The sequence below is a fragment of the Pleurodeles waltl genome, chromosome 7 (genome assembly GCF_031143425.1).
Source record: "Pleurodeles waltl isolate 20211129_DDA chromosome 7, aPleWal1.hap1.20221129, whole genome shotgun sequence".
Lineage (NCBI taxonomy): Eukaryota > Metazoa > Chordata > Amphibia > Caudata > Salamandridae > Pleurodeles > Pleurodeles waltl.
Window position 1 is genome coordinate 26,439,892 of NC_090446.1, and position 144,179 is coordinate 26,584,070.

The 144,179-nt window shown below is 45.5% G+C and overlaps 1 long non-coding RNA gene across 2 annotated transcripts; it reads left to right on the plus strand.

The window, feature by feature from the left end:
• Window positions 1-16,229: 16,229 nt before the first annotated feature.
• On the plus strand, window positions 16,230-73,869 carry LOC138303586 (uncharacterized). 2 transcript variants are annotated; one of them, XR_011205418.1, is made up of 4 exons: window positions 16,230-16,346; window positions 21,907-21,995; window positions 54,458-54,517; window positions 55,711-56,004. It is a non-coding gene; the product is annotated as an uncharacterized lncRNA (long non-coding RNA). The 2 variants fall into 2 exon arrangements; XR_011205417.1 differs by lacking the exons at window positions 54,458-54,517; window positions 55,711-56,004 and adding an exon at window positions 73,844-73,869.
• The last annotated feature ends 70,310 nt before the right edge of the window (window positions 73,870-144,179 follow it).

Sequence of the window (144,179 nt, forward strand, 5' to 3'; positions counted from 1 at the left end):
ATACCCCCCCCCCCAATATTTATTTTTCTTAAAAAGGAAAGAATTGCCATGGCTGAGAGGGCTCTTGTTTTCTCCAACAAAAAATAAGGATCTGGTGAACATATTTACATAAATGATGCACCACTTTTCTTGTGGCCCATTGCACTCCCCTAACGGCACAATACGGCGCACCATGTCACTAGGTAGGACAATAGCATAAACAATGTTGACACTATTGTGGTGCTTTGCAAGATTAGTGTAAAAAGGATGGCGCTAATCCTGAAAAGTAAAGCAAGGCCCATTGAAAACATTTGGAGCATAATTTTAACACCTGCCTTAGGTTGTAAATGCCACTGCATGATTCTTTTGGGTCTCCAATGGTGGAACATCCCCCTTGGATACATTATGCCTGGCATAGGTATAATGTGGTGCAAGGGTTACAACGCGGCATGCATTGAGCTACTTTGAAAGTATGGTGTGAGGAAAATGCCTCCTTAACGCCACATTAGAACCATAAACATTTATGGGAATGTGGCGCGAGGAGGTGTAAGGGGCTTGTAAATATGCTCCTTGGTGTCCCGGTTGAGCACCAAAGCCACCCAAAATCTGCACTGAAAAATAAGAATAGTAAATGAAGGTATTAGCAGCTCTTTGTTATTCTCTGTTCCTTGCAGAGGTTGGCATTACCTTTGGTAATAAAATCTTACTTTATGTTAAAAAAAACCTAGAAATGTACTTGAAGAACCAATAGTTAAAGGGACATTATAGTTAGGAGAAAATGTCAGTCAAAACATACCATTTTACGCAAACAAAAACACTGACATTCACAAGTTATAGTTATTTGAAGTAACTATGAACTGTTCCCTAAAGTAACTATGGTGGCAGCGTGAGTTATACTAACTCTAGGGCACGATTTATAGTTACTTTTTCTCATTTCTTTCATGGTTGCTGGCAGCCAATCAATTTATGCAGTAGCCCTTCTTAAACATGTCTATGGAAAATGCATCTGGATTTTTTCTCTGGTATTTTGAGCTCAAAACGTTAATGTTGTTACTGAGATATTTGCCTAACTATAAATTCACTTTCATCTTTTTTTCTTAGTAACTTATTAACCAGACTGTTCTGCTGGATAAACACTCTCTGCAGCTATTGAAACTGACCTGCAACTCAAGAAATTAAATTGCAGCAAGGTAGGCTTCAGGTTCCAAAATCTGTGATTGAGCATCATTAATGCCAAATAATGATCAACCTGGTCCTACAAAATGAAAACAGCAACATGTGAAATTAGACAAGAGTACATTACCTGGGGAAGGCTGCCTTTGTGAGTCCCACCACCCAGACACAACTTAATTTGTGGTGTGTCCTTGATATTAACGTAAACACAAAAAAGGTGATAGAGGAATGCTAGTGATAAGTTTAACCACTGGCAATTGCTCCGGGTAATATTCTAAACCATTATTATTTTTCCCACCATACCACCTCAGTTTAGTCCTAGCCACATGCAAATCAGTCTTTATCCTGCTCCCGCAGGAACAATCCAGACCAAAATGCCAGGCCAGGTCCTCCCTGAACTGAAACTCCAGCAATGCAAGACTGGGGTCGCCTTGACCGGGGCTCTTCAGTCAGGTGTAGCTTAGTTCCAGGGGCACAGTGAGCATGGGAACTACATCTGAGCATACCCTTCTGTCAACTAAAAAACTCTATTCAATCCTTCTTAGGAGCATAAGACACACACATAAAAACAAACATCAATGAATGCCTTGCTACAGTTAAAAATGTATACACATGTTTAAAAACATTTTTAAAAACATTTTAAAATTTGACAATTACCTTTACACCTTGAAGTATTTAAGCCCTCACGCTGTTGCCCAGTCACCCTGTCTGAAGAGAAAATTGGAGCAAAGTATCTGGCCCAATCTTTGGCAGGGATCACTGTCTCTGTTGTTGGCCTCTTGTCCTCTTGAAATTAAGGGACACTTACAACTTTCTAAAACACAGCGTTATCAGATAGTTTGCTACCTGCTAATAGTGCCTCCCAGGCTACATCCTTGATGTTCTGTTTCCTTAATGTTATGGTGAACTTACAGAGGGACCTACACTTTTTAATTATCCCCACATTGTTGTGAGCTCTGTCAAACCATCCAGAGGTACCTGAAGACCTCAGTTGCATTGTTATACGTTTCTGTATGGAAAAGGACAGTGTGGCAAAAGCTTGCAGGATTATATCTCTGGGAGTGTATTAATCTAAGCAAATATGTGATTGGGTTTTCTGTTTGCCTAAGACATCAGATCAAAACCTGTCACGATCAGTCCTCTGCCATTGACTAGTGTTTCCATTCTTTTTACCTTTAGATAACTCCATGGTCCAACACTACTGGCCCATTTTTCTTTAGAAGGCAAAGGGAAAACAAGGTCTACTATGAGTGGGTCATCATCACTTAAGCTAGATGGAAGGTTTTTAAAAGCCCTTATAAAAAGAGACAGGTTATGTAAAATAAAACTGTAATCAATATTGCTACAGCATCTATTCCAACATTAGTGAATGTAGTGTCCTTGGAGTTGTCATATAGTCTGAAGCAAAGAGGAAATCATGCTTAATTAGTAATTTGCCTGACAATACCCTGTGTGTAAACACTGTGCCAAATCCTCACCTGAAGAATTAAACATCCCACACACTACACAAAGCTAAGGTCTGCTATGGACATCTTCCAAGTATGCAGACATGAAGTTGTTACCTCTGTCTGATACTACCTCTTTTGGGAAGCCGACTCTGGAGAAAATACCCAGGAGGGCTTTGGCCACTGCAGGAGCTGTAGTGGTCCATAAAGGAATGGCTTCTGGATACCTGGTGGCATGGTCCACCACCACCAGTATAAATCTATTGTCAGACGCTGTGAGAGGGTGTAGGGGGCCAACAATGTCAGCCCCTACCCTTTCAAAGTGTATCCCAACCACTGGTAGTGGGATTAAAGGGGCCTTTTGGGGGGACACCTTTCTTGCCACTGGCTTGACAGGTGACACATGAGTGACTCCTTTGTAACTTCAGACATAGGTGGCCAGTGAAAGTGAGGGACCAGTTTTGCTTTGCCGCAGGTGACCAGCTAGGGGAATGTCATGTGCCAAGGTGAATAAAAACTCTCTGTATTGCAGAGGTACTACTAATCTCCTGGTGGCACCAGGTTTGGGTTCCCTTGGCTCTGAATATAGGAGATTATATTCCCAATACACTTTGTGGGTGACACTGACATCCCCTGTCTGTTATTGGACAGCTTGCTGTCTCAAACCCTCTAGTGTGGGACAAGTTAGTTGAGCCACACCTAACTCCTCCCTGGCAGGCCCTCCTGTACCTAAGAGCTCAGCTGTGGCAGCTTTGAGTTCCCCAGGTGTAGGTTATGTCCAGGGAATAGATTTCTCCTCCTCAGTGGAGGGTGGGGTAGGGGATAATTTTTTACCCCTCCTGCCCTTGCTTTTAGCAAGCTCTTGGTTCATAGTTTTAGGATCCAAGTTTCACTGTTCTCTTTGCTTTTTGGCCTGAACCATTGATAAACCAAAGATTCACCCTGGAATATCCAGCATTGCTGCATGGGACTCCAGCTCCACTTCAGGCCAAGCTGAAGTCTCCAGGTAATTTCCTAGTAGACACTCTATAGTTAGGTCTGTGGACACTACAACATTTTTAGGACCGGTAACCAACCTTCCCAGCTTAAATCAACAACTGCCATGGGGTGGCTCACAGTATTGTTGTGGGTGTCAGTCACTTGGCACTGGTAACCAAGTAAGTGTTGTTCAGGGAACACCAGTTTTTCAGTCACCATGGTGACACTGTGTAGGAAAGTACCATCTTGCCTGGCATGTTACCCCCGTTTTTACATGTATGTAAGTTTGTTTTTGCCTGTCTCACTGGGATCCTGCTAGCCAGGACCCCAGTGCTCATAGTTTGTGGCCTGAAAGTGTGTACCTGTGTAGTGACTAACTGTCTCAGTGAGGCTCTGCTAACCAGAACCTCAGTGCTCTCTCTGCCTTTAAAATTGTCACTATAGGCTAGTGACCATTTTTACCAATTCTAATTGGCACACTGGAACACCCTTATATATCCCTAGTATATGGTCCTAGGTACCCAGGGTATTGGGGTTCCAGGAGATCCCCATGGGCTGCAGAATTTCTTTTGCCACCCAAAGGGAGGGAGCTCAGACAAATCTTACGTAGGACTGCCACTGCAGCCTGAGTGAACTAACGCATACGTTATTTCACAGCCATTTTTCACTGCACTTGAGTAACTTATAAGTCACCTATATGTCTAACCTCCACTTGGTGAAGGTTAGGTGCAAAGTTACTAAGTGTGAGGGCACCCTCGCACTAGGAGAGTTGACCACACATAGTTCAGGACAATTTCCCCCGACTTTGTGAGTGCGGGACACCATTACACGCGTGCATTACATATAGGTCAATACCTATATGTAGCTTCACAACGGTAACTCCGAATATGGTCATGTGACATGTCTAAGATCATGGAATTTTCCCCCATGCCAAATCTGGTATTGGGGTGGCAATCCCATGCATCTCCGGGGCGCCACCATGGACCCCGGGTACTGCCAAACCAGCTCTCTGGGATTTTGTCTGCAGCTACTGCTGCTGCCACCCCACAGACAGGGTTCTGCCCTCCTGGAGTCTAGGCAGCCCAGTCCCAGGAAGGCAGAACAAAGGATTTCCTCTGAGAGAGGGTGTTACACCCTCTCCCTTTGGAAATAGTTGTTAAAGGCTGGGGAGGGGTAGCCTCTGGAAAGGCTTTGAAGGGCACAGATGGTGCCCTCCTTGCATAAGCCAGTCTACACCGGTTTAGGGAACCCCCAGTCCCTGCTCTGGCGTGAAACTGGACAAAGGAAAGGGGAGGTACCACTCCCCTGTCCATCACCACCCCAGTGTGTCCCAGACCTCTGCCATCTTGAATGCGGAGGTGTGAGTGACTAGTGCCAGCAGGTGATGTCAGAGACCCCCTGCTAATAGGTGCTTACCTCACTAGGTGGCCAATCCTTCTCTGAGGGTTATTTAGGGTCTCTCCCGTGGGCTTTTCCTCAGATAACGACATGCAAGAATTCACCAGAGTTCCTCTGCACGTCTCTCTTCGACTTCTGCCAAGGATCGACCGCTGACTGCTCCAGGACGCCTGCAAAACTGCAACAAAGTAGCAAGAAGTCTACCAGTGACATTGTAGAGCATAATCCTGCTGGCTTTCTCCACTGTTTCCTGGTGGTGCATGCTTTGGAGCTGCCTGCCTTCATCTTGCACTGGAAGCCACGAAGAAATCTCCCGTGGGTTGACGGAATCTTCCCCCTGCTCCAGCAGGCATCAAACTTCAGCGTCACAGGTACTCTGGAACCCCTCTCATCCTGACGAGCTTGGACCCTGGAACACAGTTGGTGGACCCAAGTGACCCAGACTGTCCAGTGGTCCCACTGTCCAAACTTGGAGGAGATAAGTCCTTGCCTCCCCTCTCCAGACAGTAATCCTGTGCACCGCATGAACTGCAGCTGCTAGGGCTTCTTTGCACACTTCCAAGGAATCCTTTGTGCACAACCAAGCCCAGGTCCCCAGCACTCTGTCCTGCATTCCTGAACTCCCTGAGTTGAACTTCGGCTTCGTGGGACCCTCTTTTGTAGTGTTGAGACAGCCACCCTGCCTAATCTTCTTGAACCCGTGTTCAAGGACTTCTGCGGGTGCTACCTTCTTGTGCATTGGCTCTCTACGTGGCAGATGGCCCCCTCTGTCTCCTCTCCCAAATGGCGAGATCCTGGTCCTTCCTGGGCCCGGGCAGCACTCTTTTTCTTTAACTGTGACCTTTGCAGCTATCAAGGCTTGCTTGCAGTCTTTTGCCAAAGAAATAACTGCATCCTCCAGCACTCTGTGGGACATCTTCTGCACAAAGAGTAAGTTCCTAGCACCTTTCGTTGTTGCAGAATCTTCAGCTTCTTCCATCCAGAGGCAGCCATTTTGCACCTTCATCCGGGGTTTAACACTAGATATGCTCCTAAATCACAGACAACCTGCAAGTATTGGTGAAATGCCATCTTATCTTAAGGACACAAGGGATGTTCTGAATCTCATCAAGGACCTTCCATTTGGACCCCAAACTGAAACAATGTAGGTTCTATATATTGAATCCTTATATATCAACATACTACAGCAGGAGATTTTAAGGACAATTGAGGATATCCTTTATCAACAGATTTGGGACTTTAAAAACCCAAGACCATTCATTCTGAACTTGACCAGGATAGCACTCACTAAAAATGTTTTATTTGAGTTCAATAAAACACTATGGCCCTCATTACGAGTTTGGCGGTCAGTGGACTACTGAGGTGGAGTTGGCGGTTGGTGGTGAAGACCACCATATCACAAATACTGGGAAGGCACCTGCAGAACACAGCCAATTTACTGTTTGGACCTCCACTGCAGAGTGGCCGGCATGGCTGGTGGCAGCCATCTCCAAGCCAGCGGTCAGGCAGTATCCCACGACCACATTAGGAGGTTGCACACCGCCAGGATTTCCAGGGCGGTCCACTGTCACCAAAAGCCTGGTGGAAACAAACAATATAAATAACACACACCTTCAGGAACACAGGCACATCCGTAGGTGCCATGGCACACGAATTGCAACTCCTCCAAATGTTTTACCTAGCCATGCAACTTCCGGACCAGCGACAGTGACCAAGATACCAACCGTAAGTACACCAACCTAGCACACACTGGAGGGAATGAAGTTAGTACACCCACGCAACACACACACAACACGGGAAGCCACACCCACACATACATGCAAAGAAACAGCCATACCAACACACACACACACATACAAACACACATACATGCTAATACCCACAACCACCACACACACATATGGAAGGAAAGCCAGGACAAGGTAGGCACCATCTTCATCAAAGGTGTTGTGGTGCAGATGAATTATAAATGGTAAAATCGGGAATAAAACTATGTATACATAGGCCCAAGGGACAGTTCAAAAGTCCCACAGTGCCCCGAGCACACTGGGCACAAGGTGATGCCACAACTTGACTCCTAACTGCAAAGTGCCGCCTCCACAGGGCAGGGGCATCAGCGGGGTATGCAGGCACCTCAGGGGTGGGGCGGGGCTTTGGGCTTGGAGGGGTCCTTTAGTCTGGGCTTTGAGGAGGTCCTTTAGTCTGGGCTTTGAGGAGGGTCCTTGGGGTTGGATTTGGAGGGGGTCCTTGGGCATGCCCTTGGCAGGAGGGGTTTAGCCATGGGGGTTGTTTGGGCTTGGCCTTGGAAGTGGAGGGAACGGGCTTGACCTTGGAAGTGGAGGGAGTGGGTTTGGCCTTTGAAGTGGAGGGAGTGGGTTTGGCCTTGCAAGTGGAGGGTGTGGGCTTGGCCTTGGAAGTGGAGGGAGTGGGACTGGCCTTCGAAGTGGAGGGAGCGGGCATGGGCTTGGGTTTGGCAGGAGGAGCAGTGGACGTACAGAGGCAGAAGTGGCAGGTTTTGGAGGGGCATGACGAGGGGCCAGGGTCTTGGAAGGGTAGCAGGGCACTTGGGGGAACAAGGAGTGGGGCAGTGGTGGGGAACAGGGACAACTCTCTGAGGAAACGTTTTTTGGGGACACAAGGGAGGTCAAGGTAAAGATGTTTGGGAGTGAGGAAGTGGGTATGGTTGTGAGGTGTGTACGTGGAGGTGCCATGGGTGCAGGTGTGTGGGTGGGTGAAATGTGTGTGTTGGGGGACTGTTGGGTGGGTGAGTGTGGGCGTTTAGGTGTACTGGGAGGAGGTGAGGAGGAGATGAAGGGAGATGGCAGGGGGACGTGTGAGTGTATGTTGGAGTGGTTTTTGCAGGTAGGGTGGATGTCCTGCATGTGGGTGTGTTGACAGTCATGGTGTCTGCACCAGTGGTGTATGGGGTGCATAAATGGGGGTCAGATAATGTGGTGATGGTGGCAGTGAAGGCACATGTGGCAGGATCAGTGACTGATGTGGTGCTGACTTCAGGTGTGAGTGGTGTACTGACTGTGAGGGGGGACGTGGTGGGGGAGTCGGTGCAGGGTGTGGATGTTGTCATTTCTGCATGTGTCTGTTGTGTGTATGCATGGCAGTGGTGGCATTTGTGGTGCTTATGTCTGTCCTTGCGTACCATGTCTGTTGATGTGGATATATGTGGGTCAGTAGGTGTGCCTTGGGTGAGTGAGGGGAGAGGGATATGGGTATGGGAACAGGTAGCTGGAGGGAAGACGGAAGATGAAGCGACACTGGCTGCCGTTAAGGAGGAGGACAAAGCCTGAAACAATCTCTATAGGCTAAACAAGGCACTGTGAATGCCTTCCAGTAGTGCATTGCTCTGTTGTATCTGGCATGCTAGTCCCTGGGTGGCATTCACAATAGAGATGGACCTCAGGAGGTCAATAGCCTCCTCATTAAGGGCAGCAGGGCTGACTGCAGCAGGGGCAGAGGTCCCTGTAGTGAAGGAGATGCCTACCCTCTTGGGTGAGCGTGCACGGGCAACTGAGTGGGGAGCTACAGGGAGGGCGGTGATGGTAAGGGTAGTGGCTCCACCACCGCCAGGGAGCTGCCATAGAAAGAGGAATCTGAAGATGGTGTGGTCGATCCTGTCTCGTTTATGGCACTCCCCTCGCCCTCCGTCCCACTGGTCCCCTCGGCTCTGCTGGTGTCAGCCTACTGGGTCCCGTGGGCTGCAGATACCCCGCTCACTGGTGGTGCTTCTTGTAGGAGGCTGACCTGGCTTATAGTGGGTACCTTGTTGTATTTACACCTTGTGCCAGGTCCAGTTATCCCTTAATAGTAGATTAGAAGTGTTCTAGCAGCTTAGGCTGATAGTGGTAGCTATAGCATAGCAGCTTAGGCTGAACTAGGAGACATGCAAAGCTCCTACTATACCACTTATATCACTTAGCACTATATCATAAGAAACACAGGGCCTCATTATGACCCTGGCGGGCGGCGGAGGCCGCCCGCCAGGATGCCGCCCTCCATAATACCGCTCCGCGGTCAGAAGACCGCGGAGGGTATTATGAGTTTTTCCCTGGGCTGGCGGGCGGTCTCCAAAAGACCGCCCGCCAGCCCAGGGAAAAACTCCCTTCCCACGAGGATGCCGGCTCGTAATCGAGCCGGCGGAGTGGGAAGGTGCGACGGGTGCTACTGCACCCGTCGCGTATTTCACTGTCTGCTATGCAGACAGTGAAATACTAGCGGGGCCCTCTTATGGGGGCCCCTGCAGTGCCCATGCCATTGGCATGGGCACTGCAGGGGCCCCCAGGGACCCCACGACAATCCTTACCGCCATCCTGTTCCTGGCGGGCGAGCCGCCAGGAACAGGATGGCGGTAAGGATTGTCAGAATCCCCTCGGCGGCGCAGCGAGCTGCGCCGCCTTGGAGGATTCTTAGGGGCAGTGGAAAACCGGCGGGAGACCGCCGGTTTTCCCGTTCTGACCGCGGCCAAAGCGCCACGGTCAGAATGCCCAAGGGAGCACCGCCGGCCTGTCGGCGGTGCTCCCGCCCCCGTTGGCCCTGGCGGTTCTCTACCGCCAGGGTCATAATGAGGCCCACAATACTCAGAGTTACTAAAAATAAAGGTACTTTATGTTAGTGACAATATGCCAAAAGTATCTCAGAGGATATACTGCCTTAGGAGGTAAGTAAAATACACAAAATATACACACAAATCAAAAATCAGGTAAGTAAACAGTTAGAAAAGTAGTGCAAACACTATAGAACACAATAGAATGCAATAGGAGACAACAGGCCCCGGTTCAAACCAAACCATATACTCAAAAAGTGGAATGAGAACCACGAATGGACCCCAGGCCTAGTGTAGTGTGTAGAGGGTCGCTGGGAGTGTAAGAAAACACTAAGGGTGTCCAAGATACCCTACCCCAAGACCATGAAAAGTAGGAGTAAAGTTACCCTACTGCCCCAGAAAGACAGTGAAGTCGAGATAGGGGATTCTGCAAAGACAACAACTAACTGCGAAGCACTGAAGATGTATTCCTGGACCTGAAGACCTGTATAGGAAGGGGACCAATTCCAAGAGTCACGCAAGTGTCCAGGGGGGGCAGGAGCACACTAAACCCCGGATGAAGGTGCCAAGGGGCTGCCTCTGGGTGGAAGAAGCCGAAGATTCTGCAACAACGGAAGGCACCAGGAACTTCTCCTTTGGTCAAAAAATGTCGCACAGCGTGCTGGAGGATGCAGATTTGTTTCCACACAGAAAGACCGCAAACAAGCCTTGCTAGCTGCAAGAGTCACGGTTGAAGGTTTTGGGTGCTGTCAGGGCCTAGGAAGGACCAGGAGATCGCCCCTTGGAGGAAGAGACAGAGGGGGCGCTCAGCAATACAGAGAGCCCACACAGAAGCAGGCAGCATTCACAGAAGCACCTAAGCTGGTGTTCAGAAGATCTGAGTACAATGGTCGACTCAGCACAACAAAAGAGGGTCCCACGGAGTCAGAGTCCAACTCAGCAAGTTGGGCAATGCAGCACGGAGTGGTGGGGACCTGGGCTAGGCGGTGCATGAAGGAAGTCTTGCAAAAGTGCCCAGAAGCCCTAGCAGCTTCAGTTCATGCAGTACACAGGATTACTGTCTGGCGTGGGGAGGCAAGGACTTACCTACCCCAAATTTGGACAGAAGGGCCGCTGGACTGTCAGGGACACTTGCATCTAGCTCCTGTGTTCCAGGGACCACGCTCGTCAAGATGAGAGGGGACCCAGAGGAACAGTGATGCAGAAGTTTGGTGCCTGCGTTGGCAGGGGGAAGATTCTGTCAACCCACAGGAGATTTCGTCTTGGCTTCCAGTGCAGGGTGAAGGCAGACAGCCCTCAGAGCATGCACCACCAGGAAACAGTCGAGAAAGCCGGCAGGATGAGGAGCTACAATGTTGCTGGTAGTCTTCTTGCTACTTTGTTGCAGTTTTGCAGGTGTCCTGGAGAGGTCAGCGGTCGATCCTTGGCAGAAGTCGAAGAGGGAAGTGCAGAGGAACTCTGGTGAGCTCTTGCATTCGTTATCTGGTGAGATACCCACAGGAGAGACCCTAAATAGCCCTCAGAGGAGGATTGGCTACAGAGAAAGGTAAGCACCTAACAGGAGGGGTCTCTGACGTCACCTGCTGGCACTGGCCATTCAGAGGTGTCCATTGTGCCCTCACACCTCTGCATCCAAGATGGCAGAGGTCTGGGACACACTGGAGGAGCTCTGGGCACCTCCCCAGGGAGGTGCTGGTCAGGGGAGTGATCACTCCCCTTTCCTTTGTCCAGTTTAATGCCAGAGCAGGGCTGGGGGGATCCCTGAACCAGTGTAGACTGGCTTATGCAAGGAGGGCACCATCTGTGCCCTTCAAAGCATTTCCAGAGGCCAGGAGAGGCTACTCCTCCCAGGCCCTTCACACCTATTTCCAAAGGGAGAGAGTGTAACACCCTCTCTCAGAGGAAATCCTTTGTTCTGCATTCCCTGGACTGGGCTGCCCAGGGGGGCAGAAACCTGTATGAGGGTTGGCAGCAGCAGTAGCTGCAGAGAAACCCCGGAAAGTTAGTTTGACCGTATCTGGGCTCTATGCCGGAGACTCGGGGATGCATGGAATTGTCACCATTGGGGTGACAATTCCATGATCCTAGACATGTTACATGGCCATGTTCGGGGTTACCATGGTGACGCTACATATAGGTATTGACCTATATATAGTGCATGCGTGTAATGGTGTCCCCACACTCACAAAGTCTAGGGAAATTGCCATGACCAATGTGGGGGCACCTTGGCTAGTGCCAGGGTGCCCTCACACTAAGTAACTTTGCACCTAACCTTCACCAAGTGAGGGTTAGACATAGAGGTGACTTATAAGTTACTTAAGTGCAGTGTAAAATGGCTGTGAAATAACGTGGACGTTATTTCACTCAGGCTGCAGTGGCAGTCCTGCGTAAGAAAAGTCTGAGCTCCCTATGGGTGGCAAAAGAAATGCTGCAGCCCATAGGGATCTCCCGGAACCCCAATACCCTGGGTACCTAGGTACCATATCCTAGGGAATTATAAGGGTGTTCCAGTGTGCCAATCAGAATTGGTCAAATTAGTCACTAGCCTGCAGTGACAATTTTAAAAGCAGAGAGAGCATAAACACTGAGGTTCTGGTTAGCAGAGCCTCAGTGATAAAGTCAGGCACCACACAGGGAACACATACAGGGCACACTTTATGAGCACTGGGGTCCTGGCTAGCAGGATCCCAGTGACACAGGCAAAAACAAACATACATACAGTAAAAATGGGGGTAACATGCCAGGCAAGATGGTACTTTCCTACACTTCTCCTTTGCAGATGATGCTGATGCACACAAATACAGAGGAGGACAGGAAGGGAGGGAGAGAGAGAGAGAGACAGGGTGCAATCGGTCAATGTCAGCACTACAGTAACACAGGGTAGAACATCAGCATTTGATGCCATGCCATGATACACTATGCCTACCCCTGCACATCCTACAACTAGGAAACATCATAGGGAAAAGCACAGGTTTGGAGTTCAGGGGCTGGCTGTGGTGTTGTTGATACATGGTTGTGGGCGTCCGGTGTGTCGAGGGTGGGTCTGCTGTTGGTGAACTGTCCAGTGGCCCCAGATTTCCCAGGCAAGTCATCCCCATCCAGACATTCAATGGGGCCTTCATCTTAGGAGGGCTGTCTGAGCCTAGCATTCTCTGCAGGGTGGCAGTGGCAGGAGTACCTGTGGATGGAAACGGTAGATATTAGTTGTGTAACTGTGGTTGTTATATCCCTGTTGTGATGCATGCAGTGGCTCGACTTGCTTCCTAGTGATGGCAATGGCAGCTGCTGCACTGCAGACATTTATTTGGCGTAGGTTTGTGGCATGGTTTCCATGTGGCATGGGGGGTTGTGGATGGTGGTTGGCATTGCTGTGGTATGGTTGTCCATGCAGATGTTCCAGTGTGCAGTGGGTCAGTAGTGTATTGCTGAGTGGGTTGTGCTGTATTGTGGGAGCTGTGGTTCTCCACATTGTGATTGTCATCCGTGCATTAGCGGTTAGTGAGTAGGGATGGTTGGAGTGGGGTGTTTTGGCATGTAGATGGGGGTGTGGGGTGTTTGGGACGAGTACAGTCGGTGGGTTGTTGTAGGTTGGAGGGTGTTAGGTGTTAGGGAGGCATGCAGGGCAGGGGTAGTTGGTGCTTTGGAATATTGTTGACTTATCAGAGTCGAGCCCTCCGCTGATGCCAGTCAGGCCCTCGAGTTGCATAATGTCCAGGACCTTCTCCTCTCAGGATGTCAACTCAAGGAGAGGAGGTGGGGGCCCACTGCTAGTCTTGTTGATGGCTATCTGATGCCTGGACGCCATGGAAGAGACCTTCCCCCTGAGGTCATTCCACCTCTTCATGATGTCCTCCTTTGTGCGTGGTTAGGTGCCGACTGGGCTGACCCTGTCGACGATCTCTGCCATAACTCTGTTTTCCTGCATATCAATGTTTGCTGTACCTGTACTCCTATGAGCTGTGGCTCTAATCTGATGATCTAGTCCACCATGACCGGCAACTCATTGTCAGTAAACCGTGGGTGCTTCTGGTGTGAAATGTTGTTGGGTGGGTATGTGGTGTGCGTGTTGGGTGCAGTGTGGGGTGAATGGTGATGTGGAGGTGTTTGGCTGTGGGCGCTGGTGGGCTGTGGTGGTAATTTGTACAATGTGTGCTGTGTGATGGCTTTTGTTGTGTTTGGGGTGTGCTTTGTGTTGTGTGTCTGCTCATAGTTGTCGCTAGAGATTGTGGGTGTGTGGGTGTTATATGGTGGTGTGTGCAGGTGTGTGTGGTGTGTGTATGAGTTTCAGGCGTGGAATATTCAAACTGGTCAATGTGGTGTTGGGTACTTTCGGCTGTGCCTTTTTGTTCCACCTCGGTGAGAACCACCAACGGTTTACTGCCCTGCATGTACCGCTGTGCTGGAGGTTGACTCTAAATATGATGGTCGGAATGGTGTGGGAGTGGTGGGACCGGTGGTTGACTCTCTCACTGTGGGTTGCCCTGGCGGTGTTGGTTTTGTGTCTGCTTTGGGGCAGTTTGTGTTTTGTGACTCGTAATCCGGCGTTCGCTATACCGCCAACACTGGCGGTATGGTGGCGCCATTTCACATGGCGGTCTTGCCCGAAGACCACCAAACTCGTAATGAGGGACTATATCTCTAGACCCATGGGACTTCCATGGTCAGCCCTTTTGGGCCTAGGCTGGTAAGTCTTTTTTCATTTGAATTTCAAAAAGGGGTTATTTATAATAATAATCCTTATCTTGACAAGATGAGACTCTGGTGCAAATATATTAATGATGATGTGTGAGTCTCTGCCTGATACTGTGACTGCTCTACCCTGATGGGGGTGAACTTGATTTTGTTCCTCTGCCCTAGTGGTGGTGGGCTGTTACTATCTGACATCCTTTCAAATATAGGGGCACATTTACAAGCCTCAACTGCCATTGGAGTGTCACTTTTTGTGATGCTCCGGTGGCGCCTAGCCCTGGTCAATGTTTACAAGGCAGTGTTAAGCAACTTTTTGTGGCTTGATTCTACCTTGAAAATATGCCCCCCAATGCAGTTTTCTGCGGCAGAGGGGTGTGAAATGGGTGTTGCTATGGGGGTACCCACGCAACACCAATTTCTTTTGACGCTGGCCCACATTTACAAGGAACTGTAAATCTGAGGCACCGTCAAAAACTAATATAGCACAACAAGGAGAAACACTTTTACTTCTCCTCATTTTTACTTTTTCTATGTGTCATGCATCATGCAGCACACATAGAAGTAACAAATCGCCATTATTGATTGTTTATGTGCAGGAAGGGACACCTTTCTACACATAGACAATCATGTAGCAACTCAGTCACCCTTGCACTGTGGTGCAAGGGTGCCTGCGTTGGTGCTAGGCAGCTAAATTTAGCACCAGCACTAGGGAAAACACAGGGGTCCACTGTATTTTTTGTAAGTACGGCACATCTGAGCGTTTCTGAAATGACACAGCGCGGCGCTGCCAATTTTGGCGCAGCACTGCACCACTTCCTTGTAAATGTGCCCCATAGTTTTATGTCTGCTGTGCCCTAGCACTTTTATTCATTGAGCCCTCTCATTTCAGTGCATCACGATTGTTTTTCACTTTGTGACATGTTTGCTCAGTGCTGTTGATTATCGTGCTCCACAACCTGGCTTCACCGTGCTGTCCTCTCTATCCTCCATAGCGAAGAGATGAGTTTGTGGTTGGACCACATGGAGAACTACATATGAACCACAATCCTTCCTCTAAACTGACAGGTGAGCATTTCCCTGATACTCACTGCCACAGGAGAAAGTGATGATTACAATGTGTCCCTTGATGCTCTATGTAGGCAACTGGCATCAAGTCTAAAGCTAAGAAGGGTTCTTCCTTGGATTACATGGGCAGCTAACACTTGTCTGGCTGATAAATAAGAGATACATACCCACATAAGGTGGGCTTCACTCTGAAAAGATATGGAGAGCGATACTGAAAGAACAAGACACTACTGGACATGCCCACTCTTGGACACTTGTGTTGCCTTTGTGAGGGTCGCACTACGAACATCGAGAGAACACCGCCTGCTCAACTATGAAGCCAGAGCCTGCTAATCCGATGAGTGCACTTGACACTCAGCCAAAAAAAACTTCTGATGCCCAAACTCGGAGGTCATGTGGATGAGAGCTGGGTGAGCGCCAGGACACGTTCGCACCGCTGGATACTCAAATGTGCTCCTGGAACTGGTAAAGAACCGGCTGGAGGTGTTTGCCAATTGGGTCTGGTGAGAAGAAGAAAGACGGTCTGTAGATACTGGTGTGAAACTTTCTGACCCATCACTTTATGACCATCAAGACCGACCAAACTGTTGGCGGCAGCGCCTCTGGCCCAGGTGCGGTTATCATTCAGCCACATGGAGACGAGTGTGACCTGTGGCAACAGAGCGCTCGTGAAACTGCACAACTATACTCTCACATCATGAAGGAAGTAATAGTTAATATTCCAAAAGAGAGAAAAGGAAAAAAGAAAACATGCGAGAAAAATATAGGGAATAAATGTTAACTTTCTGCAATGGCAGCGAACAACTGCGCATATGCTGTGCGCTTCGTTTTCGTTTCCTGTGATCCGAGCAGCAGGAGGCGGGGTTGCCCAGAAGCACTTTGGCGGTAGGCCTGGAGAGGCGCAGTCTGTGTTAGCTTTCCGATTAATTGTGCAACCTTTCCTGGATAAGTGACAGGACCAGGAGAATAAAACTCCGCAGCTGGGGGTGGGGCTCCGTGGAAGCAGAGACTCGCCTTCGCCTGCACCACAGAGCCCTGCGCTGGTACTTACCGGACCTGCGGTGAGTGCAAAGAAATGGAGTTTAGTTTGACATTTATCGCATTGTCTTTGCCTTCAATTTTAGCCCATTGTAACTCTCCCGTATAGTACCACATAATCCATGCATTGCCCCCAGTGGGCTTAGGGAACCTATATGCTGACAAAGCGAGGAGAGTGCAGGTGAGAAGGATATATGCATTGACCTATTCATTCGTAGAACCACAAATCCGAAGTAGTGATGTGTCAGCTATGAAAGGGGTTCATAGAGCGGGAATTTGAGTCATGTTGAAGTGTGCCACATAATACTACAAAGCAAGGAGTTACTGTTCCCACAACATACAGAACACAATGAAAGTGTAAAAAGGATTTCCAGTGACGTCATCCAGTGTGGACTCGCGGCTGAGTGGTGTTCAGTGTGAATGTAGAGTTGGACTATAGACTCCCCAGTGCCCTCTCCCGAGTGCCCTCTCTCGAGTGCCCTCTCTGATTCCGCGTACCCTGCCAATGCTAAAGACGTGTTCAAGTTCACAGTTGAAAACCTTAGTAACTGGATATGATGCCTCTGGCTTCCTATGGCTCATGTCTTCCTGCAGCTGTTCACACACTGGATAAATGGCTGCACCTATATAACCCCATCACATGGTCCCTGCAGAACGTAAAGCTAACAATGAGAGGAGCGGTTTATAGTTTCTTCTTTCCTCTGGGCAGCTTCTGTTCTCTCCAGTGCCTCTACTCTTGCAGGATTTACAGCTCCCACACTTACAAAGGCCTCCTGGTGCCTGATGCCTGGTGCAGGGCTCCGTGATTTGGGACGAAGATGAACTAATATGTCCATTAAGTCCTTGGCTTTAGGATACGTCGTGGGTGCACGGGGAGCGCTATCCACTTTCAAAAGAGGCCAGTGCTTGGAGATGATGTCCTGATGCGGCTAGATGCTGGACTGAACGTGGAATGAATCTCATGATAGTCAGTTTGTTTGATTTCTTAGGGGCCTATTTATGAGGCCAGTTGCACCACAGAATGTGATACACGCGCGACACAACTGTAAAATGAGATTTATAAGAGATGCAAGGCCACGTTGCGTGGCCCTGAGTGGCTCTATAAATCTGAAGTAACCCAACGCAGCCTTACTCTGTCCTGGGAAGGCGTTTCCACGGGAGTTGTGTGGGTGTCCCAACTACTTCCATGGTTTTTGACATATTCCCATATTTACCAAAACTGGTAAACCTGGGAATGCGCCAGAAAGGTGCGTCTCCCCAGGAGAGGTGAAGCGAGGAAAATATCTCCCTTTCTCCTCATTCCCTCCTCTCTGTGTCTGTGCTGCCCCCTGCAGGACACAGAGAGAAATACAGCACTCAGGGTTGTGTTTGTGTGTTTAGGTGTCTCTTCCTGCACAAAAACAATCCTGCAAGCACCGCAGGCACCCTTGCACCCGGGCGCCTGCGTTCGCTGCCCAAAGGGCGCCAGAGCAGGAGAAGAGGCAGGAATGCACTGTACTCTGAAATGCTGCACCGCATGACAATCCTCAAAAATAGGCCTCTTGGTCTTTCAACAACAATTCATTTCTGTTTATCAAATCACCATTTCACAGGCCTGAATAAGGAGGCTGCTGGTGTTCTCTCTAGCTGTACACCTCTGACACCTGCTTCTATTTTCCTCTTAATACAAAGTGGTGGTTCTGCAGTTGCATCTGGTCTTGTGTAATTCCCCACGGGGCTCTCCTGTACACTAACCTTAGCTGGCCATAATGAGGACGCAGCCTGCTGGGTAGCTGAGGGGGTTAATGCATCTGCAGCAGACCAATCCCTGCAAATGGCAACAAAGCAAAGTGATGCTTCTAGTTTTCTATCATTCTATGAAGAATAGTATATGATGAATGATGATGAGTACACGTTATCCAACTCATAAACAAGGGTTTTTTTCTAACATGTGTGCAACCACATTTTATCATCCGAGCAGAAGCAATTTTTCAAAGTGCCATATTAATTTTTTTGAAATGTGATTTTAAAAAAAGTGAACCCTTTGTTTGAAAAAAGTTGTATACCACACCTCTGGGAGAGCAAGTCACAGAGAGAAACACAGACAACTGAAAAAGGCTTGGACAGGCACAACAAAGCTATAGAAGGAGCAGAAAAACCACAGATTTGAATGTCAAAAGTGGACAGTGAAACGTGGATCACGTGGGATGGAAAGCGTGGAAGTCCTTATCTGCTGTCAAATCTTATGCGTTTATCTGACGTCAAATAGTGTCCCATGTGAAGGTTGTGAGCAATGTCTTCAACGTCATCGGGCATCCTACAAACTTATACTGAATCCCAGAGAGGCTCCAAAAAAAGGACATTTTAAGAAACATATATACTGGCATAGTGGCATTGTTTGGGACTGAATCATTATGAATTATAAGATAACTCTGATCTCTAAAGGTAGATAATGCACTAATAAAACACCTTACATTGACCATAAAGTATATGCTTAAGATCTGACAGAAGTTCTATTCTTAATATATGAACATTACACATTCTTAAGCTGTTTTCTGCTGTTACTCAAAATGTGGTAAGACAGAGATAAAGAGTAAGGGTTTTTTCTGGGTTGAGGGTTGGGTAGAGATAAAGGCAGAAAAGGAGGATTTTAGGGCTGAGGACTAAATAAAGGTAAAGGGAGATGAGGGGAATTTATAGTTAGGATTGTGGTTTGCTCATAACTTTGGTGTGTTAAACAAATCTTCACAAAACTTTCCCAAAAAAGTCTTAACCACCTCAGCTTCATCCTGGAAAGTTTTAAAGTAATCGATTAAGCAGGGGCTGAGAAAAAGAGGGTCAAATATCTTCCCTACTATTTTTCAGTGGGAAAATATAACAGTGACACTGTAAAAACTGCTGAGAGGAATTACATCAGTTTCAGCAGAAAGCTAGAACATGGGGCCAGATGTAGCAAAACTAGGTTTTGCGACTCGGAAATCACGACTCGGAGCGACTTGCAATTTCCGAGTCGCAAAACCATATGCAGAATGGTGTCTCAGACACCTGCAAGTCGCTATGTGGTCGCAAAGACCCACCTCATTAATATTAATGAGGTGAGTCGCATTTTGCGACCCCATAGCGAGTCCCTGCACTCACAGGGATGGTGGCCTGCTGAAGTCAGCAGACCTCCATGTCTGCGATTGCTTTTTAAATAAAGAAGTTTTTTATTTTATTTTGCAGCCCGTTTTCCTAAAAGGAAAACGAGTTGCAAAATAAAAAAAATAACGAAACCTTTTGGTTTCAGTTTTTCAGAGTAGGCAGTGGTCCATTGGACCACTGCCAGCTCTGAAAAACCCTTATTGGCAACATTCGCAAAGGGGAAGGGGTCCCATGGGGACCCGGGTTACCACCAGTGTGACACTGGTGGTAACTGTGAATTGCTTCGCGACCGCATTCGCGGTCACAAAGCAATTCTGCATTGCGATGCAAGTCACAAATAGGAAGGGAACACCCCTTCCTATTTGCGAGTCGCATTCACAATTTGCGAGTCGGTACCGACTTGCAAATTGTGAATGTGCATCGCAAAAGGCTTTTTGCATGGCGCAAACTGCGATTTTCGCAGTTTGCACCATGCAAAAAGCTTTCTACATCTGGCCCATGGTCCTGCAAACATGCTTTTCATGATTTGGTGTAAATCCGCAATTAAGTTTTGAAAAGGTAATTCAGGCCATCGAGGATCCACAGAGCCAACAAATCTAAAGGTGAGATCTTATTGGCTTCCAGCAGATTAACAGCAATGTTGTGGCAGACATCTTAGGACTCGGGACCCAGTCCCAGGTCCTGGAAAAAAGGTAAAAACAATATAAGAAGGCAGGGTAGTAATGAGCTGCTTTCCTAGGCCTGGTGTTGAGGGGTGTCCCAGAGGGACCCACTCTTGGGCCATTAACATATTTTTCTAAAAACAATTTACCACCATGAGCATGGGCAGGGAAAACATTTGTGCTTCCACCCTCTGGGACATTAAAAAATACTCCAGCCAGATGGGAGCCCACCTGTTTTTTCCCTGCTAGCGCATTTCTGGCCAGGGAAACAAAGATTGCTCCTGCCCAAAGGGAGCAGAGTGAAAAACATTCACATCCTAATGCATCCAGGATGTGTGCATGTAGTGGAGCTTGCAGGATCACGAGTGCCCTGAAGTTCACCTGTCGCCCCTAATATTGTGAGTTGTGCATGACCCAGGTGTGCACCCATATTATGCACTGGGGGATGGGAGTCCCTAGGCCCAATAAAGGCTTGGGAAGGGGGCCATGTGCTCCCTACCCATAAAAAAGAATAAGGCCCCTAGGGGATGTGTCCTCAGGGTCTATAAAGGGGGGCCATGTGCCCTCTCCCCTTCAAAATGTATATGGCCTCAGGGGTAGGGTCTCTAGGCATGTAAAGGCTGGGGGGCGGGGCATGCTGCTCCCTCCCCATGCCTTTACAGGCCTCTTTAAATTAATTTGGATTCTGGAGATTGTGGCCCCCAGGGCCAGTGTTGACTTGGGGAAATACCCCCCCAATATTTTTTTCCTTAAAAAGGAAAGAATTGCCATGGCTGAGAGGGCTCTTGCTTTCTCCAACTAAAAAATAAGGATCTGGCGAACATATTTACATAAATGATGCACCACTTTTCTTGTGGCCCATTGCACTCCCCTAACGGCACAATACGGCGCACCATGTCACTCAGGAGGACAACAGCATAAACAGTGTTGACACTATTGTGGCGCTTTGCAGGATTAGTGTAAAAAGGATGGCGCTAATCCTGAAAAGTAAAGCAAGGCCCATCGAAAACATTTGGAGCATCATTTTAACACCTGCCTTAGGTTGTAAATGCCACTGCATGATTCTTCTGGGTCTCCTAATGGGAGAACATACCCTTGGATACATCATGCCTGGCATAGGTATAATGTGGTGCAAGGGTTACAATGTGGCATGCATTGAGCCACTTTGAAAGTATGGTGTGAGGAAAATGCCTCCTTAACGCCACATTAGCACCATAAACATTTATGGGAATGTGGTGCAAGGAGGTGTAAGGGGCTTGTTAATATGCTCCTTGGTGTCCCGGTTGAGCACCAAAGCCACCCAAAATCTGCATTAAAAAATAAGAATAGTAAATGAAAGCATTAGCATCTATTTGTTATTCTCTGTTCCTTGCAGAGGTTGGCATTACCTTTGGTAATAAAATCTTACTTTATGTTAAAAAAACTTAGAAATGTACTTGAAGAACCAATGGTTAAAGGGACATTATAGCTAGGAGAAAATGTCAGTCAAAACATACCATTTTAAACAAACAAAAACACTGAAATTCACAAGTTATAGTTATTTCAAGTAACTATGAACTGTTCCCTAAAGTAACTATGGTGGCAGCGTGAGTTATACTAACTCTAGGGCACGATTTATAGTTACTTTTTCTCATTTTTTTCATGGTTGCTGGCAGCCAATCAATTTATGCAGTAGCCCTTCTTAAACAAGTCTATGGAAAATGCATCTGGATTTTTTCTCTGGTATTTTGAGCTCAAAACGTTAATGTTGTTACTGAGATATTTGCCTAACTATAAATTCACTTTAATCTTTTTTTCTTAGTAACCTATTAACCAGACTGTTCTGCTGGATAAACACTCACTGCAGCTATTGATACTGACCTGCAAGTCAAGACATTGAATTCCAGCAAGGTAGGATTAAGGTTCCAAAATCTGTGAATTGAGCCTCATTAATGCCATATAATGATTAACCTGGTCCTACAAAATGAAAACAGTTACACGTGAAATTAGACAAGACTACGTTACCTGGGGAAGGCTGCCTTTGTGAGTCCCACCACCCAGACACAACTTAATTTGTGCTGTATCCTTGATATTAACGTAAACACAAAAAAGGTGATAGAGGAATGCTTGTGATAAGTTTAACCACTGGCAATTGCTCCAGGTGATGTTCCAAATCATTATTATTTTTCCCACCATACCACCTCAGTTTAGTCCTAGCCACATGCAAATCAGTCTTTACCCTGCTCCCGCAGGAACAATCCAGACCAAAATGCCAGGCCAGGTCCTCCCTGAACTGAAACTCCAGCAACGCAAGACTGGGGTCGCCTTGACTGGGGCTCTTCAGTCAGGTGTAGCTTAGTTCCAGGGGCACAGTGAGCATGGGTACTACATCTGAACATACTCTTCTGTCAACTAAAGAATCTTTATTCAATCTTTCTTAGGAGCATAAGGCACATACATAAAAACAAACAACAATGAATGCCTTGCTGCAGTTAAAAATGTATACACATGTTTAAAAACATTTTAAAAAACATTTTAAAATTTGACAATTATCTCTACACCTTGAAGTATTTAAGCCCCCTTGCTGTTGTCCAGTCACCCTGTCTGAAGAGAAAATTGGAGGAAAGTATCTGGCCCAATCTTCGGCAGCGATCACTGACTCTGTTGTTGGCCTCTTGTCCTCTTGAAATTAAGGGGCACTTACAACTTTCTAAAACGCAGCGTTATCAGATAGTTTGCTACCTGCTAATAGTGCCTCCCAAGCTACATCCTTGATGTTCTGTTTCCTTAATGTTATGGTGAGCTTACAGAGGGACCTACACTTTTTAATCATCCCCTCATTCTTTGGAGAGCTGACTTGAGAGTGTTGTGAGCTCTGTCAAACCATCCAGAGGTACCTGAAGACCTCGGTTGGATTGTAATACGTTCCTGTATGGAAAAGGACAGCATGGCAAAAGCCTGCAGGATTATATCTCTGGGAGTGTATTCATCTAAACAAATATCCGCTTGGGTTTTCTGTTTGCCTAAGACATCAGATCAAAACCTGTCACGATCAGTCCTCTTCCACTGACTAGTGATTCCATTCTTTTTACCTTTAGATAACCCCCTGGTCCAACACCACTGGCCCTGTTTTCTTTAGAAGGCAAAGGGAAAAGAAGGTCTACTATGAGTGGGTCATCATCACTTAAGCTAGATGGAAGGATTTTAAAAGCCCTCATAAAAAGAGTCAGGTTATGTAAAATAAAACTGGAATCAATATTGCTACGGCATGTATTCCAACATTAGTGAACATAGTGGCCTTGGAGTTGTCCTATAGTCTGAAGCAAACAGGAAATCATGCATAATTAGTAATTTGCCTGACAATACCCTGTGTGTAAAAAGTGTGCCAAATCCTCACCTGAAGAATTAAACATCCCACACACTACACAAAGCTAAGGTCTGCTATGGACATCTTCCAAGTATGCAGACATGAAGTTGTTACCTCTGTCTGATACTACCTCTTTTGGGAAGCCGACTCTGGAGAAAATACCCAGGAGGGCTTTGGCCACTGCAGGAGCTGTAGTGGTCCATAAAGGAATGGCTTCTGGATACCTGGTGGCATGGTCCACCACCACCAGTATAAATCTATTGTCAGAAGCTGTGGGAGGGTGGGGGGGGCCAACAATGTCAACCCCTACACTTTCAAAGTGTATCCCAGCCACTGGTAATGGGATTAAATGGGGCCTTTTGGGGGACACCTGTCTTGCTACTGGCTTGACAGGTGACACAGGAGTGACAAAGCTCCTTTGTGTCTTCAGGCATATGGGGCCAGTGAAAGTGAGGGACCAGTTTGTCCCAAGTTTTGATTTGCTGCGGGTGACCAGCTAGGGGAATGTCATGTACCAAGGTGAGTAAAAACTCTCTGTATTGCAGAGGTACTATTAATCTCCTGGTGGCACCAGGTGTGGGTTCCCTTGGCTCTGAATATAGGAGATTATCTTCCCAATACACTTTGTAGGTGACACTGTCATCCCCTGTCTGTTGTTGGACAGCTTGCTGTCTCAAACCCTCTATTGTGGGACAAGTTTGTTGAGCCACATTTAACTCCACCCTTGTCACGTAGGCTCTCATTATTCTAATGAGACTACTGGCTTTTGAGCAGCAAGATCGTCCGAAGTGTGGGAGACTGAGTCCAACCCACAGTGGGTGATACCTGTTGCTATAAATCCGGGTTTTACTCCGCCTAACTAGCAGTGCCTCATCTCTACCAGAAGATAGGGATGATTAGACAGCCGAGCGCATGACATATTAGGTTTCTCAGGGAAGTTGTGGTCACTCAGGTCACATCCGGTTCTCTCATTCACAATACAGTCTCATATACAAATGATAGACAGAAGCAGTATATGTTTCAATGATAGGTTTAATAAAACAACTGCATCTTAGATAGCAAAGCGTGAGTTGCAATAACCAGGATGACACAACATGACAGTATTAAAATGGTGATGAGAAGAGTGAAGCATAAGAATAACGCTATCATATTGTCACTAGGATTGATGGACTATTTCCTATCAAAATCATAATCTGAGCACAGCATGTTAAGCTCTAATTCTGCCTTTCAGGTTCCCCCGGGAGGACATCAACCCTCATACCTGAGCAAAGGTCTGTAGTCTGCTTTAGCATCTGTAGCGAAGCATTCAGCAATCAGCATACAGTTGTTGTTCCCTGGCTGGAATCTCCCCCTTAACGTGTAATGGGACTAGGAAGTGTTTTTATAATAATACAGCTGATGTTCTAAGAAAATGCCTCTACGTAAGGATGTGATTTTCTACGAATGTTGGCCACTAAACTTCCACCACGTTCACCGGCAATGTACCAAACTGTAGCCTTGAATGAAGCACAGAGTGATCAACAATGCCCTGTTTGAGAACACAGTGCTGAATTAAGCAAAAACAGTTAGATAGATGAAAATAAAACAAGACCGTAAAACTGGTTATTGTAAAATAATAATGTGAAGCCGAATAAAATATATCTAGGTTAAAGTGCACAGCGACCTAATGTGTCAAACTAACGTGCATGGAGATATTTCTAAAATGGCTACACAACACCCTGGCAGGCCCTCCTGCACATAAGAGCTCAGCTGTGCCAGCTTTGATTTCCACAGGTGTAGGTTCTGTCCAGGGTATGGATTTCTCCTCCTCAGTGGATGGTGGGGTAGGGGATCATTTCTTACCCTTCCTGCCCTTGATTTTAGGAAGCTCTTGGTCCATAGTTTCAGGATCCAAGTTTCCCTGTTCTCTATGCTTTTGGCCTGGGCCATTATTAAGCAAAGATTCACCCTGGAATACCCAGCATTGCTGCATGGGACTCCAACTCCACTTAAGCCCAAGCTGAAGTCTCCAAGTAATTTCCTAATAGACATTCGATAGTTAGGTTTGTGGACACTACAACATTTGTAGGCCCATTAGCCACACTTCCCTGCTTAAATCAACAACTGTCATGGGGTGGCTTACAGTATTGTTGTGGGTGTCCAAGTAAGGGTTTCTCAGGGGACACCAAATTTTCAGTCACCATGGTGACACTGGCACCTGTGTCCATGTGGGCCTCAACCTGAACACCATTTATTAAGGGATGCTGCTTGTACATTTCCATGTTAAGGGGACAAGCAGCAAGGTGGCAAAGTCCATGTCCCCATCAGAAACTAAAATAGCCTCAGTGATTTCCCTAACTAAACCAGCCCGCACTACACTTCCCAGAGTTAGCCTTGCTACACCCTTGTATTGGTTAATGTTATTATTATTCCCACCACTATTGCTGTTGCTAGGGACACTAGATGTAGGAGTGGGGGTTGTAGTAGTGGGAGGCTTGGTGTTTTTCTTAGGACAGGAGCTGTATCCTGACCTATGGCCTTTGTTTTTTATACATGTCACACCACTGCTTTTTCACCTGATTGTAAAAGGAATAGGTTTTAGACCCACTCCCAGAAGAGTTTTGTGGGCCTGATGAAGACTCCTTTTTTATCTTCATCCCAACCTTTGTCATGAGACTTACCACCTGCCTTTATCTTGGCTTTGTCACCCCCTGTATAAGCTTTTCTGCTCAACCTTGTTCTAATCCATTTGTATGCCTTCTTTCCTAATTCTTGGGGAGAGATCAGATATGAGTCTACCAAGTATTGGTGCAACACATCAGACACAGTTATTAAGTGTATGCTCTCTCAGAATTAAGTTGTACAAACCCTCATAATCAGACAATTTTCTGCCATGTAACCAGCCTTCCAAAGCTTTAACAGAACAGTCTACAAAGTCTATCCAATCTTGTGAAGACTCTTTTCTGGTCTCCCTGAACTTTATTCTATATTGCTCAGTGGTGAGACCAAACCCATCCAAGAGTGCTGACTTAAGAATAATGTAATTGTCTGCCTCTTGTTCTCTAACAGTGAGAAGCATATCTCTCCCCTTATGTCAGAAGGACAACCAGAGGATAGTAGCCCACTGCCTTTGAGGGACCCTCTGAACTTTACACCCTTCTCAAGTGCAGCAAACCACTTATAAATCTCATCCCCAACCTTGTGGGAGGGAACAAATTTGTGCAGGTTTATAGAGTCAAAAGAGTCCTCCCTGACCCTGTGCTGCAGCCACCATGAGGTGTTAGCCCCAACCCCTATCTTTCCCTTTCAACTGCTAGGGCCTCCCTATCTAGGGCTAGCTGTGGCTGCCTCAGCCTGGCCTCTTCCAACCTCACTTTCCTGAGCTTCCTTTCTATGGAGTCTCCCTCTGGGTTGGAACAGTTGGTCCCCTCAGACACTAAGGTGACATGGGAATGGTCAGAGGAGATTCTGTCCCTAGGCTTACTGACCCTTTCCACTGGCCCTCTGGGTGTAAACAGAGCCCTACTAGTCTGGCTTCAACTCCCACGTCTTGAAGGGCTTCTAGCTATGCCAGTGGGCCGGCTAGGGACTCTTTTGACCCTGTGATGAATCCTGATGATCCTCTCCCAGATCTAGAATATCTGTTTCTATCTCTGAGGGGTTATAATCTACTACCTCCTCTGCCTCCTCCTGGTCACCAGTTTGTTCCTGGTCACTTGAAGGAGAAGGCCTAAGAGCAGGCTCTTATTAGGACTCCTCCCCATGTCTACATTTCTTTCTGCACACATCCCTTTCAATTATTTGAAGGACAGGTTCTCATAAGGAGAATCCATGGCATCAGAGGTGTGCCCAGTTGCAGACATAGTATGTGTTAGAGTGGTGTAGGGTATGCCTAACCTACCTTACTTCTAGTCTTGCTGAAGAAGTTTGGAGCAAGGGCCATGCCTAGACTCCTAGCTTACCCAAACCCAGAGATTAGATTGCTAACACTAATTACTATGTGTACCTTTAAGTAAAGGAGTAGTCATTCCTGTGGAAAGTACTAGGTGACAGAGTGATAAGGCAATTGCAAGTGCTTATCCCACCGCTGTACCACCAATGTAGGAAGCTGGCCTGGTGTGTAGTGGGTAACTAAGATACTTACACCTTATACCAGGTCCTGGTATCCCCTATTCGTGAAATGTAGACAGTGTCTAGAAGCCAGGCTCTCTGGAGGTAGCTGTGGACGAACAGCCAAGGCTTCTTTAGGAGACATGCAAAGCTCATGCAATACCACTGTAGTCACACAGAACTTACACACATAAAAGAATACACTCAGTGTTACAAAAATAAAGGTACTTTATTATGGCAACACAACACCAAAATTACCAAAGAGGCAATACTCGCTTAGGAGGTAAGTAATACACATGTTATATGGACTAGGTGTCAGAAATAGGCATAGGAATAGTTAGAAAACCGTGCAAATAGTGTAAAACACAATAGAGAATAGTGGACCTAGGGGGAGCACAAACCATATACTAAAGAATGCAATGTGAAAGTGTCACCCCATCCAGGTAAGTGGAGTGTGGACAGGGTCGCTGGGGGTACCAGGAAAGCACAAAGGTAAGTACCACAACACCCCCCAGAAATGAGGAAAGCAGGAGTAATTTACTTGAATTTCCCCAGAACACCGACTTAAAAGAAAAGAAGAGTATTGCAAAACCCAGAGATTACAGCAAGAAACCAACAGTGGATTCCTGAAGAGGAAGACCTGTGGAAGGACGGGCTCAAGTCCAGAAGACAAAGCAGAGTCCATTGGGGGCAGGAGCCCCTAACCACCAAGCTGAGAATTGCAGGAGTTGGTCGATGGTGCCGAAGGAAAGTTAGCACTGCAGCCCTGGAGTTGGAGTCATTCCTGGAGGATTCAGGTGATGTCCCACACAGAAAGAAAGATTGCAGTCGGTTTGCCTGTACATATTCCACCAACAAGCCTTGGCACAGGCAAAACTCGCTGTTGGAGAGAGAGTGGTGCTGCCAGGGACCAGCAGGGCCCGTGAGGAATAAACCCAGAAGGGGAATCAGAGGGGACCGTCATTGTCACAGAGAGTCCATGGAAGCACAGGCAGCACACACAGGAGTCCCACAGGATGGGGACACAGAAGGTGCAAATGGAACCCATGCAGGACTACCAAATTAAGTCCCACGCCGCAGGAGAGTCACTCTGGGAGCTGTGTGTCATAGAAAGGAGTGCTGGGGGCTGGAGCTACATGAAGACTGGAGACCCCGTGGAAGAAATGCCATCAAGCCTTGGCAGCTGCAAAGGACTTGGTGCATGGGGGTACTGTCCTGCTTGGGAAGGCAATGGCTTGGACAGCTGGTACAAAGGACCATCTCGACCACTTCTGAATACCACCCATGTTGCAGTATCCATGTAGTTCAACATGAGAGGGGATCCATGCACCTTGTTGTCTTTGCTGTTGGTGCCTGCAGATGCAGGGGAGTGACTCCTTCACTCCAAGGGAGATTCCTTCTTCTTTCCTGTGCAGACTGAAGATGGGCAGTCCTCAGAGGGTGCACAATTGGAGAAATGTTGCAAAAGCTGAAAGGAGCCAAAGAAACAATGTTTCAGGTGGAGGCTTTGAATTTGTTGCAGATTGTCTGGTCCTGGAGAGTCCAGTTGCAGTTTCATTGACCAGAAGTCAAAGTAAGGGATGCAGAAGAGTCCTGCTGGAATCTTGCAAGCCAAATCTGAGGAACCACCCAAAAGAGAGACCCTAAATAGCTTTAAAAGGGTACTTGGTCACCCAACTGGGTGACCACCTATCAGGAGGGGGCTCTAAAGTCACCTGCCTGCTCTTCCCACTCAGATGCTCCTAGTGATCCCTACCAAGCTTGGATTCAAGATGCAAAACCCAGGACCCTCTGGAGGATCTCTGAGCAGCACCCCTGTGGTAGTGATGGACAGGTGAGTGGTCACTCCCCTTTCCATTGCCCAGTTTCATGCCAGAGCAGGGACTGGAGGTCCCTGAACCGGTGTAGACAGGTTTATGCAAAGAAGGCACCAAATGTGCCCTTCAAAGCATAACAGTAGCTGGGGTAGGCTACACCTTCCAAGACATGTAACAACTATTTCCAAAGGGAGATGGTGTAACACCCCTCTCCCAAAGGAAATCCTTTGTTCTGCCTTCCTGGGCTTGAGCTAGCTAAGCAATAGTAGGGCAGAAACCTGTCTCTGAGGTGGCAGCAGCTGGTGATGCCTGGAAAACCTCTGAAGGCTGTGGAAGCAATGCTGGGGGTCCTCTAAGGACCCCCCAGAGGGCTTGGAATCATACAACCAATACTTGCAAAAGTATTGGGGTATGATTCGGACATGTTTGATACCAAACATGCCTAGTTTCGGAGTTATCATTATGTAAATGGACATAGGTAGTGACCTATGTCCAGTAAACATGTAAAATGGCATCCCTGTACTCACAAAGTCAAGTAAAGTGGGTTTGGAGTTTGTGGGGCACCTCTACTAGTGCAGGGGTGCCCTCACACACAAGTGCATGCACCCTGCCCTCCGGGCTGAGAGGACCTACCATAGGGGTGACTTACTGTGACCTGGTGCAGTGACCGATAGTGAAAAAAGGGGCATGCATCCCGTTCATGCAGACTGCAATCGCAGGCCTGCAGAACCCTTTGCATGGGCTCCCTATGGATACCATGGAATCCTAAAGCCCTGGGTGTCTAGGTATCATACACTAGGGGCTTAGATGGGAGCAACAGTATGCCAATTGTGGGATGAATACAAAGTTTTGGGAAAGAGAGCATAGTCACTGGGGTCCTGGTTAGAAGGATCACAGTGAACTCAGTCAAACACACTGACATCAGGCAGAAAAATGGGATAACCGGGCCAAGAAAGAGGGCACTTTCCTACAGTGGGTATATGATCTATAACCAGCGTGTGGTTGGCTGTGCCCTGACCCTCCTGGGCCTCCTAGTGTAATACTTGCCTGGCTTCCTTTCCTTCTCCTTTGTGATTTCCATCACTGTTACCTAATTGTTTCACGGGGTGGCTTGCTTATGGAGCTTACTACACTACCCAGTTCCCGGTTGTTGTTCAACCCAGACTCTGATACACCGAGATTTCTAGTGATTCTATTCTGTCCATTATTGATTTAAACATGTCTTTAACAAGGCCTTCCAGTGAGTGTAAGTTATGGTCCATTGAAGTTTTAAACTAAAGTTTTAGAGTGTCCATGTCGACTACGTTTGATATCTTACCAATTTGACTATGGGGAAGTTTAAACTCTCTAGGATGTTTTTTAGATGTCTTGGGTATGAACACTGGGCTCAGTTTAATGTCTGACCTCTGAGTAGGGCTTTTGACTTCTTTGCCAGAGGAAGACCTTCAGTATCTGGAGGCAGACCCTCTTCAATTATAAGGGAGCCATCCGGGATGCTCGGATTGGGCCTTGTGGCCACAGGTCCAGTGGGAGTACAAGAACTCAAAATAGAGCCCTCTTTAGCCTGGCTAATTGCCACCTCCTCCCTTAGCATTGTTTTTCTGTTGGCCCATTTAGCCTTTTCCAATCTTACTAAATCATTGCAAATTTCTTTGTTTATTGCCCCCATTGTGACATATTAGTTGGAGTCCCAGTGTTTTCCTTACCCAACCTGTTCATGTGGCTTTTCTCTTCCTCATTATAGCCTTTGAACAAAAACTACGTAAATACTCCAAATGTCCAGGTGTATATGAAAGGAGTCTGCAGCCGGCCTGCCCTCTTGTGGTCTACAATGGCCTAAGATGGGGTCTTGGCCCGGATACGCCCCACGCTATGGGGAAAAACTCCAGTTTATGAAGGGTCTTAAGCCTTCCCCGTAGTTCATCAGCAGGGTGCCTCCAAGAGACCTGGAAAATGGGGTTCAAGTTTCACCAAATCGGCCCACACTGTGGGGAAAAGCACCGGTTTATGAAAGGTTCTCAGCTTCACTCCTCAGTTCATCAGCAGGTGCCTCACAGCAATCTGGGAATTGGGGTCCCAGCCATGCCAATCTGTCCCCTTATCACTTAGGAGGGTACATCAAACCCTTAGAAAGTGACAGGAAAAATGCTTGCAATTTGACTAACCACTGGCAGTCACTTGGGGTAGCATTCCAGCCCATCATTCTTTTGCCTACCATGCCACCTCAGTTCAGGCCCATCTATAAACAACAGTAGATAGAGTTTTGCGTCAAACATTAATGCCATTTGAAACCAGGCATCATAATGGTTTCATTTCTCCTTTCTTTTCTGACTTTGCCTGCGTTCTGCACTGTGCAGCACGCACACAAAGTAGGAAAAGTTTCAGAGTATGTCTAAGCATAGTATTTTGTACTGGAGGTCTACCCTTCCAGTAAAAAGCAACTATACTAGAATCACACATATACTCTTGCACTATGATGAAAAGGTGTGTGACCGGTGCATGCAGAGGAAATCAGCCCAGTCTCTAGATAGAGGGGAGGAGAGTGCCATATATACTAGATATGGCACTCTCCTGCTTCCTCCCTCTCAAGCAGTGCAGCATTTTTGATTGCCGCACTGCAGGACAGTTTAGTGAATCTGCCCCTGATTGTACAAAACGGTGTGACCATTGTTTGTATATTATTCAGATGTAAAACAGTCCCTCATGCAATCCATTGAAAGCAATTGCTGGAAGCCAGAATGACACACCAAATAGTAGTATCTTAGCGGATGGGTTACTCCATCACAAAAAAGACAAATAGTCTATTCCCCAAAATCTAAATTTGATTTGATATAATGTGAGTTAGATTTTGGGGGACGGCTATCCCTAACCATTGTGATGGAGTAGCCCGTTCACTGAAATTTAAATCAGGTCCTAAGTCTACTATATGTGTATTTTAAAGAATTACAACACTGTTTCTTGCAGGCAGCAGTGCAATCAAACTAACCTATAAATAGTATGGCAGAGCATACAGATCGGAGAAATACTTCTGGATAGTGGTAGCATGTGAAGGGTCTAATAAGTGCACAAACAGAATGAATGAAGAAGAAGAGTGGGGACAAACATCAGTAGAAAATACTGAAAGCGGAACACTTGGAATCCCCCTGGCCTTGTTTTCATGACTTCAAAACCCAGAAGAGAGAACAACAAGTGTTCACACGCTGTCCATTATCTGAATAACCCCTTCTCCCACGGGTTCAATGACACTCTTCAAGTGGACACAATCTAATAGGGCATCACATGCACTGAGTAGCTATTGAACTGCAAAGGAAGGTTTGTGGTTGTCAAATGGGTAACATCCACAAGCACACAAAAAGTGACTCGCAGGAATACTACCCTTTTATGGCAACACAAAGAACACACTAGGGGCCTCATTTACAGGCCTTTTGCACCATCGCTGTGTCATTTTCTTTTTGATGCAGTGGTGGCGCCAGCAGTGCACTGGACTGCTCCAGATTTACAAAATGATGCATGGGCCCAATGCATCAGTTTAAAAACACTTGCGTCCCATTGTACCTGCACCAGGTATCATGTGAGCAGGGTAGGCGTTCTCATGGGGAAAGCCGCACAGAAATGACGCAGTGAAATTTACGACATTTCACTGCGTCATTCTGTGACTTCACTGCATCAGAAGTTTAACGCCTGCCCAGAGAAAGTGTAAAATAGACTCAGAGATTTTCTCTATGGGGGCCTTCTCGCATTGCTGTACTAGCATAATTTTGTTTACGCTAGTCCAGCAATGCATGAGTTTAGCACCAACAGATGCGTCAGAATTTCTGTCGCATCTGTGAAAACGTGCGCCATAGTACTCTGTATTGTACATACTGAGCATCTTTGACATTGTTAGGGGACTGTAGGGAAGCACAAGAAATCTGACGCATGACTTTCTCTGTAGAGTGAGCAACTGCTTATTTGGAACCTTCCTCCCTAAAGTTGACTGTGAGCCTGCAATATCTGCAAGGGTTTGGCCCAAAGCAACTAATGGCAGAAAGGGATCATCCAAAGCCTAATTTTTGAGACTAAACTAAAAAAGGAGTAAATATACACCAGTAAAAGAATTCCTAAGAATGGGTGCTAATTTACATCTTTTAGGAATTAAAATACATTTCCAGTAGCATGCCTTGAAAACTGTGTTTAGTGAAGATTTCCAGTGATACTACTGGGACTATCAATTACATATGCTACATGCTCCCACTGTACCAGCACATACCTCTACAGAGCATACAATTAGTTTTATGGGGAATTAAGCCAATTTTTCCCTTTAGTTTGTTTGTCCACTGGGAAAATATTTTCTCCATGGAAAAAAACCCCATCATCCAGGACATTTTCCCATGCTTTAAGAGAAGTTATTTCATCCCTTCACTGGAGTGAAACTGACTTAACTAGTAAAGCCACAAATATCGAGAACAAAAATATTTTTGTTAAAAATATAATTTATTTGCTATTTTGAAAACAAAAATTGCAGAAACAAAAATATTGTTACCTTTAAATGAAAATAGAAAATATCAAAACTATCAATACACAAAATATGTATGACAATAATATTGGCAAACACTTTAAAAACACAATTACTTAAAATAACATTAAAGCTTTTTATGCACACACTAACATTTTATAAAAACATATTATACTTACTTTTCACCCCAAAAGGCATATAGCAAAAATGCTAACAATACCATCCCAAAAATATTATATATATATATATATATATATATATATGTATATATATATATATATATATATATATATATTCAATTTAAAAAATCAAAGGCTACAAGGACGTTATAGATAGGTTCACATTTCACACATACAAAACAATACAAATTCAGCAGTTATACTTACCTGAGCTAACCATAAATTGCGCCCCTAATGCACTGCTTATGACCTCTCATACTACATCACTCTGACATGGTCAGTGACATCACTGATGACATCCTCTGCTTCCTTTCCTTTTAATGGCAAGATACTAGCTAGCATATACTCAAATCCCAGAGGGCCCCTTCTACCTCTTAATGTGTGACATGGTGAAAGCGTCCCTAAGGGACGCATAAATGAAAGGAAAAACAAGCATTGTCAATACCAATAGGTCTGACTTTTGAATAAAATTCCCTTTTGTGTCACTGAGGGGTTTAGGCAATCCACAAGGCCTCATACATGCATTCTGCCACTCCTAAATGCACAAATACATTCATTCATCAATGCACAAACTCATTCTTGCATTCACCTTCTGGCACAACTGCAAAAAAACACACACAGACTCAACAACATATGCAAGATGAATTAAAAGAATGCAAGCAGAAAAAAAGAAAACATACAGCCATCTAAATGTAGTAGACATATGCTTGCAATAACAAAACTAGAGGTAGCACCAAGTGTTCATTGTGCAATGATTTAGTAAATAGTCTATTGTTGTTGTTTAAGTTCCATCATGACCGCCACCTTTAAAACAAATTAATTGGCCATCTTGGAATGATAAGGCAATGATATACTATGGACAACAACATTCCATTATGGTCTCCTGGTTTAGAGGACGTGGCCAAGTGAGATGCAGTGCACTGCAGATTAAATGAGTGGAACACTAGCAACCTATTAGAAATGCCTGGATAGCAACAGAATCCTCTTTAGAAAAATAAAAATAAAAAAAGGAATAGGAAATACATTAGAAGGGAACTATAAACAGAGAACATCAAAAACTATTTTTCAGGTGCATGTACAGTTATGATCAGAAAATGCAGTCATTTACAGTGACTGATGCAGACTAAACCGGTACCCTGGTAGTTTGTTGTCATGGATTGATGCTGAGTGTAAATAAGGCTCTGGTAGACCAGATGCAGAAAAGAGCTGACCCAAGCACTCTAGGCACCGATATGGATATAAATTTATACATTTAGATGGTTGCCCTGTTAATTATATTTTTATTACAAGACCCTGACAGGCCTGTAGCTGTTAAAAATGGTTTATCGCCATACCCAACTAAGGTCTCCTGTCCCAATCATAAGCAAGGCAACTATACAGTTGTGCAGTAAACACAATTACAGTTGACAAAACAACATATTATCTCTCCTAGGAGAGCTTAACAAGGATTCTGGCAGTACAAATCTGTTATACCCACAGTTTGTCAGAGATGGTGCCCAGCACCAAAACCTTTCCTACTGTGGTAATCTTGAGATTCCATGTGACCAAATATTTAACTGTAGTCTTTAATACCGCATAATAGCAATCTGTCCTTAACTGCCTATTAATTAACTTTAACATATGCTTTTCACAATCAATATACAAGGCCTCCTGCCTTTATTATAACTTTTCATTATAAACAATTAGGCTGTTATAGCCTTTATCATTGGCTTTTCAGCATAGCCAACTGAGACCTACTATTTTGATTCATGAGCCATTTTACAAGGCAACCATCAGCTGTATCATACTAAAATAACACAAATGTACAAAATACAGTTGCTAAAACAATATAAAATCCTTACTAATAAAGCCCAGTAAGGATTACCATAGTGCAAATCTTCCCTTGTTTTGTTCATGTGAGTCCAAAACGCTGGCCGACTGCAGTAGTCTGTAAGATTCCATGCAACTAAATACCTGCCTACAGGCTTTAACAAAGTTTAAAAATAATCCACCTTTAAAAGGCTATTACCTTTAACACATGCTTTTCACTATAATTAAAGCCTACCTTTTGTTTTCATAACTATTCATTATAAACAGATCACAACTAAGGAATCTGACATACCTTTTCCCTGTCAACCAAAAAGGCCTCTAGTCCTAACCAGTGAGTTAACATTATATTCAGTCCAGACCCATTGAAAAGCACGTTCATTGGTAACCATCAAGTGTGTATTTATAAAATTACAAATATGTACAGCATTACAATTGGCAAAACAATATACTCTCCCTCTTAATAGGACCTAACAACAATTATCACAGTGACATTCTACTCCCAGGGTTTGTCGGAGTGGGTGACCACCACAAAAACCATTGCATAGTATGGTAAACTGAGATTACATGTAACCAAATATTTTATGGCCTGTAACATAATGTGACATCAATTGACATCCTATGGCATTAGGCATAATACTTCCCTACAGGGCAATCAAACCTAAAGCTGTTCTGATTGGCTCACCACAATAACCAACTCAGGTGTACTGTGCAGAGTGTAATCTTAACCACAAAGCACCCATCAGGCATCCAGTTATGAAATTGCAAATGTATACAAAATTACAATTTGCTAAGCAAAATAGTATCTCTCCTAGCAGACCTTAACAATGATTATCTCAGCACAAACCTTCTATGCTCATGGTTTGTCAGAAGGGGTAGCTGGAACAAAAACCCTTGCCTACCAAAAGCCTGTCTATAGGTGTTAATTCAGAGTAATACCAATCCACCCTTAGATGTCTATTGACATACATGTATGCTTTTCACAATCGATATGTGTTAGCTCCACAGCTTTTATCACAACTTTTCACAGCCTTTATCATTGGCTTGTCACCATAACCAATTCAAGCTCATTGTACTGAGCGTAAACGTTTCCACAAAAACAACCATCTGCAATGCAGTTGTAAAAGTAAAAATTATATACAATTATAGTTGGCAAAGCAAAATAGTCTCTTTCATACGAAAGCAGGAACTAACAAGGATTGCTTTTGTGCATATATTCGACATCCACTAGGGTAATCTGTGAAATTCCATGTTACAAAATACCCGCTTACAGTGTTAATGAACAGAGTAATAACAATCCATTCTTAAAGGCATTTAAGTCATGCTTTTCACAATAAATATGTCATGCCTACTGTCTTTGTCATAAAGATTCATAATAAGCATGTCAAACTTCAAGGCATCCCACGATGCGCCAGATAGCCCGTAAAGGGCATTTTGAAATATATAAAAAAAGTAAAAAATAAATAAATATGTTAGGACCGTGGGGATGCCTTGAAGGCTCCCTCGCTCTCCCAGATAGCCCATAAAGGGCTAAAAATAAGCTGGAAAAAATAGAAAGCCATAGCTCAGCGTTAAGGTCGCAGACCATTACACTGAGTATTCAGAGTTTGAGTCCAGCAGGCCTGGCTTCCCTCTCTTTTTTTTTAAGTACAAATTATTGTAATTATTTAAAATTGACAGATACATTTTTTATTTAAATTGTGCAGAAATATCTAATTCTAAGTATATCATACATTAAAACCTAAAAACCTGCTATCTCTCTCCCTCTCACTTTCACTCTCTGTGTCTCTCTGTCAATTTCTCCCACTCACACACCCAGTCAGACACTAATGCACCAAATCACAAACCCACTCAGACACACACACACCCACTCACAGGCCCACTCAGAGCCTCATGCACCTTCTCACAGCCCCAGTCAGACACTCATGCACCCACTTACAGACCCAATAAGACAGTTACGTACCTACTCACAGACCGAGTCAGACTCTCACACACCCACTCACAGACCTACTGACAGCCTCATGCACCCACTCACAGACCAGTGCCCTGCAGCCATTCCCTGCGGCCAACCTCCCTAATTACCTAACCCAAAGTTGTGCACGGCCCTTTGCGCATGCACTGCAGAAGTTTGCCGCAGCCTCTGTGGGTGTCAGAATAGGTGTGAGAGGGTGTATCTGGGTGTGAGGGTGGTTGTGAGAGTGTCTGTCGGGGTGTGAGAGTATGTACATCTGTGTTCTAGTGGGTGTGTCAGTGTGTGCACGGGCCTGTGAGTGGTTGCTTCAGGATGTGAGTGGGTGTGTGAGTGGGTGTGTGACGTGTGAGTGGGTGTGTGAGTGAGTGCGTAACTGTCTGAGTGGATCTGAGCGGGTGCATAGGGGTCTGACCGGGACTGTGAGTGAGAGCAGGATGGTTTGAGTGGGTCTGTGAGTGGGTCTGTGAGTGGCTACGTGAGTGAGTGGGTCTGTGAGTGGGTGCGTGAGTGTCCGAGCGGTTCTGTGAGTGGGTGCGTAAGTGTCTGCGTTAATGTGTGAGCAGGAGAATTGATTGAAAGAGAGACAGAGAGAGAGAAAGAAAGTGAGAGGGAGAGGGTGAGAGAGAGTTTTTTAGGTTTTGATGTCTGACATATCTCCAATTTAAAATAAAAAAGTGTATTTCTTTTTTTTAAGTATATTTTTTTTTATTAAAAAAAATGGAAATGAGTCTAGCTGGATTCAAACCCCATGGCTCAGTGTGAAGGTCTGCTACCTTTTTTTTGTATTCTAGCTCTTTATGGGTTTTCATACTACTTATTTAAAATGAAAATAAAAATCAAAAGCCCTTTACGGGCTATATGGCACCTATGTATATATGTTTAATTATTGTTTTAAAAAATAAAACACCCTTTATGGGCTGCCTGGCAGTGCGGGGGAAGCCTTAAAGCTTCTCTTGAAGCGTCATTGCTTCAACAAGCACTGAGCTGCTTTGACAGCAGCTCAATGCTTGCTAAAGCATTTCATCTCTGTCCCCTGCATGTGTGGATTTTGGCAGCACTGCAGCCAAGCCACAGCAAACAACTATATATTCCGGGGGTGGGCACCCCGGGACATAACAGTATCCGTCTCTGGGGGAAGACCCCAGGGCCATCGGTGGCTCCACGAAGGGGGCCACCCGGGCCCCCTCCAATTGGACTTGGCCCTGGGGGTGGTGATTCCCAGGGTGTGGGGAGGACCCCCTTTCTTGTTTTTATACTTTGCCCCCGGGGGTGTTGTTACTTCAGGAGGTCCCTAGGGCAGCAGGGGGTCATGGGCCCTCCATCTATGATACAATAGAAGCCACATGGGATGGTGGTCCCCAGGGGAACCGCGGGCCCAATGTATAAAAATCGAAGCCCTAGGGGGGTGGTGGTCCCCAGGGCAGTGGGGGACCATGGGCCCCCTCGTATAAAAAAAGTGAAAGTTCCTGGGCCCCCCTCAAACATAGGGGGCCTATAAAAAAACAAGTGTGGGAGCACATGCTTGTTTTTCTTTTTTCTTTTTTTTGCTGCAAATTTGCTAATCTTGCAAACTCATGGCAAAAACATAATTTAAAATAATGTTTTTATGCTCTGGGTGGGTCCCTCTGGGACCCCCTCCACCAGTGCCACCCGTGCTAAGGGGACAGGGTGACCCTACCTTGCCCCCGTTTATTTTCTTTTTACTTTTTTTTTCTGGGACTCTGCTCAAGCCGAGTCCCAATATGGCTACCAACACTTCCTGGTTTGAAGTGTTGGCAGCTAATCAGAGCTGTGCATTTCCCTGCACAAGCTCATCTTTGTTCACAAATACTTTGCAAAACTACTGTACGGATTTACTCCAAATAAGTGAAAGCATAATCTGTGTACCAAAGCTAGCTTTCTGGCAAATTTTGTGCAATTCCTTCCAGTGGTTGAGCCTGTAGTCGTGGCTAAAGAATCCTATGGAAATTAACATGGGAAACGCAATGTTTTTGAGCCCTCTTTTTCACTGCAACAATTGTTTTCGGAAACTTTCGTGCAGATTCATCAGATGGTGTCAAAAATATTGGCAAATCAAAAACTGCTTTTTCTATGGAAACAAGGGCCCTCATTTTGAGTTTGACAGCCTTTTGCAAGACCGTCATGGTGAAAGGATCCAACAGACCACCATGTTGGCTGTAATCTGAGCGCCATATTAAGAGTCAAACTATGAAGACTGCCAAAAACAGCCATGAATCTGACACCGCCAGGACTCGGGAGGGCTGGAAAGAAGTGGTTCCACCACCAGCACCGCTACACCGACAACCTTCCACCCACCAGATTATGACCCACAAATCACCACAGCCGTTCTTCCATGCGGAAAAGCATTGGAGGTCTGAACCGCAGCGCTCAGAACTCACTCCTATCAAAACAGAACACCACATTGGACAGTTTCAATTCCCCACACCTGACACACATTTGCACATCAGGCACACCTACTCACTGCATTATATTACACACCCACACACAACCCACAATCTTTTGTGATGAAAACGACCACCACATACACTGAGAAGCCAAAATTTCATCACTTAGCACTCATACACCAGAGGCACATTTCCACTTCACACTCATCACGTATCACACAACTGCACAAACAACCCTATACACACATCACAACTACACACACACACACACACTACAACCTACCGGCACTCACAACCAAACACGCCCACCCCACCAAGTACCATACACTTCACCCTACACACACAACACCCACACCCACCCACAACACAACCACCATGTCACATCAAAAGCACCCACCTTCAGTGACAATGAGTTAAGAGTCATGGTTGATGAAATCCTCATGATAGAGCCACAATTCTTAGGAGCACAGGTACAGCAAACCTCCATAGCCAGGAAAATGGAGTTATGGCAGAGAATAGTCGACAGGGTCAACTCAGTGGGTACCCATCTACACACAAAGGAGGACATCAGGAAGAGGTGGAACGACCTATGGGAGAAGGTGCGTTCCATGGCATTATAACACCAGAAACCTATGCAAAAGACTGGCAGTGGGCCCCACCTCCTCCACCAGAACTCACATTGTGGGAGGAGAAGGTCTTGGACATTCTGCATCCTGAAGGACTAACTGGAACACCCGGAGGACTGGACTCTAGTGAGTAACTACCACTCCCCTGGCACTAATCCGACCTGTCCAGCATGCTTCCTCACCACCCAAACACTTCCCAATTCACCCCATCTCCTACTATACTCCCCACCTAATCACTGAGGTGCTTGCCTGCCCCCTTGATGCCCCTACCCTATGGAGGTCATTTTAGAGTCAGGAGTCAAGTAGGGGCACAGTGTGGTGCCATTTGTGCCATGGGCATTTGAGAGTTTGGACTGGCCAATGGCCTTCAAGTTGTATATAGTTTTTATATTTTTATTGCAGGACATATATTGATACATCTAGGCCAACCTGCTGTTGGATTTGATGGTAACATACATGTCCTGCCTTTCTTTCTACATGGCTCTTTAGCGTTTGTGGGGTTTGGTTTCTGTGTGTGAGACTTGTGTGTGTGCGTTGGTTGTGCTAGCCGTTGTGCCTGGGCTGCATGTGTGTGTGTTGCTTTGCTATTAGTCCTGCTCTCATTGCTGTGTTTTGCATGTTGGATATGTGCGTGTTTGTTCCATGCATGTGTGTAGCCAAATTTTGTATAGTTAGTGTTGGCATGTATAATGGTGGTGTTGTGTGTCCTTGTGTGGTTGTTGTGTGTGCGTGCATGCATGTGATGTTGGCTATGTCCTATGCGTTGTGTGTGGTGTGGGTGTGGTGTGATCAATAGTTCTCTGTATTGCTGTGTGGTAGTGTTGATTGGTTGTGTGGTGTTGTTACATGTTGTTGTATGTATGTGTTGTCATGTGGAGGTGTGTAGTGAGAGTGCTTGGTGAAGCATTTGTGCAGTTGCGGTTGAAATGTTGTGTGAGTCGGTGGTGTGTGTTTTAGACAGTGGTGGTACTGTGCGTATTGACAGTGGTGTGTGCAGTTTGGGTGTACATGTGTGTAGTATGTGTGTGCGTGTGTGTATGTAGGTGTGTGTATGTGTGTTCATATGGGTGTGTGGTTACGTGCGTGTGTGTTCATCACAAGCTCTCCTAGACGTGAGTGTTGTGTGTGGGTGCATATTAATGCATTTCTCTCCAGTGTGTGTTACATGTGTGTACTTACGGTTGTTGTCTTTGACACAATCGCTGGTTCTGTACTCATTTTGCGAGCACAAGCAGTGAGAGGACTTCATGTTCAGGCTCCATGATAGCTCCGGGCAGATCTGTGTTCCTGAAGGTGAGTGATTCCTTTCATAGGGTTGTTTTCCTCCGGGGTTTTGGTGGCAGTGCGACCGCTGCGGAAAGCCTGGCTGTGTGCAGCCTCGTAATATGTCTGGCATTAACATGGTCCCCGTCGGTATGAAGGTGCCTACTGCCGTCCGCGGCCTGACTGAACTGGCAGTACTTGCGGTAGTTTGGCTTTGTTCTGTTCTGAAGACCACCATGGTCATAATTTGGCAGTCTTCACTAGCGGGCCATCAGTGGTATGACCGCCAATGTGACGGTCCGGGTACGTCCAAACTCATAATGAGGGCCATGGTCCTTACTTTAATTACCTACTGGAGTATGGCGTATGGAGGCGCAAGTTATAGTTAGCTGAGGTAACTATAACTGCTGAATTTCCATGGTTTTGTACAACTAAACTCAGACGTATAACCTTGCTGTAACCTTTGTTTTTTCACTGAAAAACTTGCTGTCTGAGTGGGTGCATTGGTTGAGTGATTGGCAGTACAACTGAGTGACTGGGTGTGTGAGTGCTTGTATAGACGACTTACTGGGTATATTAGTGAGTGTATTAGTGAGTGAGTTGGTGACTTAATGAGTGTATTAGTGAGTAAGTAGGTGTATAAGTACCTGTATATATAAGTGAGTGAGTGTGCCAGTGACAACATGGTAGAGTGAGTGGATGTGTGAGTGCTTGTTTTGCTGAGTGAGTGGGCATGTGAGTGACACAATGGATGAGTAAATGGGTGTGTGAATGCCTGTACAAACGAGTTGGTGTGAAAGTGGTTGTATGGGAAAGTGAATGGTTGTATAAGTGAATGAGTAGCTTTGTCACTGAGTATATGTTTGAGTGTGTGGGTATGTAAGTGGCTGTTTAGATGAGTGATTGGGTATTTCAGTGGTTGTGTGGATCTATTAGTGGGTATGTGAGTGATATTGTGGATATTTGAGTGGATGTGTGAGTAGCTTTGTGGGTCTGTAAAGGGGTGTATTACTAGCTGTATTAGTATTATGTGGGTGAGTGAAAGTTTGTGTCAGTTGCATGAGAGGGAAACTGTGTGTATGTTATAGGGCTGTGAATGTGTATGTGAGTAAGTGTGTGTGTGTGTGGTGGCATGAAAGTTTTCATGGGGGTATGTGTGGGTATGCGAGTGCTTTTGTGGATGATGTAATTAGTGATGTAATTTGAGATGTATATGCATGCAAAAAGAACAAATGATGGACGGAATGCGAGTCAATGTTTGAATTGTTCAGCATTCTGTCAATCATCTGTTCTCTTTGCACTTGTTGCCCTAAGTGGGATGGGTATGCCTAGCCCTGGGCCCCATTCTCTCTGTGCCACAGATTTATGCTAGCCTGGCTGATGGAGGGTGATACCCTAAAACTAGGCCCAGGATGCTTGTTTCCGGTCCAGGGAGGACCTGGCCTGACAGTCCAGGCTGGACTGTTCCCAGGGGGAGCAGGGTCAAGACTGATTTGTATATGGCTAAGACCAAATTGGAAAGGCATGGTAGATAAAAAAGAAATGATGGCTTCAACCCAGATGTGTGACTGGGGATGAATGGTTGATTTTTTTAGCATTCTATCCATCACCTGTTCTTTTTGCATTTGTTGTCCTAAATGGGAAGTGTATACCCAGAGGTGGGTCCCGTGCTCGCTGTGCCACAGGATTCAAGCTAGCCTTGTTGATGGAGGTGATACCCCAAATCCAGTCCCACAATACTTCTTTTTGGTTTAGAGAAGACCTGGCCTGGTAGTTCAGGCTGGACTGTTCCCAAGGGGGGCAGGATCAAGACTGATTTGCATATGGCTGAGTCAAAACTGGAAAAGTATGGCATATAAAAAAATGATAGATTAAACTCAGATCTGAAACTGGGAGTGAATGTTTGGTTTCTTCAGCTTTCTATCCATTATCTGTTCTTTTTGAATAACAGCATAGTGCTGGAAGGGGTCTCCCCTCCTGGGACTTTAGTAGTCCTAGGGACCAGCACCACCCCCCCAGGAGCTATGATTAAAAAACATATGCAGAGGACTGTGCTGCCTCCCCGGGATCAGGAACCCCCACCTGGGCTAACTGCTAAAAGAATGTGGGGGCAATGGGTCCAGGGTCCATCACCTCCTGGGGCCTAATGTTTCATAGGGCCAATATTTTAAATGCTGGAGGCATATGTGCTGAATTTCTTTTTAGCTGGCTTTAGGACTCTAGACACTTTACCACTGCTGACTAGTACTGAAATGCACCTGCTCCCTGTCTAAATTGTATTGGTTATTGGTTTCACCATGATTGGCATATTTGATTTACTAGTAAAATCCTAGTAAAGTGCACTCTGTGTGCCCAGAGCCTGTAAATAAAATGCTACAAGTAGGCCGCCAGCACAGATTGTGCTATCCACATGAGTAGTCTTTATGTCCCCCCTTTAAATATTTTTAGAATAGTCCCTGAAGGTGGTGGTCCCTGAGGCACGGGATGTCCTTGTTTCCCCTGCATAGTTTTTTAAATTGTAGCCCTGGTAGTGTGGTGGTCCCTGGGACATGAGGAGATCCTTGAGGGCCGGGAAGGGTTTGGGTTATTAATGGGGATGGGGCATAGGTGCAGCGCAGGCTGCAGCAAATCCCTGCTGCGCACAGCTGAATGCCGTGCATGATGCAGAGTTAGGTGGATATGAAGGGGGTTGTCTGCAGGCTTTGTGGCTATTTCCTGCTGCACCCGGTCAAAGGCCCTGCGCGGCGGTAGTTGTATAAATGTATAATAATTAAATTGACTTTACTTAAAAAAAAATATAGAAATTCACTGAAAAAAAACAAAAGTTATAGGATTGTTATAGCTAGGAAATAGAATGTAAAAAACAATAAAAATTCACTTAAAAAAAAGATTACATGGACAGTACAGTAAGGCTCACATTTTAAACTTACAAAACCACAGAACTTTACTTTACATTATTAAAGTAACTATAACTTGTGCCCTAAGTCAACTATAACTCATGCCCTCGCCATGCACTGCGAATTACCCCAGATAATGCAGCCTTATTACACCTTTTATAACATCATTGATAATATCACTATAAAATTTGTTGTAAAATTATTCACAAAAAGCTGCACATGGCCCAAATCCCCAAATTGGCCTTAAAATTGTGAAAGAAACCAAAAAAATGCAAAATATGCTACAATCTAAAGTCAAACTCTTTATAAAAAAACACAAAAGAAGTGGGTTACTTAGAAATAGTAACCAAAAGCATATTATAAAATAAACATTAGCCTACCAAAGTCCTAAAAAAACCTGACAATTTCTTAACCAACATAGCAAACCTTGTATTTTCTAAATAATAAATACAATATTGTATTACACCAATCAAAATATGAATTACAATTCAAATTTTTATAACAACTGATATAATATAACTATACATAAATTATTTAAAATAAAAAGTTATCGTCACCAGTAAAGAAAGTAAAACAAAACTCAGTTCATCACATAAATTAAGTACAACACATAAACCAAACATCTCCACATAACAATTGCATAATATTTAACAAACACTATAAAATGACATTTCCCACCCAAAAGACAAGTAAAATAACACAAATCTCTGTCCTGTGGCTGCAGATCTTTTTCTTTGTCCATGTAATAAAAAAGTAGTAATCCACAAAAATGGGAAAATGTTGTCCAAACAGCCCACAAAAAAAATAAAAAATGAAATTAATCTGATACAAATCCCCCAAAGAAGTCCAAACTATGCAAGAACCATATAAAATGAGAAAAGACTGTGAAAGAACCCTATAAAACCTGAAACATTGTTTAAAAAACACAAATTGTCCAGGAAAACCTAAAGAGGAAATCAAATTAAAATACAATGGTTTATGATAAACCAAAAATGATTTCATTAAAAAAAACGTAAAGTTCCAATGCCACAAGGACACCTTTAGAGACAAAAACCTTCAAAGTAAATAAAAAACCCACCTGGCAAAGCACATTCCACTCACAAAAATGCATATACAGAACAGTTACAGGCATATTTACACCCTGTTTGCACCGAATTAGGCCCATATTTATACTCCATTTGTGCCGGATTATCGTAATTTTTTTTAATGATAATACGGCGCAAATTTAACACCATATTTATACTTTGACGCTAGACTCGTCTAACGTCAAAATATCCTAGTGTGCACCATTTTCTGGATGCGTGAAACCGCCTTGCGTCAATGAGATGCAAGGTAGGCGTTCCCGTCCAAAAAATGACTTAACACCCGTGCGCCATATTTATCTAACCGCACAAAAATGGCGCACGTCTGGTAGGCGGAGCTGGAAAATGGCGCAAATCCCGATTCGCGCCAAATTTTCCCCCCTGGGTCAGGGCAAACACACCGCTACTTAAGGAAAACTCACACAAGCAACATCACTGCTCAAAAAGGAAAACATGGAGGTGATACTCATGCAGCATGCACAAAGACGTAGAGCACAGGAGCAACAGCAGCAGCTACCACCACACCAAAATGGACCCCAATGGAAACGCAGAAGGCAGGAGAGGATATTCCGGACCAGGACAACCCTTCAGGGCCTCAGGGAACATGACATCATCAGGAGGTACAGACTAAACTGGCAAGCCATACAGCAGCAATGCGCCACATTGAGCCACAGTTGGCACCCAGCTTGCAGACACCCCACATAATTCCACTGGAGGCCAAGCTTCTAGCTGTCCTGCACATGTTGGCAAGTGGCTCTTTTCAAACCACTGGTGCCCTGGTTGCCGGGATCTCACAGCCCTCATTCTCTGCCTTCCCTCCGAAGGTACTTGATGCTATCATCTCCCTCACACCCCGCCACATCAGCTTCCCCAACACACAGCAGAAGCAGCAGGAGACAAAACAGGGGTTTTATCAAATTCATGGCTTCCCACACATGCTTGGTGCCATTGACTGCACACATGTCCGGATTGTGCCACCTGCTGCAACTGAGCACCAATACTGCAACAGGAAGCACACACACTCCATCAATGTGCAGGCCATTGTGGATCACCGTGGAATGTTCACCAACATCATGGCAAAGTATCCTGGGAGTGTATATGATTCATTCATCTTCCACCACAGCACCATCAATTGGCACTTCCAGGATGGACGAAATGGCAATGGCCTACTTGTTGGTAAATACAGAAACCTAGTAATTTACACACAGCACAGAAACCCTGTAGGACACACAACACATACACCACTACATTGACACGTGGCCAGGAAGACACTGAGGTGTGACACTGGTCGTCATGTTTGATATCCTGACCCAATGGGATGTACACCTATGGACAAATGACAGATGCAAATAACAAGAGATGCCACTCCAGAGCCACACAGGACCTATTTAAAACCACAAAGTGACAGTGACATGGCCTTAACTGGCAGTACAACTTGGAAGATGAACCTTTCTAAATCACATCAATAACACTCAATCCCACACCCATCCAAGCAATACGTCCTGTGTAAGCGGTGTGTAATGTGTGTTGCTGCAGGTCAAACACCATGAGACACATAGCATGATGACGCTGACTCTAAAGAAGGTGACATTGAATTATTGAGGCAGTACCAACATCTCACATCACTCGTGGTGACTTTGCCAGCTGGAAATAAGGAAGTGGACTGTGCTATCAAAATATGTGGATGTGACACTAATGCAAAAATTCCCTATATTGATAACAAATGTATAGGCAGATGTACCATCCTACACTAAAACCTTCACCCCCACAACCACGTTAGCCAGCTTACCTGGAGCAAGTTCTGTACTCTAGGTACACGTTTACACATGAGCCAACTCAGTGAGGGCACAAAAATAGGTTTGCATAGAACTTGTCAAACATGGGATAATTGTGCATTGTCAATTGTGAACACTTCAGTGCTGCCAACTGATGGAGATGTGTTGTGCATTGTCACTTAGCCAAATCAAAGGTCCTCACTGTTGCATTTCACCTGCAATTATATATGTTGAATTGGATGGGATGTTCAGGTCATATAGTACAACCATGTTACCACCACAGTGGAATCGATTGTGTGTGTGTAAGTATCATGTTACCTCCAGTGAAGGCACATGGACATTTCTTTCACATTACATAACGCATGGGACATACACACTGAACAGCAAGTTTCTAAATATACCACTGATATCATGTCAACCACCCAAACACCTGTTTTGATAGTCAAAGAACCCAATGCAGAAAGAACATCACAGAAGCCTAGGATCTTACACAATACCACAAACACAGATGATTCACAGACAACACAAGATAACAACTGTCATGCAAAGTACAATCACGGTGCAACCAACAACAAAATACTTACCCTCATTTTCTCTTTCAGCTGATGAGGGTTACTTGATCCAGCCATGGATCATGACCCCAATTGCCAATCCAAGCACAGCAGCAGAACGTGCCTATAATGAGGCACATCGTAGAACATGCACCATAGTTGAGCGTACTTTTGGCATCCTGAAGTCCAGATTCAGGTGCCTGGACATCACCGGAGGCAGCCTCCTTTATTCCCCTGAAATGGTCTGGAAGATCATTTTGACCTGTTCCATCCTGCACAACATCTGTGTGAGGAGGAATATTCTCCTTTATGAACAGGATCAACCAATGCGTGAAAAGGAGGAAGAGGAAGATGCTGTCTGGGAAAATGAGGGGAAACATCCAAACACAGCTGCAGGATTGCGTCGGAGACAACACATCATACAAAACTTCTTCTAACTATAGTCACCATCACCACTTTGTTATCATATGTAATTAAACACCTCACTTCATCACTCAATCATGCTCTGGGTAATTATTTATGCATCACATGATCCCTATGAATCATAATCAGAGTTTAGTCTCATGGAGCATTGCAGAAATACAAATTTGCGTACTGAAAAAGCCACATCACATTTGATGGTTATGAATGTACAGCAAACATCACACACAGTGTTAATGGCATATATCCTGTCTATTTCACATTTGAAGGGCAATATCAGAGGACCACATCTATGAGACACATCCATGTTGCCAACATGGTCCATTGCAGCATATGACACACAACTAAGACACCATCAATCATAAGGTAAAAAAGCGCTTCATACATGAGGCAGTGGATGTGCAATTGCATTGGTAACAGGAATGTATGACCAGACCCTTGATAGCAGTAAGTGTGACATCAGCTATCTCTGCAAGGAGCATGTGTGACAAGAAGTGCATCAAACCTGAAACTCGATACCACAAGTGCCCCAGGTATGACAAGCATTGCTCACAAGACATGCCTTCCGCAGTCCATCCCAGGTAATAGGTCCTGCCACTGCCATGTTTTAAGTCTCTTCCCACCCTTCTCTAGGGGGCGCTGTAAATGGACTATCTGTACCCTGAGAATCTTTACCTACACACCCAGGCTCCCATTCTGACTCCTGTGTGCTTCCTTCTTCTGTATGGCATGCCATAGTTCATCAGTGTGCATGGACTTCAGGTCCGATAATGCACTGCCTGGTAGTCGGTAAGACCTATAATCAGCTGTCCATTGCTTCCCACGTGAAAGGTCCAGTTGGCTGTTTGAACTTGATTCTCAACTGCAGGGCTTGTGAGAGACTGAAGGTGTACACACCTGTGAGCACTTCCATGCAGACCAGCCATTTGAACCTGCCTTGCCCTTGCTGCTACCTGGAACTGCTTAGAAGCTGCCATTTTCTGAAATTCCTTGTTGTGCATTGGTGTACAAATCACCTGTGTACCCGAGCCCTTGGGGGATTGTGTAACAGTGCAGACCACAGCAGAAACAGTTTTGTGTCCCCACAGTGTTGTTCCTGCTTGTCCCAGTCTGCTCACTGTGTATTTGCCTTGTTCATGTTTGTTCTGGACAGAGCCTGCATCCTGTTAGCCAGACTGCTTCCTGTCTTTGCATTAACCATAGAGGTACCCTGTGGCTACATTTGTTGTCTCACAGTTGTTTTCCATGCCCTCTCTTCCCTCCTGGGGTATTGTGTCTGGTAGGTCGACGACGAATCCTCAAATGTACAGTATAGTTTAATCAGTTTACTTATCGTACGCTGTTCTGGGACATGTATTCAAAAGGCCTAATCCAGCCCCCATCCCTTGTCTGGTTTAGCATGTATTCATTAGTGCCAAACAGTGACAGTGATGCTGTGTGCATGGATTTGGTACACTGCCTACAGCACAACAAACAAGGTTTGCTAATGTATAGGTAAGGACAAAACATGTTTGTGCCCTGATGGTCCAAACACAGATTCACTACTGCTGCCAAATTCTGATGGGGCTTGCATGGTGGATAGCTGTGAGATTAATCAGCACAGAGGCACTGATGTTCCCTGTTGCAGTGGGGATTTTAGAGCCCACCCTGTGTACAAATGTTGTGATGAAACCTGCCTGTTTCCTTTTACTGATCCATAACGTATTGAAGCACACCAAGGTTGCTCTGTTGGCAGCCTTATAAAAGTTCTGCAGTGCCATAGCTGGACTATCCTCATGTGTGTCGTTAGTTGATCTTTGGCTTTTGGTCAATTCTGCTTTGAAGGATACTCTGTTAATTCCGGGATTGGCTCCACACACTCATTACTAGACCTGCATGTAACTGTGACAACATGGAGGCTAATACTGAGACAAGGTACACATGGCCACACTCTAGAACTGGACACCTGTGTGCAATGAACCACTGGAAATATGTGAACACATGCAGCATGGTCTGCTGGTCCTCCACAGCCACAGGGGAAACATAGGTCCTTTACATTACTCAAACTGTGGTGTACATAACAATTTTAGGATTGGATTTGAGACTCTGTGTCACAAACACTGTACCTACCTAGCATGTTCAAATGATGGACGCATGGGCACTGTGCACACAAGTGACCATGAAGTGGTATCCAACATTTCATTAGATGTGAGTGGTAACATATCTGACATAGCAATTATCAACAGTCCTCAATCATGGGAAATGTTTTGTTCCCAAAGTCTTGGAAGTACACACAGCATAAGACGCAACAGATATAACAAATACATATCATGACTGATGTACCTCAATGAATGGCATCTGATGGTTATACACATTTATAACACATTCATACATGCACACTATGCCAAATTTTTCTCGTGGCTTTCCCACAGAGGCACAACAATAATTTGAACAGCTAATTCACAGACAGAAACACACACGCCATAAGTCTATTTGTTTAGTTGCGTAGCCTTGCTGTCCTCTATTGATGCAACACCTGCTCAAACTAGAAAATAACAATTTTATTTCCAAAGTTTCTATTGCTGTTGCGTCAGTTAGGAGAGCTAATCCTGCACAACAACCTGAGTATTATGTGCTGCAGTAGTATGGTCTGCCACATGTGCCCAAACACTAGAATACACACTGCAGGACAAATCATCCTACCTTTGTATAGTTATAGGCTGCATGCATGTAAAAAATTGAAAAAGCACACAAACACAGTTCAAGACAGAATCTTTGATGTAAACAATGTCAAAAAAGACACATATGCATCAAAATATAACACATATACGTAAAAAAATGACGCTCAAACACATTTTACATCAATTGGTCCTTAGTGTTAATTCCAACGCCGCACCCCAGGAAATCGGTTATCCATTTAAAATGTATTGATCCTAGAATGCGGGGGAATTTTCATGCATATGCATAAAAAATATTGACGCAAACCCTGTAAGCGTCATAAAATTACATGCAATACAAAAAAATGACCCGCAATTGAGACAGGAAGTGATGTAATAGGATATCCTGCTTACAGAAATGGTACAGTGGGTGTACTTTCACTTTGCAGTCTGTGATTATTCTAGACTGTGTGGCTATGTCTTGAGTTGTCTCTGTGAATATTGTGAATTTTTCTCCTGTGTACTATTGCTATTGTATTTTGGTGTTTTGTAAGTGTCTGTGGTAATCTGTGTAAGTGTTTTTTTGTTATTTATTGTGATTAGATTTGTCTTTGTACTGTTGGGAGTGTGTTTGTGGGTATTGTTAGTTGGGGTATTGTTGGGCTGTCTGTGGGTTAGTTAAGTTTCCTTTACCTACCTCCTTTCCCTCTTTTTCCCTCTTTACCCTTTTCTCCCCTATGTTTCCTGATATGTTGGGAAGGCCATGTCTGGGGCAAATGGGTGAGGAGGAGCTAGGAGCATTTGTGTGGCTGGTGTGCCACTTCCTCCCCCTGATGTTGGAGGCTGGGGGCCGGGTGATACCGGGGTATCACACGGAGGCAAGGAGGCTCAGGTGGGAAAAGGTGTTGTTCCACCTAAGAAGAATATTCAACAGCCAGCGCTATAACCACCAGTTGAAGCATCGCTTGGCTGACCTGGTGGCCCGAGAGCAGGACCTGCTGGTCCACCTGGGTGTGGTGATTGGTGGCCCTGTTGGTGAGTACAGATTTGACTAATGTGTACAGTACAATGCTCCGGAGTGACAGTAGCAGATTTTGTGACATGCTGCATGCAATGTTTGTGGACATGTGGAATGCAAGTTGAACAAACTGTGGGCCTGATTTATACAAATTTTGCAAAGCATTACCGTCATTTGTTGATGGAAAAACTGCAGAACCTTACAAAGACAAATATATGTTGTAAATTAGTGCCGCTTTGGCATCAATAGATGATGGTAATGCAGCACAAACCAAACTATAAATCATGGCCTGTGAGTGCACCAGGAATGGGATGTATTTCACATGTTACTACAAGGAACCAATGTAGTCCCCAGTTTTTTTAAAGCATGTCTGAACAGTATTCATGGGCATACGTACAAAGCTCTCCCTAACCTCTGGTAATATCTGGCTCTAAGTTCACTGTTTCTGTGTGTTTACGTCTAGACAGAAAATCTTTCACATGGCCAAACCCAATTGTGCCAGGATGCTACCAGATTGCAGTAGCACAAAATAGGTTCATCTTGTGGCTTTTCGTAGTAGGCGTTGAAATCCTATAATTAATAATCCTAATTAACAATCCTATAATTAAGTAGCAGGGCCCAACAACATTTTTGGCTTGGGCGCAATTGCTGGTACTGATCTGGTGCAGTTACCATCTGTGTCACTTTATAGCCAAACAATTTTGTAAAGTGAATGGCTCATCATGGGATCCCTGCTCTTTGTGAATGCATGGTCACAAACTATTTATTATCATGATGTTGTGCAAGGGACCACTGACTGCTTCCATTATAAATTTAAGTGACGAAATAGGTTGTTATTTTACTTTTGGTACACCCCTGCTGATATAGTGCAGCATATGTACAATTATCAACTTCTCAGTATGAAGGCTATCACAGACATGGTGGTATGCTAAGATCAACAGGCCAGCATTCCTGTGAGTGCCGCCATTCCCAAGGTGCATTCAAATAGAGACCTACCGCATCATGATTGCAGAAGTAGGACATTTGCTTACCCATGTTTTAATTAGCAGACAGTGTCAGTTTGGTTGTACTACCATTGATCACTCAACTTGGCAATTCTAAGTTAATGAATCTGGCACAGGGCCCAGAGTAACACATTTCGGCCCATATTTATACCTTTTTAGCACTCCATTTGTGCCACCTTTTTGAGGTAAAAGCGGCGCAAACTCACAAAATACAATTGTATTTTCTAAGTTTGCACCGCTTTTGCGTCAAAAAATGATGCAAATGCGGTGCTAAAAAAGTATAAATATGGGCCTTCATGTGCAATGACTACACCTGTGCTCATGCATTCTGTCACGGATGATCAAATTAGACACTGTCAGCATACATCTTTTTGTTGTTGAGAATCAGATAAGTGGCCAATCCATGTTTAGCGTAACATTGTCAACAAGTAACACACAGGATCCTTGCCATCATGTTGTCATAGGTGGCATATACGGCTCTAGGTACACTGCCAATGTGGCGTATGTAACCTACATATAACACTGGCACACATATAATGGACCACTGAAAGCACAATAATTCCTGAACACAAATCAACCCACATGAGCATCACACATTTACTTTGTCCCTTGATGGATAAGCCACAATACCTGAGTCACTGGTATTGCAGTGCACCATGAATGTGGCACTGTATGTGTCTCACAATAACAAATGAAGAAATGGAGTACCCTCTGGAATGAATTAAGCCCAAATTTGAGTATTCATGTTTGGCACCACATGATTGTTAGGGCCAGTACATGTGTGCATATGTGTGTCTATCACTCACTGAAGTGACAGTGTCAATGCATGTTTGCAGTAGTATGTCTGTTAGGGTGTCTACATGCCTGATGTGCAGCTCTATCATATAAAATGTCACACACAGTGATTTGTTGTCCCAAGTTTTGTAGAGTGAGCAGACATTGAGCACATATCACCCATCTATGTTTTACAGGTGGACCAGCCCCCTACACATTTGGTGAAGTGGCTCGATTTCCGTACCCAGACGTATCAAGTAAGTGTTAATATGTGTGTCCTGTGTTGTGTTTGCAGCTGTTGTGTGATTGAGTCCTGTGTGTTGGACTCATTGCAAGGTATGATGTGCTGGCACGTGATCTGATATGTGACTTGACTGGAGGGTGATATTTTGTTCCATGGTAGAGTTAGACATTCTGTGGCAGAGAGTCATATATTGGGAGTCAAGTGCTGCGCAAAAGGCATGGGCAGGTGAACAAGGTGATTTGTTGCTATATGTATGCCAATCATTAATTTGGAGGTGGCCAGTGTCATAATTTAGTCAGCAAGTTATACCCTAATTCACACAGACCAGTGATGCATACGTTTTACACACAGACTTGTGCATCCCTGTTAAGTAATGAACATGTAGGACTGTATGGTTGACTTTTGCCGAAGTATCTAGCTCCACATGTTGTACTCCATTTACGTGGCACTTGAGTGAAATGTCAGAGGCATCCATGCAGGTCAAGGCCAGATGGGTGCTTGCATCAATGTGCTTGATTTTTGAAAGGTGTCAGTGAGATCTAATGATGTTGACAATTGTCTGCAGTTAGAAAAATAAATCTAATGTGATTGTCCAGTGGTTGACTCAGTCCTAGTTGGCAGGCCTCCTTACCTGTGGTGGACTGACTAAACCCATGGACAGCTGTCCAAAGCTTCGTGGCTGTCCTTGATGTTTGAAAGTATGTGTTGCATGTCCATCCCCCCCTGAGGCACATGGTTAGGGCTAGAAAATATGTGTACCTAGGTGTGATGATCACAGGGTAGATGATAGACATGTAACTCAAGCATTCATGTGTTCCATACTACAATGCCCCCTCATGATTATGAACTGCATACCATCCTGGCAGTTCCATATACAAATCACAGGTCTTGTGTGCCTTGATTTTTATCCTGAAGATAGTTATTAGTCGGCCTGGCACATGTTGAGTACTTGCAGCATTTATTATGTGACTAATAGCAGTACAAATATGCACAGATCATTTAATTAAGTACACACCTTGTTGTGCATTGCTGTGCTGTTAGATAGTTGATGGGTAGGCTGTGTTGGCATGTCATTCCTCAGGGACATTCTATCATCTGTACTGTGATTTGGACTGTATGTGCTATTTTTGATGAAATGTTAGAATATCATCTATAGATGTATCACACAATTATGTCACTAATGTTTGTCTGTCTCTATTTTTACAGCTGCCAACATGAATGCCCAGGAGATACGGGAATTTCAGAGGTTAGCAGTTCGGTACCGCCACATACTCGATGTGAAGGCTGGGTTCCGCAATATGGCATGGAGATATCGCCATGAGAGAGCCACAGGGGTATGCCCAAGAGGGGCCAGAATTGCCCACAACTGCCACCACCACAACAACTCAGACCACAGTGGCCCCAGGGATCACAGCCACTCCAGCAGCTCCCTCGACCTCGTCAGCCCAAAGCCAACAAGCCCCACCTCCTGCACCTCCCCCTGCAACCACGGCACCAGCTTCTACAAGGGGTACCCAGACAACCCTAGTTGCTGTAGTGAACATTACTGAATTCCAGACACTAAGGGGGTCATTCTGACCCTGGCAGTCATCGACCGCCAGGGCCAACGACCGCGGATGCACCGCCAACAGGCTGGCGGTGCATCCAGGCCAATTCTGACAGCGGCAGTAAAGCCGCGGTCAGAAAAGGGCAACCAGCGGTTTTCCGCCGGTTTACCCCTGGCCTGAGGAATCCTCCATGGCGGTGCTACTCGCAGCACCGCCATGGGGATTCCGACCCCCTTCCCGCCACCCTGTTCCTGGCGGTCTTGACCGCCAGGAACAGGATGGCGGGAACGGGTGTCGTGGGGCCCCTGGGGGCCCCTGCAGTGCCCATGCCACTGGCATGGGCACTGCAGGGGCCCCCTAACAGGGCCCCAGTGAGATTTTCAGTGTCTGCATAGCAGACACTGAAAATCGCGACGGGTGCAACAGCACCCGTCGCACCCTTTCCACTCCGCCGGCTCCATTCGGAGCCAGCATCCTCGTGGAAGGGGGTTTCCCGCTGGGCGGGCGGGCGTCCTTCTGGCGGTCACCCGCCGGCCCAGCGGGAAACTCAGAATTACTGCGGCGGTCTTTTGACCGCGCAGCGGTATTGTGACGTCGGAAGTTTGGCGGGCGGCCTCCGCCGCCTGCCAAAGTCAGAATGAGGCCCTAAAACATGACATGCAACGTATGTTGTGCCGGATCGACAGGCTGCAGCAGGAGGTGGCCCGCACTAGCAGGAGACTGTGGGGTATTAAGAAGATCGTGTGGAGGGCCAATTTGTGACTTTTGGATCCTCACCCATGATTCCCTCCCCTCCCTCCCTCCCTCCTCTTTCCTTGTTCTTTTCTTTAGTGGGTTTAGGGGGCTTAGTGTTTGGTTAGATTAGGCTGTTAGTTTAGTTAGTATAAATTGGTTAGGGGTGGGGGGTGGTATATTATTACATGTTTTTGTGGGTGGGTAGGTGGGGGATGATGTTGGGGTTTATATGTATAAAAAAATAAAAAAATATATAAAACAATCCAAATTTATTTTTTGTGTAGGATAAGTTAGTATGTGTTTTAGTTAGTATATGTTGTCTTACACGTGTCCCGTTATATAAGGGGGGTGGGGAGTTAATGTTCAGAGTGTTTAGTTAAATGTGATAAGTAAGTTTAGCTTAGGGTAGTTAGAGCCAGTTGTGGGTAATGTATAATTAGGATAGGTTAGTTAAGGTGTTTCCCCTAGTTTAAGTTTCCTTTACTACTGATACTATAAAGTTTTAGGTACTCCTTTACAGCATGTGTCATATGCTTGGGGATCAGGGCCTTTGCATTTGTGTTCCATCCTGCATCCAAATCCCATTCTTAGCATGGTTATTCCCACTTCCAAATGGGCTGTCACATTGGCAGCTACAACAAAGTTACTTGTCTATGCACCTGCCATCCATTGCACCTACCACTCAAGGTAACTATGGTTCCCAATGTGTTGTAAAGGTTGGTGTGTTTTTAAATCTGTCACTGTTTGAGTCCTGTGTTGGAATCTTGGGCACTGTGGAACGTCTCCCTGCAGCCTGATGTTCACGTGAACCCTGATAAGATCGGTGATGTTATAATCTTATGAAGTTCCGTATACATGACTCACACCTATCATTTATTACATTGTACTCCCAGGTTACATAATTGTCCATACCCCCGTACACATTAATTCCTGCTGTATGGTGCGTGTGTGTGATTAAAGTTTATAGTCGGATGTCATATACATAATGAACGTCTTGAATGGAATGTCGGCCACATTGAGTTTCATCTTGTACATACTTTGGAGCTGACATTTTCAGCTCTACACAGCGCTGTTTGTGATCTTTTAACTTCAGAAATAAGCCTAAGGAAGCACAGATGATGATAAAATCCAGACCCCAGTGCATAGTTATCAGCCCACATTCTTTCTACAATGTTGTATTGACATTCTCTGGCCATTGACATGTTACATACATCACAAATCTCCTACACAGTTGATGTGTCACATTACACAGAGACAAAGTGGTTGTGTAAGTGCTATTTATTTTAAAGTGCTGCAGTGAAAAATTTAAATAGTCCAGGATTGTAAGTCCATTAGTGTGACGCCTTCTATTGTGACGCAACACAAGTGCAGTGGTGAAGGACATGTAATTGGACATGCTGTAGTGAAATGTCTTTCAGTGCAGAGGAACATGAATTGCCAATGAGGTAGTGAGAGACAATTGCAGTGCATAGTGGTAAGGTAAACAGTGTGCTGGAGAACAGTGCATGTTCCCAACTGTAGCAAGACTGGCATGTTAACAAGCACAGGACATAGGAAATCAGTGCCCATGTTTCATGGACTTGTGCTACTGGGTAATCCTATGGGTGAAGGTCATCTGTTCCACGTCTCATCTTCTGATGTGGGTGTCGTCTCCTCTGCCCTTGGTGGTGGTGGGTTTGAAGGGGCAACACACACTTCAGTGTTTGAAGACGTGGAGTCAGAATTCCTGGTAGCTGCCAACTGTGTGGCTATTAAGGGCATTACTGCAGCAAGGAGGAGCTGCTGGTTCTTGAGTATAGCAGCTACATCACTGTGGTAGGCAGCCAGGTCAGCCCTGAGCGGGCCATGATTGCATTCATGCACGCAGTGAAAGGTTTGGGATGCCAGGTGTTGTGGCAACTTCCTAACTGCAGTGATGAAATCCCTCACACATTGTAGTAGTCCTTGCAGTAGGGATTGTAGTACCTGCATGGCTGCTGACTGCTCTGCAGGTGACATCATGCACATGCGCATCCCCTCAAGGCTGGCTGCCATATTTTGCATCCCCACCCGCACCTCCTTGGCCAGCTCCCACTCTACTCCTGCTACTCTCCGCTCAAAGGTGGTTCCAGTGTCATCAGAGGCCTCAGCTAGGTTGGAACTGGCAGGTCTTACTATTTTCCTCTTTAATGGCTGCTGCATCTGTGCTCCTCCTTGCAACTGAAGGTGGGGTCTGGAGGGTTCCAATGACATCTTGGAGGGTTTGCTGGCTAATGGTTGTCAGCTCGTCGTCCATGTCATCAGGGAAGTCCAGGACAGGCATATCCACAGGAGAGCCATCATCCTCTGCAATGAGATATTGTACAATTAGTGTATCTGTGTTGTGGCAGTTGTAATGTGACGTCACTGACTTCCTATTAGTGAGACATTGTAATCTTGGTCCGTGTTCATTTTTCCTGTCATTAATATTAGCATTCTCACAGGCCTATGTCCCACCTGCATGTCACATTTAGTGTGGGCAGTTTGGGGAATTGTCTGTGTCACATCCTCTAGGTGTAGGTTCTGTCCAAATTCTGTGTTGCCTCCTTCTTGTCCTACTCAACCCTCCCTCTACTTCCATTAGCATGGTGAGGCCTTGCAATGGCTGTGGGTGTTCTGATGCCACGTGCACTACACTTAACAACATGCAACGGACCCAGTCTCTGATATTTCACATACACCTATACGTTACTGAGACCTAGCACATACCATGTATAGCATTGGCATGGCACGATACAGGTGTCAGCATTGGTAGTGTGTCATGTCGATGTTTGCAAATGTGTGCTACATTGGATTGCACTGATGGGCCTGGCAGTGTTCCATTTCCTCTCATGACTGTGCAGGTGTGTTTAACAAGCTAGACACATATGTCCTCCCCCTCAATGCTGTTGTCTTAGTAGTATGACAGTTGGGATGTTGCAAGGTGGCATTGCAGCTATTGTAACACAGGCACAGGGTGGACCCTGGAATGGGCAGCACGGGTATGACATTATTGCTGTGTACTTCATAATGTAATAGCATTTGACAGGATTTACACTTCGTTAGGAATTAAAGGTGATTGATAACGTTGTCATCCTGCACCCTCTATTTTGGGTGTGTTTGATCCATGGGCACCTAACTGCCATTTGCTACTTGACCAGCACACACAGCACAGGTGGTAGTGGCAACAATTGTCAATGGTAAATACCACTTGCGGATATAGCCTGAGACTGGAAATTGAGCCCTAGTTCATGTTGTGACAATACCAGCTGTCCTGTGACAGCAGGCCAGCTTTATGTTCTACCCTACCCTCCTGGACTGGCTTGGCCTTTCCAACAGCCTTGGCATGGCAGAGTACCCCCATGTAAAGGTTGTTGGTGTAGTGTTGTGCTGTGCCCCTGGTTTCCCCTGCACAGCCCATGCACCCGTGCCATGCCCCTTTCCCCTTTCCCTTGCCTGATTTCCATGGCTGACATGCATTGTGTAGTAGGTATGTACCTCCCCCTGCTTGCAGTTAACATTTAGGCATATTTGTACCCTATGCAACTTAAGTTGCATCTGTGTTGTTTCCTGGTAGTCTGCGCTGTCCTGTCCTTGAATTCCTGTGAAGATCTCCTCTGGGATGACGGTTGCCACCATCTCCTCCATCTAGTCCAGGGCCTCCTGCGGTGCTGGACTCTCACCTCCAATCTGCAGTGCTGCCTTTCTGTTCCTTGCCATTTTTTCCTTGGTCCTGTGCTTGCAGTCATGCCAGAATTTCTTGCACTCAGTGACTGTTATCCATACCCCTGCCACACTGTTTATCTAGTCCACAATTTGTTGCCAAATTGCCTCGCTCCTCCCAGTTGGAAATTTTGAGTTGACAAAAAGTTGATGCTGTTGTTCCATCACCTCTTTCACCAGTATTTCCTGCTTCTCTGCACTGAAACAACACTTCCTTATTTTCTTCTCCCTCTCCTGGGTCTTGTCTGGGTCCTCGTGGCTGGTTCCTGGTTGACTGGGGTCTCCCTGAGGACTCTCCTGGCTTCTGGGATCAATTTTGGGGCTCCTGTGCACTGTTTGCTGCGTTTGTGCGGCTTTTTGACTCTATTGCAGGAAAAAATTACGCGTATCCGGTTTGTGACGTCGTAAACCGGATTAGAGTAATTTTCTACACGTTAACGTCATTTTGCTTTATGACGTGGTGCAATGGTTTGAGTGAAAAAAATGACTCTAACCCGTGGTTTGCGCCACGGAGCGTCAAAGTATAAATTTGACATCTGGGTGGTGCAAAGAAATGGCATTGGCGCAGTTTTGCGTCAAAAAGTATAAATATGGCCCCTAGGGGCATATTTATACTCTGCTTGCACCGGATTTGCATAATTGTTTTTAGGCAAATGTGGCGCAAACTTAACTCCATATTTATACTTTGGTGCTAGACCCGTCCAGTGCAAAACTTATGGAGTTTGAGTCATTTTCTGTACGTGAAAACCTACCTTGCACTAATGACATGCAAGGTAGGCGTTCCCGTGCAAAAAATTATTCTAAGGCATGTGCGCCTTTTTTATCCTCTGGCATTAAAATGTCGCACAGGAGGAGGTGGGCCTTAAAACAAGCCCCCCAGCCAGATTTGTGCAGTTTTTTAACGCCTGGGTCAGGGCAGGCGTTAAGTGACCTTTGTTCTCATTTCCATGGTGGGAGACCTTGGAAGCAGTCCATAGGTGCCCTTCCCTGCACCCAGGGACACCCCTTGACATCCTATCCCACCTATGGAGGACACCCATGGATTGGGAGACCAATCTATGATGAGTGCAGGTAAGTGCAGGTAAGTATTTTTTATTTATTTTAAGTGGCATGGGGGGCCTAACTTGGGCCCCCCTACATGCCACTGTGCCCATTGGCCATGCCCAGGGGACTCAAGTCCCCTGGGCATGGCCATTGGGCAGGGGGGCATGAATCCTGTCTTTGCTAAGACAGGAGTTATTTCCATGGGGGTTGTGCCTCACAAAATGGCGCTAGTCAGGTGACAGCCAATATTTTTTACTCTAATCTGACTTGCACCATTCTGTGATGTACAACCCCCAGGCTTCCCTTCGCCTCCGCTGCCCAGTTACCGTCATTTATTTTGACGCAAACCACACCGCAGCGCCGGCTAACGTCAGTCCATAAATAAGGCGCCCGGCTGGCACGTTGGAATGGAGTTAGCCGGCTGTAAACTTTTTGACGCAAATCTGACCTGGTGCTGATTTGCGTCAAAAAGTATAAATACGGGCCTTAGAGTGTGCACTACTTAGCAGACAGTGCGCATTCTGAGGGAGCTGTAGTGCTACAGTATTCCTACTCCCTTAACACCCCTACACCCCTACCCTCAAAATCCTTAAAAAAGGATGTACCTGTTCTAAAGAGCAGCAGCACCTTAGCACATCCCAGTTTCAGGAAAATAAACTAAAACCAACACAAAAAGATGACAAAATAGCAGATAGCAGTAAAAAAAGCCTCTGAATGAAACCAAAATAAATATTATATCCTAAAGAAATTAATGGAAAATATAATGTTTAAGAGGTGTATAAAAACATGTTTTCAAACATTAAATGTGTGAAACATGTCACAAAATGTGATAAAATATAAAAATATAGTATAAATTACACAATAAAATACAGAAAATTATATAATATATTCATGAAAATAGGCATATACTAAAAGAATGATAAAAAAATGTTAAACAATAGAAAATACAAATTTTAAATGTACAACACACAATACTATGTGAATATATTATACCTGTTTTTGTATTAATAAAAAAAAAAACAGAGCTATTGGCCGACCGCCAAACTCGCAGGGATGAGACCACCATCAACCTGGTGGGCCCACCTCAGGTCATATTACGATGTTCCCACCAGACTGACCGGCTGGAATAACATATTACGACATTCCCACTTGTCAGCCCAGCAGGAGCAGTGCTATGGTATTAGTCTCGGCTCCCTTAAGAAAGCCAAGCCGAATATTGTTCCTTTTCCACCACCACGAAAAGGCTGCTGCAAAGGGGACTAGGTATCAGCACAGCAATGCTGAACTCCGCATCGGCGTGGCTGACCACGAGTCCAAGTGCTGTCAGCCATGGCAGGTCCCCTGGTGGTCGGATTGCCAGGGTTGTAATGTGGCGGTTGAACTGCCTGGAGAGCGGCAGTCCGAATGCCAGCCTCATAATGAGGCCCATTGTATATACTTAACTTTAAAAAATGTGTGTTTGTCAGCTGATATAATATGTTTAGTATAATATATATAATAACAAATGTCAAAATATAAAATAAATGCATTTAGAAAACAGAAATAAAATAAAAAAAACATGTGACATGTCTTTCTTCTACAAAACAATGTAATTATTATTAATATTGTTTACAAACGTACAACTAATTTTCTTATTGTATTACTAATGAACAACAACACCAATTAAAAAAACAGGGGATTTTTATATATACACATAAAGATAAATCATTTCAGAATAAAAATATGAAATTAAATAATCACCCTCCAACATAAATCATTTAATAAAATTGTAAAATCCCAATCCAATCTAAACCAATTTGGGTAAGGCGTTGGACACTAAAAGGGTAAAATGTCCTATTCTCACTCCAATCTAAACCAATTTGAGGAATCGGTTGGAGACTAAAGGCATAACATTTACTACTGCAAAAAGATCAGGTGATGGCTGAACAATGTCAAACATTCACCCCAGTACAGAGATCTGGGCCTAAATCCCTCGTTTTTTTGCTGCACAGGCCGTTCCAGTTTGGACCCAGCTATATGCAAATCAGTCTTGACCCTGTTCCCCATGGGAACAGTCCAGCCCGAACTGCCAATCCAGGTCCTCCCTGGACACAAGCATCCTAGGACTGGTTTCAGGGTATCACCCTTCATCAGCCAGGCTAGCTTGACTCCAGTGGCATGGGGAGCACGGGACCCACGTCTGGGCCTACCCTTCCCACTTCGGGCAACAAATGCAAAAAAAACAGGTGATGGATGGAATGCTGAACAATGTCAAACATTCACCCCAGTACAGAGATCTGGGCCTAAATCCATCGTTTTTTTGCTTCCCATGCCGTTCCAGTTTGGAACCAGTGTAAAGAAATGGCTCCCTGTTGCAGTTACCCCCCACTTTTTGCCTGATACTGATGCTGACTTGACTGAGAAGTGTGCTGGGACTCTGCTAACCAGGCCCCAGCACCAGTGTTCTTTCACCTAAAATGTACCATTGTCTCCCCAATTGGCCCAACCCTGGCACCCAGGTAAGTCCCTTGTAACTGGTACCCCTAGTACCAAGGGCCCTGATGCCAGGGAAGGTCTCTAAGGGCTGCAGTATGTCTTATGCCACCCTAGGGACCCCTCACTCAGCACAGACACACTGCTTGACAGCTTGTGTGTGCTGGTGGGGAGAAAATGACTAAGTCGACATGGCACTCCCTTCAGGGTGCCATGCCAACCTCACACTGCCGGTGGCATAGGTAAGTCACCCCTCTAGCAGGCCTTACAGCCCTAAGGCAGGGTGCACTATACCACAGGTGAGGACATATGTGCATGAGCACTATGCCCCTACAGTGTCTAAGCAAAACCTTAGACATTGTAAGTGCAGGGTAGCCATAAGAGTATATGGGCTGGGAATCTGTCAAAAACAAACTCCACAGCTCCATAATGGCTACACTGAAAACTGGGAAGTTTGGTATCAAACTTCTCAGAATAATAAACCCACACTGATGCCAGTGTTGGATTTATTAAAAAATGCACACAGAGGGCATCTTAGAGATTCCCCCTGTATTTTACCCAATTGTTCAGTGCAGGACTGACTGGTCTGTGCCAGCCTGCTGCTGAGAGACGAGTTTCTGACCCCATGCGGTGAGAGCCTTTGTGCTCTCTGAGGACAGAAACAAAGCCTGCTCTGGGTGGAGGTGCTTCACACCTCCCCCTGCAGGAACTGTAACGCCTAGCAGTGAGCTTCAAAGGCTCAAGCTTCGTGTTACAATGCCCCAGGGCACTCCAGCTAGTGGAGATGCCCGCCCCCTGGACCCAGCCCCCACTTTTGGAGGCAAGTCCAGGAGAGATAATGAGAATAACAAGGAGGAGTCACTGGCCAGTCAGGACAGCCCCCAAGGTGTCCTGAGCTGAGGTGACTCTGACTTTTAGAAATCCTCCATCTTGCAGATGGAGGCTTCCCCCAATAGGGATAGGAATGTGCCCCCCTCCCCTTGGGAGGAGGCACAAAGAGGGTGTACCCACCCTCAGGGCTAGTAGCCATTGGCTACTAACCCCCCAGACCTAAACACGCCCTTAAATTTTGTATTTAAGGGCTCCCCTGAACCTAAGAATTTAGATTCTTGCAACTTACAGAAGAAGAGGACTGCTGGGCTGAAAAACCCCTGCAGAAGAAGAAAGAAGACACCAACTGCTTTGGCCCCAGTCCTACCGGCCTGTCTCCTGCCTTCAGAAGAAAACTGCTCCAGCGACGCTTTCCCCAGGACCAGCGACCTCTGAATCCTCAGAGGACTGCCCTGCTTCCAAGAGACCAAGAAACTCCAGAGAATAGCAGCTCTGTTCAACAAAGACTGCAACTTTGTATCCAGAGGAGCAGATTTAAAGACCCCTGCAATCCCCGCAAGAAGCGTGAGACTTGCAACACTGCACCCGGCGACCCCGACTCGACTGGTGAAGAAACAACACCTCAGGGAGGACCCTCCGGCGACTCTGAGACTGTGAGTAACCAAAGTTGTCCCCCTTGAGCCCCCACAGCGACGCCTGCAGAGGGAATCCCGAGGCTCCCCCTGACCGCGACTGCCTGACTCTGAAATCCCGACGCCTGGAAAAGACCCTGCACCCGCAGCCCCCAGGACCTGAAGGATCGGAACTCCAGTGCAGGAGTGACCCCCAGGAGGCCCTCTCCCTTGCCCAGGTGGTGGCAACCCCGAGGAGCCCCCCCCCTTGCCTGCCTGCATCGCTGAAGAGACCCCTTGGTCTCCCATTGATTCCAATTGAAAACCCGACGTGTGTTTGCACACCGCACCCGGCCGCCCCCGTGCTGCTGAGGGTGTACTTTCTGTGCTAACTTGTGTCCCCCCCGCTGCCCTACAAAACCCCCCTGGTCTGCCCTCCGAAGACGCGGGTACTTACCTGCTGGCAGACTGGAACCGGGGCACCCCCTTCTCCATTGAAGCCTATGCGTTTTGGGCACCACTTTGAACTCTGCACCTGACCGGCCCTGAGCTGCTGGTGTGGTAACTTTGGGGTTGCTCTGAACCCCCAACGGTGAGCTACCTTGGACCCAAACTTGAACCCCGTAGGTGGTTTACTTACCTGCAAGAACTAACAATTACTTACCTCCCCTAGGAACTGTGAAAATTGCACTGTGTCTAGTTCTAAAATAGCTATATGTGTTTTATTTGAAAAGTATATATGCTATTGTGATTATTCAAAGTTCCTAAAGTACTTACCTGCAATACATTTCATGCAAAGTATTACATGTATAATTTGAACCCGTGGTTCTTAAAATAAACTAAGAAAATATATTTTTCTATACAAAAACCTATTGGCCTGGAATTGTCTCTGAGTGTGTGTTCCTCATTTATTGCCTGTGTGTATGTACAACAAATGCTTAACACTACTCCTTTGATAAGCCTACTGCTCGACCATACTACCACAAAATAGAGCATTAGTATTATCTCTTTTTGCCACTATCTTACCTCTAAGGGGAACCCTTGGACTCTGTGCATGCTATTTCTTACTTTGAAATAGTACATACAGAGCCAACTTCCTACACCCAGCTATATGCAAATCAGTCTTGACCCTGTTCCCCATGGGAACAGTCCAGCCCGAACTGCCAATCCAGGTCATCCCTGGATTGGAAACAAGCATTCTAGGACTGGTTTCAGGGTACCACCCTTCATCAGCCAGGCTAGCTTGACTCCAGTGGCATGGGGAGCACGGGACCCACGTCTGGGCCTACCCTTCCCACTTCAGGCAACAAATGCAAAAAAAACAGGTGATGGATGGAATGCTGAACAATGTCAAACATTCACCCAAGTACAGATATCTGGGCCTAAATCCATTGTTTTTTTGCTACCCATGCCGTTCCAGTTTGGACCCAGCTATATGCAAATCAGTCTTGACCCTGTTCCCCATGGGAACAGTCCAGCCCGAACTGCCAATCCAGGTCCTCCCTGGATTGGAAACAAGCATTCTAGAACTGGTTTCAGGGTACCACCCTTCATCAGCCTGGGTAGGTTGACTCCAGTGGCATGGGGAGCACGGGACCCGCACCTGGACATACCCTTCCCACTTGGGGCAACAAATGCAAAAAGAACAGGTGATGTACGGAATGCTGAACAATATCTAACATTTACCCCCAGTAAAGAGATCTGGGCCTAAATCCATCATTTGTTGTTCCAGTTTAGACCCAACTATATTCAAATCAGTCTTGACCCTGTTCCCCATGGGAACAGTCCAGCCCAAACTGCCAAACCAGGTTCTCCCTGGACTGGAAACCAGCATCCTAGGACCAGTTTCCGGGTATTACCCTTCATTAGCCAGGCTAACTTGATTCCAATGGTCATTGGAGCACGGGACCCATGTCTGGGCATACCCTTCCCTCTTGGGGAAAGAAATGCAAAAAGAACAGCTGATGGACGGGATGCTGAACAATGTCAAACATTCACTCCCAGTACAGAGATCTGGGCCTAAATCCATCGTTTTTTTGCTACCCATGCCGTTCCAGTTTGGACCCAGCTATATGCAAATCGGTGGTAGGCTCTTGTTTCAGGCTCCTAAAATCGGTAAAGATATGTTTGGATATCTGGCTAAAAAATGGTGATTCATGCCCTTATTACCTCATGTTTGGACTATGCTAATGCTCTTATCTGGGCCTCCCAGCCTAGTGGTTGAGGAGGTTACAGATGGTTCAAAACATTTCTGGAAGAATGCTTCTAAATATCCCTAGGCAGACTGCTATGCATCCTTCTTTAACCCCTTCCCCGCCATGGACGTAATGGTTACGTCCATGGCAGCGCCCGTTTGGCGCCATGGACGTAACCATTACGTCCTGCTACCAGCCCTCGGGGGAAGCGCTAGCGCTCCCCCGAGGGCCGCCCCCCCACCCCCCGAGGCCAGGGCTGAAAGGGGAATCCCTTCCCCTTCATCCCCTGACCCCCCCCACCCCTGTGACGTCAGCGCGCGAGCGCGCGCTGACAATCACAGAGCCTCCCCCATCGCGCTGGACGCTCAGCTTCCAGCGCGATCGAAAGAGAAATGCAAAGCATTTCTCTTTCGATCATGAGCGTGAGGCCCGGAGAGGCTTCAAAGGGAAGGAAATGTATTTCCTTCCCTTTGAAGTCTCTCACAGGGTTTCAAAAGCCGGATTGCTTGCAATCCGGCTTTTGAAACCCCACTAGACACCAGGGATGTTTTTTTTTTTTTTTAAAGAGACATAAGGGAGCGACCCCTTGGGCAAGGGTCGCTCCCAGGGGGGCATTTTTTTTAATGGCCTTTTCTGCCCCCCTGGGGGCCTCCGCCCCCAGGGAGGGCAGAAACCTCTAGGCAATAGGGATACTTTTGTTTTTTTAGTTTTTTTTGTGTTTTAGGTGTGGGGAGCGACCCCTTAGACAAGGGTCGCTCCCATGGGGGCAAATTATATTTAGGCCATTTCTGCCCCCCATGGGGGCAGATCAGCCTATTTTAATTAGGCCGATCTGCCCCCAAGGGGGGGCAGAAACCACTAGGCACCAGGGATTTTTGTTGTTGTTGTTGTTTTACAGATGGGGAGCATCCCCTTAGGCAAGGGTCGCACCCCTGGAGGGGCAAATTGTATTTAGGACTTTTCTGCCCGCTTTGGGGGCAGATCGGCCGATTATAGATCAAAAACCACTAGGCACCAGGGATTTTTTTTTGCGCTGTCACGCAAGGGGAGCGACCCATTAGGCAAGGGTCGCTCCCCTGGGGGGCAAATTGTATTTAGACTATTTCTGCCTCCCATTGGGGGCACATTGGCCGATTTTAGGCCAATCTGCCCCCAAGGGGGCAGAAACCACTAGGCACTGGGGATTTTATTTTTGGCGCCAATGTCACGCAGGGGGAGCGACCCCGTAGGCAAGGGTCGCTCCCGGGGAGAGGTTGGGGGGGTTGGTGGGGGGCAAATTCATTTAAGGCCATTTCTGCCCTCCCGGGGGCAGATCGGCCTATTGTTATTAGGCCGATCTGCCCCCAATGGGGGCAGAAACCTCTAGGCGCCAGGGCAATTTCTTTTTTGTGTTTTTTTTTTGTTTGTTTGTTTTTTTAGAGATGGGGAGCGACCCATTAGGCAAGGGTCGCTCCCCTGGGGGGCAAATTGTATTTAGACTATGGGGGGCAGATTGGCTGATTTTAGGTCAATCTGCCCCCAAGGGGGCAGAAACCACTAGGCACCGGGGATTTTTTTTTTGGCGCCAATGTCACGCAGGGGGAGCGACCCCGTAGGCAGGGGTCGCTCCCGGGGGGGGGTTGGGGGGGTGTGGGACACATTTATTTTAGGCCATTTCTGAGCTAGAGGCCAAAATCCACTGATGAACACTGTTTTCTATGAAAAAATGTGATGTGTCCACGTTGTGTTTTTGGCCATTTCCTGTCGCGGGCGCTAGGCCTACCCAACACAAGTGAGGTATCATTTTTATCGGGAGACTTGGGGGAACGCTGGGTGGAAGGAAATTTGTGGCTCCTCTCAGATTCCAGAACTTTCTGTCACCGAAATGTGAGGAAAATGTGTTTTTTAGCCAAATTCTGAGGTTTGCAAAGGATTCTGGGTAACAGAACCCGGTCAGAGCCCCACAAGTCACCCCATCTTGGATTCCCCTGGGTTTCTAGTTTTCAAAAATGCACTGGTTTGCTAGGTTTCCCCAGGTGCCGGCTGAGCTAGAGGCCAAAATCCACAGGTAGGCACTGTTTTCTATGAAAAAATTTGATGGGTCCACGTTGTGTTTTGGGCCATTTCCTGTCACGGGCGCTAGACCTATCCACACAAGTGAGGTATCATTTTTATCGGAGGCATGGGGGAACGCTGGGTGGAAGTAAATTTGTGGCTCCTCTCTGATTCCAGAACTTTCTGTCACCGAAATGTGAGGAAAATTTGTTTTTTTTGCCAAATTTTGAGGTTTGCAAAGGATTCTGGGCAACAGAACCTGGTCAGAGCCCCACAAGTCACCCTATCTTGGATTCCCCTAGGTCTCTAGTTTTTAAAAATGCACAGGTTTGGTAGGTTTCCCTAGGTGACGGCTGAACTAGAGGCCAAAATCTACAGGTAGGCACTTTGCAAAAAACACCTCTGTTTTCTTTAAAAAAATGTGATGTGTCCACGTTACGTTTTGGGGCATTTCCTGTTGCGGGCGCTAGGCCTACCCACACAAGTGAGGTATCATTTTTATCAGGAGACTTGGGGGAACGCTGGGTGGAAGGAGATTTGTGGCTCCTCTCTGATTCCAGAACTTTCTGTCACCAAAATGTGAGGAAAACTTGTTTATTTAGCCAAATGTTGAGGTTTGCAAAGGATTCTGGGTAACAGAACCTTGTCAGAGCCCCACAAGTCACCCCATCTTGGATTCCCCTAGGTCTCTAGTTTTCAAAAATGCACAGGTTTGGTAGGTTTCCCTAAGTGCCGGCTGAGCTAGAGGCCAAAATCTACAGGTAGGCACTTTGCAAAAAACACCTCTGTTTTCTTTCAAAAAATTTGATGTGTTCACGTTGCGTTTTGGGGCATTTCCTGTCACTGGCCCTAGGCCTACTCACACAAGTGAGGTATCATTTTTATCGGGAGACTTGGGGGAACGCTGGGTGGAAGGAAATTTGTGGCTCCTCTCTGATTCCAGAGCTTTCTGTCACCCAAATTTGATTAAAATGTGTTTTTTTAGCCAAAGTTTGAGGTTTGCAAAGGATTCTGGGTAACAGAACCTGGTCAGAGCCCCACAAGTCACCCCATCTTGGATTCCCCTAGGTCTCTAGTTTTCAAAAATGCCCATGTTTGGTAGGTTTCCCTAGGTGCCGGCTGAGCTAGAGGCCAAAATCAACAGGTAGGCACTTTGCAAAAAACACCTCAGTTTTCTTTAAAAAAATGTGATGAGTCCACGTTGCATTTTGGGGCGTTTCCTGTCAGGGGCGCTAGGCCTACCCACACAAGTGAGGAAACATTTTTATCGGGAGACTTGGGGGAACATAGATTAGCAAAACAAGTGTTATTGCCCCTTGTCTTTCTCTACATTTTTTCCTTCCAAATATATGAGAGTATGTAAAAAAGACATCTATTTGAGAAATGCCCTGCAATTCGCATGCTAGTATGGTCACCCCGGAATTCAGAGATGTGCAAATAACCACTGCTCCTCAACACCTTATCTTGTGCCCTTTTTGGAAATACAAAGGTTTTCTTGATAGCTATTTTTCACTCTCTATATTTCAGCAAATTAATTGCTGTATACCCGGTATAGAATGAAAACCCACTGCAGGGTGCAGCTCATTTATTGGCTCTGGGTACCTAGGGTTCTTGATGAACCTACAAGCCCTATATATCCCCGCAACCAGAAAAGTCCAGCAGACGTAACAGTATATTGCTTTCAAAAATCTGATATTGCAGGAAAAAGTTACAGAGTAAAACGTAGAGAAAAATTGCAGATTTTTTCACCTCAATTTCAATATTTTGTTTTTTCAGTTGTTATTTTCTGTAGGAAACCCTTGTAGGATCTACACAAATTACCCCTTGCTGAATTCAGAATCTTGTCTACTTTTCAGAAATGTTGCTGTGTCTGGGATCCAGCATTGGTTTCATGCCCATTTCTGTCACTGACTGGAAGGAGGCTGAAAGCACAAAAAATCGTAAAAATGGGGTATGTCCCAGTAAAATGTCAAAATTGTGTAGAAAGATTGGGTTTTCTGATTCAAGTCTGCCTGTTCCTGAAAGCTACTAAGCTGGTGATTTCAGCATCGCAAGCCCCTTTTTGATGCCATTTTCAGGGAAAAAACCACAAGCCTTCTTCTGCAGCCCCTTTTTCCCATTTTTTTTTTAAAAACGAAATTTTCACTGTATTTTGGCTAATTTCTTGCCCTTCTTCTGGGGAACCCACAAAGTCTGCGTACCTCTAGAATCCCTAGGATGTTGGAAAAAAGGACGCAAATTTGGTGTGGGTACCTTATGTGAACAAAAAGTTATGAGGGCCTAAGAGCGAACTGCCCCAAATAGCCATAAAAAGGCTTGGCACCTGAGGGGGAAAAGGCCTGGCAGCGAAGGGGTTAAAGGACCTACTTTGGCTCCCTATCACAATGGGTTACCAGTTCAAAATCCTAACCTTCGACCCTAGGAGCTTTTTACCGGACAAGACCTAGCTATGTCTCCACAAGGATCATCCATTACCACCCAGCTAGAACCCGCCGCTCTTCTGGTGTGGGGTTGGCCCAGGTACTGAAATTTAAGAGGAAAAATTGGTGTGGTGCATCCTTCTTCTACCTTACTGCGTGCGCTTGGAATTCCTCACCTTTCAACTTGTGTGTGTTAAATTTTGGCTATTTAAGACAATTTTTCAGTGACTATTGTATATATATATTTGTATTTGGTCCTCAGCTCAGGCCACTCTTGAGCATTATAATTCTTTGATTGATTGATTGATTGATTGATTTATTGAATTTACAGGAAGTTTGACGGGAGAGCTCAAATTTTTCACAAGGACGTGTGATTGACATACACAACAAGCACTTCCCTTTGTTTTTTCAAGTGAAGGGATATTATTGCGTTACAATTGTCATAAATACATATCTCCTAATTAGTTTTCCCTGTGAGTCTCCTTTTGACAGCCGCAGTGATATTGGGCCTAATTAAGAGTCTGGCGGATGGGAAAGCCTGTCTGCCTAACTGCAGACAGTGTGGCTGCTGCCCTAGTGGCTTCCACCCTGCCGTAGTTAATACGAGTTTCCTGCTAGGTCTCTGGGCCGAAACCACAGTTTCTGTCTGCTGATCTAGCAGGAAACAGGCTACAGCATTTTCCCTGGCCCAGAGGCAATACTGTAGCCCGCAGGCAGACAGTGAGCATTGCAACCATGCTAGGCATGGGGGGCCCTGCACTGCCCATGCCAAGTGCATGGGCAGTGAAGGGCCATCCTGTGGCTCCCTGTATCTGTTCTCCACCAGCCTTTTCATGGTATTGTTACTGTTAAGGTCGTAATCCAGAGGGCAGTGCTGCATGATTACGATCTTTGCCATCACCAGACCGCCAGGATCATGAAAACAGCCTGAAGGCCAGGGTTTTAATGTGGAAGTCTGTCCGCCACAATAGCGGCAGTCTTGAACGCCACTGCAGACCCATTGTTTTTAACATCAGTGTATATCTTGGTCTGCATGAGCACACACTGCTTTAGAATACCCAGGCACTAACCCCATAACACTCCAGAATTTCAAGATAACAGATTTCTTCATTCAGATTGGCATCATCGTGTTCTTTTTTTATGAGCATTTTTTAAATCTGCTCTTTAGTGAGGATGGGTATTTAATATTGCATTTGGTGGTAGATGCTCAGATTATTTTTAGCATGGTAAAATGGCAATTTAGGATGTCTTATCTTTTCTTTAGATAATGTATGTTTACACAATGAAACACAGTCCAGTGCTGTGAAAACAGTCATCCACTGAGCCACCTACTCACACAAAACTGGAGAAAAGAGTCTTTGAAGTATCTCCTGCTTGCACTGGTTTAGTTGCATTAAGTAAGCATCACCATTTCTGATCGTATGCCTTCAGAATAACGTGATAACTTAATAGATTAATAGATTGCAAGTTAAACATGCATTCAACAGCTATAGATCTGCATTTGATGGCGTAGAGCAAAATTGTCCACCATTTTTTGGAAAGAGCAACTGCTTTGATGTGTGTCAATGAAATATTCAAAATTTATTTAGGTCTCGTTCTGATGCAATTATCCCATCATTTGAGTGGTTAGCAGACTGACTGTGACAATACAATAAGTTTTGAAATAATGATATACCTGTTTTAATGAGTACGGTGCATAACGTCTAATATTGCTTCTCCCCTCTTTTTAGTGTAAGATCCAAGTGATGGCTGTGATACCATTTCACTTACCGGTCCTTCTCCTGGTGGTGGCTTCTGTCACTTTCGCCTTCCAACATTGCAAGCCACCTGCTGGAGAGACTGCTTACCAACAATTCCTCAGACAACATTATGACAATCCAAAGACTTCCAGTAATGACTATTGCAACAAAATGATGCACCTAAAGTGTATGACAAACCAGGATTCTCCAAAGACGAAATGCAAAGAAACCAACTCGTTCACTCATGCCACCAAGACACAAATCCAAGCAGTCTGTGACAAAGGAGGGACACCTTATCAAGGTAGTGCGGACCTGAGAGTAAGTCTCCAGCCTTTCAGTGTCACGACCTGCAGGAACAAAGGCAATCCAACGGTGCATCCCTGTGAATACAAGAGCAGTGCCACCACTAGAAAAATTGTTATTGCCTGCAGGGGCGGTCTCCCTGCACACTTTGATGAAGGAATAGTTGTGCCAAACTAATAGGGACTATTCTGCTGGCTTCTCTTTTTTCTGTAACAAAGATGGTGGTTGGTGCAGCAAATTATACTCTAAAAATTGTTTATTCTTTCTTTTTAGCAGCAGGACAAACATGAAATTCAAAGATACAATACTGAACTGTAACAAGCAAAAAGAACAAACATGGTATTGTGGATTGCTTTTGGATGTTGTCTAGAAAGCTGAGGCTATTAACAATTCTATGTTTATACTTCTCTTTTCGACTAGTAAAAGGCCTAATAGCATACATCAGATATAAATAAATGGTTAAATGGCTCTAAGAATCTAGACAAGTATCTGTTTGAGGCTCCACATCTATACCTCTAGTTCCACTTCTTATAATGTTTAGTTACAAACATCCTCATATGACAACAGCACACCACAGTTTGAACACCCATTCACACATTCCTCCAAAATGCCTCAGATTGCTCCATAAAGTACAATATCTGGCATCACAGCAAATTAAACATAAAAATAGTTATATCTTAAAACATAGTTTAACAGCAGCATATTGAACATATAGAATCGTAAAAAGGCAGGTGGGATATCCATCATGTTTGTGACAGAGTAACCCCATCCGTCAAGATCTAAATCAGGCCCAATCTACGTAAAGAGATGTGCATCACATGACCAAGACCCCCTTTATATCAAAAGTAAGAATGAGAAAAACATACTATTAGATGTCTAGTTGAGATTAGGGCAATAACATTGCATGGTTCAAATGCACAACATTTCACTTTTTATGAACCCAGTAAAAGCAAAGTATTTCCAACACCTGGGATAGGTTTTGCAGTAAACAATTCATACACTCACCCAGCCTCTCACTATCAATGGAAATTGGGAATTCAATGTATTTGCAGACAAGAAACTGACTCTCTAATATGTCTATAAAGCAGGATGTCTGTTTCCCAGGTTCCCCAAGTCATGATGTTTAACATTATAGCGAAACAAATTAATTGTGTTAACCAATTTTGGCCAATACTTTTGGATATGATTAAATCACTTGTGAGATCTTTGAGAGCCAGAATATTTTAAGGTGTTTGTTGTTTCAGTAAACAATTTATATCAGTTAAAATATATATGAATTTTCTTCTAATTGTTTCAAAGAATGTTTAACATACTGATACATTCTTTTTCATTAATAAACGGATTCAAAACATTTGGAGACAAATTATTTATTTGATGCAGCATTTTCTCAACATTCTAGATTTTCATAAGTCAAGTACCTTATAATGTGGTAGGAGTACAGTTTTATTCAATTATATCTTTATTGATTTTATTAGATTGACTTCTCAGTAAATTCACCATAGATTTATATTTATCGTATATATCACACACCTGTTAATTGCCATCAACAGCAACAAATTATATAAATGAAGTCAAAACCAGCCTTTTCAGGTATTTTCACATAGTAGACCTACATTTTTATGTCAAAGTCTCCGCCACAAGTGCGGAGTCTCTGCAGTCATAAAATTAATATTAGTAAAATGAAGGGACAGATTTATCAATATTTCATGCAACGCAGTATAGCAAGAAACCTTTCTCTGCTGCGCTGTGTCAAAGGGAAAGGGCAGGAATGCATCATACTTAACATTATAAGACACATTGGTGCTCTCTCTTTGCAATAGCACAATCTCAGGCAAATTTGTGTAATTGTGCAAGTGTGCCTGGCAGGACTGTTTTTGTGTAGGAAAACTATCCCCTGAGTCTTTTTCCTCTTTCTACACATACTGCGGAATGCAGCACATGTAGGAAGAGGAAAAACGAGGAGGCATAAAGCTATTTCTCCTTGTTACACCTCTCTCGGGACGTAGTTAATTTTGGCGCATTCCCAGATCTACAACTCATGGTAAATCTGGGATTGCATCATAATCCTTGGGTGGATGTGTGGGAACACCCACACTCCACTCATAGAACACTTCCCTGAGGCAGAGTAATGCAAGGCAGCAACATGCACTGAGTTGCGTTACTCCATATTTACAAGCACCATGCAAGGTGTACTTGCATGGCTTGGCAAATCTGACTTTAGTGGTACAGACCCCTTGCATTACCTTGGGTAACACAAGGGCAATGCAACACTTTGATAAATCTAGCCCTGAACACGTAGTTCATCAGTACCAAAAAATAGTAAACTTATACAAAAGTTTACCTTTGTGAATCAGGCCCACTAAGGCCCGTATTTATACTTTTTTAGTGCTACATTTGCACTGCCTTATAACGCAAAAGCAGCTCAAACTTACAAATACAATTGTATTTTGTAAGTTTGCACCACTTTTGCATTAAGAAATAACGCAAATGCGGGGCTAAAAAAGTATAAATATGGGCCTAAGTCTTCTCAGCAGTCTGTTGTTCTAGCTAAACATTTACTTATTTCAGTTGTGCCTCTGCAGCACATGGTTTGAGGAATTTTATCCCACCCTCCATTATCATTAGGTGTATTTTCTTCCGTGTCACTCTGTTTCTCTTACCTTCCTGTATTAGATCAAGATGTATGCAATGCAGGGTCTTAAATATCTGTCTCAGTAATTTCATAGGGATGTTTATGAAAGTATATAATAGTTGTTGGAAGACACTGCTGATTTTACCGTCACTGAAAAGGGGGACTCTTGCAGAAAAGGACTAACTATCATTAGTGTTGTGGTGGTGTTTCCTTAAACAACATCTTGGCCCTTATTACAACCCTGGCGGTCGGTGTTAAAGCGGCGGTAATACCGCTAACAGGCCAGCGGGAAAAAAAAATGGGATCACGACCACGGCGGAAACCACCAACACATACAGCTACTTTAACACTCAGACCGCCACGGCGATAGCAACAAACACCGCAGCGGTACCGCCAACAGCCAGGCAGAAGTCAATGTATCGCCCACCCCATCACAACCCGCCCATCCTCCAGCTTTTCGGGGGCGGTACTAATGCCATCAAAAGCACGGCAGAAACAGTACCCAGAACCACTCACCTCTCGACACTCAACGAAGCACCAGGACGCCATGGAGCCCGAGCTGCACGCCCTGCCCATGCTGGTCTACCTCCTCATCTACCAGGAATACGAATTGCGGCGGCGATGACCACAGTGAGTACTGCACCTAGTACACAGGGGAGGGGGGAGGAAAAAGAGAGTGACACACACACACACAACATTCCCAACCCTACCCTCACCCACAACACCATACACACAAACATATGCATTTACATTACATTTACACCCTGTAACCCCCTGGAAGAATGCAAGGACAAAAGGAATAGAGTCAAGGCAGTGATATTTTAGAAATAGTCAGATATACGTAATCATTTGAAAAACAGTACTTACAGAAATATACAAAATATACATAAGGCGGTACATTGTCCACTCAAAATGTCTGTGGGCCACTGGGCCAAAACTCATAGGCCAAGCTCACACTTGACTCCTGCCTCAATATGGAGAGAACACTGCAAGGGCATCAGGTTGAAAACACACAGGCACCTCAGGGGGACGGGGAATGGGGGGGGGCACCTCAGCCAGAAGATGGAATAACACCACTGCTCATGGAGGGGGCTCCATGCCCACAGCAATGTCCTGGGGAGTGTAAGGCCACAGTCTCTCTAGTGGGTGGTTTGCCCACTGCATGGTCCTGGGGTGTGAAAAGCCACAGTCTCTCTAGTGGGAGGCTTGCCCACTGCTTGCTCCTGGGGAGTGCAAAGCCACAGTCTCTCTAGTGGGTGGTTTGCCCACTGCTTGGTCCTGGGGAGTGAAAGGCCACAGTCTCTCTAGTGGGTGGTTTCCCACTGCTTGGTACTGGGGAGTGCAAGGCCACAGTTTCTCAAGTGAATGTATATCTCCACTGGTTCTGGAGGTGGCTTTGTGCCCAGTGCGCTTCATCCTGCCAAGGATAGGATGAGTGGATGCCTTCTTCCACTGGTTCTGGAGGGGGCTTTGTGCCCAGTGTGCTTCATCCTGCCAAGGATAGGGTGAGTGGATGCCTTCTTCCACTGGTTCTGGAGGAGGCATTGTGCCCAGTGTGCTTCTTCCCGCCAAGCATAAGGTGAGTGGATACCTTCTTCCACTGGTTCTGGAAGGGGCTTTGTGCCCAATGAAGCAACACTTGGGGTGTGGCAGTTCACAGTCCCTCACCTGGGTGTCTGAGGCACGAGATTTGCAGGGACCAGGTTGCATGATAGTCCATGGAGGCAGGGCTAGACTCCATCCTGCAGCGGTACGGCTGCAAACTGGTGGTAGTGCCAGTGCTGATGGGGGTGCTGCCAATGATGGAGGGAGACTCCAGCCCTTCTCCTGCAGCCTTGGATGACTGTCCACTGGGGCTGCTGCTGCTGGTAGTGGTGCTACTGTCAGCAGTGCAGGTGGCGGTGCTTGCGGTGGTGCAGGTGGCGGTGCTGGCTGTGGTGCAGGTGCCAGTGCTTCCAGTGGTGGAGGGAGGCTCCAGCCCTTCTCCTGCAGCCTCAGACAGCTGCCCACTGAGGCTGCTGCTGCTGACAGTAGTGGTGCTTGCAGTGGTGAAGGTGGGGGTGCTTGCAGGTGTGCTAGCGCTGGGGCTGCTGTCGGTGCTGGCCGCGGTGCGGGTGGTGGTGCTAGCAGTTGTGCTGGTAGCCACCAGGCCTTCACCTGCAGCCTCAGACGGCTGAAGTGCCTTGCCTGGTGTTTTGTGCCCCTTCCTCACCTTGGCAGATGGTGGTGTGACATTGGGTCTGGCAGCTGGAGTCTTTGAGATGGCCTTGCTGGGTGGTTGTGGCTCCTTCCCCTTGCTGGATGCTGTCCCCCTCTTCACCTTGCCAGGTGGCGGAATGGTTTTTGCCTTGGCAGGGGTTGGTGGCACACTGGCTGGGCTGATGGGTGCCCCCTTTGAGCCTCTGATAGCTGCAGGAACCACAGCGGATGTCGACTTGGTGGCTGAGGTGCTGGGCTGGGTTCCGGCTTGAGCGGAAGGATGTGGGGAGGGGTGGGGAAGAAGTCCAAATTTGCCAGGAAAAGCTTCTTAGGGACACTGGGGCAGAAAGAGGGAGAGGGATTGGGAGTGGAGGAAGAGGGAGTGGTTTTAGGAGGTGTTTGTCTGCTGAGTTTGGGTGAAGGTGCATGGGCTGGATGTGAGGTGGATGGCTGTTGGGTGGGTGGGTGCTTGCGTTTGTGTACTTTGGGGGGAGGGGTCACAGACACACTTGGAGAGGACACAGGGGACGTGTGCATGGTTGTGGGGGTGGTGACTGCTTGTGAGGGGCATGTTGTGATGGGCGTGCTGGTGATGGAGGTAGTGGATGAAGATGTAGTGCATGCAGGTGTGAGTGTATACGCTACTGGGAGGGAGGTGGATGAAGAGGAGGAGGGGGACACATTGGAGGCAGTGGATGTTGGTGTGTTTGCATGGGTATGAGTGCCTGTGAGATGAAGTGTGGTGCTTATGTTTGCCAGAGCCACTTTTGTGTGGTGATTTGGGTGAATGCTGGTCTGAAGGTGTGCTTGGGATAGGCTGGGGTTGAGGGGATTGGGTCTGCCATCAGTGCTGAGGCCAGAGCCTGAAATGCTCTCTGTTGGGCTGCCACACAAGAGGGAATGCCCTCCAGGTATTCATTTGTTTGTTGCAAATGCATCTTGACACCCTGGATGGCATTCAGTATGATTGGCTGCCCAACAGTGAGAGATCTCAGGAGATCAATAGCCTCCTCACTGAGGGCAGCAGGGCTGACTGGGGCAGGGCCTGAGGTGCCTGGGGCGAAGGAGACGCCAACCCTCCTGGGTAAGCGGGCACGGGAAACACACTGAGGCGCTGCTGGGAGAGCGGTGCTGGTAGGGGTTGTGTCGGCTGTACCTGTTGTTGAGGTGGGCACAGAGGTGTTCTCCACTGCCAGGGAGCTTCCATCGGAGGAGTAGTCACTGTCTGTGGTGTCCCCTCCTGTCCCTGTCATGGTGCTACCCTCGCCCTCCATCTCACTGATGCCCTCACTGTCGGTGGATTCGGCCTCCAGGCCCATGTGGAATGCAGCTCCCTCCGTCGCTGGTGCCTCTGCTACTCCGCCAGATGATGCTAATGCACACAAGGACAGGGTGACAAAACAAAGTGGGGGGGAGCGACAGAGGATACAGTTGGTCAATGCCAGCAACAACACTACTGTTGGTGTACACAACACACAGGGAGCGGCCCTATGCACTAGGCCATGCACTACCAGTTACTAAGATAGTCACCAGCCCATGGGGTAACACCATTAGCTGCACACCTGAAACCCACAGGACCCTGCCCAGTATTAGATGCCCACTAACACTATTAGGGTAGGAGTGCTTCAAAGCCTGCCCAACAAGGGACCTACCCTGCCATGTTTGCCCTGCCCTAGGGGCACCCACAGCCCACATCCCCCACCCAGGTAAACCTTAATGTGCGCACAGTCATGATTCTGAATCTGTACTCACCCTCTTGTGGCTGCTGTGATGCCTTCAAGAGCCCATCCAACTCACGATAGGCCACCACCAGGATGTGGAACATCAGGGGGGTCAGGGTACAACGGGCACCCCTTCTTCATTGGGAGGCCAGCCCTAGCTGGGCCTCTGCTGTCTTGCTTGCCCAGCGGTGCAGGTCCTCCCACCGTTTGTGACAGTGGGTGCTCTGCCTGTCAAAGACTCCCAGGGTCCACACCTCCTTAGCGATGGCACGCCAGATACCCTTTTTCTGATGGGTGCTGACCTGCATGGAAAAGACATCAGAAAAGGGAATTAGGTAACCGTCCAGACCGTCACACTCATGGCCCACCAGATCCCTCCCATCCTCTGATGCACATACAATGACCGCCATACATGCAGCACTCTGGCCAGGACGCCTCAGCCTCCCTCTACATGTGGCTTACACACACAGCAATCCATACATTCATGGACCACGCATTATGCTCACAGTGTACTCACCTGTTTGTCTGGAGGACTGTAGAGTAACATGTACTGGGGTAGGACCCCATCCACCAGTTTCCTTAACTCCTCCGCAGTTAAGGCAGGGGCCCTTTCCCCAGACACATGAGCCATTGTCGCTTCCAGACACAGGTCACAGCAGCACTTGCAATGTAGGTCCTCTCCTGTTGAAGGTCAGGTAGCAAGTGAGTGAATAGCTAGAAAATGGCAGTCACGTCCGCGGCGGTACGTACTGTCACCATCGGCGCACATCGCCACTGGCTCCTGGAACCCATATGGCCCAATGATAACCAATGCGAAGCTGTCCGGCGGCAATCGACCGCCTACCACAGCAGCGCACAACACCAGCAGAATTACCTCATTTCCACTTGTCCCTCCTCACAGGTCAGACAGCCGCCATTTCAGGGGGAGACAGAGCATGGCACCTAATTGCGTCACAGCAGACATTGTCACATCAACTGACTCGGATTCACATACTGGTTCTGTAAAGGAAAAGATGCATCATTACTGCAATAGATGTGTGAATATGACCGGCTGCTCACTGTTTTCCTCCTTAGGCTTCAACCGCTGAGGATGAATATGAGGTGGCGACATCCTACGATGTACAGACCCCTGGTGGACCTTGCAACAATGGAGGACAGACATATTATCATACCATACAGACTTGATCGGGCCACTATCCAAGAACTGTGCGCCTAATTGCAACCAGACCTTATGTCAGCTATCCGCCAGCCCGCAGGTATCCCCCCTCTAGTGCAGGTCCTGTCAGTGCTCCATTTCCTGGCAAGTGGTTCCTTCCAAACAACAGTGGCCGTGGCATCAGGGATGTCTCAGCCAATGTTCTCCAACCTATGGACCAGAGCGTTGTCAGCCATGCTGAAACACATGCGCAGCTACATCGTATTCTCCCAGGTGGAGGATTTGGCCACAGTGAAATCTGACTTTTATTCCCTGGGACATATCCCCAATATCATTGGTGCCATCGCTGGTACACATGTGGCATTTGTGCCCCCCCTACGGAGAAATGAACAAGTGTTCAGGAATAGAAAAAGCTATCACTCTATGAATGTGCAGATGGTGTGTTTGGCGGACCAGTACATCTCCCATGTGAATGCCAAGTATCCTGGCTCTGTGCATGACACATTTGTCTTGAGGAATAGCAGTATCCCATATGTGATGGGCCAACTCCAGAGGCACCGGGTGTAACTAATAGGTGAGTCTAAGGTCCCCACCCAGTATAAGTTGGTGTCTGGGTATGGGGTTGTACCTAAGGACTAGTGTGTGTCTATCAGGTATCCCTCGATATTTGCAGGTGACTCTGGTTACCCCAATCTCTCGTGGCTACTGACGCCAGTGAGGAATGCTAGGACAATGGCAGAGGAACGTTACAATGAGGCACATGGGCGAAAAAGGAGGATAATTGAAAGAACCTTTGGCCTCCTAAAGACCAGGTTGCGGTGCCTCCATCTGACAGGTGGAGTCCTGTACTACTCACCCAAAAAGGTGTGTCAGATCATCGTTACATGTTGCATGTTGCACCACCTGGCTTTGAGACACCAGGTGCCTTTTCTGCAGGAGGATGAGCCTGGAGATGGTCTTGTGGCAGCAGTGGAGCCTGTGGACAGTGTGGAAGAGGAGGCAGAGGAAGAAGATGTGGACAACAGAAGTAATATAATACAGCAGTACTTTCAGTGACACACAGGCAAGACACTGTAACTTCACTTTACATATCAGTTTTCTGTTGGAAATTGTACATGGCAGCCTGATTTCCCTATGTCTATGGTCACTTACTGTACCCTTTGGCATCTCTATTTTCAGATCTCTGTGGCCGACTCTGGCTCCTAGTATGTTTACTGCAGCCCACTAAAGGTCATTCCAATGTAAATTTAACTGTACATATGACTTGCAATGCTTTGATAATGTTGTACTAATACATATTTGAATCATTTGACAGGGTGTTTCTTTAAGTGTTCATAAGTAGAGGGGGATGTGCAATGGGCTGGGGTGATGGTGGAGGAATGTCCAGTTAGAGTCCAGTCTTTTGGTATCACAGGTGCATTGTCCAAGGGGGCATGGGAGGGGGGCAATGGCAGTTCAAGGTGGACAGGGTGACAGAGTGGTACAGAAGGGTGACAATCAGGAGAGTCTTATTTTCTGGCGGGGTCTGGGCAATGTTCTCTGGCTTCTGCCTGGATTGCAGGGAACGTTTGCGGGGTGGTTCTCCATCTGCAGGGGTGGGGTGCTAGTGGCCTGTTGCTCCTGTAGCGGGGCCTCCTGTCCACTAGCGCCAACAGAGGTGGAGGGCTGCTCTTCGGTGTGGCTAGTGTCAGGGGCCCGTTGGTGTGTCTCTGCCTTCCTCATGGTGTTGGCCATGTCACCCAGCACCCCTGCAATGGTGACCAGGATGGTGTAGATGTGTTTGAGGTCCTCCCCGATCCCCAGGTACTGTCCCTCCTGCAGCCGTATGATCTCCTGCACGTTGTCCAGGATCTGGCCCATTGTCTCCTGGGAATGGTGGTATGCTCCCAGGATGTTGGTGAGTGCCTCCTGGAGAGTGGGTTCCCTGGGCCTGTCCTCCCCCTGTCGCACAGCACACCTTTCAGCTCCCATGTTGTCCTGTGTCTCTGTCCCCTGAACCGTGTGCCCATTGTCACTGACCCCAGGTCCCTAATTGTCCTGGGATTTTGGGGTTGCCTGGGGTCCCTGTAGTGGTGGACACACTGCAGATTGACGTGTCCTGGGCATCAGTGGCATGGGCCAGCTGGGTGGGTGCTGTTGTGGTGTTTCCTGAGGGGGGGGAGGCTCTGTGGTGGGCTGGGACTGTGGCAGGGTAACCGACTGCTCAGGGAACCCAGGTGGGCCAGGTTGGTCATCATGATCCAGGCATGCAGAGCTGCTGTCGTCACTGTGGGCCTCTTCTGGGGGAAACTGAATGTTGCTGGCAAGTCCTCTCCGGTGACGTTGAGTAGGGGTCCTGTGGGGATGCAAATGCAGTGTTATTGTATTGCATGTAATTGTAATTGTAATCGTATTTATATAGCGCTTACTACCCCTGACGAGGCATCGAAGCGCTTTTCGATGAGTAGCACGCTACTCCGGTACCCAACAAGAATTAGTGATGGATTAGTATAATTTAATAAGGAGTACAGTTTTATTATTATTATGAGTTAATTTGAGTTGCGGATATGAGAGTTTGTTAGTTAGATTGACTGGAGTAATAGAGGGGTGGAGGAGGAAAGAAATCCAGAAGTGTTAATTGGGAGTTTATCCTTCATTTACTCAATCCAAAGGCTTGAGATGAATAAAAGGGGAGCGGAGGGGAAAGAGGATGTGGAAGGGTAAGGGAGAGCATAGTAGCAGGGTGAGATGAATGCAGGAGAATTTAGTAGGGTTGTGTGGGAGGTCACAGAGGTAGAGTGAGGTTTGGTGAGTTAGATGTGGAGGTGGAGGGAAGAGCTTAAGCAGAGATATTTAGGAGATGAAAGTGGTCGAAGGGATTTGGGATGAGTCCGAGTGAGAATGGAGGATAGTTTGATAGAGACATGACATAAGAGTGATGAGTAGATAAGTGTGATAAAAAGAGAGCAGAAATTCATAGATATCTAGTATAACAACCCAAAAACCAGGAGCCATGCAATGATCCACAAACATGCCAGGCACAGAAACAACATATACACATACATACACATATATATATATATTTATACACACACACACGTGCCATCTTGTGCATTGGTGTGTTGCCCTGTATGGTTGTGATTTCCCTGTCAGCTTTGCCTTGTGTGCATGTTGATGTTGTGGGCTAGGTGATTCTCTCTACTGGGCATGCTGTGAAGATGGGTGTCCATGCAGGTCTGGGATGCAGGGCTTGGCATTGGGATGGGTGGGTTGTGTTAGTGGGGTATGTGTGAGGTGCTGGAGTGATGGGAGTGAGGGTGAGGGTGGGGGTATGTGATGGCATGCAGGTTGGGTGGTCATAGTAGTAAAGATTTGACTTACCAGAGTCCAGTTCTCCTGCTTCTCCTACGAGGACCTCAGGATGCATGATCGCCAAGACTTGCTCCACCCATGTTGATAGTTGTGGGGAGGAGGCGGGGGTTCACCGCTAGTCCTCTGTACTGCTACCTGGTGTCTTGCAACCACGGAACGCACCTTCCCCCGTAGGTCGTTCCACCTCTTCCTGATGTCATCCCTTATTCTGAGGTGCTGTCCCACTGCATTGACTCTGTCGACAATTCTCTGCCTTAGCTCCATCTTCCTAGCAATGGACGTCTGCTGCACCTGTGATCCGAATAGCTGTGGCTCTGACCGGATGATTTCCTCCACCATGACCCTTAGCTCCTCCTCTGAAAACCTGGGGTGTCTTTCGTGTGTCATGGTTGTGGTGTGAGTGATATGTGTGAGGGTATGTGGGGTGATGTGCTGGGGTGTGTGGTATGAGGTGCATGGCTGGTGTATGGGTGATGGTGTTTTGTGGCTCTGATTGAATGGGTGCTCCTGGCTTGTCTCTCTCACTCTGTTTGCTATCTTTTCTTTTTCGCTGTAAGGTGTTGTGGGTAATGTGGGTGTGTGTTTTATATTGAATTGGGTGTGTGGGTGCGGTGTGTGTACGTGTGTCAGGTGTGTGTAGTTTGAATTGTCCAATGTGGTGTAGTTTTGTAAGTGTGTGTGTATTTTGACCACGGCTGTGTGTACCGCCAATGTTTTACCGTGGTTGAACCCCACCGCAGTGATTTGTGGGTCGTGATACTGTGGGGATATTCCTGTATGTATGGAGCCATGGGGGGGTCCGTTCATCAGCTGTATGTGTCGTTCCAGGAAGACTCATGTGGATTAAGCATGTCTATGGTGTGAGCTATGAGGCTAGCCAGTAGGATATAGGTGGTGCAGCCCCATGTGGTGGTCTTGGCTTAGTGGCCTTGAGGAGGTGCTTATGCATCCTCACAAAATTTTTAGACTAAGATGGTTGATCGCATGTACCATAGTCTGTGGAATTTTCAAGGGAGAACTCGAAATATGTGGGTAAATAACAGCATCACATTCATTTTAATAATCTTCCCCCCCCCCCCACCCAGAGGGGCAGTTGAAGTTTTAAACTGTTTTCAAACTACGTTTTCACTTTATCAATGATTGGATTAGGGTTTTCCTGCATTATGGAGATCAAATCACTACTGTTAGAAATGGGGACTTGGTTGCAGTCAGTTTGCACTCTATCCAAGCATGGACCCTCACTCTAGTTAGGCTTAGAGAGTTACGCTCCTATGTTAACCTCTGCTCACCCTCCTGGTAACTTGGCACAAGTAGTCAGGCTTACATTGTTGTTAAACAAAATACTTGGTTTGCATAAAACAATAAAGCCACATGGGCAAGTGTGCGTCGGAAAGATCAGTGATGCATCGATTCCTTACTTGCACATGAGGCTGTGCGTCATTTCTTCTCCGGTAGGGTAGGCGATGTGTTGTTTTTCTCTCCCGCAACAAAGTGATGCAGCGATTTCCGGATGGGGCACCTCAGATCTGCGCAGATTCATGATAAATTTGATGCCCAGCAATGATGCATCAAAAGTTTTCACGCAGGGCTTCCTGTGCATGGATTTTAGTCCTGGTTCCACCAGCTTCACCTTTCAAGGGCCCAGGGACTGGATAGGGCACTACTTGGCAGGGCAGGAGTCTCAGCAGAGTCCAAATGCTGGCAGAGAAACTCTTTGATGGCCCTGTGACTTTAAAACAGGAGTCAAGCTCAGTCCAAGCCCTTGGAGGTTCTTCACAAGCATGAATATACCACAAAGTCCAGTCTTTATCCTCTTTTAAGCTGAAGCAGCAACTGCAGGCCAACCCAGTAAAGCACATGCATAGGCAACGGGGCAGTACTCCTCCTCCAGCTCTTCAGCTCTTCTCATTGGCTGAGGTTCCTCTTGAATCCAGAAGCAACCTGACCAGAAATTGATGCATCGCTTACCTGACCAGAGGAAAAACCTATGCACAGCTTGACTTGCAAGTAAAGAATCAGCGCATCATTGACTTTACCATTGTACTCTCACCCGTGCGACATTATTTTTGATGCAAACCAGGTTCTTTGTGTAACAACAACATTTCCATTGTTTTCTAAAAAAAAATGTATAACTTGACTTGTGTATGTTAGAATTCTGTCATTTTGGCATTTCTGATTTAGATAAATATTGGCTATATTTCTAAACAGGTGTCCATTTTGGTGTCCATTTTGTAGTGTTTTCACTGTACTATTGTGTGTGTTGTTACAAATATTTTACACATTGCCTTTGAGATACGCCTGACTGCTTGTACCAAGGTATGGAGGGGGTGAGAAGGGGTCGCCCATTGATTGTAACTCCCTTACCCTGATTAAGGGTCCCTTCTTGACCAGAGTGCAAACTGACTGCCTACCAGAAACATCATTTTTAACACAAGTTCTAATCACTATCATTTTTCAATTCAATTAGTCCTGATAAGGAGACTATTGCAGAAGTTAAAATGATTGCTGGACTTTTTACTCTGTTTCTCCATCATTTTGAAGTTCTTCTTATTACCATTATACCCTGTTGTTTATGACAGTCTGTAAATAATGCTTGACCGGCCTTGTATGAAACGTGTTTATGATACAGTCGCTGTATTGGAATAATTATTGTGATGTACAGGCACTACACTACTCAGTACCATGCTCACCTCAAAGCAATGCTTAATTTGAGCTAATGTTGCCAGTGGGGGCCACCGACACTCATTTTTGGGGACCGGGATTTATTTTTCCTAATCAGGTGTAAAAACACACATATTGGGAAGAGGGAGAATGAGAAAGAAGGCAAAACCTTCACAAACGGATGAAGTAGGGACCTGCAAGAGTTAGATAAAGGGGTAGGGAGTGTTTAGTGGCGGATTAAAGAGGTGTGAGGTAGGTTTAAGTTTCCTAGCATTTGCATTATGTGTGTTGATCTTTAATTTCTCCGGCTGCAGGCTTCTAAGCATATTACCAGGAGGCGCTTGACACTGTACAATGTTATGTAGCATACTTGGGCCATCTTTTAATCAACACTAAATAGACACTGTAGTTTACTTCAATTTCTATCATACAGGTGCCCACACAAAATGTTACTAAATCTAAGTCTGACAATTTCCTTTCAAAACTTCTAATGCTTTTAATACAAGTAACAGAGGGGTAACACAAATGGTGCTTCTCAACGTTTTTCGTAAGATACTGATTTTTATATGACTGTTTTTCACATTGCTATACTTAAAGGGCAGTACCTTCATAGATCACACTTTTGTTTTAACAGTTCTCATGTTGATGCCACAACAATCATTTACTTAATAAGATACCTACCCTCAGGGGTTCTACCCTATCTCTATCTTTGGAAATACTTGGTATCTTACTAGCATTTGATATAGTAAACTCTAATATCCTGCTTTGTATGTCATTGCAGGGACCTCACAGGATTAGTTCCGCTCCTTTCAGTCTGGTTGCTACACCTCAGTTAAACCGGGTCTGTTCCAGTCTCAGAGCATCCTCTACCATAATCATTTCAAGATGCGCATTAGTCAATTGTTATTGTCAATGCTATTCTGGGTGTTCACCACATATTCATATGCTCAGCAAGCAAGTCCCTCAATGAACATGATTTGTTGGCAAATGGATATTTACAATGTGAATCCAGCTGGTGGATATGTGCTTTGTAAGGGTAAATCCACCCATCCCTGTGCAACAGATCACACCAGCTTCCAAGGGGAAGAGCTCTGACATTTGCCTTGTATCACATTGTAATGAAACATTAAAACACAAAATGCTGCACTATGCTAAGGAAAGCAGATTCCTTCCCTGACAATTCTTTCAGATTTTAAAAATGGAGTTCTCCACAGCCATACAAAAAAACTCCCCTCTTGAGGCTTTAAGTCTCCAGATAGAACAGTGTTGTCTTTGAGCTCAGTTTTTCTTGACGTGTATTTGAAAACTCAATAAAATTTCACACTTGTTAAAGCCAACAAAGCTAAAATGTTTCTTTGGGTGGGCAAATCCCTGAAGGTTTGTGTGAGTCAAAGATTTTTCTGAAAAACAATATCACTCAGAACTGTCCAGCAACATGTGACTCCTTTAGCTTGGAGCCATTTCTTAGGAATGGGTCAGCACCTTGTGAATGGTTAGTGGCATGGACTTAAGTGTAGCACTTATATGTGACTGACATAAAAGGATGCTAGACAGCTTTGCCAAAGGATGATGTCAATGAGATGAGGGAAAGAAGTGGAAAGATCCAACCAGAGAATATTCCACAGAGAAGATATTGCTGCATAGGACACTATTGCATGTCTATTTCTTTCTGTTACTTTTATTTTTCATATCTTTCAGAATATTTTTAAAAATAAGAATTATAGAGCATGTCTGCATCTGGACAGGGAGACCTATTGCACATTATTTGAAGCCCGTTTTTATATACATTAGTAACTCAGAATTTAGGGCCTGGCACATGGGTATTTAACTCTGTCAGGACGACAGAGTAAAGTACTCCATTGCCCTGATGGAGTGGCCAACCCGCCAAATTTTGCGATGTCCACTGCCTAGGCATTTATAGGAATGGCTGTCACGGCTGGAGAATAGCCAAATGTCGTAAGTCCCTTATACTTTTGGTGCATCGAATGTGTATTTTGGTAGTGCAGACAGAATAGTCTCCACCAACAACAGATTGATGGTCCGCCTGACTCTAAATGAGGTGGGCGGACAGTCAGTTTGGCAGAGAGGGTACTCCATCATTGTTTCAATGGAGTACCCTCTTCATCAACCAGGCTTAATTTCCTTATAATGACATCCACAAATCCAGGTCAGATAGATGATTGGACAAAGCATCCATTGCAGGGATCTGTGTTTGATCTAATGGTCATAGGTTTGAATCCTGGAAGGTCCCCTCAGCGTTCATCCTTCAATAAAATGATTATCACTGAGTTGGTAACAACTAAACATATATTATTTTATCGCCAAGATACCCTTCAGGGTAAACATGCATGTTATTATTAAATGTTATGTTATGTAGTATAAATGAAGAGATGATCACTAAACACTTAATTTCCCGCTGAGTTTTTTGAAAGCTCCTTGTAAGTCTTTGTTTCTTAGACTATAAATCACTGGATTTAGCAACGGCATAATAATTACATACACCACAGCCAGGAGTTTGTTCTCATAGGTGGAAAATCCAGACCTCGGGCGCATGTACATGAATAGTGCGGTCCCGTAGAAGAGAACCACAACTGTGAGGTGGGAGGAGCATGTGGAGAAGGCCTTAAGTCTCCCTTCCTTTGACCTGATCCTTGCTATTGTACATATAATAAATGCATAGGAGGTTAAGGTGAGGAAGAAAGGAACAAACCCAAAAACCACAGCCTGAACAAATGTTGCAGTCTCAATAAAATAGGTCGAAGAGCATGAAAGTTTGACTAGGGCTGTCAGATCACAGAAGAAGTGGTCAATGATGTGGGATCTGCAGAATGAAGACTGAAAGACAAATATCAGTTCTGGCAATGTGTCGACAAATCCGACTGTCCAGGAAACAGCTGCCAGAAGAGCACAGGTTTTCCTTCCCATGATGACCATGTATTGCAAAGGATAGCAAATAGCAACAAAACGATCATAAGACATGGCTGCCAAAAGATAGAACTCTGTGCTTACAAAAGACACAAAGAGATACAACTGCAAAGCACATGCTGCTAGTGACATGGAATAATTATGTGTACAGAGTATGGCCAGCAGTTTTGGGATAGTGACTGAAAGAGATGAGATATCCATGATCGACAAGTTGAGTAGAAAGAAGAACATGGGAGCCTGTAGTCGATGGTCAAAACACACTAAGAAGGCGATGAGGGTATTTCCCACCAATGCCATAAGGTAGAGGATCAAGAATACTGAGAAAAGTACACTCTGGGCTTCACGCTGATTGTAAAACGCCATTATCAAGAAATACTGTGCTGTAGATTGGTTCTCATTCATTGTACATGACCTGGAATGATAGGAAAAATTAACAAAAATTAAATTGATAAATTCATCTTTATAGAAAGGATCCTCATACAGCCTCAAACTGTTTATTCACAATTCAGCTTCTTCTTAGATTTGATCCCTTGCATTTTTGTACTTGAATAAAATAAATGTTGACTAAAGGCGCTTGGTTTATCGCGGCGCGGGCCATGCCGGAAGAGACCTGCCTGCAGCCTGGGGTGGGACATCAACCCGCAGGCTGCTTTGGACGCACCTACTAAAGGCACTTTGTTTACCGCGATGCGTGCTCCCGGGCCAAAATCAGGCCAAGATGGGCCCATCTTCGCCCATCATCGTCCTAGAGGCCGGGCTGGGCACGCCATTTTAGAAGTAAGTACATTGGGGGTCTTTCAAGTTATATTGCTAGTTTAATTACTATTGGATACTACAATGGGGAAACACAAAGCTGTGGACATTCCTGCTCAGTCAAATTACATTAAAAAATAAATCAAACGGCCAAGCAGCCAAGCGAGCTCTTCAACACACATAAGGAAAAATCCTCTAGATGACATTGAGATTTTGATCGAGGAGATGGAGGCCATTTGTAAAAGTAATCCTAACTCATTGCTGTCCACCGAAAACAGCATATCTGAGATGAAAGTTCCAGAAATATTTAAAAAGAAGTCGCAATTGGTTAAACCCCGGGATTAGACTTTGTTAAAACAGGCATCCCAAGTTTCCAGGACAAATTCCTAGCCCTTGCCGATTGCAATACCTGGCAGTGATTTGGGCACTGATCCTTGTGTGAGTAGTGTTTCATCCGAGGTCCTCTGTCACCTGTTAAGCCCAGTAATTGTGGTGAATCCTAATGTTTTATGCACAAATCGATTTGGTCCTTTGGTGGAGGAAGAGGAAGAGGGACATTCTCCCTGTGTTCCAGTTGGAAATTATACTGAGGACAAAGTTTGATTTAGCCACTGATCTTAGGAGGGTGGATGAAGTTAAGGTTCTGTTGCTTTTATTGATGGATACCGTTGAGGTGGGACAGACACAGAAATTCGGGTGTCAATGTCAGAGGCCTGATGGGGGTTCAAATGGGTACAATAGTACCATAATGCCTGATTTAAGGTTGAGAGCAGGTACCTCCATTTTGGGGTCTGGTATTGCCCTCCCCCCCAACAAACATGTTTAATTCTCATGTAGAATTTTTTGGGGTCGAAAGGCCTGTTAAAGCCCAGTTGATCGATCCTGTTAAGGGCTTTCAGGGGGATGACAGTAATCAGGCACCTGTTGAAGATGTAAGTTCACATCTACATTCTATGAAGGCCCCTTGGTTCTCCACTGATGTGGCAGCTCAAGATAGTACCAAACAGCCCTCTCTTGTATTGGAATCTTATGATTCCTTGATAAATAAGGATATTTATTGGCTACGTGTTCAACGCAATTGTCTTTCAGTTATTCGTGCTGACATTCTTGAGGTGGGCAGACAGAGTCAACATGGTTCAAACTTTGACTTTATTTCTATTTGTTTTGAAGATAGGTCTCTGGTGGATAAACCTATGGATTTTGAATCACGTGCTAGCCATTTTAGAGATTTGAGCAGGGTGGGCATTAAACTCATATTACATGCACCTGCTGCTGGTCCATCCTTAACCCTAGATGGTCCAGTTTGCATCCAAAAGTGTGCTTTAGCCCAGTAGAAACATCTTCTTATACACCATCAGTAATTGATTGACTATGTAATGACCCACATTTAACAGTGCCCCTGGAGATTAGACAAGGAGTACTCAACAAGGATACACATTGCTGGGAGTCTTGGTGCCCTGAGTCCAGATATGAGGTAATTCGTTTGGAATTATCTATCATGTCTTGCAATCTAGCAGGTCTTAACAGGAAGTTGGGTGACCCTGAATGGTTCAACTATATTAATAATCAGGATATTTGTCTTTTTCAGGAGACCTGGGTTGAGGACCAAATATACATAGACGGGTTCTTATCATATTGTACTGAGGCTCAACCAGCGGAGAGAGGGTTAGGTTGTGCAAAAGGGGGCCTAATGGTATTGCTAAATAAGAGATTACAGCGCGACCATTCTGTGTTAAAAATCGACTCACCCAATTTAATTGGAGTACAACTCACCTTTGATCAAGATTTTAAGATTTTTTCAATTAATGTTTATGCTCGATCTGTCCCACGTGGAACAGTCTCAGATTTTAGTGCAGTTGTCTGATTTCCTGGATACCTTACACCCTCTGACAAACTTAGTGATAGCTGGGGATATGAACTGTACTTTTTAACCTTCCTTCTAAAACAGTGGTTTAATGGATGAAGAAGATGAACTTTGGGGTATTCCACAATTAATAGATAAACAACTGTGTACTCGCTCTTGTGTTGCCTCCCAGTTGATATCTCTATGTCTTAAATATGGTCTCAGGGCATGTAATGGCCGAACTCCTTGTGATCTGGGGACTACACCGACCTTTAAACACCGTTTGTCCACCAGTGTAATTAATTATATCTTAGTGGATGTTAGGCTATGGCCTCTCGTAAAAGACATGAAGATGGACCCACGTTATGAGAGTGACCATAACCCTTTGCTTCTTACTATGTACAGTGATATATTTAGGAGATCACAGAATGGTTACCGTACTGTGGTTAAAACACCACTGCTGGATAATAGTTCTCTTCGGGTCCGTTGGCCCAAAGTGTTGTCCAATCCATCCTGTATGAAATCAACGATATCCTTATTCTTAGTATTCATGGAGATTTACTGAAGAAACGTCAGACTATTTTAAATTAAAAGTCTAGTATCAAATATCCAGATTTTAATTCTAAAACCAATGTGTGGTTCAATAAGGACTGCTCAGAGGCAAAATTAGCACTAAACACAGCTACTGTGACACGTTCTCAGGGCAATTCAATCAGCTATCATACATTTATAATAAGACCGTAATGCAAGCCAAGAAAAGTTGGGAAGACTCAGTTTGGCGTAATCTGCTTAATGCAATTAAAACCAATGACAACATGACTTTTTGGAAGTTACTGTCTAATAGACAAAGAGGGGGCAAGAGCACCCCTACTAACTATATTCAACCTGAGAGCTGGGTGAGTTATTTCTCTAAACTTTATGCCATACCCCGAATTTTCCAAATTCTTGAACTCTCTTCCCCGATGATGGTTAAAATGTATTTTTCTCTGGATAATCCAGGTTCAGAATGTTTTACATATGAAGATCCAATTATTTTTACCATGGATGAAACCATAGCAGCAATCAATTCACTCAAGTCTGCCATAGCACCAGGACCTGATAAGATGCCAGGGGATTTATATAAATCTGAACGAATAGTTTAGTCATGGTATATAAATACGATTTCAAACAAAATTGCTGCAGGGGTCCCAATTCCGAGTACATGGGAAGGGATCGAAATAATTCTGATACACAAAAAGGGCAATGTGAGCTCCCCAGCAAATTACAGACCTATTAGCCTTATTGATAACCTTCACAACATTTTGCCAAACAGCTTTTGGGAAGGCTATTAAGTTGGATTCAAGATCACCAGGTGCTTTCCGCACTACAGGTGGGTTTTCGCCCAAAAACCAGTCCGATATATCAGGTTTTTAGGTTGATGCTCTTATATTGGAAATATACAGTTCTTGCTAAGCAAAACGTATATGTTGTTTTCGTGGACCTTCGATCCACTTTTGACATGGTCCCTGGAGAAAAATTATGGGAAGTGTTACACAAGATGGGTATTCCTAATAGCAGACCTCTCCTATTACAGCAGTTACACGAGAACACATATGCCCAGGTCAGATGGGGCAATCTGTGAGAACAGATCATATCCCTATTCAAAGGAGGGTTTGTCAAGGATGTGTCCTGGCTCCAACTCTATTTACCTTGTTTATAAATGAGGTGGTACAAGTTTTGTCTGCTTGTCAGAATGATACCCCCTCTCTAAATGCATAGAAAATCCCTATTTTGCTGTTTGCTGATGACTCCCTACTTATCTCCAAGACCCCTATGGGTCATCAAATTCTTGTTGATAGGTTTAAATTATATTGTGCAGATTTTGGTCTGGAATTTAATGTTAATAAAACTAAATTAATGGTTTTTAGTCCAGGACAAACTAGGAAATGCACTATTATTTTATCTGGGGGTGAGGATTTCAAATAATCTACAATGGGAAGATCAGATCAGCAAAAGTGTGGCACTTCTTCCTCATAGGGCGGGTGCTATCCTGCATTTCTCTAAAAGTTCTGCAACAAAAGAAGTATCTCCGGCCATTAAGATCTATCTGGCCAAGGCACAGGGCGTGGCTGCCTACGATGCCGAGGTGTGGGGGTTTAACAATGGCATTACATTTTCTGTGGGTGAAAATAATTTTGCCAGGGCCTTACTTGCGTGCCCTCACAGTACACCCTTGATCCCATTTTTTTTGGATCTCTGGTTTAATAATGTTGCTGATTTGATAGCCCTGAGACCCCTGCTTTTTTGGGTAAGGATTGGACTACTCCTGAGCCTATTGTATATAGGGACTCCCTTCTTGATCTTTTGAGAAGACCTATGGTAGTATCCATTTCATGGTTCAGGTGTGTGTTGAAATGGTTTCGTATTTTGGGCCTTGGATCCTATTGGGAAAATCCACAGAATTTAGGGAGAAACCATAAATCCATTCTGAAAGTGGCATTTGTAAAAAACAAATCTCTCTCCTGTACATCACACAGTCAATTGACTGATCAATTTCCCCAATTCGAACCGTATGTAGATCTCATACCTGATACATTGGGGAAGAGTTTGTATGCTCGATTCCGTTTTGGATGTCTACCATTGTTGTCCTTAACAAGGAGATGGGGATTGCCTGTAACATCTGACCAATGCCCTTTGTGTTGTAATTACACTGAATCTACTGAACATTTTATGTTCTTTTGCCCGGCATACTCCATTCCTCTGCGTAAGTGGATTTGCACAATTTGCCGGAATATGGGCATAAGATAATGTCATATTGCTTTAAGGATTTTTAGAAGTGATACCTCAACTATTTTAATCTCTGCGGTTAGCAACTTCCTTGTGGCTGCTTGGAATATACATATTTGTTTTATCAAGAATTCTAAATCCCTGTGAATAAGTATGCCATGCACATGAAGTGGGAGTGTTCATATTTTTCTACTGTGATTGTTGGATGATTTTTAAATTTTCTTTATGTTTTTTAATTATTTATGCTCTTAAATGGTGGCTTTGATGGTTATGTTGACCGAATAAAGCTTGTGTTTACTTACTTACTTATTTAAATGTTGACTAGGTAAAGTGCCACCAATTGTGGTTGGTTTATGCAATGACAAAGTACTTGCATCAATTTTCTATTGCTTCATGTAATATTTCTCAATTTTATTTTTCAATAGAGTGTAAAGTTCTCATCAGTATTTTATTAATGCAAAATATACACAATTTAAACTGTGCACACCACTATACTCATCCTGCTTCACCATCAATGCTGTGGCAGAGAAAACCTTGAATTAAATGGTGATGTGATAGCGATGGGCTTTTCCCGGGAAATGCATGTATTCTTCAACATCTTCATTATCTGTGTCTTGAAATTTGTGGTGTCTCATACTCTTTGCTAGCCATCATCTAAACATATATCTAGGCTGTTAAACCTGGCATCCTTGGCCTAACATTTTTCCTCTGCTTTCCATGTTATGACTGTGTGTTAGACTTTGCCTGCTTTTGCTGGCTTTGCTACTCTGGGCACTTTACCACTGCTGACCAGTGCACGTGCTCCTTATGTGAAATTGTATGTGTAATTGGCTTTTCCATAACTGCCATATATGATTTACTAGTAAGTCCCTAGTAAAGTGCACTAGAGGTGCCCAGGGCCTGTAAGCTAAATGCTACTAGTGGGCCTGTAGCACTGATTGTGCCAATCGCAGAAGTAGCCCTGTAAACATGGCTCAGACCTGCCACTGCAGTGTGTGTGTGTGTGTGTGCAGGTTTAAACTGCCAATTTGACCTGGCAAGTGTACCCACTTGCGAGGCCCAAACGTTCCCTTTTTATACATGTAAGGTACCCCTAAGGTGGGCCCTAGGTAGTCCCATAGGCTGGGTGCAGTGCATGTTAAAGGTGGGACATGTACTGATGTGTTTTACATATCCTAACAGTGAAATACTGCTAAGTATAGTTTTCACTGGTGCAAGGCCTATCTCTCCCATAAATTAACATGGGGGCTGCCTTTAAACATTCTTAAAGCACAGTTTCCCTTTAAGAGCAGATAGAAATATGGAGTTTGGGGTCTCTGAACTCCCAATTTAAAAATACATCTTTTAGTTCAAGTGGTTTGTTAGTTTGAAAATGCCACTTTTAGAAAGTGGGCATTTTCTTGCTCTAACCATTCTGTGGTTCTGCCTGTTTGTGGATTCCCTGTCTGGGTCAGACTGGCAGTTGGGCTGTTTGTGAATCTCTGCTAGACAGTGACACAAAGGGAGCTGGAGTGTAGCCTGCATATCCTTGTGAGCCATCTGGGCTAGAGTGAAGGGAGGAGTGGTTACAACCCCCTAGTGTGTGTTTGGGGCCTGGCCTGGGCAAGGCAGATCCCTGTAAATAACAGAGACTTTTCTTACAAGTTGGGCAACTTCAAAGGCAGAAAGGGATATACGTAGTGGATCCAAAACCCCAGACTTTAGATTTCTTCAAGATCACTTCTGGTTTCAAGAGGAACCTCTGCCAAGGAGAAGAGATGAGGAGAAGAGCTGCCCCTGCCTGTGACTGTGCTTTGTTGGGCTATCCTGGAGTTGCTGCTTCTGCCTGTAAAAGAGGACAAAGACTGGACTTTGTTGTGCATTGCTGCAGAAGAAGAATCTCCAAGGTCTTGGACTGACCTTGCCTTCTGTTTTGAAGTCTCAGGGCCATCAAAGACTTCCTCGGCCAGCATCTGGACTCTCTGGTGAGATCCCTGCCCTGCCAAGTGGTGCCCTGTCTAGTCCATAGGCCCTTGAAGGGTGAAGTTGGCAGAACAAGGACTGAAATCCATGCACAGAACCCCGTGCATGGACATTTACGACGCACCACCAGCAAAGCAGCTGAAAAAAGACACGCCACCCGGCTTCGCGGCTGGAAATGACGCTCCACCTTTATCGCGGCTGGGCAATCAACGCATTGCAACTTGAGAAACGATGCAACACTTGCTTGCAGCTGCTGATTATGATGCAAAGCCCATGCAGCGTGGTTTTCTAACACCGTGTGACTGGATTTCTCACACATCGCCGTTGGGCATCAAAATCATGGTGAACCTGAGCGGATCTAAGGTGCCCTGTCCAGAAATCAACACATTGCTCTCTTGCCGGGGAGAAAAAAGATGAATCACCTACCCGACTGGAGAAGAAACGACACATGACCTCACTTGCAAGTTAGGAATGGAAGCATCGCTGACTTTTCCAATGTACACTCACCTGTGGGACTTTATTATTGACGCAAACCAGGTACTTTGTGTACAATCAATGCTTCCATTGTTTTCTATGGAGTAAGACTCTTTTTACTTTGAAAATTCATTACCTGACTTGTGTATGTTGGATTTTTGTCATTTTGGTCTTGTTTTATTTAGATAAATATTACCTATGTTTCTAAACTGGTGTGGTGTCCATTTTGTAGTGTTTTCACTATATTACTGTGTGTTTGTGCAAATACTTCACACATTGCCTCTGAGATAAGCCTGACCGTTTGTGCCAAGCTACTAAGTAGGTGAGCAGGAGTTATCTGGAGTGTGTGTATCTCCATTGCCTGATTAGAGTGAGGGTCCCTGCTTTGTCAGAGTGCAAACTGGCTGCCAACCAGAGACCCCATTAATAACATGGGCAGAAAATGAAATGCAGCTAAGAATTAATGAAGCTCTATGCACACTATGATGCACACAAAATCACTGGGTCACTTTTTGCATGTGTTATTGAGACAATGATTACATTTACCATTGCAACAAATTGAGACAAATCGAAAAGAAGATAGAAGAATGTCATCGTAGGTCAACAATTGCCATACTTCCCCCAACAGCTCAGAATATCTATTATCCAGTTGCCTAGGTTAGTATGGATTATTTCAATTGTCCTAAAAGTTACCAATTTGGATCAATGGATGGATAAGAAGAAACCACTTTCAGGCCAATTGAGGAAAAGGTGAATATTAAGTAAACAGATTTGTTTGCACTTGCCAAATAATCTAGCTCATTAATGACACACAACTGTTGTGCAAGGTCTTCCTTCAATTTAAAAAGTATAGATGATTTGCCACATTGAGAGATCCCCATTAAAGTGGTAAAATTGTTTCCCTACAGATTTAACTATATCTTCAGTGGGACAAACCACATTGGAAGAGAAAACTGTGAAAGTAAATTGTCCAGTGACCAAGTCAAATGAGGGAGTTCCTGGCACCAAAGATAGGCACTGTAAATGTACCCCATAGTGAAAATATGTTGTTAGTACCCATGTGTCTAAAACTCCTAAATGCCAGGGGTGCCCAATAGCATGATAAGAATATAGTAGTAACATTTTTTTAAATGTCTTCCAGCCATTCTATGAATTATTTTCTGTAAGAAATTGGTCTACTGGTTGAGGGGGGTGAACACCTTCTCAAGCAGTAACCATGATCCTTCTCAGGGTATAGTCACAAGCAACCCTAAATTAACCTGTGCTCAGTTCTCTGATATCTAGGTAAAGTCATGTGTAACTCACAGGTAATATGTAAATAAGTCATGCAACATTTCAAACAGTAATAAAATGAAAACACAGCACAAGAAAAATCCCACAACAATTCAGAGAAATATAGCTAATGTTAATAAATAATTCAAGATCAAAGTTACAAAATCTCAATCAGAAAGAAATAGTGATATGCAAGTTCATTGACTTCAGTCAAATTGTAGCTATCTGGCTGCTCTAGGCAGGGACAAAGTCAGAAGTTCAGGCCGACCATGATGAAAAGCGACCCGGCTGCAAGGACCTCTCAGGCCACTGAACATAAGGACCTTAAATCCTAGTTGTGAATAGATGAGGAGTCTTATGTTAAGGATGCGTCGCACAGCAGACGTGATGCATGGTCCGGGCTGGGAAATGCGTTGTGCAGCGGCTGTTCTGGGAGGTTGTGAAGTGCAAGGCGATGTGCTGAATCCGCAGATATTCTGGAAGAGCACCTTTGGGGCCACTTCCAAGATTGAAGGACTGGGGTGGCGTCACTTGGGCAGGTGGGACTCACAGATGGCAAAGTCTTGGTGCTGTGTTCAAGGTTATTGAAGCCTGTTATGTCTCTGAGGCTTCTGATCAAGATTCAAGCTATCTAGTCCTTTGAGTCACTCTGAGGTCCTGGGTTTAGAGATGCAGGTTCAACCCTTCTCACTCAGGCAAGAGGGTAGAAGACCAGCAGGTTAGTACTGCAGGACAGCAGGACAGCAGTCCTTCAGAGCAGCAGTCGAGCAGAGTGGCAGTCTTTTCAGCAGCACAGCTGTCTTTCTTCCACACTACACAGTTCCAGGAATTTACTGAAGAATTTCTTCTAAGGGTCCAGCCTCATACCTGGTGCCCACTTCGAAGTAGAGGAAGGTTCTAGAGGTTTCCTACCGGTTGAGGTGTCAGGCATTCCCTTCCTCTGTGCCTTGGCCCCAACACGTGTGGGGGCACAAAAGACCAGTGTCAAACCCTTTGTGACAGTGCTCAGGGGGATCCTTTGTGATGTGCAAGTATGATAGGTGACAGCTCCTTCACTTCATTAACTCAAAATGGCCCATCCTGCCTACACCTAGCTTCCCTTTGTCTAACTGTCCGGGATCAGCACACAAAGACTGACTGCCATCTACACCTAGACATGTGACCCAGGATCAGGCTGCAGTCACCGAATGATTAGGACAAGTAAATGCCAACTTTCTGAAAGTAGCCTTTTCAGACATGTGACTAAAACTCTGACTTTACCATTCAATAGAACTTTTGATTACAATAAATCGCCTAAGAAATGTAATAGAGTAATTCCAATGTTATCCTAAAGGAGAGGGAGGCCATGCAGTAGTGAAAAACAAATTTAGGAATTTTTCATTATCAGGAGATTTAAAACTTAAAAGTACCCGTCCATACATTTTAAGTTCACTGCACCTTGTCTTCTGGGCTGTTCAGGGCCTACCTTAGGGGTAACCTATATGCAATAAAAAGGAGGGTTTGGGCCTGGCAAGAGGTTTACCTTGGCGGGTCGAAACAGCAATTCCTGAACTGTACACACAGGCTGCCCTGGGTATAGGGTGAGCATCAGTTTTAGTTACCTGGTTGAGACCTCTGTAGTTAACACAAAATCTAATTTCCCTTTTCCCATCTTTGGAATGAGGCTTTGGTACAAGTACCACAGGAGAGGCCCATGGACTTTCAGAGTGCTCAACCACTCCCAGTTCAAGCATTTTCTGAATCCCTTGTTTTATGCAGTCTCTGACATGGTCAGGCTGCCTATAGATCTTACTTTTGACAGGCAAGCTGTCTCCAGTATCTATAGTGTGCTCACACCAAGAAGTGGTGCCTGGCACAGTAGAAAAGAGTTCAGAAAACTGACCCAGGAGATTTATGCAGTGGTCTTTCTGCTCAGCAGTAAGACAATCTGCCAAAACTACACCTTCCACTAGAGCATCTTGTTCTGTGGAAGAGAAGAGATCAGGGATAGGGTCACTCTCTTCTTCCTGTCCTTCATCTGTTGCCATGAGCAGGGTGAGATCAGCCCTGTCATAGTAGGGTTTCAGGCGATTGACATGGAGCACCCTAAGGGGACTCCTGGCAGTGCCCAAGTCAACTAAATAGGTGACTGCTCCCTTTTTTCAACAATAATGTGGGGACCACTCCATTTATCTTGGAGTGCCCTTGGGGCCACAGGCTCCAAGACCCACACTTTCTGCCCTGGATGGTACTGAATCAGAACAGCCTTCTGGTCATGCCATTGCTTTCGGAGCTCTTGGCTGGCCTGAAGGTTTTTACTGGCCTTTTTCATGTACTCAGCCATCCTAGATCTCAGGCCAAGTACATGGTACACTATGTCTTGCTTAGGAGCTTTTAAAGTTGTTCCCAACCCTCCTTCACAAGTGTTAGAGGACCTCTTACAGGGTGTCCAAATAGGAGTTCAAAGGGGCTGAAGCCCACTCCTTTTTGGGGTACCGCCCTGTAAGCAAAAAGGAGGCAAGGTAACAGGACATCACATCTCCTCTGGAGTTTTTCAGGGAGTCCCATTATCATTCCTTTGAGAGTTTTATTAAACCTCTCAACCAGTCCATTTGTTTGTGGATGATAGGGTGTGGTGAACTTGTATGTAACACCACATTCCTTCCACATGGCCTTTAAGTAAGCAGACATGAAATTGCTACCTCTGTCTGATACCACCTCTTTTGGGAAGCCACCCTGGAAAAGATTCCCAGGAGGGCCTTTGCCACTGCAGGAGCTGTAGTGGTCCTTAGAGGAATTGCTTCAGGATATCTGGTGGCATGGTCCACTACCACCAAGATAAACCTATTGCCTGAAGCAGTAGGAGGGTCAAGGGGGCCAACTATGTCAACCCCTACCCTTTCAAAGGGTACCCCAACCACAGGCAGTGGAATAAGGGGTGCCTTTGGAGTGCCACCTGTTTTGCCACTGGCTTGACAGGTGACACAGGACTTACAAAATTCCTTTGTGTCCTCTGACATTCTTGGCCAATGAAACAAGGGAACAAGCCTGTCCCATGTTTTCATTTGTCCTAAATGTCCAGCCAAGGGAATGTCGTGGGCTAGAGTTAGGAGGAACTTTCTGTATTGCAAGGGAATGACCAATCTCCTGGCTGCTCCAGGTTTAGGGTCCCTTGCCTCAGTATACAAGAGGTTGTGCTCCCAGTAAACTCTGTGAGAGTCACTGACATCCCCATTTTGCTGTTTGACAGCTTGCTGTCTTAGACCCTCTAGTGTGGGACAGGTCTGTTGTGCCACACTCAGCTCCTCCCTGGCAGGCGCCCCTCCACCCAAAAACCTCAGCAGTGTCTGCTTCCAGCTCCTATGGTGTAGGTTGAATCCACTGTAGAGGGAGGGATAGTAGGTAGTGTTTTACCTTTACTAACACTAGCTTTAGGGAGTACTTGGTCCATTGTTCCAGGATCCAAGTCACCCTGTCCTTTTTGCTTTTTGGCCTGAGCCCTTGTCAAAGCAAAAATATGCCCAGGAATGCCCAGCATTGCTGCATGAGCCTCCAACTCCACTTCTGCCCAAGCTGATGTCTCTAAATCGTTCCCTAGTAGACAGTCTACAGGTAAATCTGAGGCAACCACAACTTTCTTTGGACCAGTAACCCCCCGCCCCCCACCCAGTTGAGATTCACAACAGCCATGGGGTAGCTAAGAGTGTTGTTATGAGCATCCGTCACTTGGTACTGGTGACCAAGTAGGTGTTGTTCAGGGTGGACCAGTTTCTCTATTACCATGGTAACACTGGCACCTGTGTCCCTGTAGGCCTGAACCTCAACACCATTTATTAGGGGAAGTTGCTTGTACTTATCCATGTTAAGGGGACAAGCAACCAAGGTGGCCAAATCAATGGCACCTTCAGAGACTAACACAGCCTCTGTGGTCTCCCTAACAAGACCAACCCCAACTAAATTACCAAAAGTGAGCCCAGCTACTCCCTTGGATTGGCTATTAGTAGGTTTGCTCCCACCACCACTGGTATTACTAGGGGCACTAGGTGTAGCAGTAGGGGTTGTGGTAGTGGGAGGCTTGGTGCTTTTCTTTGGACAACTGGGATCAGTTGTCCAATGGCCTTTTACTTTACATAAATAGCACCATAGTTTCTTAACTTGATTTGAAGAGGATTTGGACCCACCACCCCCACCAGAGTGTTTTTGTGGGCCTGATGAAGACTCATTTTTAGAGTTGTCCCCACCCTTGTCTGAAGACTTGGCATCCTTCTTCTTGCCATCCTTGTCACCCCCTGTATGAACTTTTCTGTTCACTCTTGTTCTGACCCATTTGTCTGCCTTCTTTCCCAATTCTTGGGGAGAGGTCAGATCTGAGTACACTAGATACTGGTGCAACAAATCAGACACACAATTATTAAGAATATGCTCTCTCAGGATTAAGTTATACAGGCTTTCATAGTCAGAAACTTTACTGCCATGTAACCACCCCTCCAAGGCCTTCACTGAATGGTCAACAAAGTCTACCCAGTCTTGTGAAGACTCCTTTTTGGTTTCTCTGAACTTGATCCTGTACTGTTCAGTGGTTAAGCCATAACCATCTAGGAGTGCATTCTTAAGAACTGTAAAATTATTGGCATCAGTTTCCTTCACAGTAAGGAGCCTATCCCTACCCTTTCCACTGAAGGATAGCCATAGGATAGCAGCCCACTGCCTTTGAGGGACCCCCTGTACAACACAGGCCCTCTCAAGTGCAGCAAACCACTTGTTAATGTCATCCCCCTCCTTGTAAGGGGGAACTATCTTGTGCAGGTTCCTAGAATCATGCTCTTTTACAGGATTACTATCTGTAATACTGCTGCTGCCACCATGGGGTCCAAACCCCAACCTCTGTCTTTCTTTTTCTAAGTCAAATGCTTCCCTGTCTAGATCCAGCTGTTGCTTTTTAAGCTTCAGCCTGGACTCTTCCACTCTCAATCTATTGAGTTCCCTTTCTAACACCCTGTCTTCAGGGTGGGTGGGTTGGGCATGCCTTGACACAGAAGAATGGTGTGAATGAACAGAGGGAGACCTGTCCCTAGCAGATGGCACTCTATCAACCTGGCCTAAAGGAGTAACCTCTATACTATGATGAGAACTCACATCAGTACCAGCCCTGCTAGGTGGCCTGCTAAGGGGCAGGTTGGGAAGGGTTCCTTCTAATCCTTTTACTGGGGGTGACCCAGAATCAGAGTGTGAACCATAAGCTAATCTCTCACCAGATGTGCCAACTATGGTCTTATCTTGTTCAATGAGCATATTAACTAACAATTCTCTTGAGGGATTCTTCCCTACCCCTAACCCTCTTTCAATGCAGAGACTCCTTGCTCCTTTCCAGCTAAGGTGGTCATAAGCAGTTCTGGACAGATCCAGAGTTTGACCTGTACCAGACATGATAGAAAAGGTTTAAGGGACAGAAAAAGAAAGACAAAGTTTCAGCACTTTTTAAGGAACAGAAAAAAAAACTTTTACAACTTTTAAGAACCTTTTGAAAGTTTTAGAGGTACTTTTCAGCACTTAGCAATAGAGTAAGAGAAGAAAAACAAAACTTTCTGGTTAGGTGTACATACACTGAACTTGTTTTGTATATTTTTCTCTTATGAAAAGTACAAAATGACAAAGTGGTAAGTAGTTACAAGTACTTATCCCACCACTGCACAACCAATGTAGGAGGCTGGCCTGGTTTGTAGTGGTACCAAGGGGTACTTACATTTTGCACCAGGCCCAGTTATCCCTTATTAGTGTAGAAGAGGTGTCTAGCAGCTTAGGCTGATAGAAAAGGGTAGCTTAGCAGAGCAGCTTAGGCTGAACTAGGAGACGTGTAAAGCTCCCACTATACCACTGGTGTCATATGCACAATATCAGAAGAAAACACAATACACAGGTATACTAAAAATAAAGGTACTTTATTGTTATGACAATATGCCAAAAGTATCTCAGTGAGTACCCTCAGTATGAGGATAGCAAATATACACAAGATATATGTACACAATACCAAAAATATTCAGTAATAGCAATAGTGAGCAATGCAAGCAATGCACAGTCACAATAAATTGCAATGAGAGCACATAGGTATGGGGGCAACACAAACCATATACTCCAAAAGTGGAATGGGAATCACGAATGGACCCCAAACCTATGTGACCTTGTAGAGGGTCGCTGGGACTGTAAGAAAACAGTGAGGGTTAGAAAAATAGCCCACCCCAAGACCCTGAAAAGTGGGTGCAAAGTGCACCTAAGTTCCCCAGAGAGCACAGAAGTCGTGATAGAGAATTCTGCCAGGAAGACCAACAGCAGCAATGCAACAACAATGTTTTTCCAGACGAGAGAACCTGTGGAACAAGGGGACCAAGTCCAAGAGTCACACTCAAGTCGTGAGTGGGCAGATGCCCAAGAAATGCCAGCTGAGGGTGCAAAGAAGCTGCCACCAGATGGTAGAAGCTGTGGATTCTGCAAGAACGAAGAGGACTAGGAACTTCCCCTTTGGAGGATGGATGTCCCACGTTGCGATGAAGCTTACAGAGGTGTTCCCACGCAGAAAGACCGCAAACAAGCCTTTCTAGCTGCAAGGGTCATGGTTAGGGTTTTTGGATGCTGCTGTGGCCCAGGAGGGACCAGGATGTCACCACTTGGATGAAGAGACAGAGGGAGCGCCCAGCACATCAGGGAGCCCTCACAGAAGCAGGCAGCACCCGCAGAAGTACCTGGAAAGGCACTTGGAAGAAGAGTGAACCGGAGTCCACACGAAGTCATAACACAGAGTCCCACGATGCCGGCGGACAACTCAGAAGATTGTGCACTGCAGGTTAGAGTGTCGGGGATCCAGGCTTGGCTGTGCATGGAGGAAATCCTGGAAGAGTGCACAGGAGCCGGAGCAGCTGCAAATCATGCGGTACCCAGCAATGCAGTCTAGCGTGGGGAGGCAGAGACTTACCTCCACCAAACTAGGACTGAAGAGTCACTGTACTGTGGGAGTCACTTGGACAGAGTTGCTGAGTCCCAGGGACCACGCTCGTTGTGCTGAGAGGGGACCTAGAGGACCCCTGATGCAGTCTTTTGTTGCCTGCAAGTGCAGGGGTAAGATTCCGTCGACCCACAGGAGATTTCTTCAGAGCTCCTGGTGCAGAGAGGAGGCAGGCTACCCCCAGAGCATGCACCACCTGGAAACAGTAGAGAAAGCCGTCAGGATGAAGCGATACAAGATTGCTAGTAGTCGTATTGCTACCTTATTGCGGTTTTGCAGGCGTCCTGAGCAGTCAGCGGTCGATCCTTTGGCAGAAGGTGAAGAGGTAGATGCAGAGGAACTCTGATGAGCTCTTGCATTCATTATCTGGTGAGATCCCCAAAGCAGAGACCCTAAATAGCCAGAAAAGGAGGTTTGGCTTCCTAGGAAGAAGTATTTGCTACCATGAGAGGTAAAAGCCTATCAGAAGGAGCCTCTGACGTCACCTGCTGGCACTGGCCACTCAGAGCAGTCCAGTGTGCCACAGACACCTCTGTTTCCAAGATGGCAGAGGTCTGGGACACACTGGAGGAGCTCTGAGCCCCTCCCCTGGAAGGTGCAGGTCAGGGGAGTGGTCACTCCCCTTTCCTTTGTCCAGTTTCGCACCAGAGCAGGGCTGGGGGATCCCTGAACCGGTGTAGACTGGCTAATGCAGAGATGGGCACCATCAGTGCCCCTCAAAGCATTTCCAGAGGCTGGGGGAGGCTACTCCTCCCCAGCCTTCACACCTATTTCCAAAGGAGAGAGTGTTACACCCTCTCTCAGAGGAAGTACTTTGTTCTGCCTTCCTGGGCCAGGGCTGCCTGGACCCCAGGAGGGCAGAAACCTGTCTGAGGGGTTGGCAGCAGCAGCAGTTGCAGAGGAGACCCCGGAATGGCAGTTTGGCAGTACCCGGGTTCTGTGCTAGAGACCCGGGGGATCATGGAATTGTCCCCCCAATGCCAGAATGGCGACATTGGTGTGACAATTTCATGATCTTAGACATGTTACATGGCCATGTTCGGAGTTACCATTGTGACGCTGTACATAGGTAGTGACCTATGTACAGTGCACGCGTGTAATGGTGTCCCCGCACTCACAAAGTCCTGGGAATTTGCCCTGAACGATGTGGGGGCACCTTGGCTAGTGCCAGGGTGCCCACACACTGAGTAACTTTGCACCCAACCTTCACTAGGTGAAGGTTAGACATATAGGTGACTTATAAGTTACTTAAGTGCAGTGGTAAATGGCTGTGAAATAACGTGGATGTTATTTAACTCAGGCTGCACTGGCAGGACTGTGTAAGAATTGTCAGAGCTCCCTATGGGTGGCAAAAGAAATTCTGCAGCCCATAGGGATCTCCTGGAACCACAATACCCTAGGTACCTCAGTACCATATACTAGGGAATTATATGGGTGTACCAGTATGCCCATGTGAATTGGTAAATTTAGTCACTAGTCTGTTAGTGACAAATTTGGAAAGCAGAGAGAGCATAACCATTGAGGTTCTGGTTAGCAGAGCCTCAGTGAGACAGTTAGGCATCACACTGGGAACACATAACGGGCACATACTTATGAGCACTGGGGCCCAGGCTGGCAGAGTCCCAGTGACACATCGACTAAAACAACATATATACAGTGAAATATGGGGGTAACATGCCAGGCAAGATGGTACTTTCCTACAACCACCACCCCCACCAGCTTCCATATTTACAAGGCCCCGGCTGCAACCTACATCCACAGCCACCTCAGTAGAAGTAGGCACTGCAGAGTGGCAAACATCATCAAAACAGTGCCTACCTACTGCCACTTCTTCAGACATTGGCAGTGGCACCAATGTTAGAAAGTTGACCTCCCCAGTTTGGGACTTCTTTATTGTTAGTGAAAAGTAGCTGAACATTGCAATATGTTCCATTTGACAAGCAAGTGTTAGTTGGGGGATGTTTGGTACAATCTATGGTACCGAAGGCCAAACAACCCATTTAAGAAGATACCATGCAATTGGCTGGGAGGAGCACCTTAGCGGGCAAATGGTGTTTGGTGAAGGTGGTGAAAGCAGAGACTATGATCTGATCATGGTGGAAGGTGAAGGCAAAGGCGAAGAAGAGGGTAACGTTTTTGTTACACAAATCAGCCCTATCCTCAGCAGTGCAGTAGTATGGTCGGCCACATCAGCAACATGGCAATGGCACAAAAAGACTCAGAGCCAGGTAAAAAAACCAAGGCAAGTATATACAGAGGCTGCCCCCTTGAGATGCACATTACGCCTACCACCACCTTGTACTTTGAAGTTGCCTGCATCAGTGGCACCAGTAAAGAAGATAATCCAGGCTACTATTACTAGCATGTATAGGCAGGAGGGCAGTATGAATGCAACCACCCAATGGCATGTTTGTGCAACGGGAAGCTGGTTAAGATGTTAGCGTTGGACCTCCTCCCTCTTCTTTTGTGGAAGGAGTGAGTTTTTTAGAATTTGTGGTAGCCATTTGCCCGAAGTGCCAGGTTCCCAGCTGAACCTATTTTGCCAAAGTTGCCGTTCCAGCACTACATCATGATGTGCTGGAATTGGTTGGACAAGCTTTGTAGCAGAGTGCAATCCACACAATCCACCTGACGGCAGACATGTGGACCAGTTGCCAAGCCACTGACTGCATGTGCATCTCTGCACGCTGGATTTTTTTTTTTATGAGTTAGAGAAATGATGTCTGCAGACGTTGACCCTGCTCAAATTTGTAATGGTGTTCAGAAGCATGCAATGGTCGGTATGTTCACCACGGAGAAATTGCACACAGTTGAAAACATCTTAACAACAAGGTCTTTGAATGGCTGCGCCGCAGAGGCTTTATTTTGAATTTGGTGCCACGGACGGACAATGGCAGTAATACAGTTAAAGCCATGTCAGATGGTGGCTATTTTAGGGTCCTGTGTTTGGCGCACTACATCAACATCATTGTGCAAGACTTTCTCAAAAAAGAGCCCTGAGTCAGGAACTTACTGTCCACATGCAGAAAACTCTGTGCTCATTTCAGCCATTCTTTTAAAGCCAGAAAGCTGTTGAGGATTATCCAGTGTGATAACAGAATGCCAGTTAAAGCTCTCATACAGGAGGTGCCAACATGTTGGTGTTCAACTTATTACATGTTGCAATGTCTGTTTGAGCAATACAGACTGATCAATGAATATGTCATGCAAAGAGGGGATGCAACTGTGAAAGGCACGATCATAGAGATGGACCAAGGGGGCCTGGTCAAATGCTTGATAGAAATGCTGCTTCCTTTTCAAATTTTCACACCAGTACTCAGCAAGGGGGGCTATGCCATGGGCCAAGCTATCCGATTGGTTTATATCCTGCAGAAACAGTTAAAGGAGGTGTCTGAAAGGTATGCAGATGTGGATGAAAAAAAAAGATGCGCAGGAGAGCTTAATCCTTTGTTTATCTGTTAATACAAGGCTGAAAAGATACATTGTGTCATCCAAAAAATACATCTATGCCACAATTCTTGACCCACATCTACTGCCCACTTTCATTCCTTTTTTAGACTGGGATGTTTCAACCTATAATATGTGAATTGCTGAGAAATTTCAGTGACCTAGAAAAAGAATAGCTGGGAATTTGAGGTCCACTCACGGGCAGAAGTTCTTGGGTACAGTGCTTTTGGATCACAGTAGGCAAAACCAGCAACAACAACAGGAACAGGAGCAACAGCACCAAAATCTACATTTGATTGTTTTCTAAAGGCAGGGTCTCAAGTCTGCAGAGGCAAAGTCAAAAGACATCGAGCAAGGAGGAGCACCAATGAATAATGAGAAGATGGTCCAGACCTACCTGGATGACCCAACCGAGGACTATCTGGATCAAACCCATTGGTGTATTGGTATGGGAAGAGGTGCTAATGGCCTTTGCTCAGCAGGCTGGCATTAAAGTAGCGGAAGTATATACGAGGTGGATGAGGATGATTGGTCAGACACAGGTCATGGTAGTGTGTTAGCTGACTGACTTCTGGGTGAACCACCTGAGTTTGAGGACAAACTCTACTTCCCTGACCAGCCCCGGCCACCATAGAACTTTCTTCTTTTTTCTATTGACAAACTGCTTTGGAAAAAAAGGATATAGCTAGCTGTAACATTATTATTTTAAACTCTTTGTTTCTGTCTCAGTGACTAATGAATCACAACTGTTTTAGGCACATGTATGGCCAGACTGGAATTGGACCAGTGTGCAGTGAAGAAGCCCCCCTAAATCACTTCAAGGAGATTAGAGAGACAATGCCTACTTCCATTCTGTGCCTATTATTCCTTTGTGTCCCCTGGCGGGATTGCCCCAGCTATTAGTTTTACAACTTACTGGCCAATGTGTGTTTTGTTTTGTGAATCAAAGAGGGTCAGCAATGCTTGATTTGAACAGATAAGTAATGCTATATGCCCCAGCATGTGATATGAGGGACTCTTGTTTCAATGTTGAGATACTTCATGTGACTCATGTCTAGTGGTGGCAGATGGTGAGAGTGGGTGTTTATTGTTTACCTATAATTATTACATTTGTTTGTGCTTGTGTTGTGCGTGATTTACAATGATGGTGGCCTAATTATGGGTGATCATTTTTTCCTGAAAGTGATTTTTTTCCCTTCCCCTTTGACACTTATTTGTTTGCTAGTGGTTTCACACTGCTTTGTTTTCTGGTGCTTTGTTTTCAGGTTCACATTTATGAAAGACCCAACCAGTCCATTCAGCTAACAAACACAAATCTAGTCTACACAAAAAACTACTCAATGTTTCTCTTGTTGTTAAACACAGCTATGCACTACAGCTCTCTCTATCCCAATTGTGTTGGGAGACTGTGACTCTTGGGAGCAGTTCGCATGGAGTTGGACATAATCTTTAATCAGAGTTTGGAGGGTCATGGAAGGACTCAGAGTGTGAAATGACAACTTAAACAACTGCAAGAAGAAAGAAGTTATCAACTTCACGGAAATCAACATGGATGAATATGAGTCTAAGAGGCCTACTCCAATCGGTGGACTGGTGGTAAGAGGAACGTTGATTACTTGATTTGGAAAATGCAATGCTGCTGTGTGTGTGTGCTGGCTGGCTCAAATATGAAACTATGTGGTTGGATGGGTGCGCCTGTTGTTGTAGGAAACTGGAGGAGACAGACATGTGATGGTTGATGTCACATTATGCATGTGCTCTGGGCTAAATGTTATGATGTTCATGACAGTTGCCAGTTTGATCATCCCGATATATGCAGCCACTTGTCTTTGATTGTGGTTGTTGTAATTGTTCTCACTTACTTGATCGCACATCAGTCATAAAATGAAGGATTTCAAAAGACTTTGCTCTTGTTCTGCCACCTCTGAGTCTTCTAGGTACACCTCTCCTCATGAAGCTTACCTTCAATTCTATTCTTCTTGATACTACAATATCATAATGATCATTTCTGTTTTACAACCAGCAGGCCTTCTCTTCTCCTGCACCATAATACTCCTGTTTACCTTATCGAACCACATTGGGCAGGCACCCAGGAAGATTGACAGGGCAATCCAAAAGCAATGCAGATGCACTAACCAATTTTGCAATACAGAATAATATAATTTTTCTATTAATGCTCTTTTTTCAGATCTATGGCCCTTATTAAGACCAAGGTGGTAAAGACCTCCTAACCGCCGCAGCGATGGCTGCCAAAAGACCGTTACCACGGCTACCAGCCGTCCGCCATATTATGACCACAGACAGATTTCCACCACAAGAAGAGCGGAATCCGACTGTGGCCATACTGTGAGATGGCGGTAAGGTGCCACGCCAGTAGACCGCCACCAGCCGTATGATGAAAAATAATATAGCTTTGCTGTGTTCTGCTGGCAGGTGCTGCTGGCGGTAGCAGCGCCCCCTCCCATTCCCTGCCGGAAGAGCCCCTGGATCCATGTAAGTAGGGTTTCTGACAGGGGAGGGAGGGTGTTGTGTGAGTGTGTGGTGGTGTGTGAATGGATGTGTGAATGCGTGCGTGAATGGGGGTGTCTGTTTAGTGTTGTGTGTGTGTGTGTAAGTAGGAGTGTGAGTGCATGAATGAAACTGTGTAAGTGCGTGTATGTATGAAAATGTGAATGCATGCCTGTGTGTATGTTTCGATGTGTGTGAGGATGTGGGTGTGGATGTCTGTATGTGTGCGTGTAAGTATGTGTGGATGAGTGTGTGTATATGTGTGCGTGTGATTATGTGGAGGGGCGTGAATCTAGGGGGGTGGAGGGTGTCTTGGGTGTGTAAGTAGGGTGGGGGCCTCCTATCAGTGACAAGGAAAGAATTCCCTGTCACTGATAGGGCCTACCGCCATTGTTTTTGTGGTGTTACGAACACCACAGAAACCATGGCGGTAGGCAGGGTCGTAATACTGCCGGTGGCACAATAGCAGCTGCCAGGATGGAGATGGCAACCCGCCAATGTCATAATGTGGCAGTAGGTACCGCCAGCCTGTTGGCGGTACTACCGCCACATTAACACCGACCACCGGGGTCATAATGACCCCCAATGTGTGTTAGCTTCACCCTAACATTAATTATATTTACATTTTTGCAAATGCAGGTGACCGAACATTTATATATATATAACAACTTGGGTCTCACTGGGGCTGAAGGAATGTAAAGTTAATTGTGTCATACATACTCATTTATTTTTTTCATTCCTCCCACAACAGACCTCTCATCATTTGTTTCCCAGATGAATTATGTGTTTGTATAATGTTTTTCTTTTTGTCACACCTATCCCTAAATCCCTTTCCCATCCATTCATCGGATTTCTAACACTCTTCCCTTGTTCGTACCCTGGCCCCTTTTCTTTTTTTTTCATTCAGCAAACAGCACGTAAACATCATATCAATGAATGAAGCAGCCAACATCAAATCAATGAGTAAAGCAGCCAACATCATACCAATGTATAATGCGCACGTCATATCAATGAATAAAGCAGGAAACATTGTATCAATGAGTAAAGTTGCCAATATCATATCAATGTATAATGCAAATGAATGACTAAAGCAGAAAACATCACATCAATGAATAAAGCAGCAAGCATCATGTCATATCAATAGATAATGCAAACATCATATCAGTGAATCAAGCAGCAAGCATCACATCATTGAATATAGCAGCAAACATCACATCAATGAATAAAGCAGCAAACACCATATCAATGAATAAAGCAGCAAACATCATATCATTGTATCATGCAAACATAATATCAATGAACAAAGCAGCAAACATCACATTAATGAATAAAGCAGTCAATATATCAATGTATAATGCAAGCATCATATCAATGAATGAGCAGCAAACATCATATCAATGAATAAAACAGCAAAGATATCAATCAATGAAGCAAACATCATATCAATAAATAAAGCAGCAAACATCACATCAATTAATAAAGCAACAAACATTATCTCAATGAGTGAAGCAGCGAACATCATCGCAATGTATCATGCAAATGTCATATCAATGAATAAAGCAGCAAACATCACATCAATTAATAAAGCAACAAACATACTATCAAAGAATAAAGCAGCAAGCATCATATCAGTGAACAAAGCAGCCAAAAGCATAGTATGGTATAGTGCAAACGTCATATCAATGAATAAAGCAGCAAACACTACATCAATGAACAAAGAACACATCATATCAATGAATAAAGCAGCAAACATCATATCAATGAAAAAAGCAAACATCATATGCATGAATAAAGAAGCAAAGTCATATCAATGAATAAAGTAACAAACATCTTATCAATGGATGAAGCAGCTCACATCATATCAATGAATAAAGCAGCAAACATCATAGCAATGAATAAAGGAGCAAACATCATAGCAATGAATAAAACAATCATCATATCAATAAATAAATCAGCAAACAGCATATTAAAGAGTAAAGTAGGAAACATCATATCAATGAATAAAGTAAACATATCAATGAATAAAGTAGAAAATGTCATATCAATGAATAAAGTAACAAACATCATATCAATGACTAAAGCAGCAAACATATCAATGAATATAACAGCATACATATCAATCATTTAAGTAAACATCAAGTCAGTTAATTAAGCAGCAATCATATCAAAGGGTAGAGCAGTCAACATTATAGCAATCAATAAAGCAGCAAACATCATATTAATGAATAAAGCAGCAAACATTATATCAATGAGTAAAGCAGCCAACCTCATAGCAATGTATAATGCAAATGTCATATAAATGAATAGCGAAGCAAACATATCGCTGAATAAAGCAGCAAAGATCACTTTGGAAACCCTTAACAGACCCCTCTCCTACTCTCTCCTAATCTAATCAAGAGGACACCTGGTTGTCTGGGTTTGCAGGATGTGGGCAGCCTTGAGCTGCTCCACGTGTCCTACCCTCCTTTGAAGACCAGTTTGGCTGCTCTCCCCCCATCCTGTTTCAATATCTGCTGAGGCAGATCTCCTGCCCTAGGCACTTTCTTTGGGTTCAGCTCAGGCCACTTCACACCTCAGCAAGGCAGCATGGCCAGGCTACCAGAGGCTGGCCAATTAGAGAAGGGCACTATAGAGCTGAAAGTGGTAACTTTCAGGAACAGTTCTAAAATTATTTCCCTGAACTAGTTATATTAAATCCGACAATAGCAAGTTGTTGCATTTATTACAACAATGAGTTTGAGACCAACATTGTCGTATCTAGCTCCTTTGGAGGCTTTATTAATTAAAATAAAGTCTCCCAATTGTGTCCTACTGAACCAATTCACTACAATGAGGGAAAAACGAATTTGGCTATGTTTCCTCATTAGGGCTTATCAAACATATTGTATATGGTCCCTGCTTATAGGTACACTGCACCCACCTTGGGGGGACCTAGGGCACACCTTAGGGGTGACATCTACGTAAAAATAAGGTAGTTTACTTTTAACTCCAAAGCTGAATTTGCATGCAACTTTAATTTAAAAGCAGCCAGCAAGACAGGTCTTCCTTTAAAATGCCCCTGGGCACCTCCGTAGTGCACCTATGTGTACCCTACCTATGTTTGGATCCCTAAACCTACATGTCCTACCATATACTATAGACTTATAGGTAGGTTAACATAACCAATTATAATTAGCTCAATTTGCAGACTCATTTTACACAGAGCACAGGCCCTGGTACACAGGGCAGCATCAAACTCAGGAAAACAGCAGCAAAAAGTGAAAAATGGGGGCAGGAAGTTAGGGGGACTTTGGAATCAGCCCAGTTTTCTCACAATGAATAAAGCAGAAAACATATCAATGGATAAAGCAGCAAGTGCCATATCCATTAATAAAATGAAGAAAGCAACAAGCTGCACGTCGTTCTATAAAGAATAATATTTCTCAGCGGGTCAGCTGTTTTTTGCCCATAAATAGACAAAGTATGTGATATTTGTAGGTTATTCTGTTTTCTTTCTAAACAAGAAAACTTGTGAAATGACAGCTGAACTAAACCAATAAGTGATGCTTTGTTTTATGTTTTAATCCTTACAAAGTCGATGGACTGAAACCAAAGACCTGCGATACTGTTTTACTTTTGATTTGATGATCCTTTTTTACATTTTGATACTTGTGCTTCTTGATTTGCAATGTAAACATAAACCTGCTAGAAGACGTTGGGCTCAACTAACCAGACACGTTTTAAGTCCTGGGCTAAGTGGGCTCTGTTGCTTTACTTTGAGTCAAGGGGGCATTCCATGGAAGTTGAGGTGGGTTTTCCCACCCAACATCCATGGGTTTTGACACATTCCCAGATTTACAAGAACTCCCCAGGGCAGGCATAACAATCAGAAACATTGTTATTTCCCCTCGTTTTTGCGTCTTTCAATGTGTTCTACATTCAAAAGCGCACATAGCTCGAGGGTGATTGTTTCTGTGCAAGAAGGTGCCCCTTCCTGGATAAAAACAATCCTGCTTGCAATGGAGGCACCCTTGCACAATGGTGCAAGGTGCCTTCATTAGTGCTAGGCAGTCTAAACAGTGCCAGTGCAGAGGGAAGGCACAGGACTGCACCGTAATTTATAAACACGGTGCATTCCTGCCCTTTCCCTGTGGCAAAGGGCAGCAGAGCAAGGTAAATTGCTGCACTGCCCTGAGGCACTATTCTTTTAAATATGGGCCAAAGTATGCACGTGTGGTCTGGTGTAGCTTCGGAGTTTTGATCTTTCCTAAGCTTGTAAAGTCTCCCTGGTTTGCTACACACTCACAAAGTTTTCTCTTTCACTGTTAACTGGTTGCTAGTACTTCACAAACATTTTGTACTCATCTATATACCTTGGTTTTGCCCCTTGTAAGTGACCCAAAGCAAATTGCTCACGTAAACATTTTATGATAACATTCCTATGTAATGCAGAAAACTCAACCATACAGAACTAGAGATAGGTTGTGTGCACAACCGCTGCCTTGATTTACTATACATTGGGAAGGCATTCGATGAATGGAGTGGGGGCGTTCCCCCAAATCCACCCATGTATTTTGGTGCATTCCCAGATTTACTAAGGGCAGTAAATTTACCAATGTATCAAAATGGCGTGCCATCCCAACAGAGGTGTAATAAAGAGAAATATGAGTATTTTTCCTTTTTATTATCCCTTTTTACATGTACACAATTCTTCAGCACACATAAAAAGGGGAAAATGCCTCTAAGGATTGTTTTTGTGAAGAAGGCATTGCTAAAAAAACAATCCTGCCAGTTATGCAGGCACCATGGAGCAAGGGTGTCTGTGTTAGCACTCGTGCCAGTGCAGGTAGAGACCAGGAATGTTCCATGTCTTAGTAAATATGGTGCATTCCTGTGCTCTCCATTTGACGCAGCTCAGCACAGCAAATTGTCTTGCTGCAATGTCAAATGTTAGTAAATCTGGCCTTTAGCATTCAGGCTGTGCGGACATCTCAGTCTTGCCCACACAAGAGTACTCATGAGCTGTCCTTCTGAGATTTAGATGCATAGATTTAGGCATACATGTGAAAGCAGGCCCAGATATTGCATTCTCATTTGAAATGATACCAGTCTGAATGCATAAAAATGGCTCTTTGCAAATTGAACATAGAAGAGGGGTTCATGCAGTGGGTCTCTCTCTGCAGACACCATATCCCCGTCCCCGGCCAACAGCTATTACTCCTTGTCCCTGAAAAACAGCTTCCATCTTGAATTGTTACCACTGGAATACGAGTAGTCAGCATCTCCTAGGTGCTTTACAAAGCCATGGTCTTATGAGCAGACACGAGGAGCTAACACCTTCCTTGTGAACTACAGGTATGCAAACACACAGCTGTTGTGAGTTTTTTCAAAAACGTATATGGGGAATTACATTAATTGGAGTGGGCCAAGTGCGGGGGTTATGGCAGAGGCCGCCCACGAAGGGGGCATCAGGGGCCGGCGCATTAACAGCCGCCGGGGACCCGGAAATTACCGGTTCAAGCCGCCTCAGCGGCAAGCCAAGACAAGGGACCAAGGCTGGCCCGAGGACATTGGGCCAACGAGGGCCCGGCAAGGACAAAGACATTTTTTAAATCCCCCTATGGGGGGACATCGTCGCGCCCTCAGCTGGGAAGGCATTCTGGGTGGCATTCTGGGTGCTGTAGTCTTGTCGTCAAGTGATCTAATTGGACTGATACACCTGTGGTCACAATAATGGCCAACATAGCTCCTCGCTATCCTTTTTCTTGTGAGTGGCATGTAATCACAATGCAATTTTATTACATTATTATTGTCTTTGCATCTTTGCTCGGCTGCCACTTCACACATCACCTGCTTTGCAAGGCTGAAAAACGTGGATTTCCAGCAGAAACAGTGCCATTGATCACATGTATGGAAATTGAACATTTCCACGCGTGGCTGATAGGATTTATACAAATGTGTAACCTTATTAACCTTGGCATCAGACAGAGCACAGCCTACTGGGGAAAGAAATCAACCAAAGACATGATTGAGGTCTGAGAAAAACGTCATCATATTTCTCAAAAATTAGTTCATGAATATGCAGATTAATTTATACACAGATCAGGTTTGGGCCATCGGACTCAAAGGCTGGCCAGGTAACTCACCTGTTTCCTTCCTATTCGCATCTGTCGTGATCTGAAGGTGCCAAGTTTGACTCCTGGCAAGACCTTTCTCTAAACCTTCTGAGGTCTGTAAATCAAGGGACATCTTTACAAGAAAGTGGCACGTCGGGCCCGATCAGTCACTTTTCTTGTGTCACCCCTGTCCTACGACACTATGGTTGCGTTGTATTTAAAATAGGGTGCACCATGGCAGACGTTAGGACAATAACATCCACATTTTCTACACTATTGTGGCGCTTTGCTGCTTAAGCGTCAAAGCACAGGGAGGCGCACTGAACATAATGGTTGCGTCATTGTAACGCCTGCTCAGACCGAAAAAATGCCTCAGTGAAGTGTTTTAAGTTTCGCCATTTTTTGGGGCTTCCCTGCGTCAGAGCGCCTCTCTGCATACATCATGCCTGACAAGGGCACGGTGTGGCTCAGGGGTTTACAAAGTGGCGCAATGCAAGCTTTGCACACATTGTAAATACAGCGCAGGAGAAAGGCCTCCATAGCATCCAAAAAACTGATGCTAAGGCAGTACAAGGTGGCGCTAGGGGCTTGTAAAAATGCCCCTAATTACCATAAAATCTGACAACTATGGCACCTGTTTTACAGCGCCTCAAAGAGCGCTGGAAGCGCTATTTCTGGCGGTTGCACAGTATGAGCCGGAGCTCATCGCGCGGGGGGTCTATGCAATGCTTCATGTTTTTTGTTTGGTGTGGTATTTTCTTTTAATATTCGGCATTAAGGCACGCACAAAGACGACCCCTCTCCAATGAACGTGGGACCGCTCCGCTACTCCCGAGCCCCTGAATCCTCAACCCCGCGTCCTCCGGCAGGGACATCGTGTTATAAGTAAAATGCATTTCATTTTACGATACAACGATCTAAAAATAGTCATTGGCTCGAGAAACAGAAGTAGAAAAAATGTGCGATATACACACATTGGAAAAAATAAAATCTAAATGTGGACAAATATTTGCCACAGCAAAAGAAGTAAGTCGCAGTCTGATATTTGAAGATTTGAGCATTATTTTTTTTACATTTTATTATGTTTCATAAGTGACATCTAATATCGTTCTCAGTGTGATGTAGTAAAGCGTTGCCCGCCTGGTATATACCCCGCATACAAGGCTTAAAATATATACATGCATACATGCATGCACAAGCACATACATACATACAAACATAAATAAATACGTCCAATTAAGATTTCTGGTCACCATTAGCTATTAGTCGGTTCCGTCACCTACCTTAACATGGGGACACGGGCCGCATGATCAGTGCAAGGCACTGAGGAATGAGTGTTACAATCTCACCTCAGACCCCGATATTTAAGCTGTTCCATTGGATTTTGGACATAAAGTTTGTGTCACTGCACACAAAGTGAAACACCCCTTGGGACATGGTTAGTCAAACGCTTTCCCAGTTTGTATCCGTAAACTTATCCTCAGAGGAGAAACGTGTTGTGTCGAACTTTCCTCAGCTATTCCCTTTGCTGTTCTGGGTGTCAACTATTGCAACAACTTTTCGGAGTTTCTCCCCGCTCCCTGATGAAACTTTCTGGTGTACATCCGTCCTTCGTAAAATATTACACGATAACATCCAAATAATATGTTTTTTTCTCGTACTATCACCGAGAGATGTGTAGTATTTGCAAAGATGTGCTTCTTATGAACTTGTAAAAAGATGGATCAGTCTAAGAAAAGCCTTCCCAGCCCCACTCCTTTCATATGATTGGCCTTTGCATTGAACTAACTCGACTTTACTAGTTCACGTGCTCTTTGGTGTCCTCGTTGTAACTGATTTTAAGGCAAAACTACTGGAGTTAAACCTAAAAGTGAAATGTAACTTTCACTGGCAGCATTTTGGACCCACATGCACCCTCATATCTCACCCCTTCCTGAGTAAACCACAAACCTGACCTTATCACCACACACGTTTGCGACAATATATGGGGAAGATGCTGGTTTTTGACTCTGAGAGTGCACTGAGGCCTGCTAACCACACCTCAGTGTAAGGTTTCTAACCCCATACAAGTGGCATTTCGAATTAGATACAGCCCAATTGGCCAAGGCAAGACTGGCCGTAGTGGGCACTGGGCGTTTTCTCAGTGGGCTGGAAGGGGGGGCAGTTTTTCAGCAGTGGGGGCTGATTCTGCTGAGGTTCGGGGCAGTTTTTTGACTGGGGGCTGGTTTTGCAGAGGTACTGCAATATTGGCCCTCAGTAACAAACGCAACAAGCACACCCCCTGGTCCTCCCACCCCTGTGGCTGGTCAGACAAAATTGCCAGGGCTGCTTTGTCTTCCCAGTCCGCCCTGCAATTGGCAAGGCCTGACTTACTTATAAGTCCCTACTATATGATTCCCAGGGTACTCAGGGCATTTAAAACAGAGTGTCCATTCAGGGCTTCAGCACTGTTTGTGCCACCCTTCTTATAACAACGTACAAGATGGCTCCCAGACAGCCACTGCAGACTGGAAGGACAGTGCTTCCCCTGCCAGTTCAACTTTACCTTTTAAACCTATGGCAAAGCTACCATATTCCTTAACATTATATATAGGTCTCCCCTAAAAAAGACCTATGGAGTCCTTTGGCAGGGAGCTGTATTTTGTTAGGTAAGACATATATTTTATGATATGTCTTAAAAGCAGCACTTCCAAATTGCAGTTTTGCTTTGGGTTAAGTTGATAGTGACAGCCTCATTGGCATTTTACTAGCTGAATTTTTCCACCAAAAAAGTTTGGACATCTATGCTACTTTTGGGGAGAATAGTCTCTCACTGAAGGAGGAGGAGTTTGTTAATGGTGTTAATACAGCCTGTCTTTCTCACTTTAACCCTCTTTCTCAAACTCAAGTGTTAGATTTCCTGAGTGTCCAGAAATCAGGATCCCCTCTGGACCCTGCCCCTCCTCACATACTGGTGCAGGGGGTGGAAGTTATAGTCCCGATGTTGACACATTTACTTAATGATTCTCTTTCCAAAGGAGTAGTACATAGCTCTTGGAAGCATGATATAGTGAAACCGCTATTCAAAAAATCTTCTCTTGATCCGACAGTGTTGAAGAATTTTAGACCCATTTCCCTTTTGCCCACCCCGCTAAAATTCTGGATAAATATATCAATTGGCAACTTTCTACTTTTTTAGAAGAGAATGGGTTGCTCCATCCCACTCAGATGGGCTTTGGAACTGGTCACAGAACGGAAACTGCATTAATTGCGGTGACGGAAGAGGCCAGAAAGAGGGTAGACAAAGGTCTTACCACAGTGATTATCATGCTGGACTTGAGCGCAGCTTTTGATACTGTAGACCACCAGGTTTTGATCCAGAGAATGAGTGAGTTCGGAATTAAGGAACAGGCACTTGCCTGGTTTACTTCCTTCTTACAGGACAGGTCCTTTCAGGTCCTAGATCGATCGTTCCTATCAAACAAACTGCAGTGCAGGTGTGGTGTACCTCAGGGCTCTGCCCTCAGTCCGACACTGTTTAACATCTATATGGCTCCCTTGGCCTCTTTGGTGGATTCATTTGGATTATCTTTAGTGTCCTATGCTGATGACACAGCTGGTGGTTTCCCTTTCTGCTAATGAGACCTCAGAAGGTGCCTCTTTCCGTACTTGTATGCAAGCGGTTTCAAGCTGGATGACTCAGAGTAAATTGCAACTAAATGAGGAGAAGACGGAAGTCATGATACTGGGCCCTGAACCAAGGCCTGGAATTTCTCACACTTGTCCTTCGGCACTTAGTGAGTTCCCTCCTCCTAAAAAGCATGTTAAGAGCCTGGGTTTCAGTTTGGATCCCCTTCTGACACTAGACCTGCAGGCTACGAACATATCTACTACTTGTTTTGCCTTATTGAGACTTCTTAGGAAGATTTTTGCTATTCTTCCAGCACTGGCTAGAAGACTCATTGTGCAAGCTGTTATTCGTTCACGGCTAGACTATGGGAATGGCCTTTTCTTAGGTTCCCCAGTATATGTTAAAAAGAAATTACAGAGAGTTCAAAATGCTGCAGCTCGTTTATTACTGAACATCCCGAGAAGGTCTTCTGTGAAGGCTGGATTGGCCTCTTTGCACAGGTTGCCTGTTGGACAGCGGATCAAATTTAAGGCTTTATGTCATATCCACATGTCTTTGCATGATAGAGGACCTATGCTCCTTAGGAATCTGGCCACCTTTTATAGGCCGAATAGAGATTTGAGATCTACTAGTCTAGCTTTGTTAATTGTACTGAAAATAAAGAAAGCAAGATGGGGTGGGTCCTCTCTGATGTTTTTAGGAGCTAAATTGTGGAACTCGCTTCCCCTTAATCTTCGGCTGATGGAGCAAGAATTGGAATTTCGAAAGGCCTTGAAAACTTGGTTATTCTAGGTTTGTTTTTCTTATTCCTTTCTCGTTGCGTATCATTCTCATCCCCTCTGTGGTTAGGGTTTAGTAGCGCTGGGAAACCCAAGGGTAGCCATGCGCTCTATAAATTGTGTAACATAACATATCATAACATAACATTGGCTAATACACAGTTACCAGAAGGCAACTTTGATGAAGTTGCCACTCTTGGCCCCAGCTAATCCAGTGGCTTAAAATAGGCACTGACACATACACAGCTTTCTGCCTGCCTGCAGAGGCATGTACACAATTTCTAGTACAGGAACAAAGGCTGTTGATGTACTGGAAGATTTCACCCCCTCCCACAGGATGGCTGCCCAGGGTGTAAGCCCACAAGGCAACCTTTAAAGGTGAAGCTGTGTCACTGTGACAACACTCTCAGGCAGGATGCCTTTTGTTTCCTGCAGGTAGAGTAGAGCCAAGGACAGAGGAGAAAAAACTGGTCCACAAAATGGTTTTCTAGGGGCATGTACCCCTATGGCAGCCACACCTCTGGGGGTGGGCTACCAAGGTCCTTACAGCCAAGGAAGAATTCTGCCATGTTGGGTGTGCCAAGACCGTTGCACTCTGGTATAGCCAGATGCCACACATCACTGGAACAGTGTCACCAGAGAGGAGGGGACCGACTAGCCCATTTGCTAGTGACCACATTGTCACCATTGGGCACTTAGCTGGGATATAATGAGCACCTCTTGAATCAGAGACTTCAGTACTTACTGGACATGAAAGGATAATAAGAACACTTTACACCCACTGGAAGCACACAAAGTGAAACTGTGGAGCTGGCATGACCACACCTGCTGCACTTTGGGCTATTGGAGTTTGAACCCTGTTCTGCATGCCTTACTCCAGACAAAGCTGGTTCCTGGCCCATGTCCAAAGCAGAGGCTCCAAGGGTCAGTTGGGTGGCTACCCAGAATGGCACTGTAGAAATCAAAGCTGAAGGAGCTCAAGTCACACCTCAGGCACTGTCGCATAAGTTTTGCCTCTACCACACCCTGGGCAACCCAGAGAACAATTCAGAGATAGTCAAAATGTGTACCTGTGTCTGCTGGACTCGTGAGTGTTGGTTGTGACCAGATTCATCACCCAAGAAGAACACCAGCCTCCACCAAAATTTGCACCATGACTGCTGTGTTGCTAAAGCGCAAGGTCTGTATCAGCAACCCTTGGAGCCCTGCCAGGAAGACTTCATGGGACTCCGAGATAAATGGACAGAGTCACCCCCAGTCACCTGTGGACTGAGGACTTAACTGGACTTCACTCTTGTCAACCACACAGCATCATGATCATTCTTGAGCATCTTTGAGCCTGCATTCCTCAGCATGAGGACCACTCAATTGTCATCTAGGGCAGACATCCTTTAAAGTTTGGATCTTGCTCTTAAAACACCCTGGTGGCCAGGTAATTGTCCAAAGTATCCTTTCTGGCCCCCTAGGCATCTGTCCTGTCAGACTTGGGCCAGAATTGTCGAACTAACTTTTACAAACTTTTCAAAGTTTCCAAACCTTTTGTTGGCCAATGCTTGTTTGCAGTTAATACAAAAAATATTGGGAACCCACTGGTGGATTTTGATGATTAAAGTCTCTAAAAATGTACAAAAATCTGCTCTATTTTTAAAAAATGGTGCCTTGTTTCTTTTGTGTTGTGTGACTTTCTTAATCCATTGTTTGGCGCTGTTAAAAGCTTTTTACTATGTTGCTTTGCCAAGCCTTACTGCTCGTAGCCACAGCCACCGAGGTTTGAGCTTAAAGTACAGTAAAGGTACCTGACAGGACCTAAGATAGTATTTGTGAGTATAATCCATGGGAGGGATTCACAGCCATACCATACAGTACACCTAAATCCTCACAGGAGAAGATCATACTGCTGTAAAAAAAACTTTTATGGAGTTTATGTAGTGAACAATCCATTTATTTATTAGCACATGCAACAAACCATTGGATAGTTAGACATTCAGATCTTATTGACCAACCCCAGATAGATTGTGGCACAAAGGGACCTAGTAGTCTATTGGTTTTAGGCTTCCTGTGGGACTAAACATTTTTCTCACTTGTAACTATGAGAGACCCAGTGAAAGACAAAGCAGATTTTACTCAACCTCGCCTTCTGGGATTACCTGTTGAAATGTCCACTTGCAATCTCTCCACCTCCCTTGCATCCACAATCTTGACATTTAAATAGTTTAACATACTTTACAGGTCTGGATTGTTCAGACTATGCTTTAACAAGGCATAGCCCCTAAGACACAACACCCATTTAAATTACCTTGCCCTCTCCCTCATGTAGCACAGATACACCATGGTACCCTGCCCTATGTGGCACTCACTGGCCTTGATAATCAGAACTGCCTGTTGCAGGGCTTTAAGTACTATCTGAAGGTGATACAGGTGTTCCTCCCAGATGGCGCTGCAGACAGCTATGTCGCCCAGGTAGGTGTAACAGAAGGCCTCCTTCCCAACCAAGAGCCTGCTGATCAACCTCTGGAAAGTGTTAGGGGCATGCTTTAATCCAAAGACCATCACCCTAAACTGGAAGTGGCTCTCTGGAGTCAACAGTGCTGGCCTCTCTTTTGTCCTCTTCGTCAGAGCAATCTGCCAGTGCCCTGATGTGCGGTCAAAGGTACTGAGGAACACTGTAGTGTCTAGCCAGTCAATGAGTTCATCAGCTCAGTGGGTGAGATGAGCATCAGTCTTGGTGCTGAATTCAGTCCCCTGTAGTCTGCTCTTGACCTACGTTCTGGGGTGGCCCCAGGTAGGGAGGTATTGGCAACTAGCACTGGAGTGGAATAGGGACTAATGGAGGGCTCGATCCCCACTAGAGTCATCATCTTGGATACTTCCTCCTTAATACTGGCCACTTACCGTATCCGACAACCTGTAAACTTTATTTTTGACAGGCATGTTGTACCCAGTATCAATATGGTGGGTACATAAGTATGTAAGGTGAGGGGTGAGGGAGAAGAGAGAGTAAAACTGCCCCAGTAACTGGCACCAGACATTCTGCTGTTCTGGTGTCAGAGCAGGGGAGAGGTTAACACTCACTACTGACCTCCTGGGCTCCTGGGTAAACAGTAGGTCATTGAGAGGTTTAATCTTCTCTTCCCCTCCATCAATAAGAGCATGATGATATCAGACCTCTCACAATCTAGATTGGGGCGGTTATGTAGAGCACCCTTAAGGGGTTTTCTGGTGTCTTGAGATCCACCAGTTAGGTGGCATTTCCCTTCCTCATTTACCACAAGTGGGCCTGTCCAACAATCTCTGAGACCTCTGAGTTCTACAGGCTCCAGAGCCACAACTTCTGGCCAGGCTCAAACCCCTCCAGAATGACTTTCTATTGGTAGCAGACCTTCATCACTTCTTAACTGGCCTTCAGATTATCCTTAGCCTTTTTCCAGAAGCACAACATCAGGTTGCGGATAGACAGTATTTAATGTATTACATCCTAAAGGGTTTACTTGATGCATGCTCCCTTCCATTTCTAACAAGGTTGAAAGGTTTACTCCCAGGGTGACCATAGACCTACTCAGATGGGATGAACTCAATCCCTTCGTGACATCTTCCTGTAGGCAAACAGCAGGCATGGAAAGAGGGTGTCCTAATTCAACCTTATGGGTTCAGGTAGCCTCATTATCATGCCATTCAGGGTCTTGTTGAGTCTCTCATCAAGCTTGTTGGTTTGGGGGCAAGCCTGGCAAAGGTCTTTTCCTAACCCAGGTGTCCTACCAAGGGTATATCATTAGCCAACCCCATTAGGAAGGTCCTGTAACACTGAGGGATCACCAGCACATGGGGTGCCTCAGGTCCAGGAACCTTAGGCTCACTGTAAAGAAGATGATTCTCCCAATAGATGAGGTGATATCCACAGGAACCACATGTTGCCTGGGCATCAGCTTACGCCCTCAAGCCCTCTAGAGCAGAATTCCTCCCTCGTAGACCCACACTCTTTTTGCCATCCATCAAGCTCAGGCAAGTCTCCCAGGGCAACAATGTCTTTCCTGGTGGGCTCAGGGGTAGCTTTTTCAGATGCTCCATAATCCGGGATCATGGGAACTTCAGAGACTGGTTTCCCGCTCCCTAGCCCTTCCTCCTGTTAACAGCTACCTGGGCCATTCTTCCAGGATTCCTTAAACTCCCCTTTTGGGCAACCATAGAGTATGGTCATAAAGACCTATTTAGGCAAGCCTCACAACTCCAGGTGTGACCTGAACTCCACTTCCTTCCAGAAAGTGTGGCCTAGGTCTTTGCCCAACAGACAATCTACAGGCATAGCATGGATCATAACTACTTTTAGAAAACCTGCTCAAGGGGAACCAGAGCCACTGAGTAGTGACTCTCACGACTGTCTATAACTACGACCTGGTGGAATGTATCAAGGATAACCTGCTCTAAGTTCACCAGATGACACTTTACAGTAGTCATGCCAGCTCCTGTGTCTCTCAGAGCCTTCACCTTCTGTCTATTGATGATGACCCACTACCTATCCCCAGTAGTATTTGAAGGCATATGGGCTTTCGGCATCATCTCTCCGACCCCTAGGGATACTAAAGTTACCTCAGTGCTCTCTGCCATGCTGACTGGAGCCATCTCCACCTCAAGCTTTGCACTCTACAACTCAAGTGTCTGGCCACACGTGGGGGTTGTGCACTCTTTGGACAATTGATGTGTCCCTTGGAAAGCCCATATTAGTAGCACTAAGGGGCATATTTATACTCCGTCTGCGCCGATTGTGCGCCCAACATTTTGACTCACAATCAGCGCAAACGTTGCCCCGTATTTAAACTTTGACGCCCGAGCTCGCGGACGACAAAATTCCGCCGTTTGCGTCATTTTTTGGATGCGGCAACCCGTCTTGTGTTAATTATATGCAAGGTAGGCGTTCCCGTCCAAAAAATGGCTTAAACGGCCGTGCGTCGTATTTATGCTTTCGGGCAAAAATGACGCACGGCCGGGAGGCGGAGCCAGAAAATGACGCACAGCCCGATTTGCATCAAAATGTAACGCCTGGGTCAGGGCAGGTGTTAAAATGGGGCAAACACACCTGTATTTAATCAGAACACACAGAACAAACAGCAGAGCAGCAGAGCAGCAACAGGGAGACATGGAGGTGATTCTAACCCAGCGTGCACGCAGACGCAGAGCCCAGCAGCAACAACAGCAGCTACAACAAGACCAGCAGAGACCCCAAAGGCAGCGCAGAAGGCAGGAGAGGATATTCCGCCCCAGAACCACCCTTCAGGGCCTCAGGGAACACGACATCATCCAGAGGTACCGGTTGAACTGGCAGGCCATTGAGCAGCTGCTGCGCAACATTGAACCGCAGTTGGCCCCCACTTTGGTGACACCCCGCACCATTCCAACAGAAACAAAGCTGCTTGCCGTACTTCATATGCTGGCAAGTGGCTCTTTCCAAACAACTGGCGCCCTGGTTGGCGGAATATCACAACCATCATTCTCCACCTTTTTGCCCAAAGTACTGGATGCCATCATTGGACTGACACCCCACCACATCTGCTTCCCTAACACACTGTAGAAGCAGCAGGAAACAAAACAGGGGTTCTACCTCATCAGTGGCTTCCCACATGTCCTTGGTGCAATCAACTGCACACATGTACGCCTTGTGCCACCTGCTGCAACTGAACACCTCTACCGCAACAGGAAGCACACATTCCATCAACGTGCAGGCCATAGTCGATCACCAGGGATTGATCACCAACATTGTGGCTAAATGTCCTGGGAGTGTCCATGACTCATACATCTTCCGTCACTGCACCATCAATGAACACTTCCAGGATGGACGGTATGGCAATGGACTACTTGTTGGTAAGTACTAAAACCTACTTATATACACACTGCACAGCAACCCTCTAGGACACACAACACATACACCACTACAGCAACATGTGAACAGGAACATACTGAGGTCGTGCCATCGCTGGCCATGTTTCTTAGGTCACCATTGAACCTGTCACACATCGGAAATTACACTGTACAGCCTAATGTTAAGACGTCAAAGATCACAACGTGTGGAGTGGGTTGCCTAAATGTCACCTTGAAAAATGTAAGTGTCCCAATTACCTTTACATGAATCCATTGCATAAGTCTAAAGGAATGGGATGTCCAGGGTACGTTGATATGAATGTGTTAACAACACTGTCAATTTTAACTGTATATGGAACTATCATCTCACCCCCAGTGAAGACACACGGACACCTGTATCACAAGTCACAATGCTAGGGAGGGCACACTGTACTGCAAATCCCAAAACATACTGCTGACAAACAGTTAGCAGACAAACACTCATTCAGCCAAGGAAACAACACAATGCAGATGGTACATCCTACAAGCCTAGGATGCTACATTATTACACAAAAGAGTCACAGACAACACAAGACAACTACTGCCATGAAAGGTCATTTCAATAGTGCCAGCTGCATCAGCATGATCCCAATCATTTTCTCTTGCAGCTGATCAGGGGTATGGCATCCAGCCATGGATTATGACACCATTTGGCAACCCAAGTACTGCTGCAGAGCGTGCCTACAACAACACACATAGGAGGACATGCAGCATTGTCGAGAGGACCTTTGGCATCCTCAAGTCAAGGTTCTGGTGCCTCGACATCACTGGTGGTAGCCTCCTATATTCCCCGGAGATGGTCTGTAGGATCATCCTAACATGTGCAATATTGCACAACATTTGCATCAAAAGGAACATTCCCCTCCTGGAACCAGAGCCACACATGCCTGAAGAGGAGGAAGAGGAGGATGCTGGTCTGCAACATGAGGGGGAAGTACAGAACACGGCCGCTGGTATACGCAGGCGGCAACAGATCGTCAACAATTTCTTTTGAATATGATCACCTTCACCACTTTAGTTAACAAATTTAAATAAACACCTATTATAATCACCATATAATGGTCTAGCTATTCCTTTTTGCACACCTTCATCTCTACTTATCAGAATAAGAGTGTTGCCTCATGGAGCATTGCTGATATACTGAGTAGGACACTGAACATCCCAGAGCTAATGTGATGCCTAACATACAATGGTCACATACACACACACTCTTAATGACATATATCATGTACATTTCTCCTTTGAAGGCCAATAGCAGAGGACCACAACTATTTCACACATACATGTTGAAATCAAGGTCCAACGCAGCATATGGCACACAACTAAGACACCATCACTCAATAAGGGGAAAACAAGCCTCATACATGAGGCAGTCAAAGTGCTTTGGCATCAGTAACAGGAATGCCTGACGAGACCCTTGACAGCAGTAAGTCCAACTGCATCCAATATTTGCAAGGAATATCTGTGACCAGAGTCCCATAGAAGCAGAACATAGACAGCACAAGTGCCACACATATGAGCAGCATTGCACACATGACATTCCATGTACATGTCAGCTCATTTCCTAACTCCTGACACACCCATGCACCTGGTCACAACCCACCTGTCGGAAGAGGTCCCTGGAATACTAAGATATGTACCCTGATATACCCTCCTCTACACACACAGACCAACATTAGCAAACCAGTGTGCTACACCCTTTCCTATGGTATGCCATTGTCATAGAACATCTGACTGCTTGGACGTCAGGTTAATTTATACACTGTCTTTTAGTTTCAAAGCCCTGTTAGCACATGTAGATTGCTTCCCCTGTGAAAATGTCTGTTGGCCCTTAGAATGCAAGTCTCACCAACAGGACTGGTGAGAAACAGATGCAGCCCACACCTGTGATCACCTCCATGCACACCACCCATTTCAAAAAGCACTGCCCCTGCTGATGCCTGGAACAGCATAGGAGTTGCCATTATGTCAAATACACCGTTAAGCATTGATACTAATTAAGCCGTGTAACACAGCCACTGGGTTCATTTGTCACCTTCACAAACACAGGACATACACAGTTTGACATGTCAGCTCTCTAGTTCGTCCTCCAAACAGACTTAGTCAGACCACTTATTATGTAACTTGTCAAGTAGCTGAATCCTGAATCACCTTGCATTCTGTCAGCCTGACTGGCAACTGTCTGTGCATCACACTAAAGTATCCCTGTGTCTACATATGTACCACACTTGCGTTAGCAAACCTCTCATTCATCAGGGGGTATTGGGCATGGGCTTCTTCAATGCATACACAAATACATTGTATAGGATCATCTGCCTTTTAACTGTACCATTTGAGTTAAATCCTCTGTGAAAAGCAAAATTCATGGCCCAGCCCTTGTCTGGGTTGCATTTATGCATGAATGACAAAGTGTGACAGTGTCCCAGGGCCGTAGGCAGGGATTGGGTATGAGGCTTTCAGCACAACCAGCAACCTCTGATAATGTCCATGAAAAATACACAAATGTCAGGACCATGACAGTTCACACACAGAATCACAGTGCTCACAACATAGTGATGGGCCGTGTGTGGTTAATAGCTGCAAGAATAATCAGCACAGAGGCTATGATGTTCCCAGATGCAGTGGGAAGTGCAGAGGCCAACCTGTGTACAAATGTTGTAATGACACCTGCCGGAACATGACACCTGAGACATTATCTCACTCAGCACACCAAGGTTGCCCTGTTGACTGTCTCATTACACGTCTTTAGTGACAGGGTGGGACCATCCAAATGTTGGTTCACATGTCCACATCCACTTTACTCACATTGATCAACCAAGGATACTCAGTAGATACAGGAATAGCTGCCACTGACTCATGATGAGTCCTGGACCGAACTGTGACAAATTACACCCCAAACAATATACAGGATCATCATTGGACCACACACATGAACAAGACACCTATGTGCAATTGATCCCTGGAAATATGTGGACAGGTGCTGTCTTGTATGCTGGTCCACCACAGCCACTTGATAGTTGGGGCTCACTTCTATGGCCTCAACTGTGGTGTCATTATACATTTGAGATTCACCCTTGTCTGTCTGTGCCACCAACATGGTACCCACTTCCTCAATGCATGTGTATGACTCACTGTGGGATTCACCAACTAGTGCCTAGGAAGCTCTTACCAATACTCTAGGACATAGGATGTAGAAAATGTGGACCATTGACATGAACAAGCGACTGCCATCCATCTGGTGCATGATATGTCACATGTGGTGTCTACGTGACCCTAAATCTTGGAAGTCCACTTTACGGGTATTGTTACATGTATGACTAACACATGCCCTCGCACATTTCCACAATGACTTGCATCTAAGGATTGGACACATGGACGTCACATTCATACAAGCATATGTACAAATATGCTTCATGTGATACACACACACTTGGTCAACAAATACATAAGTTGCCAAAGCACACACTTTGAGCCAAAGGCATTTAGGTATTGTACATATGTGCGTCACATTGCTATCCTCTCCTTATGCCAAACATGCACAATTTCTGCAACACATATATGTAGGCCACACTTATGACCAACTATTGCGTCAGCCAACCGTAAAAATACTGTGAAGGGAGTAGCGGATCATGGTCCGCTGCAGTATGATGTCACACATGTGAACATACACCATCAACACCATACTGTCTTCAATCAGCCTATCTCTGATGTGTCCCAAATGTAACATAACCAAAAAACTAGAAAAATTGCCCAAAAACAGTTAATGCACTGTTATTTTGACCTCCCTAGCGTTAAGCGTCATTTTTTGTCTACCAAAACTGTATTTGCATCATTTTTTGGGATGCACAGGAGTGAAATTTAGCCCGCATCCAAATATTTGTACAGGCCATGTACTATTATGTGGATGCGGGCTAATTTTCACTTCTGTGTGTCAAAAAAAATGACGCAAATACAGTTTTGGTAAACAAAAAATGACTCATAACGCGAAAAAGGCGGGACTTTTTATACAGGAAGTGATGTAATAGGATATCCTGTTTACAGATCATGTACAGTGGGTGTACTTTCACTTTCACTTTGCAGTCTATGATCCTTCTAGACTGTGTGGCTGTGTAGAGAGTGTTGTCCTGAGATTTTGTGCTTTTTTGTCTTGTGTGCTATCTGTATTGTCAATTTGTGAAATAAATTTTGTTGCTGTATACTGTACTACTGTGTTTTGTCTACATTTGTCCATTTATCTTGTGTTTTTGTTGTTTGTGGGAGTCTGTTGTGGGAAGTGTTAGTTTGGGGATAGTTGGGCTCTTTTAGTGGTTAAGTTTACTTTTCGTCTGTCTTTGTACCCCTACTTTCCCTCTTTTTCCCTTTCTATTTCGTTTACCCCTATTCCCTTTTACTTCCAAGTATGTCAGGTAGGCCACGTCTTGGCAGGATGGGGCAAGAGGAGTTGGGGGGGTTTATCTGGCTTGTGTTGCATTTCTTGCCGCTCATGATCCAGGCAGGGTGATACAGGGGTATCCAACAGAGGCGCGCAGAAACCGGTGGGGAACGGTGCTGCATCACCTGCAGCGTGTGTATGCCAGCCAGAGGAGTGACCACCAGCTGAAGCACCGGTGGGCTGACCTCATCACCAGGGAGCAGGATCTCTTGGACCATGATTGGTGGCACTGTTGGTGAGTACGAATCATGTTAATGTGCACGATTAAATGCTCTGTAGTGACATAAGGGGATTAGTACACTGTCTGCCAGCTAACTTGCTGACTGTGTGTAATGCTGGGGAAATATAAAGGGAAAATTGATGCACTATGGCAAGGATCACAATTGCTAGCTGTCAGGTAGCACGTGCTCAGCAAACTTACGGGATACTTTTCCATGAAGTAAATTGGTGCAGCCTTTGTGTCAGACAACCAAACAAAATAGGAGCCAATCATGTCTATATAGGGCACTTTTGCCAGAGAAGTAAAGATGTACCAACATATTGGCTAACTTTGTTGACGTAATAGCTAGACTGACTTTAGAATCACCACATGATGCAGAAAATGAGTGCTGGCTTCACGTCAATTGATTATAGCAAAGTGGCTCAGACATATGTCTCATGTGAGTCTGGTGAGTGTAGAAAGAAAGCGTTCACGGAAGTACTATGAATGTGTGGGATTATTGTGTTCCTTGATCTTTTTGGATACATGTCAGATCTGGATTTGAAAACATAGTGAAAAGTGTAAGGTGCCCTCAGCTAACATCTTAGCATGTTTGTTGGAGTTAGTTGTGCCACATTCCAAATATGGATGGCAGTCCAAGTGTATGCACATGGCTTCACATCTCCATGGTTGGTGCAAATCACCATAGCTGGGTCACATCAATTGAATAAACTGTAACAACAGGATGGCTTACAAAAGTCCCTGCCCCTCCCTCTGTACATTGGGCCTATGTGTCATTAATGTGTCATGGCCACAAGGCATGTTTGACTGGTAATGCAGTCCTCAAGTAACCAGGCTTTGGATGTCTCTCTTGGATGCACACGATGAGACGATTACACTCCATATTTTTTTCTGCTCACCAATTACGGGGCATGTTTGCAACCACATGATAGTTAGGGCCAATGTATGTGTGCAGATATGTGTGTAACTGTCACAGGAGACCCATGCTTTGTACAAGTTGCCCGTGATAGATCAGATGCAGTACGATCATGTCTGAATGGCTGCCAGTTCCTTATTCAGCCTACACATTGTATATGTTTATGAAATTGTTGTGCTGTGCACAGATTTTGAGCATATTTCTTCCTTCCATACCTTACAGGTGGACCGACACCCTACACTGTGGGAAAGGTGGCGACATTTGAGGACCCCGACCACTCCAGTAAGTGTTGATATGTCTGTTATGTGTTGTGTTTGCTGGTTATGGACTCGTGTGAGTTGGACGCATAGCAAGGTGTGATGCATTGTGCAAGCTTTTCTCTTGTTCCATGAGTGGCAATTCAGTTTCTCACATGTTTTGAGTTGGCCAATACGTATCCAATGGTATCATGCAGGGATTGTAGGCCATTCCTGTAGGCCCCACTGTGAGCACAGGGGTTAGTCATGTGGATGCCACTTGTATCACCAAGAGTCGCACTGGAAGTCAGCTCCGATTTAGTCAGCCTGTCAGACCCACATTCTCTAAGATTGGTACAGCAAATTGCTTTCCAATAGACATCTGCTTCCCTATTTACCTACGTAATTATGAAACAGTAGGTAGAACCTCCTAGCAGCATGTACTTCCACATGTAGTGCTACAAGTATGTGGAACTTGAGTGCAATGGCCTAGGTGTGCATGCAATTCATGATCATGGGTGTTCTAGCAACTCTGTGTCTGATGTAAGTCAGGCCTCACTGGAAGTATATGTTGTGTACCAAGTTCTGCATTTCCTGACATGTGTGGCCCTATGAGTGCTCTAGGGTTTGCTGACTCCTAATTGTTGATAGACCTTACCTGTGGTGTGTCTGTAGAGACAAACATGTGTTGAGTTTTCTATACACTCCTCGGTGTACATGTTGTTGGCAAATTATAGTTGTTTATCCACCCCCACCCCTCAAACACGGGTATGGGTTTGTGAATGGGGTACCTAGTACTGATGCTACCAGTATGTTACACATACATGTGAATACGTGTCGGTTTGGTTGCAAACTAGTATACACACTCAGGTTTGGCACTTGGTACTATACTGGCAAGTCCAGTTACAACTTGCAGACCATGTGGCTTTAGTTTTGCTTTCCGTACACTGACATTTGTAGCCCAGGTCTTGGCGGAGGATATGCAGCATGATTGTTAGCTGATAACTGCCAGAACTCAGATTGCAAGTCAAAGCCAGTTTTTACCCATCTTATAGGTTATGGATGTGCAATGTGTGATGTGACCTTTGTAGTCTGGCCTGCCATGTACTTTCTCAGGGACATTCAATGATCTGTATTGTGATATGAGCTGTTACAAGTACAGTAGATGTATTGTCTGCTTAACTTCCTGTGCCATTTCACACACTGCAGTTACTAATGTAGAGTATCTGCATTTGTCTTCACAGCTGCTAACATGACTCCAGAGCAGGTCCGTGAATTTCAGCGCCGGGCCATGCGATACCAGCACATCCTGCTGGTGGAGTCGGGGTTCCGGAGGATGGCCCAGCGATATCACCATGAACGGGCCTCCGGGGCATGGAGAGCCTTCCCACAGGGTGGGCCTACTTTGCCCACCACAGCTACCACCAGCACAGCCACCAATCCGAGCCAGGTGGCCCCACCCACAGCTGCCACTGTTGGTTCGACATCTGCTGGACTTCCAGGCCCCAGCATTGCCACTGGTGCAGGACAGCCCACTAGGCCTGGCACCACACCCACACAGACCTCCTCCACCGGTACCCAGACTGCCACTGCTCCATCTGTTGACCCTGCAGCCTTCAACCAAATGGACCGTAAGATGGACAAAGTGCTGCGCAAGTTGAGCCACCTGAGCCGGGATGTGCGCCACATTAACCGGCGTGTTAAGTCCATTAAGAGGACCCTCCGGAGGGCCAACCTCTAGACTTTTTGATATGGACATGATTCCCTCCCCTCCCTCCTCTTTCCTTGTTCTTATAGTTAGTGGGTTTAGGGGGCTTAGTGTTAGGTTAGTACAGGCTGTTCGTTTAGTTAGTGTTAGTGGGTGGGGGGTCCTGATTGTTTCTATTTTTACTTATTACATGTGTGGGTCAGTGGGTGGGGGGCTATGTTGGGGTTCTTGTGTGTTTAAAAAAAAAAAAAAAGAATTCCAAAAAAACTAAAAAACCAAAAAAAAAAAATATATATATATATATTTGTATAGGATAGTATAGTATGTGTTTAGGTTAGTATGTGTTGTCCTCCATGTGTCCCGTCTCATAAGGGGGGTGGGGGGTAGATGTTTAGAACGTTTCGTTACATGTGATAAGTAAGTGTAGCTTAGGTTAGTTAGGGACAGTTGTGGGTAATGAGTAGTCAGGGTAGATTAGGGTAGGTAAGATTTTTCCCTCAGCTTCCTCATCTGTGATTAGCATTTAATAAATATTTGGTTAACCCTTGATAGTATGTGTTGAATGGTACTTGATCGTGGGTTTGGATTCAGTGTACATCAATTTTGTACTATAACATCTGTGTCCTATGCTACAAACAAATCCCAACTGAGCTGTACGATTGGCAGCTAGCCCAGAGCTACCTTGCAAAGTGTCGACCCTTCGTTGCAACCACCAATCACAGTTAATATGGATGACAATGTGTTTCTGTTGATAAGTGTGTTTTCAAAGTCATAAACAGTGCTTCCAGTCTTGGTACTGGGGAAACAGTTTTAGGTCTGACTGCAGTGTGATGATCATGCACACCCTTATAAGATGAGTTCTCATTGGCACTCTTGTATTCTTGTCTTCATGACCCTCATACATCATTTGTGACACAGTTCGGCATGATTACCTATTTGTATGTTAACTCAGACACCTTCATTTATGCAGTTTTTATAGTGTTTACTTAGATTAGTGTGGCATGTTATTTGTGTTATTTTTGCATGTTGACAACATTTTGCGGCCACTATTTGATGACTTAGTTATCCCCTGAGGAAGCATTCTTCTGTCCAACACAGCATGATGGTGTATGGTCTCTCACTTCATCAGATTTGTCTCTCAGGATGGGCAGAGTATGATGCAATCATGGGCACTGTGCAGAATTCTCTGACTACATATTATCAGGACGGTTGTATTGACAAGCTACGTAATTTGACAGTAGGCACATTTCAGTTATCTACTGCACAGTTGATATGTCACATTACCCAGAGACAGATTTGTTGTGTAAGTGTTATTTATTGAAAAGTGCTGTAGTGCTATCTGTACATTGTCCATGATTGGGAGTCCATTATAGTGACATCTTACATTGTGATCCTACACAAGGGGTTACGGAAATGCTTTTGACATGCTGGGGTTGATGTTTCAGACAGTGCAGAGGGACAGGATTTACCAATGAGTAGGAGAGAGACAATCACTGGGCTGGGTGACAAGATATACAGTGGTTTGCAGAACAGTGCTTGAGTAAAGTTGTTGCAAGACTGGCAAGTTACAAAGCGCAGGACCTTGGTAAATGTGGGCCATGTGGCAGGGACTAATGCTTCCGGGTCATTTTCCTTGTGAATGTGATCTGTTCCATGTCTTCTTCTTCTGATGTGTGTGTTACCTCCTCTGTCCTTGTTGTTGTTGGTTGTGAAGGGGCAACACACACCTCAGTGTTAGAAGACGTGGAGTTAGACATCCCGGTCGCTGCTCCCTGTGAAGGTCTTAAGGGCAGTACTGCAGCAAGGAGGGTCTGCTGGTTCTTGAGAATAGCAGCCACATCACGATGGAAGGCAGCCAGGTCGGCCCTGAGGGGGTCATGATTGCATTCGTGCATGCAGTGGAAGGTTTGGGGTGCGAGGTGTTGTGGCAACTCCCTTACTGCAGTGGTGAATTCCTTGACAGTTTCTTGTAGTCCTTGCAGTATGGATGTTAGGGCTTGCATAGCTGCTGCCTGATCTGCAGATGACATCATGCACAAACGCATCCCCTCAAGGCTGGCTGCCATATTTTGCATCCCCACCCGCACCTCCTTGGCCAGCTCCCGCTGTACTCCAACTACAGTTCACTCAAAGCTGGTGCCAGTGTCGTCTGAGTCCTCAGCTGTATTGGAGCTGGCAGTTCTTACAATTGGGGTGGTGGGTGGATCCTCTGCGATGGCTGCTTGTTCTGTGCTCCTCCTTGTGACTGAAGGTGGGGTCTGGAGGGTGTCAAGGACCTTTTGGATAGTCTCCTGGGGAATGTTTATCGGCTCGTCATCCATGTCATCTGGGAAATCTGGGACAGGCATATCCGCAGGAGATCCATCTTCCTCTGCAATGAAACAGGGTACAATTAGTGTGTCTGTGTTGTGGCAATTTTGATGTGACGTGCCTGCCTTTTGATGAATTCACTTTGTGATCTTCTTTTATGTTAATTTCTCCAGTCCTTCAGATGGGCATTCTTCCAGGCCTATGGCCCACCTGTATGTCACATGTATGTTATTGAGTTATCAGACTTGTCAGCCTCATCGCCTCTAGGTGTTGGTTTATGCCAAATAAAGAATTGCCACCTTCTTTTCCTACTCAAGCCTCCGTGTACATCCATTCTCATGGTGAGACCTTTCACTGGCTGTGGGTGTACTGATTGCCCTGGCAGCACACTTAACAATCTGGACCTGTCACAATCTCTGATGTTTCACATCCACTTAACTGTAATTGACATGTGGCATACCCTATGCATGGCAATGTTATGATCTGAAATGGATGTTGACATTGGTAATGTGTACTGCTGATGTTGGGGAATGTGTGTTACATTGGATTTCCCTGATAATCGTATCAGTGTCCTATTTTCTCCTCTGACTGTGCAGGTGTATTTCAGTGACCAATTACATGTGTCCCCCCCCTCAATGCTGTTGTCTGAGCAGTATGACATTTGGGATGTTGCATTGTTACCCAGGCACAGGACGGACCCAGACATATGCAGCATGGGTGTGTCCTTAGTGCTGTGTAGCTCCTATTGTTGTTTACATTGGCTGATGTTTGCGACAACTATGGGCATTGACATTTGAGAGTACTGGGGCCTTTGTCTGGTTTCTGGGGATTGTTGTAGTTGTCATCCTCACCCCCTAATTTAGGTGTGTATGATCCATGGGGAGGTTACTGACATTGGCTACTTGAGCTGCACACAGAGCAGAGGTGGTAGTGGCAACTGTTGTCGCAGTTACATTCCAGTTGTCGGTATGGCTAGAGGTTGTTAAGAGGGCCCTAGTTAATGTAGGGGGTGTGGTGGCTGACGTGTGCCGGGATGTCAGTTTGACGCTGTGGCCTTCCCTCCTGGCGTGGCTTTCCCTATGCTCCATCGTTGGCATGACAGCATGCCCCCATGGGACTGTTGTTGGTGTTGTGTAATGGTGTGCCCCAGGTCTTCTCAGAACGGGCCATACCACCATGCCGTGCCCCTTTACCCATGCCACGCCATGTATTAGATGACTTCCATGCATTTAGTGGTTGGTATCCCCCCCCTGCTCACAGTTGACATTATTGCATTATAATTCCCCATGCGACTTACCCTGCATGTCCGTTGTCTCCTGGTAGTCTGCGCTGTCCTGTCCTTGTGGTCCAGGGCCTCCTGGTGTGCTGGACTCCCACCTCCAATCTGCAGTGCTGCCTTCCTGTTCCTGGCCATCCTTCCTTGGTCCTGCGCTTGCAGTCATGCTTGCAGTCATGCCAGCGTTTCTTGCACTCGATGACTGTTCTGCGTACTTCAGCCACACTGTTAATCTTGTCGACAATTTGTTGCCATATAGCCTCTCTATTACTGATTGGCATCTTTGAGGTGACAAACAGTGGGTGCTGTTGTTCCGTCACCTCTTTAACCAGAATTTCCTGCTCCTCTGCACTAAAGCAACACTTTCTTTTCTTCTTAAAAGTGTCCTGGTTCTTGTGTGGGTCATCCTGGCTGGTTCTTGGTCTGCTGTCATCTTCCTGGGGTCTGTAGTGGCATCTGGGATCCATTTTGGCTCTCCTCTGGTGAAATGGCAGTGTTCGCAGGATTTTTTGACGCTATTGCATAAAAAAACGGCGCATATCTGGTTTACGGGGTCGTAAATCGACCCACAGTCATTTCCGCCGCGTTAACATAATTTTGCTTTACGACTTGACGCTGGGGTGTGCGTAAAAAATAATGACTCCCACCTGTGGTTTGCGCCGCCGTGCGTCAAAGTATAAATATGACGCCCGCACGGCGCACCAAAATGGCGTTAGCCGGCGGTAATATTTTTGACGCTAAACTGCGCCGGCGCAGTTTTGCATAAAAAAGTATAAATATGGGCCTTAGTAACCTCTCAGATGAGCCTCCCTGGCTGTTTCTTAAGAACTCTTTCTTATTTGGTTCAGTTTGGGACTGGCTACAGTTGGTCCCCTGGGAATTATTTTGGGGACCTTTAGAGAACATCCTATTTTTAAGTATTTTCTCCCCCCTCTTTTTTATGGTAGAACCCCGATCATTCTTCTGGTCATCCACCCAGATACCACCCCTGGGGTGGCAAAGGAAACTTATGCATTTCCAGGTTTATGAAACCTTGTAAATCAGAGAATGCCTCAGTGTCACACCCACAGCAACACCCATGGAATGCTCATGGCAGAGTAATGCGTGAAAGGGAGCCGTATCTACAAGGCCATGGAAAGCCATGCAAAGTAGCTTTAAGTGGCCTTGTAGATATGGTCCTACAGTGTGCGCCACCGGTGTGTCAAAAAAAGTGACACACTGGCAGTGCATGCCGCTTTTAAATGAGACCCCTGTGATAAGGATGATTTTCAGTGGGATACACTTCATCTGGGCCTCCACCACTTTTAAGCAAGTATCTCTCTCCACTTTAAGCGTGAGTTTCTAGAGTGATGATCCCCTAAACACTTCTGGGACCTTGAGCATCTTAAGGGCAAATTCACAGTCAGGAAACCACTGGCCTTTGTCACCCCCTACAACATAGCTGTGGACCAGATCTTTAGGAAGGTGAATATTCTTGTCTCCTTCATAAACTGAGAGTATTTTGCCACTATTGTTGCTGGACTCTGCTTGTATACTAGCTCTTAGGAGAGATTGTCAATCCTCTGTCTCCAGGGCCAGGTGGTTTTCCTCAATCTTAAGCTTAGACAGCTGCAGCCTGAACTCCTTATCAATCTTCCTGTCTGCCAGCTCCACTTGGGACAGACCTTGTGAAAATACACTGCTTTCCACTCGGGGGGGGGGGTCCCAAGGTAGAGGTTAGGCCCTCCACTTCCTCTAAATGGTTCATTTCAGGAACTGGACCAAGGACCTTTCCTTGCCCTTCCAGATCCTCATCCTCATCATCCTGGTCATTAACTGGTTTCAGTAGTAGGTGATCCTCCACCTAGACCCTCAGAGCCTTCTGGAGTTCTAATTTCCTGGTATTTCTCATAAATGGAAGGCCTCTCTCCTTACAGAACTCCTTGAACTCAGCCACAGTGTAGACATCCTTGTTAGAAAACTCAAACTTCATCCTTGGAGGTGTGGCCAAAGGAACAGACAGTCAGGTAGAATGAAGGAAAATTTTAAAACAGCAAAAAGCTAATCAAGACCAATTAGATTAATTATTTGCAGATTGTAATTATGTTTGTTTTCACTTGAAAGCTAATCTGTGTACTCATCTGGTTCATCCGGTTCAATACCTTGTACTTACTTTTGGGTCTCCTGTAGCAATATTGTCTCTATAATCCTGTAAGAATCATTACTTTCACTTCAGCCTTTCATTCTAAAAATGTAAAGGTTGTTTTTCTCAGCTCATTCTGTGCATCCTCATTATAATTTTTTACGGGCACAAACATATAGGCCCTCATTATGAGTTTTGCGGGTGGCGGAGGCCGTCTGCCAAACTCGACTGCCATCCGGCTGCCTGTGCGGCCTGAACACCGCCGGACCTATTTGGAGCTCACCGCAGGGCCTTAACATTGACACAGGCTCATAATCGAGCCGATGGCAATGAGGCCGTGCGCCGTGGGTAGCAGCACACGTTGTGCATTCCACTACCCGTAATTTGGGCAGTGGAATGCGTGACAGGGCTGTGCATGGGGGCCACGGCACCTCTATTCCATCAGCCTTAGCATGACGAGGGGCTACTGCCATGCAAAGGCTGGCAGAAAGATGACTGGTAATCAGCGCTGCCCTAGTGGATTACAACCTCAGAGACATAGGGGGTCATTACGACCCTGGCGGAACAAGTCCGCCAGGGCCGTGGGACGCGGTGGCACCGCCGACAGGCCGGCGGTGCCCCGCGGGGCATTCTGACCGCGGCGGCTCAGCCGCGGTCAGAGAAGGGAAACCGGCGGTCTCCCGCCGGTTTCCCGCTGCCCCAAAGGAATCCTCCAAGCCGGCGCAGCATGCTGCGCCGGCATGGGGATTCCGACTCCCCCTCCCGCCATCCAGTTCCTGGCGGTTCTCCCGCCGGGAACCGGATGGCGGGAGGGGGAGTCGCGGGGCCCCTGGGGGCCCCTGCCGTGCCCATGCCTATGCCAGACACTGAAATACGCGACGGGTGCAACTGCACCCGTCGCACCTTCCCACTCCGCCGGCTCTATTACGAGCCGGCGTCATCGTGGGAAGGGAGTTTTCCCCTGGGCTGGCGGGCGGTCTTGTGAAGACCGCCCGCCAGCCCAGGGGAAAACTCGGAATACCCTCCGCGGTCGTAAGGGTATTTCGGAGGGGGGAAGCCTGGCGGGCGGCCTCCGCCGCCCGCCAGGCTCGGAATGAGGGCCATAGTCTTAATGTTGCAGTCCGACTGCGACCATGACCCCAGCGGTCTAGTGACCGGCAGGGTCATAATGAGACCCATAATGTTATGTGCATTTATAAACTACACAGTATTTTTAATGTGTATAATTTTGCAAGTGACGTTTTGGCCTCATTTAGAGTTTGGTGGATGGGGGGGCATCAATTTAAAAGTGGCAGTCATTCTGTCCACCATATTAATTATGCATACTAAATAGAGTGGCGGGGCATCAGCCACTTTTTAGCTGATGTTCCACAGTTTCTAAACTCTAGGTAGGGCCCTTAATCACCACATCATGCATTTGCAACATATTTTATCTTGGATCTTATTTTCAATTTAATTTAATTTTGTTTCATTTTATTTGTCAGATCAGATGAACAACATTCCAAAACATTTTCATGTTAAACAAAATCAAAGCTAAGATTTGTCAATCCTATTTAACAATTATTGAAACATTTACTAATTTCATGTAAAATTCTAAATTCAGTTAAAAACAAAGCATTCAATGCCTTTGTTTTCAGATGGCAGAACTTAAATCAATTGAAAGTCAGAGAAAAGGTATGCAATTCTATATCACAATCCTTAAAACTTTAGCCGCTTTATGACCAATGGTGATTTTAATGAAAATTAAACATATTGTGATGCCTTGTTCACAGTTTGTCAATGCTA